The following is a 144,179-nucleotide window of genomic DNA, read 5'->3' as shown; positions in this document are numbered from 1 at the left end:
TCCTGAACCAACAATTACAAGAAGCCATGACTGACATCGGGTTTTCAGGGATCACAAGACCAGCCAGCAAACCAGCCTTCAGTATCTACACCGTGAAAATTTCAGCAGGGTTTTATTTTAGTGGTCAACATTTGGTGGACACTATTGCGGACAGGTTCGAGTTCGCCTTTGGCAAAGCCCTGAACAAAGCCAAAAAAAGTGTCACCCTGGAGTACCATAAAGTGGCTCGTCGCTTACTGATGAAATTTCCAGATACGGACACATTGTCCTTCAGGTTCAATGGTATTTTGTTTGAAATTTTGGGTGGACATTCAACAATGGTCACAAACAATTGGAGCCCCAAGATCAACAGTAATATGGATTTTTACAAAGCTTTTGGAAAACCGGTAGAACTGAACCAAGGAATGAATTTAATGTTCGTGTACTCCGATGTGGTGGAGTATAACGTGGTGGGACACACCTCTGTGCCATTACTGCGTGTCATTCCTTTCAAAGTGGATTCTACCACGAACGCTGACGAGGAAGGTGGAAACACTTACCACGTCCACCGCGAATTTGTCCATCCTCACTATTTGCCGGTCAGCAAGTCGTATTTGGACACGGTCAACATTACTATAAAAGGAGATTTGGGACAAAATATTCCATTCACCAAAGGAAAAGTCACGGTGAAACTCCATTTTCGAAAACGGTTCTCTCACGACTCGTAAGTCATGTATCCAGTGTACCGAGGGGTGGCTCAGCAGCGAGGACACGGTTTAGGAGACATGTTAAAATCGGCCTTTCGTTCGGTGGCCCCGGTGTTGAAACCGATGGTGACACGCGGATTGCACGCCTTGAAAGATGCGGCACTGACGCAAGGCAAAGAATTTCTCCAAAATGTCATCATCGACAAACAAAACCCTAAAGAAGCCTTCATGAGGGCAGGCAAAAATGTCTTGCTGCAAACGGGCAAAGACATTTTAGGCCGACGAGACACACCTATAAATGCCCTGCACGCTACCGAGTCAAGCATTCAGCAAGGACAAGGCAGAAAGAGACGACGAAGAAGAAAACACCCTTTCACCAGACTTCAAGCTAGAAAGGCCAAGAAAAGAAGAACCGTTCGAGACTTAGACGTTTTCGATTATTGAGAAAAGAGACAAAAAAAATGATGCACCGAGAATCTTGCGCTTGTTCCAAGACGGAACTGGATCTGTTTGCCATGCCCCCTACCATGATGACGATGCAAGAATCCCAATGGGTGGAATTTCACCCCGTCTCCTCATTGACAGCCTCAGCTCCCATCGAGTTTGAAATCAAAGGACAGCCCGAAGATTACATCGATCTGAATAGCAGTTACTTGTACTTGAAAGTCAAAGTTGTCGATGAGGACAATTCGACCCTAGATGGCGATGAGGTAATAGCTCCCGTCAACAATTTCATGCATTCCTTGTTTAGTGGAGTGGACTTGTACTTGAACAACAAACTGGTCAGCAGCAGCATGGATACTTACCCTTATCGAGCGTACCTGGAAAATCTCTTGACGTACGGAATAGATGCCAAGAACACTCATCTCAATGCCTGTGTGCTATGGGAAGCTGACGAAGCAGGCCAGTTTGAAGAATTCGAAATTATTACAAAGGATAAAGATAAACCATACAATGAGGGATTTACAGAACGAAGAAAGAGAATCATGGGAGTCGACAAAAGTTTAGAACTGATGGATCGTTTGCATTTGGACATGTGGTTACAAGAGAAATATTTGCTAAACGGGGTGAATGTCCGCCTGAGACTGAATCGTAGCAGTACTGCTTTCCATTTGATAGGTAAAACTGCTTGCAAAACTGTCATCGAGGAAGCCAGGCTCTACGTACGACGCGTAGAAGTGTTACCTAAAGTGGGTAACGACATCAGTCAAACATTGAGCAGAACGACCGCCAAGTATCCCATACGACGCGTGGAAGTGAAAACGTTCACCATTCCCAAGGGACAGCGATCCATGATCGAAGATCATTTGTTCCAAGGACAGTTACCCAAACGTTTGATCATTGGTATCGTCGAGAATACAGCCTTCAACGGAGATTTAGGTAAAAATCCTTTTAACTTTCATCACTTTGGCGTGTCCAAAATCGAAGTCAGTCGCGATGGCAAGACCTTGTGTACCCGACCTTTCGAGCCTAACTTTACCCAGAACAATTACTTGAGATCGTACTTGTCCCTGTACGAAGCCACGGGACAGTTAGGGACCAACACCAGTCACGGCATTACGTACGACGATTATGCAGGAGGCTATGCTTTGTGGGCTTTCGATTTCACTCCAGACCAAGGCAGCGACGAGGGACATTTCCACCCTATAAAATCTGGCCAGATTCGTGTGGAAATTCAATTTGCAAACCGAATCCCTGATGAAACGGTGAACGTCATTCTGTATGCAGAATTCGACAATACCATAGAAATTAACAGTTTGAGAGAAGTCATTCTAGATTACTAGAAACCATGGAAGACTGTTATCCCTCTTTACCTAGTGGAGAAACTTTGGACATGAAATGTGAGGAGACTGTGGAAGAAGTGATCATGATGAAGTCAAGATGGCCAGAACAAGAAGCCCATTTAGTCTCCTGTTTTGCCAAACACTTGGTCGACAAAATGACGAAATTGATCAAGAAAAATTGTTATGGATGTCAAAACGATCATCCCAGTCAAATTCAACACGATAAATGCCTGATGTTGAGTCAAGAAGAAAAATTGGACGAGTATCTGGACGAAGCTTGGAGTCTCATCTCGAACAAAGACGTGTTGCACCAGTGGTATAAAGACTTGCGTGAACATTCTTGTCCACCATTAACCACTCAAGAGATCCATCGTATCGAAGCTCTCCTGAATCAGAGTGAGGAAACAGAACGAATAACCGTTTATTCGTCAGACATTTTCAAGCAAAAAGTCAGGATCGAATTGACGACTTATTATTACCTGTGAAGAAAAAACACAAAAACAATGGATACCTGGGAACTTTATTACCTTTTGAACCACAGTTCGTATACGGCTTCTTGGAATCCTGTCGTCTGTGCTAAAGATGAACTCCCTCATCGCAAACCTAAAGACCATCAAGCTTACGTGATCAACACGGACGACAGTCATCTCCCAGGAACCCACTGGGTAGCCGTCTACTTTCCTCAAGAAGGATGTGTGGAATATTTCGATTCTTACGGATTGCCCCCTTTGGAAGACGATATCATCGACTTTATGAGAAGAAATGCTCAAACCACCCGATTCAATAACGTGAAATTACAAGGCACAGATTCCTTGGTGTGTGGACAGTACTGTGTGTATTTTCTGCATCATCGCAGCCTGGGCTATTCCTTAGAACATTTAGTGACTCATTTTGATCCTCGTTCTTCTGCTAGAAACGATGTGAAAGTAGATCGATGGTTTTGTGACCATTATGCTTATCTTTTGTCTCAAGCTAGGAAACGTAGTGTCCATCAAAGGCCTAATGATTTCCAACAGTGGAAATCACAATTTCATTCACAACGTTGTCAGCCTTGTTTAAAGTAGATTGTCCATTGAGAAAAAATGTTAGTGATTTGAAAAAAATGGTTTGATGTTATAGTGTTGGATTATTGTTAAAAAATGTTAGAGTTGTTGTTTAGTGTTAAGTGATTTTTGAATAAAAAATGTTGTGTTTTGAAAAAATGCTTTTGTCTTTTGTTTAGCTATAAGAATGTTGAATTGATGCTCTTTCATTTCTTACTATCCCTCTCATGACAATCACTGAACGTTGCGAATCGAAAAACCGTGTGGGGGATGTTTTCCTTCACGTCCGCGCTTTCACTATAAGAACCGGGGTTGTTTCCAGTCTAACCATCTATTGTCGACTCATCCTCCTAAGAAGATGTGTTCCAAACTAGCTAAGCTCAACGAAGCCTACGTGAATTTGCATAGGGTCAGACACAGTCTGATACCGAAGCCAGAAGAAATAGAGAATGTGAGAATGTTAAAAATCACTGAAGACCTGATAGAAGAGCTCTTCAGAGAAGAAGTGAACAGGGAAAAAGAAGAATGGACGGAGAAGTACAGACTTCAGAGACAGCAGCAACAGCAGCAACAACAGCAACAGCAGCAGCAACCTGAAGCTGACAGAGGCTTTGTCGATTGTCGTATCGACACCAAAGAGTTCTTCTTCTCTTTCCGAAGAAGCAGACCTATCGCCAGAAAGTCTATCCTCAGAGGACATCGCATTCTTAGAAACTAAAAAAGAATGCCATAGCAAAACAAAAAAACAGCCCTTTTCAGGGCTACCCAATACTCTAGAAAAGAAATAACTATTAATTTGCCAATGTGAGTAGGTAGAGTAGTGTGAAAATAAACACTAACTCTTTATTGATAGTGAAAGTGTATGTGTTGGTGTGTTTGTGTTTGTAAGAGCTCAAGTAAGTTGGTGTGGATAGTAGATTAAAATGATATCTTTTCTTAGTGTTTGAGGTGTATAGTTGGAGTTGAATTGCTTTGAGTATGTGGATAGTCTATTGAAGTGATTTATAAAAAATTTTAAAATAGTGATGGGTAGCATAAAAAAGTGAGTGAGTGTTTCTTTTAGGTCCGCGCGTTGTTGTTGATTTCAGTCACGATATAGGTAAGATGAATTTTATGTTATTAGGGATGTTTTCCTTCACGTCCGCGCTTTCAGTATAAATTGAAACTCGTTCGGCAGTCCAGCTACCCTTGTTGATTGATCAACACCAAAAAATGAACACGAGACTTGAGAAACTGTTGGAGCTTCATGTGCATCTGGAATATGCCAGGCGCATATTAAATGAACTGGCCGCGGAAGCCATTGTCGAGGAGGGAAGGATAAGAGAGGAGGAAAGAAGAAACAAAGAAGAGGAGGAGAGAAGATATAAAGAAGAAGAAGAAAGAAGATATAAAGAGGAAAGAAGAAACAAAGAAGAGGAGGAGGAAAAGGAGAGAAGAAATTTCAAAATCCCAGAGAGCGAAAATTGGGATTCTGAAGCGACATATCCTGCCTCTGCTCTCTCCCCCCAAAAGGTAAAAAGTAACTGGGGGATAAGATGTGTATGTGGCGCCAGGCCTGGAAGGTGCCACCATTAACCAGGTGTCCATGAAGTTCCAAACAAAACAGCCCTTTTCAGGGCTACCCAATACTCTAGAAAAGAAATAACGATCGATTTGCCAATGTGTGTAGGTAGAGTAGTGTGAAAATAAACACTAACTCTTTATTAATAGTGGAAGTGTATGTGATTGTGTGTTAGTAACTAATAAAGTAAGTTTGTGTGAATAGTAGATTATGGGTTTCTTTATTGTTTCTTAGCGTATGTGGAGAGTATAGTTTGGGTTATATTATATGAAATGAGAAAAGTGGGGATGTTTTCCTTCACGTTCGCGCGTTGTTGGGTCATGATCTAGGTAAGATCCATTTTATGTTTTTTAGGGGATGTTTTCCATCACGTCCGCGCTTTCACTATAATAACCCACCACGTTCGTCGTTCGAACCATTCTACGGAATAATAAAAACGAAGATGGTGGTTGCAAGTGACTTGTTCAACAATTTGGTACATATATACAACTGGATAATAGATGGTATCTATGTAGTGGAGAGACTGGAAAAAGAATGGAAGATAGCAGAGTACCTGGACTACGCTAAATGTCTAAACATAGCCAAAGAAGTGATAGCAGGAATGATTGAAGAGGAGGAAAAAAGATTGAGAGGTATGATAAATCCCACCTATGTCAGAGTGGGAAGCCTAAAGGAAGCACTTGACAATGCAAGCAAAGTCAGGTGCTTTCTTGAAAAAATGTCACATGGGACAGAGTGCTCTTATGTGGAGAGAGGCCAGGAAAGACTGAGGAAAGGAGAGGAGTTGATGAGAAAAGTGATGGAGGTAGAAGTCAAGAAGATTAAAGAGAGATGGTATAAAGAAAGAAAAGAAGAAGAAAATAGAAAAAAAGGGATGAATTTGAAAAACTGAACACAAACTGGATGAAAATCCAAGAGAAGTTCAGGGCCATGGGCCACCCGGACTGGCTGCCGGAAACAGAAAAGAAAAAGAAGAAAGGAATGATGGACAAAATAAGAGGATGGTGGAAGAAGTTAAGAAGTTAAAAAGAAGAAGAAAAAAACCCAAAGGCCCTTTTCAGGGCCAGCCATATTTCTCGAAAAGAGATAGTCTTTGAATTGCCTACCCCTTTTTTTATTGTATTTTTTATTTTTTTTTAAAAAAAAATAGAGACCCTCCCTGTTTCAATTTTACATAGACCCTATACAGTCCCAAGGGTTTTTTGGCCATGTTAAATATACATAGACCCTATACAGTCCCATAGGTTTTTGGCCATGTTAATTCCCATAGACCCTATATGTTCCCACGATTTTTCTCCATGTTAAATTTACATAGACCCTATATGTTCCCAAGGGTATTTGTAATGATAAGTCCCATTGACCCTATAAGATCCCCATATACTACTCACATCTTGGTGACAAGAATAGGTGAAGGAATGCAGCGAACTGCGGTTATTTATAGGGGAAGTGAGGATCGAAACGGATTGAGTTCATTGACCAATCCAAACACGCGTTACAAAATTCAGTCACCCCACATCCAATCCGAAGAGAGCAGTCTGTGACGTCACATTTGCTATATAGAGTCGCTAGCGTCTGTGCGCAGTCAATCCATGCGACAGTTTTCAAACATGACGAAAACTCAGAAGACGATGAATTTGGGTGCACCGGCCGTGGAGACTACCCAAGGGAACCCGGACTTACTTCCAGAAGAGGTGAATTTAAATTGGGATTTTGTGGATTTTCTTACCATTCAAGAATTTGTTCCGGAACCAGTACCTTCGCCACCTTCTCCTTCTTTACCACACGTGGAGAATTTTGAACAGAGACAGAAAGAAGAACTGGAGAAAATTATACAGCAGCAAAAGGAAGCAGAACACGCTTTTCTCCCACAGCAACAGCAGCAAGAAGAAGAGGTAACAAAGAAACAACAAGAAGAAGCAGCAAATAAACAGGGGTGTGAAAGTCAAACGGTCACGGTACTGCTGGACATTTTAGCGGAGTTAAGAAGTGTGAAACAAATGTATCAGACTTCTTTCTTACGACCGAAGAGAAAAAAACCTTCCCCAGCTAAACAACCCAATCCTGTGACTACACCTACCATACCACCTTTAGTGATTTCTACCAAATCATCGACAGGACGCAGTCCAGAAGTAGGACTTGGCCGTGGCAAAGGCTTAAGGCAGTTAAAGTTAATTGTTTAAATCAACAAATACCCCAAAGGCCCTTTTCAGGGCCACCCATTTCTCTCGAAAAGAGATACCATTTCAATTGCCAACATCAATTAAAACTATTAAAAAAACAACCTTTTTTTACCCCTATGGTACGTGTGAATGTGTGAGAGTAGATTCTTATTCTAAAAATCAAAACCAAGAGTCACTTCCGTTTTATAGACTGTCTATTCTTGTACAAATTTTACAATCCAATTCACAACACAACATAGCACTTTAAAAAAGTTCATAGATTTCTTCTCTGTCTTTGTTCACTCTGTTTTTTTTTAATTTCTTCACTTTCACAGCTTTTTCCTTCTCTTCATTCTCACTTTCTTCCCTTCTTTTTTTCTCCTCCTGTTTCTTCAAATGTCTAGGTTCTTCCTCTCCAGACTCCCTCTCTTCTTCTTGCTCCTCTTGTTTCTTATGACATTCTGAAGACCAATGTCCTTTTTCTTGACTTTTGTCTCTTCTAACCCCTGTTTAGCTTTTTTCACGGTCTGGACACTCTGAAGACCAATGCCCTTTCTTCTTACAGATATAACAAGTATCTTGACTTTTATATCGAAAGGAGGGTGAGTAGTACGTCGGCTTGTCTGAAGAAAATTTTCTGATGACGCCTCGCAAAGCTCTGATGCAAAGTTCGATCTGTGTAGTCTCTTCCATCGTTTTGTTCAGTTTGAGAGTGAAATGAATAGTGGAAGGACAAGACACACACCCTTTATATATACGCTGGTTTATCATGGACATAAAGTGACCCATGGTGTTTCACATGTAGTCATTTGACTTTTTGCAGTCAAGATGAAACGATCGAATCAATTCTAGAAGAAAGAAGAAAGTAAGAGGCAGAAACGTGATCTATCGCCTCGTACCATCGCTGAAGTCTTGGCACAAACTCAAGCCAGTGATTTTGAAGATGGCATGAGTGAACCAGAATCCAGACCCAGAGAGTCTCCATCTAACCAAACTTCATCACCCTTAGTCAACCCTGAAAACTACTATCACATTCGAGAGACGGAAAATCGCTCCTCTAGAAAATTTAGGACCACAGCTTACACTTACAGGGTGAAGTTTAAAGATTGCAAGTCCGACGTACCGTTGGAGAAAGCAGAAGGGTTCATCACCGAGATGTGGGATTCTTTGCTCACCACACTAAAGAGACAATGTCAAGCCAAAGAAGACGATCGCTTGAGACTTTCCATACAATACAACGGTTTGAAAACCCCTGTTTGGATCGAGTTTAGCAGTCCCGCAGAATCAACCCCTTCCAAAGTCATGGACAAGATTCAGCACGTGCAACAATCCAATGACCAGTTTCACATCACCGATGGAAAAGCTACACTGTTCATGACCCACGTCTCTCCTCCTCAAGGGACCGGACAACGCAAAAAGGTGTTATTGGTGAACGACCTTCGCACCACCAAAACAAGCCTCGTCCAAATTAACAACCCTCAAGACCAGATGTGTTTAGCCAGGGCTATCGTGGTGGGATGAACGTATCTCAACAATAACGACACGGTAGAATGGAAAAATGCCTGGGAGAACATTCGAAAATCGGACCGAGCCAAACAACGAAGTGAAGCAGAACTCCTGTTACAACAAGCTGGCCTGTCCACAGACACACCCTGTGGCATTCCTGAGATGCAAAAATTGCAAGATGCCCTAGCTCCACGATACACATTGAAAGTGCACCCTCAAGAAGTGCGCGGACCTCTGTTGTTTCGAAGCCAAGACTTTAAGGACGGAAAATACATTCATGTAAAACATCACGATGACCATTTCGATACCATTACCAGTATCACTGGATTCATGGGATACAGTTATTACCGTGAGAAATGTGACTATGGCTATAACAATCGAGAGCAATACAAACATTGTGGATCGAAATGCTCAGGATGTTTGGCCTCTCAACCCTGTCGGGACGAAGGACAAGAAAGAGTGCATTGTCCAGCTTGTCTGCGCACGTTTGTCAGCCGTGCCTGTTACCAACAACATCTAAAGACGCAAGGTTCACAACAGAAATGTGCTTTCCAACTGCTGAGATTGTGTACTTCATGTGGACAAGGCATACGTACCAATAATGCCAAGGCACACGTATGTCCAGGAAAGAAAAAATGTCACATTTGTCACCAAATCATGGACTTGGAACACCAATGCTACATGCAAAAATACCAACCCCAACAAGAGGAAAATGAGGACCACAAGAAGAAAGGCAATTTCATCTTTTTCGATTTCGAATGCATGCAAGAGACCGGCATTCACATTCCTAATTTCTGTGTGGCTCATCGAGCGTGTGAAAAGTGCATTCAAGAACCTATCTTTAGTCATTATCCTCACTGCAGCAAGATTCCTGGAAGACGTGAAAAAATCTTTCGAGGACCGAACACGCTAACCGATTTCGCTCAGTGGGTCTTAGACCCCATCGACAAGACGTGGAGCCAAGAGGACATCGAACGTTACGGAGATTGTCATCGCCATGCCACAGTAATGGCTCACAATTTCTCAGGATACGATGGACAGTTTCTTCTCAGATACTATGCGGAACAAGGCACCATACGTTCTAAAGTCACTTTGAACAGAGCCAAAATCATTTCCATGGAAGTGGGACAAGTACAGTTTAAAGATTCGATGAGCCATCTGGCCATGCCTTTGAGTCGAATGCCTAAAACATTTGGAATGACAGAAATTGCTAAAGGTTATTTTCCACACTTTTTCAATACCGAAGCCAATCAACATGCAGTTCTACCCCATTTGCCTGAGGTACATGCGTACCGAACAACGAGAAGCTTTCAACGCTTGGTACCAGACTCATGCCTCTGTTCCTTACGACTTTCGGGAAGAAATGTTAAATTATTGTCGTTCCGACGTAGACATTTTACGGCGTTGCTGTGGAAAATTTCGAGAACTGTTCGGAGGGGGCGAAAAGACCATCGAAACGCATTCGGTGGATGGCTGGGACTTAGAAAACCCCAAGATCGTGTACGAGTGTCTCGGTTGCTTATTTCACGGATGCCCCGTCTGCTACCCTGAACGTAACACTAAAAATCAGACTTGTACCAGGCCACTTGTCAGCGGCGTCTAAAGTTAGAACAGGAAGGATACCAAGTGGTGGAACTGTGGGAACACGAGTACGATCACGGTTTGAAAACTGATCCCGAGTTTAAACGCCTCGTGGAAAGTTACCAGTTCATGGACCCCCTGAACCCGAGGGATAGTTTGTACGGAGGAAGAACCAATGCCACCTGTTTGCTGTACCAAGCCGACGAAGAGAAAGGAGAAGAAATCAAATACTTGGACGTGTGTTCGCTGTATCCCTACGTATGCAAATATTGTCGCTTTCCTGCAGGGCACCTACAATTGTTCACCGAACACATTTTCGTGCAAGTGGGACAAGTGCAGTTTAAAGATTCGATGAGTTACTTGGCCATGCCTTTGAGTCGAATGCCTAAAACGTTTGGAATGACAGAAATGGCTAAAGGGTACTTTCCTCACCTTTTCAATACGGAAGCCAACCAACATGCCGTTCTACCCCATTTGCCTGAGGCTCACTATTACGACCCCGACAACATGCGTACCGAACAACGAGAAGCTTTCTACGCTTGGTACCAGGCCCATGCCTCCGACCCTTTTGACTTTCAGGAAGAAACGTTAAAGTATTGTCGTTCCGACGTGGACATTTTACGACGTTGCTGTGGAAAATTTTGAGAACTGTTCATGGAACACGGAAGGGTCGATCCTTTGAAAGAAGCTTGCACCATTGCCAAAGCGTGTTCCTTAGTGTACCGGCAACGATTCATGCCTGAAAACACCGTACCTGTCATCAGTCCTCAAACGACCAACTATGTCAAACGTAAATTCTCGGTCAAAGCCCTACGCTGGTTACATTACTTGTGCGACAAGGAAGACAAGTGGATTCAGCATGCCCGCAACGGAGGGGTGAAAAGACCATCGGAAGCATTCAGTCGATGGCTGGGACTTAGAAAACCCCAAGATCGTGTACGAGTTTAACGGTTGCTTATTTCACGGATGTCCCGTCTGTTATCCTGACCGTGGCACTAAAAATCAGTTTTTACAACGAACCATGGAAGACTTGTACCAGGCCACTTGTCAGCGACGCCTAAAGTTAGAACAGGAAGGATACCAAGTGGTGGAAATGTGGGAACACGAGTACGATCACCGTTTGAAAACCGATCCCGAGTTTAAACGCCTCGTGGAAAGTTACCAGTTCATGGACCCCCTGAACCCGAGGGATAGTTTGTACGGAGGAAGGACCAATGCCACCTGTTTGCTGTACCAAGCCGACGAAGAGAAAGGAGAAGAAATCAAATACTTGGACGTGTGTTCGCTGTATCCCTACGTGTGCAAATATTGTCGCTTTCCTGTAGGGCACCCACAATTGTTCATCGAACACATCGACCTGAAAAATATTCGACAATACGAAGGCTTGATGAAGTGCAAAGTTTTGCCTCCCATGAACCTATACCATCCCGTCTTACCTCACCATTGCCAAGGCAAACTGATGTTTCCTTTGTGCCGTACTTGTGCCGAAACGTGCAACCAAGACCAGACTTGTCAGCACACCCAGGAAGAACGGGTCTTGACGGGAACCTGGGTCAGCGTAGAATTGTTCAAAGCTCTGGACATGGGATACCAACTGTTAGAAGTGTACGAAATTTGTCACTTTCCCAAGACACAACAATACCACAAGGGTGACCCCAGTCAGAAAGGCATTTTCGCAGACTACGTGGATGCCTTTTTGAAACTGAAACAAGAAGCCAGCGGCTATCCGTCCTGGTGTCACACTCCCGAAGACCAAAAGACATTCAAAGAGAAATACTGGGTACAAGAAGGCATCACTTTAAATCACATCGAGAAAAACGAAGGCAGGCGATCGTTTGCCGAAGTGATGTTAAATTGCTTGGGGGGCAAAATGGCACAACGCCCGTGTTTACCCAAGACGGAATATTTGACCGAACCTTCCCGCTACTTTCAGATGATTCACGACAAAACCAAATACATGAAACACGTGGACGTCGTTCGCGAGGATTTGATCTTGGTCAATTACGAAGAAGATCTGGACTTTGTACAAGACGACCCTTTTGGAAATGTCATCATTGCGGCTTACGTGACAGCTCATGCTCGCTTAAAATTGTACGAAGCTTTAGAACTGTTAGGGGAACGCGTCCTGTACTTTGACACGGACAGTTGCATTTATATTCATCACCCGAGTCAACAGCACCCTGACATCGAAGGAGACCGTTTGGGAGCCTGGACAGACGAACATCCCGACGACAAGATTCTAAGTTTCGCGAGTGGCAGTCCTAAAAATTACGGCTACGAATACCGGGACAAACAAGGAGAAGTGCACACGACGTGTAAAGTGAAAGGATTGACTCTGAATGATCGTACCAGTCGTGTGGTCAACTTTGGGGTATTGAAAGAAGCCTTGCAGTCTAGAGAAGATGAACACTTTAAAGTGATCACCTATCAGCCCAACAAGATTGTACGTTTACCCACTCAACACATCGTCACTCGACCCTTGGAAAAAGTCTATCAAATTGTGTACGAGAAGCGAGAGCGACTTCCCAATCACTTCAGTTTGCCGTATGGACATGTCGGTATTGGTCTGTATATAAAAAGGGACAATATACAAGATCAATAGTTCATTGTGACTGCCAAGACGAAGCGAACAAGTTGAATGCTTTCAAAGAAACACAAAATAAGTTCAGACAGGCACAATTCAAGTTTGGGGCCTCTGAAGTGGAATGCGATGCTGAGCTTTGCGATGTGAGCGATGCTTTACGTTGTGACCTCAGTGATGCAGAAAAGCATCATGGGAACTTTGGTCTCACTACTACCACTACCCCTATCATGGAAAGTGATGCTGTGCGTGTCAAACCTGATGGATGCGAAAGCGATGCTGCTCCTAATCGTGGACACATTGCTGGGTTTCATGGTAAATGTCGATGTCGACCTTCACGTTTACCACCCTACGGATGTCATCCAACCCTGAGCAAACTCCTGTCGATGTCACCCTGCCCTCATGGAAACGAACCTATGAAAGACGAATATTCGTTCCCTGTGCTCTTGTCTGAATGCTGCAACTTTGAAAATCGTTTTAAGTCGTTCAAAGGAAAATGACCTAATTATCTGGGAGGACCAACCCCCGAAGAATTAGCCAGAGCCGGATTTTTCTACTTGGGGGAAGGGGATAATGTTAGGTGCTTCAGTTGCGGTGTATCGCTTTGCCACTGGGAACCACAAGATTCGGCCTACCTGGAACATGCTTGATGGTCTCCCAGTTGTCACTATTGACCTTTAGTAGGACAATATCAGTAATCCCTGAATGGATACTTTACAAGAGAACATTCGTGGTTTGCCTGTGGAGTTGAGAGAACGCATTTACCGAGAACTGGTCAAAATACAAGTCAAACGTAAAGAACAATTGCATCCGTTACGTCACCGGTGTTTGAGGCACTGGTACCTGAATGCTATAAGAGGACTGATTCATTTGAAAGTGTTTCATTGGACAGACCTTCATCAACTATCCCGTCGTTCAAAGGATAGTTTTGTTTTTGATGATTCTATTTGCTACCAGGTAGACTTACTGCAACGAATTCCAGTAGAAGAGTTAAAGGAATACCAACATCTTTTAGAGAATTTCACCTTAGTGAAAGAGGAAACTTCTAAACGAACTGTAAAGTGCAAGTTAGTGACTGAACGATTTAGATTTGCTACTGGAGTAAAACCATCTCTAACCAGGCAGTACACTTATTGTCTCCGACAAAAAAAGTTTTAGTATGACCTATTCATGGATACTTTACTAGAAAACATTCGTGGTTTGCCTGTGGAATTGAGAGAACGCATTTACCGAGAACTGGTCAAAATAAAAGTCAAACGTAAATTAGAATTGCATCCGTTACGTCACCAATGTTTGAACCGCTGGTACCTGAATGCTATAAGAGAACTGATTCGAAAGAAATTGTTCCAGTTGTCAGACATTGTTCAACACTCTGAGGTCGCAAATGATCGACATGTTCATAATTTTGTTTACTTCGAGATTCAGCTAGTGCAACGAATTGAGGAAGAAGAGTTAAAGGATTACCAACATATTTTACATGGAATCTGCTTAGTGGAAGAGGAAACTTTAAACAAACTCTGAACTGTAGGTTACAGGATGCAACATTTAAATTTCCTACTGAAGTAAAATCATCTCTGGCTAAAAAGTACATTTATTGCATCCGAAGAAAAGAGAATATAAAAACAGGCTGCCATGCCACGGCTTATATCACAAGTGATTGAACAGATTTCATGGAAGGAACTCAATGACAATCTTCAAACTGTGGATAATTACCGTCAATTATTACAAGAACTGTATCCATTGAATTTGGGTCGACGCATAGTGTGTGTCTTGGTGACTTGTTTTCTAGGATATCGTTTACCAGCCGATTTATTGTGGACTCTTTACGAAAAGTACTTACCACCCTAATGGCCTTAAATGTTCACGAGAGACTCATTTTACTCAAAGCCTTGCGTTTTCATCTGGATACTTCTCGACCTCTACGCGAAAAAAAGATTCGCCAACCTTTAGCTACCGAAGACGTGTATGACGATGTGTGTGTAGCTTGTGACTTACACCCCCATTGGACAGATGTATGTGCCTGGAAAAAATGGGGTTTTCAGGCTTGGACCCAAGAAGTGGCCCAGTATGCTCGAGAGTTGTGATCCTTCTTTTCAACGTCCAAAGAAAAAAGTCACTTTTCAACCTGTGTTAGTGACAGTACCAGAAGAACCCATCACACAGGACAGGACTGTCATGGACATTCCCGAAAGACCCTTTCGGAAGGATACATGTGTGACCTTACCCTCTGTTGAACTTGTCAGAACTTTACCCAAAACATGTTGTACAGAAACTTGTTTCTATTCCACTTTGATCGTTTTCATGTGCATTTTATCGTTGTATTTAAACCTTTGGCTTTTATGTATTTTAGTCATTCGTGTTCCTTTTTAAAACATCAATAAACGTGTCATGAAAAAAGTATAAAAACTCTTGTCTTGTCTGTTTTCGTGTCACAAGTGTCATTCCTGACACAATGGTTACCTCTTCTGTCTCTGCTCCCTCTTCCTCCACTTTCAAAGTCATCGACGAACACTTAGATCGTGCAAGTTGGGAGGCTTTGTATCTTCGTCATCCCTTTAACATGCTGATTGCCGGACCTAACGGTTCAGGCAAAACCGAATTTGATCGATCGTCCACCTCAACGCATCGTGTGGTGTTGCAAAGAGTGGCAATCGGCGTACAGTCTCTTGCGAGAAAGTCAAGGCGATTCCATCGTGTTTGTGGAAGGCATTCCTAAAGAAGACGATGGAATCGTGTCTGACTCCCGTCAAACCCATTTGGTCATTTTCGACGACATGTTAGGAGAAGACAAAGAAGAAATTAAACTTTGGTTTACGCGCAAAGGGCATCATCGTAATGCCAGTGTCGTTTACATCACTTAAAATTTGTTTCAACAAAGTAAAGCCCATCGCACCATCAGTCTCAATGCTCATTACGTGGTATTGTTTAGAAGTCCTCGAGATAAATCGCAAGTGCAAGTCTTAGCCAAACAGTTAGGAACGCCTTAGCTCACTCAGGCGTACGACCATGCCACTTAAACTCCACACGCCTATTTACTCGACGATTTGAAACCCACTACCCCCGAATATTTGCGATTTCGTACCAATTTGTTTCACCACTGGTGTCAAGACGGAGGGCCTGTCCTGTACATGTCTCCGTCCTCGACTTAACCAAAAAAATCTATAAAATCCTTGGACGTTTTTCGTCTGTCTCACACAGTCTCAACATGACGTTCCTTCAGTCTCATCTTCCCGTCAAATCGATTCGTGCCTTGGATGGCATCAGTCGCGAGAAAAATCCACAGAAAACAGCTTCTACTCGTAAGAGAGGCACTTCAGCCAGGACGCAACCTTACATTTGCAAACCACGACCTGCAACGACGGTGACAGCGTCTTCGGTAGCCTCAGGTTCATCCACTTCTTCGTTGACGACACCATGGAAGCCCGTGTCTCCAAGAACTTCTCCTCTGGTGGTGACACTCCTCCTCTTTAGAAGCAGTGCCAGATGCTCACAAAGAAACTGCTCCCAAAATCAAAGTCCAAGAGAGATCGGGCATGTTACAGAGTTTACTGGAGTTGTCCAAGCAAGAACTGACTCGATTTAGTCCGTTGAGAACCCCTCCAGGACGTGTGATGCCTGTCATCAAGTTGATATGACGTAAAGACAATCAGTAGCGACGCGTTCCAGTATAAAAAAGGGTCTGAGACAAAGCATGCGTATAAGTGTTTTTGTGCTCCCGAAGACCCAAAGATGTCACCCCACAGAAGAAATTCCTCTTCTAAACCCAAAGGAAAGAAAAGGAAAGGACTGCCTCCTCGTTTAGTCAAACATGGTGACATGTTGTCTGTTCCGTCCAAACCTTCTCCACCCATGCGAAAAAAACTCTCTCAAACGGCCTCCAAAGATGCCATCGATACCGTGTACAAATGTTGTTTGAACGTCTTGAAAGGTACGATACCCTTGTCAAAACACCAGAAACAATGCTTAGGCAAACATCGTCACGTTCTTCGCCAAATGGTTCAAAAGAAAATCCACATTCGTCAAAAGATGTTGGTCCAACGTGGAGGAATTTTGCCACTATTGTTAGGAACTTTGCCGAAAGGAGTACTAGGAAACATGCTGGGAGGACTCGTGGGAGCAAAATAAAAATGACCTCTGGAGTCCCAAGATCTCAGACGTGACCCTTGATTTCGAATGGAAGGACGAAAACTAGCTTTAGTACCTTGCAAACGATGGATGGAATACCATCGTTGGCAAGAACAGCGAATTCCGCATTTGCGTCCCAATCCCAATTTGACCGAGGTGTCCCAGTTACAACACGAATTGCAGTCGTTGATGGATCGCCACGATTTGTCCGAAACAGAAAAATCGCAAAAGTACGGTCAACTCTTGCAACGACTGCAACTTTTTCACCAGAAAGATTTAGACGAATCAGCTCTACCCACTCTGAAAGATTTTAAGACCTTGATGAAAAGTCCACCACCACCACCTCTACTACCCCCAGTGACCAAGACAGAAAAAAGAAAAGAAGAAGGGTTTCATGCTCCACCAGAAAAAGTAGGCAAGTTAACAACACCACCATAGAAAGTGGGCAAGTTAACAACACCACCTACATCCAAAATTGGATGGATTAAAAAGATGATGACCACCCCTGCTTCATCAGAAGAGAAAAAGAAGGTGAAGACAGAAGTGAAACAAGAACCGATTACCCCTGTTCAGACATCCACCTCCTCGACACCTATCGCTCGCCGGACACGTAAAGTATTACAAACCAAGAAAATACCACACGAAAAAAAAAGAGTAGCATCAGCGAAGAGGGGGTGACTTATTAACAAACAAAAAATGGAGAAGGTGTTAGCCAGCATTTACTACGATCCATCCCATCCTACAGGTTACGGAGGAGTTCAAACATTGTATCGTGCTGCCAGAACTAGACTGAAAAGTCTCCGTTTACCTCAAGTGCAACGATGGTTACAAGAACAAGCTACCTACACTTTACACAAACCCATTCGACGAAAGTTTTCCAGAAGTCACACCCAAGTGGAAGGTATCGATCATCAGTGACAAGCTGATTTAGCCGATGTCTCTCATTTGGCACCTACAATCGTGGCTACAAATATTTGTTTTGTGTCATCGATGTCTTTTCCAAATTTGCCTGGGTCGTACCCTTGACTTCCAAATCGAGCAGCGAGTTAGTGCGAGCCCTGCAACGGGTGTTGAAACAAAGTGGTCGTCACCCTTCGATGGCAAACTGACAAAGGCACCGAATTTCTGAACCAAGCTTTCCAAAAAGAATTAAAGAAACGCGATATTCACTTTTTCACCACCAAGAATCCCGAAACCAAAGTCAGCATCGTTGAACGTTTTCAATGCACTTTGAAAGAACGCACCTGGAAATATGTTACGCATCACCACACTCTCAAGTACATCGACATCTTACCGCACCTGGTTCAAGCGTACAACCAATCTTACCATCGAAGCATGTGACGTGCCCTGCAAGATGTGACTCCCGACAAAGAAATGCTGGTTTCTGATCGACTGTTTGGTACGTCCCCGACGGTGGCTGTCCCCAAGAAAGGTGAAGTGTTGGCCGTAGGAGATTGGGTGCGCATTGGCAAAACCAAACGCACTTTCGACAAAGTTTACTTACCCAACTGGACGACCGAATCGTTTCGTGTCACTGAACGAGTGCATGGTCGTCATCCTGCCGTCTATAAATTGGAAGACATGAACGGAGAAGTATTAAAAGGAACGTTTTACTTGCCTGAGTTACAACGTGTCACCAAAAAAGAAGACGTGTACGACATCGAAAGCATTCTCGAACGCAGAACCCGAAAAGTGGGCAAAGGACGTGTCAAAGAAGTCAAAGCACGTTGGAAAGGATATCCACCCACTTTTGATTCTTGGATCGACGCTTCGCAAGTCATCGACTATAAAAAGAAGTGACCATCATGCCCTTTCACACAGCCTTAGCTACTACTACCACTGCAGCGACCACTCCATCACCCAGTTCTTCTCTGCAAGATCTACAAAAGCAACTCTTGTGGGTGTGGTGTGGAGAACGTGTGCCTAAAACGCAAATCGTCTTTTTCTGCCAAATCTTTGTGGTATATTGTATGATCGGAGCAGCACTGCTAATTTGAGTTTGCAACATGGAGACAAAAAATTGTGGAAAATTTTATTGAGCAGTTAAATCGGTTACCTTCTTCCCAATCCATCCCTGAAATTCTCCTCGAACGGGAACCTTGTGTCCAGTCCCATTCACCATTCCAACAACAACAACCCCATTTTGGGCGGAGACACTCGTCTGACTTCCAGTAACCCCTCGGACAGCCACAGAACCCTGGAATTATGAGCCACCATAACCAGTTTTACTTAACCTTACCCAGTGACAGTTCCATGGAGGTGTTTCTCAAGAACGCTTTGTGCTGTTACACGGACAAGTTACCTCAGGCCATTGAATTAGATCACGAAGCCCATTGGGAAGTAGCTTTGCTAGAAATCATTCACCCGACACAAGTCCTCAATGTCCTTCCAAATCAATTTTTTTTTTGCGGTCGAAGTTCATGACGAAGAAGTACAACAACACTTGATTGAAAACCGAACTGCAGGTGACCCTAAGAAAAAACATAATCCTTCAACTAGACGGTTCACCTATCTGTTGATAATTCCACCAGGCTACTATTTCAGTGATCAATATCTTGTGAACACCATTGCTACCACGTTCAATGCAGTGTTTGGTAAAGCCTTGGAGAAAAAACAAAAAAGTGTCACCCTTGAGTACCATAAAATAGCTCGTCGCCTCCTGATGAAATTTCCTGAGGGCAGCAAAGTGTTGTCCATTTTATTTTGTCTTGAATTGTTTGACATTTTAGGTGGGGATATGGGGATGAGGAAGAAAGTAGAGGAAAAAGGCGAATTAGCAGTCATTTCCGACAACGATTCTTTTGGGAAGTTGTTTCGTTCCCTACTAGAACTGAACCAAGGACTGAATTTGATCTTTGTGTACTCCGATGTAGTGGAGTACAACGTGGTGGGACACACCTCCGTACCGTTACTGCGTGTCATTCCATTCAAAGTGGATTCTGCCATGAACGCTGACGAAGAATGTGGAAACACCTATCACGTTCACCGCGAATTTGTACATCCTCATTATTTTCCCGTCAACAAGTCGTATTTGGATACTGTCAACATTGCTATAAAAGGAGATCTGGGACAAAATATTACGTTCACCAGAGGGAAAGTAACGCTGAAACTCAATTTTCGAAAACGATTCTCTAACGAGTTGTAAGTCATGTATCCAGTGTACCGATGCGTCGCTCGGCAGCGAGGACACGGTTTAGGAGATACGTTGAAAGCGGCCTTTTGTTCGGATTGCACGCCTTGAAAGATGCCGCATTGCCACAAGACAAAAAATTTCTCCAAAATGTCATCATCGACAAACAAAACCCTAAAGAAGCTGTGTTGACAGCAGGCAAAAATGTCTTGCTGAAAACGGGTAAAGACATTTTGGGCCGACGATAATCTCCTATAAATACCCTGAATGCTACTGAATAAGGCATTCCTGCTTCACTGACGAAACAGCAAGGGCAAGGCAGAAAGAGACGACGAAGAAAACACCCCTTCACAAGACTTCACACTCCTAAATCTAGAAAGACTATGAAAAGAAGAACTGTTCGAGACTTAGACGGTTTTGATTATTAAATTATTGAGAAACAGAAAAATGATGTACCGAGAGTCTTGCGTCTGTTCCAAGTCGGAACTGGATATGTTTTCCATGCCACCCATTATGATGACGATGCAAGAATCCCAATGGGTCGAATTTAATCTCGTTTCCTCTGTCAAAGACTCAGGATCAACTCCCATAGAGGTTGAAATCAAAGGACAGCCCGAAGATTACATCGATCTGAATAGCAGTTACTTGTACTTGAAAGTCAACGTTCAGGATAAGGATGGAAATGCTATAGACACTGAGCCAGTAGCTCCTGTAAACAATTTTATGCATTCCTTGTTCAGCTCAGTGGATTTGTACTTAAATAACAAACTGGTCAGCAGCAGCATGTAGATACTTACTCTTGTCGTGCCTGGAGAATCTCTTGACGTACGGAAAAAAAGCTAAGAATGCTCATCTGGATGCTTGCGTGGCATGGAAACCTGACACACCAGGTCAATTTAACAACACCGAAGTGGATGAAAAGAAAGTCCACAATAAGGGATTTATAGAACGACGGAAAAAAAATAATAGACAACAAGAGTTTAGAACTGATGGATCGTTTGTATTTAGACATGTAATTACAAGAAAAGTATTTGCTGAATGGTGTGGATGTCCGCCTGAGACTGAATCTCAGCAGTACCCTTTCCATTTCATGGATGCAACTGATGACGCTTACAAAACCATCATGGAAGAAGTCAAACTCTACGTACGACGTGTGGAAGTGCTACCTAAAGTGGTAAACGACATCAGTCACACTTTGAGCAGAACGACCGCCAAGTATCCGATACGACGCGTGGAAGTGAAAACTTTCACAATTTCCGCGAACAAGCACTCTATGATCGAAGATCATCTGTTCCAAGGCCAGTTACCCAAACGTTTAATCATTAGCATCGTGAGCAACAAAAGCTTCAACGGAGTCACGAATGAAAATCCTTTCCGCTTTTATCACTAGGACGTGTCCAAGATTGAAGTCAGTCGCGATGGCAAGACCTTTTTTACCCGACCTTTCGAACCTAACTGTAACCAGAAGAATTACGTGAGATCGTACCCATCCCTGTACGAAGCTACCGGACAGTTAGGAACCAACACCAGTCACGGCATTACGTACGAGGATTACGCAGAAGGCTACACTTTGTGGGCTTTTGATTTAACTCCAGACCAAGGCAGCGATAAGGGACATTTCGACCCTATAAAATCCGGCCAGATTCGTGTGGAACTTCAGTTTGCCAAACCTCTACCCCACACGGTGAACGTCCTCCTGTATGCAGAATTCGACAATACCATAGAAATCGACAGTTTGAGAGAAGTCATTCTAGACAATTAGAAGCCATGGAAGACTGTTATCCCTCTTTACATAGTGGAGAATCTTTGGATATGGAATGTGAGGAAACCGTGGAAGGAGAATCCCAAGACAAAGACGAAAAGGACCTAGTGATGAAGTCCAGATGGCCAGAACAAGAACAGCATTTAGTCTCCTGATTTGCCAAATACTTGGCAGAAAAAATTACGGAATTGATCAAGAAAGGATGCTATTGATGTCAAAACGATTATCCTGGCCAAATTCAACATGATAAATGTCTGATGCTGAGTCAAGATTAAAAATTGGACGAGTATCTGGACAAAGCTTAGGGTCTTATCTCGGAAGAAGCCGTGTTTTATCAGTAGTATAAAGGCTTGCGTGAACATTCTTGGCCTCCATTAACGCCTCAGGGGATCCGTCGCATCGAAACTCTCTTGGATCAGGGTACGAAGTCGGAGCTAATAGCCGTTTACTTGTCAGACATTTTCCAAGAGAAAATCAGGATCGAATTGATCACTTATCATTACCGGTGAAGAAAAAAACCCACAAAAAATGGATACCTGGGAACTGTATTACCTTTTGAACCACAGTTCGTACACTGCTTCTTGGAATCCTGTCGTGTGCGCTAAATATGAACTACCTCATCGCAAACCTCAAGACCATCAAGCTTATGTGATGAACATGAACGACAGTCATCTCCCAGGAACCCACTGGGTAGCCGTCTACTTTACTCAAGAAGGATGTGTGCAGTATTTTGATTCGTATGGATTACCCCCTTTGGAAGAAGATATTATTGACTTCATGAGAAGAAATGTTCAGACAACACGATTCAATAATGTGAAATTACAAGGCACATATTCTTTGGTGCGTGGACAATACTGTGTGTATTTTCTTCTTTGGTGTGTGGACAATATTGTGTGTATTTTCTGCATCAACGCAGTCTGGGCTATTCTTTAGAACATTTAGTGACTTATTTTGATCGTCATTCTTCTAGAAACGATGAGAAAGTAGACCGATGGTTTTGTGACCAGTATGGTTATCTTTTGTCTGTAGCTAAGAAACGTAGTGTACATCAGTGACCCAATGACTACCATTAGTGGAAATCTCAATTTAATTCACAACGTTGTCAACCTTGTCCAAAATAGATCGTGATCGAAATAAATGTTTATTGTTGAATTGAATGGTTAATTTTTTTAAAAATGTGTTAATTGTTAGTTATGAGTTATTTGAATAAAGAATGTTGTGTTTTTAAAAAAATGCTGTTGTCGTTTGTTTTGCCATGGGTATCATGAACCATGCTCTTTGACTTCTCTCTATCCCTCAAATCAAACTATTTTAGCGTTCCGACTCGAAACCGTGTAGGGATGTTTTCGCTCGTGTCCGCACTTTTACCATAAAAGCAGGGGTAGTCTCCAGTCTCACCATCCATTGTCAACTCATCCTCCTACGAAGATGTGCTCAAGATTAGCCAAGATGAACGAAGCTTACATGAATTTGCAACGGTCATAGTGTCTGATACCGAAGCCGGAAGAGATAGATAATGTCAGAATGTTAAAAGTCACTGAAGACCTGATAGAAGAGCTCTTCAGAGAGGAAATCAAGAAGGAGAAAGAAGAATGGACGGAGAAGTACAGACTTCAGAATCAGCAAAGAGAGTAGCAGGAACAAGACAGAGGTTATATCGACTGCCGTGTCGACACCAAAGAGTTCTTCTCTTTTCGAAGAAGCAGACCCTATCCTGTGGGAAAGCCTGTCGCCAGACGAGGTCGCAATCTTAGATCATAAAATATTGCTATAGCTCCTCGTTCACACAAAAAACAGCTCTTTTCAGGGCTACCCAATACTCTAGAAACGAAATAATCATTCCATTGCCAATAGTATGTTAGTCAGTTAGAAAAAACAGAAAAGCGTCTATAAACACATGATTTGTTAATCTTGGTTAGAAAGTGTGACTCTAAGTCCTTCGTTTTCATCGCTTGTCAAAAAATGTTGAATGAGTGATTGTAAGTAAAAACAAGTGTTTCTTTTAGGTCCGCGCGTTTTTGGTGATAATATGGATAATGTGATATTTGAGTTAAGATGTTTTCCTTCACGTCCGTGCTTAACGTATTTATAGGAAACACTCGTCCGTCTGGCTACCCGTTGATTCGTTAAGAGCAAAACGATGAGTATCATAATAGCGAAGTTAATGGAACTCCAGATGCATCTGGAATACGCCAGAAGACTCCTGGATGAGCTGGCTATGGAGGCTATAGCCGAAGAAGCCAGAATAGAAGAGGAAGAGGAAAAAAGAAGAAGGAAGAGGAGAAGGAAAGGAAAAAAGGAATCCTGCCTCACCTCATGCTGAGAGCTGTGTGTGAGGTGAAACCTGAAGCAATGACGCCTCCACAGGTAGCACGACAACCACAGCCGATAATACTACCAGTAGCAAGAACTGCTGTCCCCCAAATAGAAAACTGGAAGGAGGAATTGGAGAGACAGCGGAAGCCACGGCGAGGACAGCATCCTCGGGTGTGGCATAGAAGAAGAAGAGAGAGAGGGAAATCTTCAGAATCCCAGAAACTGAAGATTGGGGTGCTGAGGCTAACTATTAAGCCTCGGCACTCTCATCTGCTACAGTCAACTGGGATAATGACTGGAGCAGGAGATGTGTCTGCTGTGCCAGACCTGGGAGATGTCATCATTAGCCAGGTGCATCTGGAGTTCCAGAAAAACAGCTTTTTTCAGGGCTAACCAAAGCTCTAGAAAAGAGACTATTCAAATTGCCAATTGTATGAGTGTGGAGTAGTGTGATTATAAAAATTTACTCCTTTAATAGTGTGGTTATGTGTGTGTGTGTGTGTTTATATGAGATCACGTACGTTTGTGTGGATAGTAGATATTGGGTTTTGTAAGTGCTCACGTACGTTTGTGTAGATAGTAGAGTGTGTGGTTTTTTAACCTTCCCTTCTGTGTGGATGGTATGATTGGGTTTTTTTTTTTGTTTTTTTTTTTCTTCGCATGTGGATGGTATATTTGGGTTAGATTTTGCTCCTTCGAGTGTGTAGGTAGTATATTTTGGTTTTGTTTTTCTGTTCCTTTGCGTGTGTGGATAGTAGATTAGGGGTTTTATTTAGCTTATTAGCATGTGTGGATAGTAGATTTTGGGTTTAATTTTACTTCTTCACATGTGTGGATAGTAGATTATGGTTATGTTTCTGCTTTTTGCGTGTGTGGATAGTATAGTTATGGTTTAAGTGTTTGATTTTACTTCTTCGCGTGTGTGGATAGTAGATTATGGTCATGTTTCTGCTTCTTCCCATGTGTGGATAGTATATAATGTGGTTAGTTTTTTGTCTCATTACCTTTTTGTGAATAGTATATAACATAAGAAGAGAAAAGTAAGGGATGTTTTCCTTCCGTGCTTTAGAAATAAAAGTCAAAGTGTTCATCATTCGCGCCATTCTATGGAATAAGCGAAAAGAAGATGGTAGCAGTCACAGTTTTATTTAACAATTTAAAAGACAGTTGGTATTGGATGGTGGATGGCTATTATGCAGTGGAAAAGCTTGAATATGAATGGAGGCATCCAGTTACAAAGGATTGTGTGACGAGTCAAGTAACAAGCCTGAAGGTAGCTATGGATCTGGTCCAGACCATGATAGAAGAGGAAGTAAAGAGATTAAGAGGCTTCATTCACCCTCCCTATGTAAGAGTAGGTAGCTTGAAGGAAGCCCTGGATCATGTCACAAGAGTCAGGTGCTTCCTAGAAGATATCTTGGAATGGAGTGAGTGGTCATTTCTAAAGTGGGGAGTAGGCCAGCTCAAGAAAGCAGAAGAACTGATGAGGAAAGTGCTGACATAAGAAGTCAAGAAGATCAAAGAAACCTGGACTAAAGAGAGAAAGGAAAGAGAAAACAAACAAAAAAGAAGACTTTGAGAGGCTCAACAATAACTGGATCAAAGTCCAGGAAAAATTCAGAGCGATGCCATCCTGACTGGATGCCAGAGACAAAGATAAAATAGAAAAAAGGAATATTAGGAAAATTTAGGAGATGGATGAAGAAATGAAGAAAGTAGAAGAAGCAGGAAAAAGCCAAGGGCCCTTTTCAGGGCCACTCATATGCCTCGAAAAGAAATGACTTTCTTGCCTCCTCCCAAACTGTTTTGTTAATATTGTATAAGTATTTGTTTCTTGTCTGTGTTCTCTCTGTACACCCCGCTCTTTGCTCAGTACTGTGACGTCACCTCCCTTGGTTGCCACACTGTTACCAATCTCCCCTACCGTGATGTCAGACGCTATCTTTCCCTTGTCCCTATACAGGCACACTATGTTTTTGACTGCATTTTCCCATTGTCCCTATACATGTCTCAGTGTACCTTGTCCCTATACAGGCCCAAGGGGGGTATGTAATGTATTTTCCCATTGTCCCTATAAATCTTGTCCCTATACAGGCCTGGGGGGTTCTGTAATGTTAATTCCCATTGTCCCCCTATTGCCCACTTCACTACTTATATGCTTGCTTTGCTTGTACATGCACAAAAAACAAAAAACAAGAAGAAAAAACCCAACCCGCCCACCAGCAAAAAACAACAGTTTAGCACGAAAAGTAGGTCACTGCAACAAAAACTTACTTTTTACAGATGTTAACAACACAAGTGATTAGGTCTAATCCGAATGCACACATGAAATTGCATGACTATGCATGCAGCAGTGTGTAGAAAAATGAACTAGAAGTGATAGTGTCTGGCACACTGTGCCAAATCAATTATGATAGCATGGTGGCATAGCAGTAAATTATGTCCCTCTCCCCCACCCACAAAATTTAATTATGTAGGTCCCTCCCCCCAATAAATTGGTGCTTGATGGGAAGCTTGTGCCGCCCCTCCCCCAAAGAGAGACAGAGAGAGATTATAGCATAAACGTATATGCTGGTTGAGGAATCCATTTTGTATGTCTAAACTTTACCTTGTTTCAACTCCAATTGAATGGCTAACATACAGCGGCTGAATAACATGAGAGGCTGAATTGAATTGAAGCTATAATCTCACATAATCCTCCAATAATGATAATAATAATAATAATAATAATAATAATAATAAATTTATCCCCCCCCCATAAAAAAAATCAAACAAAACCCCACAAAATGTATACAAAACACTCAGAATAATGCGAGATTTTGGGTGCTGGGGATAAAGACCTGATATTATTTGTGATTTCTCGGTTAATTGTACAATTCTGCAGTTTCTTTTTTTTTAAAACCCAAAAAACAAACAGTTATATCAAATTTTCACTGTGCTATCAGTCAATAAACTGAATGCGTGCATATTGTTTTCTCTCATTAGTCACAACTTTAACGGACATCTGTGGCAAGTAAAATCTATATAAGGAACCAATGTTTATTGATATTTTTAAGGGGGCAGGGGCTAGTTTTTATGTACAAATTTAATGCCGCAATCAGCGACCTAGTATAAAAAATCATAACAAATCAAATACACAAGTGAGGTCAAAAAGGTCCATATTTTTAGATACCTATATTAAAACAAAGCATAAGAATAGTATTCACTTGACCAGAGAAGTGAATGGCAGTTCATAGCAGAAGAAGCTTATGCACACCAACCCCTATTTTATACATGCATTTTTCATATCCAAAAGCCATTTTTGACAGCGTGTGGTGCTCACAGTGCAAACGCAAGCCCTTTCCCTGGATGAAAATTGTGAAAAACATTGTCTACTAAATAGTTTGATGCAATTCAGAATAGTTGTCATCCAGGCCGTTTTTGAAATACTTTACTTGCCTTGAACCCACATGTCTGCTGCTATGGGAGGCTAGCTCCTCTTCCTAGCAGACTATTGGTATTTCACTATCAACATACTGCAGAGCAACTATGGAAGGTGTACATGCCTGACATCAGTTTCAAGAACAACACAAGCCCAAAACACCTAGTTCACAAATATATCCATATCTATAAATAGTAAACAATAATAGCTGAAAAAGTCACACCATAGCCTTAAGTTAAGAAATTTGCCTGGGGCCAATTTAGGAAACTGGACCGTGCCATCTTAAGAATTTGGTTGAAAATGGTTTATGTCAAAAGTTGTATACATATCACATATTTAGACACTATCTAGTACAATGGTATAAAGGAAATCTTTTTGTGCACAAAACTAAAAATGGTATTATGCTTTTAAAAAAGTTACCTCTTTGCAGCAAAAAGCACTGCATTATTTACATTGCGAATTATGACTGACTGCATTTCTTGACAGATTTAAAATTGTTTGCAACCTACAATGCTTTTGGTCTTTGTGTTAAGCATCATAGCATCAGTACAAAATCAAAATTCCTTTACAATGTTTCATGAATGTCAAGAAGAGGTCTGGAAGTTATAAATTTTAGGAGGGAATGACAGAAATGCCATGTTAGTTGCCAGTGACGAAAGTGAAAATTTTCTATAAACTCTTCTAGCAAACTTAAAGAAATCACACAGTTAAGTAAATCATGTGCTTTAGAAGTACTTTTAGACTGATATAAAAGAAGTGGTTCCTAACTTTTCATTCTGGAGAAGCTAATGGCAGCATCAGTGTTGTGTCAGTGTATGTTGTGGGGGAGGGGTAATCGCAACACAAGTCTAGCTAGTCTGGAGAAGTCAAAGTTTAATCAGTTAATGTTAGACAATGCTGGAATAGTGATATATTGATGTGTGGGACCCTAAAACTTACAAAGTGACATATCAAATAAATTAATTGATACACAGCCAATGAAATTGACCATACATATACAAATTGCTCAATACAATTTAACAGAGAAATTTCTTCTCAGACACCAATTTACTTACAACTGACTTTAATGTTTTCTGGAGTTTACAAAATCATAGTAAATAATAAGATAAGGTATAGAACAAATATTTACAGTGGAAAATTCAGTTCAAGGCAAAAAGTATTTCACCGGCTTGGCTTGTGATAAGCACGTACCATAAGACAACTCTTGCAGAAGCTAAATCTGTCCGTCAAAGTCACCCTCTTGTGCACTTAGATCAGAATGAGTATCTGGATGAGACTGAAGCTATTGTTTCTTTCAGCATGACTAACCGATTAATCCTAATCTCTTACCATGCAAACTGAGACCTGTACTTTTAATATTCAGTGAAAACATAAGACTTCAGAGGAGAAAATGTATGTGTATTGTCAAATGCATGTAGGCTACAATGCTTTTGGTCTTTGTTTACCATTTACGAAACTGGACTATGCCACCTTAAATCATAATAAAATAAAATGTGTTCATGGAATCTCGCGATTTCTCGATGTCAACTTCGGGTGCATAGAAACACCGAAACGCACCAAAACGCAGGAAAGCACCCAAACGCCGGAACGCAAAAGAAACACCGAAACGCAGTTCAATTATATCGTATATAGCATAGTGTATATTGGTTGTAAATGTATAATTCATATATGTGACATTTAATATTAGTTATATAATAAATTAATATGTACTTTCTTTTCTGCAAGTGATGCAACATCACATGAAAAAGAAGCTGGAAACTGCGCATTTTGGAGACAGTTCGTAAAGGAACAAAATTTAGTATTAGCAGCGTGTATTTGTATTGCAATTTATTCACGAGTTTAATGCTTTAACTATTAATAATAAACACATATTAATATGGATTTCGGAAGTTGGTTATTATATCGTGGTATTAATAATTACATTTTTCTTATTATCTTTATATATATATATATATATATATAGAGAGAGAGAGAGAGAGAGAGAGAGAGAGAGAGAGAGAGAGAGAGTATTAATCGGAGTATGAAAATGCTTTGTTAGATTTATGAGAAAGTATCCTTATCATGAATATTTTATTAAACATTAATAGTGTCCAACAAAGCCTACATGTTAAAAAGCGTGTCTTCCACATGGTACAAGAAATGACTGCTTTATAAATCCTATATTATGTTCGTTTTCTTCCACTAATCGCAGAAATTCAACTTTTAAAAATCTGTCAGCATTCATTCTTGCCTTCCTGCATTGACATAAAGATTATTTAACCAGTAGCTATTGTAGTTCATTACACTATCATACGTATTTAATCCGCTAATCATGCGGACTTGTATTGCGCGTCGTTTTACTCAAATACACTCGAATATACTCAAAAATTATATCCATTAAATATATCTTTGGTGATATGGGTTTTTTTTTTTCTCAGTAATTGATGAATATAAATCGGCCACTTTCCCTGTTGTAGATCGTTAGCGTCATTTGCATTCCGGTCCTACTAAACATCGAAATGTTAGACAAAGTCTGTATATATTTTTTTTATTATTTGTATATATTTGCATGCATCTATACATTTATGTGAAGAAATTGATGTTCGTTATGCTTAATGTAAAAAAGTAGCGAATTGACATTATACATCTTTTTTTGACATTATACATATTTATTTACAACTTTGTGCAAAATTAATTGTTATAGAAATTTGACGGGAACTACACAGCATTAAAACGTCAACCATCTTATAGAAAGCGGGTCACGTGCGTGGACGGTTTAATGGACAGAGATGTTGCCATTGTTGAGACTACTGGACAGTATGTTACATTACGTACTAGGCTCATTATATGATCGGTCTTTTCTTTCGGTCCACGATTTCTATGATAGTAAGGTTGACTTTCAATATTAAAAATGACGTCTTTGAGTATGTTTGTGTGTAACTCAATATATTTTAGTGTATTTGAATAAAAAGACGCACACGGCCTCCTATACATTATAATAAAAGTAATGAAAACGCAATGAAAATAGTGTTATTATTTATGTTGATTGATTATATATATATATAAGAATATAGTTTAATTTCGTTTATTGCTTGAATTAAAGAAGCAGTTGTTACTGACTTAGTTTGAGGAAAATATTATCTTGTATAACTGAAGACAATAATTTTTAATGCAGACTACATTCAAAATAGTTTGAAACAGAACTTCATTGAAAACATTTACTAAAACGAAGACTAACAACATACTAAATAAAATTATTTATATCCTCTTACCTTGATAAAGCCGCTACTGCATCATAGTCATCACCTTCAAATGCACAGGATTTGCAAAGCAATTGTAGTGATTTTAAAGACCAAGATTTAAGTTCTTGCTGAGACATTTCAATACATCTCCTATGGTACCATTTACAACAATCTGAGCACTGAATGGTATCATGGTCAAATTCCAATTTACACTTGCCACAGGGAAATTCAGCCATCTTTCATGACTGACTAATGAATATAGCCAACTTACCAAATTTTTACGGAGTTCAAACACTTTTACACGAAGAAACATGCCATTGTCATTAATTCGTATTCTGAAATAGCACATATATATGCCCCGATTGCAAGTAAACATGCTAATACGGCCATATTATCCCCCACAATTGCATCTGGATATGCCTTCATATCAGTACACTAGAAATGTGTATGGGAGAGGTGAGCAATGTAAAAAAGGACCGGTAACAAAAAGAAAATAACGCAAGTTACTGAATGTGAGAAAGTTAAAAGAAGGCAAATGCTAATTGTGAAAGAAAACATTTGAAGTTAAGCGAATCAGTAATATCTCTGTTATAAATTTATAAAGACTATGGTTCAGCAGGCCTTAATCATTTTGGTCTTTTGTGCTTACGAATACCAAATGGTCATTAACTGCCTTTATTAGGAAAATGTGTTGATTGCTATATGGTAACTATGAATTTCATAATCAAAACTTAATAATGTAAATAATTCAACGATATTCATTTTTAGTGCATTATAAACGCAAACATTAATAATGACCTGCACACCTTTATTCATAATTTCCAAGTCGGTGTTTCTCAAGTGTAGATCAAAAAATGTACAAAAAAGCTGGGTAGGCAAGAATGTTGAAACAGTGTTACAACTCGAGATTAAAGTGTCATAAGATCAGATTTTATTGGATATTCAAAAAATAAAACAGTCACATACAGATCTTAAATTACTTGCATAAAGACATGTCCAATTATAGAATTGAGAAGTTTTACCGAAATGTAACATCTGTAAAATAATAGTTCATGAAAAGATATATGAATTTGAAGTAAAAGTATAAATGATGATGGATAAAACGTTATGAGTGAAGGGAAGAAAGCGGTAAAAGTATCATATATCTTAAGTTTTCCGATTATCGCTCTGGGTAGTTCACTCAGGAGTGTCACAGTAATCGCTACAAAATAATGTTAAAATCATATGACACATCAAGCTCTGTTGAGACTGGATGCATGGGAAAGCGATGTGATTGCAAAGATTTGTATTCGCGTCTCAAATGGGAATATCAAATTGTTGTTACGTAATAAATACTAATTATACAGACAATATGTAAAGGATGTGTGATCGCTGATTCTTTCCTGGTACCGACACTGCAGTCTGTATGATCTGCAAGGGTCGGACGTTCACTGGAATCTTGGTGTTAATCTCCACTGACCAGTGCTTCAGTTTTTGCAGCTTAATGTTTTAGCAATATATGCAAATAATGCCATTGACAAAGAAGTGAATACATGTGGGTATTGAAGAAAAGCTGTCACGAAAGGAAAACTGCGTGTACTTTTTATTATTATTATTATCACAATTGATATGGAAATTGTAACTACTCTGAATCACGGGACCAAATTTTTTTATATGTAAATTCCACAATAAATAGGGGAATGATTTGACATGGCATTTTTGCATCTATCTTTGCATTTAGATCACTAAAATAATTGTCCGCGCATAATTCTTGATAGTTACACTTACACTGTACGGTTATTTAAATTGCTGATTTTCACGAAGTTCATTCAGCCCGGCAATATTAAAAAAATTATTACTAATAAAAAATTTATTAGTAACAGATTAAGCATTAAACTTATGTAAAATTGTATTAGACACTATTAATAGTAAATGTTATTTTCTTTATTAAAGAAAATGTCGCAAATTTCACATTTTCCAGCTATGGTATATACGATATTGCGTTTCGGTGCTTCTTTTGCGTTCCGGCGTTTCGGTGCGTTCCGGTGTTTCTATGCACCGGTCAACTTCCGGTGTACAGGTAAACACTTTGATAATGTGACCGGCTTTTGGGTGTTTTCATGCATGGCAGATCTTCAGCCATTGCTTTTGGTAAAGATCTGTAATTCTATAAAGAAAGATTCTATGAGCGCTGAATTTCAGGACTGATCCGGCACCGCCAAGTTGAAGATGTCCACGCCAGACAATAATAGGAACGAGATAGGTACAAGACGAAGCGGTACCGATACTCTTAATGATGATGGACCCTCCCCTAGTCCTACCTGTAAGACCCGACGCTGATCCTTATGTTGTAACAAAATCAAAATGTGCTATGTCTTACATGTAGGACTAGATCCTCACCTAACCCGGGTGAAGATCCAGGTTTTATTGCGTGAAAAGTGTCCAGTATCTAAATTATAGCCTAACAATCGTTTCAGCTCACAATCTTTTTTCGACTTGGCGTCTAATTCACTCTAAACACTATCTGCACGGGTAGGTAGATGGGAAGTAGTCTCTAGATCTCATTTGTTGGAATGGTTTTAGATAAGATTACAGTCTGTTAAAGGTATTACTTCACTAATAATTAGCAGCCAAAACTAGCCAGTCTATCACTTGTTTCTATGTAATCATTTATGGATGCTCGGAAGAATGATGGTGGCGAATTGTGACACGTGCATTAGCTAAATGAATGTTGAAAAATCACACACACACACACATATATATTATATTGAAGGTACTGATGAACCAGTTTAAAAAAGGATTCATTTTATGCTTTTTTTATCAGAAGAAAGGTACTTGAAGTTTTTTGCCATATTAAGATGTTTATGATTATATTTCCCACTAGTTTTAAGGCAAATATTGTCTTGTATGACTAAAACGATATAATGATCAATAGTAGATATTCTGTTAAGTATTTACACAAGTAAAAGAAATGAAACAGTAAATCTTCTAGATACAAAAGGTGTTACATAATAAAACATTTTAATTGATCAATTGATGAAATCAATTTTAAAATGCTCTGCAGTTTTTTGCCATTACCCTACTAGTTCCAGTAAGAGTAACCTACTCTTTACATAAGTATGTTTTTACATGCCACATTTTCAGGTGAATATATTTTTCTTTTAAATTAACGTGATAAAAATTCTTGTGTTGTCACTGACTAATTCTTTAACATACTTTTACCTGCGCTGTTATTTCTGTGATTATGCTAAAAGTTTTGATACAGGGAAATTGCTCTTTACTTATTATACACCATTTTTTGAAAAGCCACATTTTTTTTGATGAATGTGTTCATTTTTTAAATTAATAGGGTCACAATCTCTATGCGCTAGGGTCAAGTCCAAAATATTAAAAACTATATTTTTTTGGTTAAAGTGATGATGATGTAATTACTTTTTGATTGGAAGTTTCATTTATAGAAGACAATGGCAAACATCAAAATTCCTGTGCAGATCAGACATTTTTTTGCAAGCCATTGTGGGAACATTTTGCAAGGTATTATGGCTACAACTGATATTGGGTCCATGACAATTTTTATTGCTGAAGGGGTGAAATAGTTAAAATATAAAATGATACCATTTTGACTTACAATAACTTGCAATAATGTGATTAAAGGTAGTAAGAAGGGAAAATGAGATATAATTTTCTAAGAGCCTTAATTCTTGAATGTGAAACTATCTAAAGTATGGATGAGGCTTGTTATTTAAGCAATTGTTACATAGCTTCTGTAAATTATATACACAGTATTTCCAGATGAGGTACATTGTGAATTGCCTTATGCAGATCACACACAATTGCAAATAGACTTGTATTAACTTAATTGTAATATGATTAATACCCTACCTGTTGCTAGCGTATAGTTAGCACTTTTCTGGGAGGAAGATACCCCTCCCATATGATGAAAATTTCTTCTTCCATTTAGGGATAACCAGAAGTATCCAGCACACGGGACCACCTCTGCATGAGAATAGAAACATACTGGGCATGTTTTCTGGTGTCTCTTCATAATTTGTTGGACTGTCATGTTATAATTAATATTCAGCATCACTTATGTAAAAAATTAGCCTCCACTTCATGGGTTAGTGAGCAAATTATTGTCTTGCATGCTGTTTTCTTCTTAAACATATGATTATACCCTGATTAAATTTTATTGCAGTTTATTTAAGCTCTCTTAAGATTTTTTTGAGACTTTTCTTTCATACACACGCTGTACATCATAGCATTTTAATGGTTACCTCTGTTGAGGGCATTGGAGTTTTCAAATTTGGTTGTTTTTTATTAGTTTAAAAACAGTCTCTAAGCAGCAGTGGGTAGGTATTTTATTTTAGGTATTTTATTTTAATTTCCCTCTCCATACATTTTGCAATCTAATGACTCAATTCTCAATCATTTTATTCACCTTGTGAACTGTGGCATTTTTATACTTGGTAGACAGGTCACACACCACTTCTTTTTCCATTTTAGTTTAAGATAGCCTTTCTTAAATGTTTCGTTTTAATTAGCAATCGTAGTCTACTAGTTTTTTTTGTTAACGTTAGAGGTCCTTTATTGTTTTTAAGCCTGAAAGCTTAGGATTGCTTCCTTTTTAACATTTTATCATAGTGAAACAGTAAACTGTCTTTTTGCTGAAAAAGTTATATTAGCATAGACTTTAGTCCTTGCTTTACCTGGTGTTTAATAACTTTGAATTTTGTATTGTATCAGATCTCCTTTAAGCATCTTTATTACATGGAACAGTGTTGGAGCAAGTGTGGCTACAGGAAATTCCCTTGACACCCTCCCCCCACTTATGCATCCTGTTTGCGCTGTGAGAGGACAAATGGCTGTCTGTTTTGTTGCCTGTGGTTGGATGAGATATGGGATCTCATGGAGAATCATTGAATCTACCAAACAAGGAAGAAGGTATCCTTGTCTTCATCAGAGTTTTTTGGGTAGCCCAAGTCTTCTGTGAGATTCCTAGGATTAGTGGGCCCATTCCCATGGGAGGTTTTAATAGGGTGGAGGAGGATTAGCGACCTCTCACAGCTTGGTGAGAGCTGATTGTGAGACACTACCACTTCCCCCATAAGGGGAGAGCATCACCCTTTTTTCCCAGGGTCCAGTTTAGCCCCCTGATGAGAGGATGGCTCAGATCTGATGATGGACCGTCATACAGATTTGAATCACCAGTTGGGTCTCATTGACTGGTCATCAGATACCAGGCAAGATTCTTTGGAGCCCCTGTGGTATGGAGATAAGGACTGGGCCAAGACTGCCCTCTGTCCAGACCACCATTTCATTTGACAGGGGAATGGGAACTATATTACAGACACCAGACTTGAGTAATGGATTGGATCAGCATCCCCCTTTCCCATTTATCCTTCTATATCCCTATGGAATGTGGGGCCTTACACTTCAGGGAAAGGATTGGATCTTTCCTTATATAGTCATGGCCTTATAGACCTGGGCCACATAGTAGTAAGGTTATGCCTGCATACAGTGGACCTACATCATCTTATGAGGTTGGGTCTAAAAGAGGAATATACCTTCCTCCCCAAAACCCTCCAGGTGGGCAGAGAGTCACCCTAAACCAACAGCAGAGGCTTCTGCTCTAAACAATCCTTTAACTTCATGAGAGGAGTTACCAGTTTCTCCTCACCCCAAGTGTCCTTCTTAATGGAGAGTGATTGGGTCATGTAGTCCTGTCTCACTATTACTCCAGTGCCTAAGTGGTTAGAGTGTCTGCCTTGGATGTGGGAGGTTGTGGGTTCAAACCCCAGCCAGATCACACAAAAGACTTATAAAATTAGTACTTGCAGCTGCCTCACTAGGTACTTAGCATTAAGCAGTTAGTGTTTGGACTGGTTGGCCTGGTGTCAGGATAATATGACTGGGTGGGACATGATGCCCTAGTGCTAGACATCACTAGAAACTGCCACACTGCTGACATCATAGCAATATGACTAAAAAATTGCTAAAACAGAACACACACACATACAGAGTCCTGCCTCCCACATGAGAGCTCTCCGTTTACATTTTCATAGTCTTTGACTTGAGGGCCTAGACAGTGGGCACTTTCAGGCTGAAGTGTGATTACCTGTTCACTTATGCCTTCCCACCTTTCAATATGATCTCACAGGTTGAACACAAAGTCAGGCACTACACAGTTCAGATCATTTTGATTGACCCTCTGTGACCCCAGTGATCATGGTTCAGAAATCTTATTTATCTGCTGGTGGACCTTTCCAGGACCTTACTACAGAAGAGGGACCTCCTGTTGCAACATAGTGGCTCTCTCCTATACAACAGCCCACAAAATCTCCACCTTTATGCTTGGCTCATCTCAGATGATGTCTTCACAAAGAAAAGTTTTCAGTCATAGTTGCCAAGTGCATCATTCAGTCCAGGAAAATATCAACATCTAAGGTGTATGATGCCAAAAGGAGAATCTTTCATTATTGTTATAGTGAGTGTAGTTGCAGAGTTTTTCCCTCTTCCTTTTCTAAGAGAAACAATGCTATGTTTGTACTATTGAGGGTTATCAGTCCATTCCAACATTAACTATCAAGAGAGCTTATACCAGTCCCTTACTGATAAGGACCTGCCTTTCATGAAAATTAAAGTCCATGAGGTTGATGCCATTGCTAAATCTTACTCATTCATCTTTAAATGTGGGGTTCACCATAAGTTTTGTCATTCAGTCTGGGTATTTCCCACCTGGAATAGTACTAGCTATGCACTATGAACAGGGAAGTATACTGTCATTAAAATTTGAGAGAATGCCAAATTGACCAGCAATTTATTTTCTATTATTATTATTATTGATCCTAATAAGTTATGTCTCCTTCAGGTCCAGATACTTGGCTATATATTATACATACATACATACATACATACATACACTTCATTTGCTGTCTCAAAGTTTTAATAACATCTGATAACTCTAGTTTTCTAGTTTTAAAAAAACTTGTTAGCTTGTACATATATTTGTGGTATAGAGAAGTATAGAGATTTGATTATCAAAGCTATGCATGGACATCAAAATATATGCATGTATAAGTGAAAGACAATGCATGCTTTTTATGCAAGTATGCATGATAGATCATTATACTTGGAACTTTGGAACTTTTTGTTTTGGTTTGTTGGATCTTTCCAAAGATACTATAATGAATGGAAACATATTGAGGAAAAAAGGGATTAACACATCCTCAGGAAATTACTTATCTGAATATTCAGAAGCCAGATATCCATGTGCCTATCACTGCAAAAATGGTGTTATGAACAAAAATAACCATATGCTTTTTCATCCACTGCTTGGAAGAAATGAAATACAACTTTTAGACATGTGTTAGTAGACACTAAGACAAAAATAATAAATGCAAAAATAAGAAACCACTACACATGACCCTTTACTCAGAAGTCTTACAGTAAACAACAATAATAAATTATAAATAAATAAACAACCACTACACATGACCCTTTCCTTTAAGTCTTACAGTAGACAACAATAATAAATAATTATAATAAACAACCATTACACATGACCCTTTACTCAGAAGTCTTACAGTAGACAACAATAATAAATAATAAACAACCTTTATTTGGTTGTCTGTCTTTAAGTATACATAATGAATGTGCATGTATTTATAGATATCTATGCTTTGAAAGCTTATGACAAAACACTGATAGAATAAGGAAGAAAAAAATTAGTATGACTAACTTGCCATGAATTTCTATCAATTTAGGGTCGTCCATTTAGTACATACACAAAAATCTGGAAAAAGCTTGTCCCCTCCCCCCTTCCCTGTACACATGCATACTTTTTTAGCCCCACCCCCACCTGCATATATATGCTTGCCCCCCCCCCCCCCACAAATAGAATGGCCTATATTTAATCCATGCAGAAATGTTCCAGGATTAATAATATTAACGTGTTTAATAAAACAGATAGTACACCGATGTTGAATGTCTGGCTGCATAACTTTAAAAGGTTTGTCTAGTGTCCGCTAAAATTCAAATGCCAATTGAACTAAGTCGAACAGGTTACATATTAGACAAATTATTATTGAGGTTTCACCCCACCCGTTTCCTATGCATACGTAAATTATCAGTAGACATCCATATACCCATCCCCATACACAAGTGTATAAATTTGGGTTAAACCTCCCCACCAAATGCGTACGTACTAAATGGATGGCTCCTCCTTATGTTCGAAATGCTTAAATAATGCAGTGGACCGCTCCAGTGGCCTAGTGGGTGGTTAGAGCATCATGCGGGAGGTCATGGGTTTCATACCAAAGACTTACAAAAGTTGCACTAACAGCTGCCTCGCTTGGCGCTGAGCAGCATTAAGAGGTTAGTGTTAGGACTGGTCGGCCTGGTGTCAGGATAATGTGGCTGGGTGGGATGTCTGCGGCATGATGCCCCAGTGCTAGACATCACTATTAACTGCCACATTGCAGACCTGGTAGCAATATGACTGAAAAGTTGTTAAAGCTACATTAAAAATCCAAATCACATCACTACACATAAATAATGCAGTGATCTCAAAGTTTAAACAATGACAGCATTTTTATTTCATTACAAAACGTTGAACATTTGGATTGTCCTTATCATATTTATTAGCACTCCGAAGGCACTTTGAATGTAGTATATGTTCCTATTTCAGCACATAATCAATGCGAGTTTTTGCACATGATGTTAAGCATCATCTCAGTCCATTTGTTTGGACAGGTAGAAACAATCTTTTTATATATTTAGTTTCATTTTACTTGTCCTGTGAATCACTCTTTTATATTATTGCTAAATCCCACAACTGATTATACCTGTCCATGGTTTTAAAAATAATTTTAGATAGGTATGTACAACAGCAACACTGTTATTCATTAAAAGATCAAATTGTCGATTTCTATGTAAATTTAAATGGGATGGAATTCAAAGTTTATCTCATACATCAATGATGCTGACTCTTAGCAGATTGTTTTTTTTTTGTGGGAGACATTTAAAATTCTTTTTTTGATATAGAATCGTGTTTGGTTTGGAAAGTAGATCAACACTTTTAAATACATCTGCGTAAATACCTTCAGTTAGGCATGACTTTGTTTATTGATAAGTACCAGTGGTCTGGAATGTGCTGACCTCGGTGACATCTGCCATGTTGAAAAGCCAGGATTTCTAAAGAAACCAAATTAACCTCATTTTCAAAACTTTCACTAATCATAAATATAGCTTAAGTAACTGTTTAATAGCGTATTGGAAAACGGTTCAAATGAAAAAGTTTTTAAACCTGTTAGTATTATTGCAGATACCATAAGAGAACAATTTCGATATTGGCTGGTTACATGAAAATAGAAATTTCTTTAGCTATGAACCTTGTCTTCTGTAATGTATTATACACTTTTCAAAGGTTCAAAATATTGAAAAGGTATAAAACCTCTGTAGGAAAGCAAAATTTTTATTACAATGAAAGATATTTATAAAATTTAATACATCACAAGATTGCATCCATTATCTTTAGTATCCCTACTGGTATTGATTAATTTCAAACAGTCAATACTAGTCAAGTAATGGAAATGTTTTGTACATTTAGTTAAACTTATATTACAAATTTGGCATTGAGCTACAAATAAAAAAATGATGACATAAGTGGTGGAGGGGAGTGTAAGCTTATGAGCTGAATTCCATCTACACCAATATAGACTAATGGAATAAGATGCCACTATAGGGGGAGTGGTAAAGATGCAAAATGTGGAGCTTAACTCCATCTATACTAACAGAGGGGTGGAATTAGATGCCACTATAGGGGGAGTGGTAAAGATGCAAAATGTGGAGCTTAACTCCATCTATACTAACAGAGGGGTGGAATTAGATGCAACTATAGGGGGAGTGGTAAAGATGCAAAATGTGAGAGCTTAACTCCATCTATACTAACAGAGGGGTGGAATTAGATGCAACTATAGGGGGAGTGGTAAAGATGCAAAATGTGGAGCTTAACTCCATCTATACTAACAGAGGGGTGGAATTAGATGCCACTTTGGGGGAGTGGTAAAGATGCAAAATGCGGAGCTTAACTCCATCTACACTAACAGAGGGGTGGAATTAGATGCCACTATAGGGGGAGTGGTAAAGATGCAAAATGTGAGAGCTTAACTCCATCTACACTAACAGAGGGGTGGAATTAGATGCAACTATAGGGGGAGTGGTAAAGATGCAAAATGTGAGAGCTTAACTCCATCTACACTAACAGAGGGGTGGAATTAGATGCCACTTTGGGGGTGAGGTGTAGGCTTTTGAGTAGAACGTCATATTAACCCTGACCTATAGGATTGGTATTAGGTGATACTGCATTGATGTAAGCATGAGAGCTGAAATAACTTCTAAACAAACATACAGAGATGACATTAGGTGTTGCATTGGGGAAGTGGGGTTGATATATAATCTATTGATCTACCCACACATTGAGATGGTATTAAATGTAGATGCGGGGGTGGGTGGAGGGTTGAAGGGGAGATGTACATACAGTGTGTAAGCTTGTTGGCTTAACTCCATCAACACCTGAGCATTGAGGGATGCAGGTGTATGTGAGTGGTGGAATTTTAAGCCTTTGAGTTGAATTCTGTTAGCATCAACATAGAGGGATGGCATTAGATGCAACTGCAGAGGTGGGTGGTGTGGAGATGTAAGCCTGTGAATTGAACTCCATCAACACCAACAGAGGAATGGCATTAAGTGTAGCTATTGTGAGTGCAGTTAGGGTCCCTGGATATATAGACCTGTGAGCCGAATTTCATGTACACCAACAATGTACACCAACAGAGTGGGGTGGCATTAGATTTAGCTGTGGATGGGTGTGTAGGGTCCTGGATATGTGGGTGTATGAGCTGTATTCCATATACATCAATAGCAAGGGCTTGCAATTGTTGCATTGGTGGGTTGGTAGGGTCCTGGATATTAAGGCTTGTGAGTTGGGGGTGGGGGTGGGTTGGAGATGTAAGCCTGTGAGCTGAACTCCATGTACATTTATTTGAGAAACAGATGGTGATCATGTTTGGTATGAGTTTATTCAGGAGCATGTATACATGGCATTAAATCCATGGGGCAAGATCCATTAGGCAGATTTTGATAGGTTATAAACTGTAGTCTTCTGTACTCACTAGTGTTTTTTTTTTTTCCCAGCTCTGTCTAATGTTTTATGATAAAAGAAAATTAAAGCAAAATTGTTTTACATTTGAGCAAGAAATAATGTTTTTGTCAAAATAAATTGTGCTGTTTCATTGGTGACTGAAAAAGAAAAGAAAAACATACTGTAAGTTTAACTTTTAAACGTGGATGTATAGTCAAACCTTGGTTCCATCCAGAATGGTGAACTTTGGATAAAAGAAAGAAAGAAAAGAAAAGAAAAACCAAGTTGATTAAAACTTAAACCTGCTTGTAGTTTTAGGATGTTATGTTTTTTAGTATTTAATAGGAATAGTTAATATACAGATACATGGAGAATATACATGTATGTAGTTTATTTTGTGTTAAACTTTCAAATCTTTAAATCATAATGTAGACAATATCAGTATATTTTGCTTATACAATAAATTTGTTTACAAGATATTGTTAGGTCTTCACAATGTACAAACAAAAACAGCAGTTGTTAGAATTGTTTACAAGACATTGTTAGGTCTTCATAATGTACAAACAAAAACAGCAATCGCTAGACTTGTTTACAAGACATTGTTAGGTCTTCACAATCTACCAACAAAAACAGCAGTTGTTAGAATTGTTTACAAGACATTGTTAGGTCTTCACAGTGTACAAACAAAAACAGCAATCGCTAGACTTGTTTACAAGATATTGTTAGGTCTTCACAGTGTACAAACAAAAACAGCAATCGCTAGAATTGTTTACAAGACATTGTTAGGTCTTCACAATGTACAAACAAAAACAACAGTTGTCAGAATTGTTTACAAGACATTGTTAGGTCTTCACAATGTACAAACAAAAACAGCAGTTGTTAGAATTGTTTACAAGACATTGTTAGGTCTTCACAATGTACAAACAAAAACAGCAATCGCTAGACTTGTTTACAAGATATTGTTAGGTCTTCACAATGTACAAACAAAAACAACAGTTGTCAGAATTGTTTACAAGACATTGTTAGGTCTTCACAATGTACAAACAAAAACAGCAGTTGTCAGAATTGTATACAAGACATTGTTAGGTCTTCACAATGTACAAACAAAAACAGCAGTAATGTTAGAATTGTTTACCAGATATTGTTAGGTCTTCACAATGTAAAAACAAAAACAACAGTTGTCAGATTTGTTTACAAGACATTGTTAGGTCTTCACAATGTACAAACAAAAACAGCAGTAATGTTAGAATTGTTTACCAGATATTGTTAGGTCTTCACAATGTAAAAACAAAAACAACAGTTGTCAGAATTGTTTACAAGACATTGTTAGGTCTTCACAATGTACAAACAAAAACAGCAGTAATGTTAGAATTGTTTACAAGATATTGTTAGGTCTTCACAATGTACAAACAAAAACAGCAGTTGTTAGAATTGTTTACTAGACATTGTTAGGTCTTCACAATGTACAAACAAAAACAGCAGTTGTCAGAATTGTTTACAAGATATTGTTAGGTCTTCACAATGTACAAACAAAAACAACAGTTGTCAGAATTGTTTACAAGACATTGTTAGGTCTTCACAATGTACAAACAAAAACAACAGTTGTTAGAATTGTTTACAAGATATTGTTAGGTCTTGACAATCTACAAACAAAAACAGCAGTTGTCAGAATTGTTTACAAGATATTGTTAGGTCTTCACAATGTACAAACAAAAACAGCAGTTGTCAGAATTGTTTACAAGACATTGTTAGGTCTTCACAGTGTACAAACAAAAACAACAGTTGTCAGAATTGTTTACAAGACATTGTTAGGTCTTCACAGTGTACAAACAAAAACAACAGTTGTCAGAATTGTTTACAAGACATTGTTAGGTCTTCACAATGTACAAACAAAAACAGCAGTAATGTTAGAATTGTTTACAAGATATTGTTAGGTCTTCACAATGTACAAACAAAAACAGCAATCGCTAGACTTGTTTACAAGATATTGTTAGGTCTTCACAATGTACAAACAAAAACAACAGTTGTCAGAATTGTTTACAAGACATTGTTAGGTCTTCACAATGTACAAACAAAAACAGCAGTTGTCAGAATTGTTTACAAGATATTGTTAGGTCTTCACAATGTACAAACAAAAACAACAGTTGTCAGAATTGTTTACAAGACATTGTTAGGTCTTCACAATGTACAAACAAAAACAGCAGTTGTTAGAATTGTTTACCAGATATTGTTAGGTCTTCACAATGTAAAAACAAAAACAACAGTTGTCAGAATTGTTTACAAGACATTGTTAGGTCTTCACAATGTACAAACAAAAACAGCAGTAATGTTAGAATTGTTTACCAGATATTGTTAGGTCTTCACAATGTAAAAACAAAAACAACAGTTGTCAGAATTGTTTACAAGACATTGTTAGGTCTTCACAATGTACAAACAAAAACAGCAGTAATGTTAGAATTGTTTACAAGATATTGTTAGGTCTTCACAATGTACAAACAAAAACAGCAGTTGTTAGAATTGTTTACAAGACATTGTTAGGTCTTCACAATGTACAAACAAAAACAGCAGTAATGTTAGAATTGTTTACAAGATATTGTTAGGTCTTCACAATGTACAAACAAAAACAGCAATCGCTAGACTTGTTTACAAGATATTGTTAGGTCTTCACAATGTACAAACAAAAACAACAGTTGTCAGAATTGTTTACAAGACATTGTTAGGTCTTCACAATGTACAAACAAAAACAGCAGTAATGTTAGAATTGTTTACCAGATATTGTTAGGTCTTCACAATGTAAAAACAAAAACAACAGTTGTCAGAATTGTTTACAAGACATTGTTAGGTCTTCACAATGTACAAACAAAAACAGCAGTAATGTTAGAATTGTTTACAAGATATTGTTAGGTCTTCACAATGTACAAACAAAAACAGCAATCGCTAGACTTGTTTACAAGATATTGTTAGGTCTTCACAATGTACAAACAAAAACAGCAGTTGTTAGAATTGTTTACAAGACATTGTTAGGTCTTCACAATGTACAAACAAAAACAGCAGTAATGTTAGAATTGTTTACAAGACATTGTTAGGTCTTCACAATGTACAAACAAAAACAGCAGTAATGTTAGAATTGTTTACCAGATATTGTTAGGTCTTCACAATGTAAAAACAAAAACAACAGTTGTCAGAATTGTTTACAAGACATTGTTAGGTCTTCACAATGTACAAACAAAAACAGCAGTAATGTTAGAATTGTTTACAAGATATTGTTAGGTCTTCACAATCTACAAACAAAAACAGCAATCGCTAGACTTGTTTACAAGATATTGTTAGGTCTTCACAATGTACAAACAAAAACAACAGTTGTCAGAATTGTTTACAAGACATTGTTAGGTCTTCACAATGTACAAACAAAAACAGCAGTTGTCAGAATTGTTTACAAGATATTGTTAGGTCTTCACAATGTACAAACAAAAACAACAGTTGTCAGAATTGTTTACAAGATATTGTTAGGTCTTCACAATGTACAAACAAAAACAGCAGTTGTCAGAATTGTTTACAAGACATTGTTAGGTCTTCACAATGTACAAACAAAAACAGCAGTAATGTTAGAATTGTTTACAAGATATTGTTAGGTCTTCACAATGTACAAACAAAAACAGCAGTTGTCAGAATTGTTTACAAGACATTGTTAGGTCATCACAATCTACAAACAAAAACAGCAGTGTTTACAATTGTTTACAAGATATTGTTAGGTCTTCACAATGTACAAACAAAAACAGCAGTGTTTACAATTGTTTACAAGACATTGTTAGGTCTTCACAATCTACAAACAAAAACAGCAGTTGTTAGAATTGTTTACAAGATATTGTTAGGTCTTCATAATGTACAAACAAAAACAGCAGTTGTCAGAATTGTTTACAAGATATTGTTAGGTCTTCACAATCTACAAACAAAAACAGCAGTTGTTAGAATTGTTTACAAGATATTGTTAGGTCTTCACAATCTACAAACAAAAACAACAGTTGTCAGAATTGTTTACAAGATATTGTTAGGTCTTCACAATCTACAAACAAAAACAGCAGTTGTTAGAATTGTTTACAAGATATTGTTAGGTCTTCACAATCTGCAAACAAAAACAGCAGTTGTTAGAATTGTTTACAAGACATTGTTAGGTCTTCGCAATCTACAAACAAAAACAGCAGTAATGTTAGAATTGTTTACAAGATATTGTTAGGTCTTCACAATCTACAAACAAAAACAGCAGTGTTTAGAATTGTTTACAAGATATTGTTAGGTCTTCGCAATGTACAAACAAAAACAGCAGTTGTTAGAATTGTTTACAAGACATTGTTAGGTCTTCGCAATGTACAAACAAAAACAGCAGTAATGTTAGAATTGTTTACAAGATATTGTTAGGTCTTCACAATCTACAAACAAAAACAGCAGTGTTTAGAATTGTTTACAAGATATTGTTAGGTCTTCACAATCTACAAACAAAAACAGCAGTGTTTACAATTGTTTACAAGATATTGTTAGGTCTTCACAATCTACAAACAAAAACAGCAGTGTTTACAATTGTTTACAAGATATTGTTAGGTCTTCACAATGTACAAACAAAAACAGCAGTTGTCAGAATTGTTTACAAGATATTGTTAGGTCTTCACAATCTACAAACAAAAACAGCAGTTGTCAGAATTGTTTACAAGATATTGTTAGGTCTTCACAATCTACAAACAAAAACAACAGTTGTCAGAATTGTTTACAAGATATTGTTAGGTCTTCACAATCTACAAACAAAAACAGCAGTTGTTAGAATTGTTTACAAGATATTGTTAGGTCTTCACAATCTACAAACAAAAACAGCAGTTGTTAGAATTGTTTACAAGACATTGTTAGGTCTTCGCAATCTACAAACAAAAACAGCAGTAATGTTAGAATTGTTTACAAGATATTGTTAGGTCTTCACAATCTACAAACAAAAACAGCAGTGTTTAGAATTGTTTACAAGATATTGTTAGGTCTTCGCAATGTACAAACAAAAACAGCAGTTGTTAGAATTGTTTACAAGACATTGTTAGGTCTTCGCAATGTACAAACAAAAACAGCAGTAATGTTAGAATTGTTTACAAGATATTGTTAGGTCTTCACAATCTACAAACAAAAACAGCAGTGTTTAGAATTGTTTACAAGATATTGTTAGGTCTTCACAATCTACAAACAAAAACAGCAGTGTTTAGAATTGTTTACAAGATATTGTTAGGTCTTCACAATCTACAAACAAAAACAGCAGTGTTTACAATTGTTTACAAGATATTGTTAGGTCTTCACAGTGTACAAACAAAAACAGCAGTTGTTAGAATTGTTTACAAGACATTGTTAGGTCTTCACAATGTACAAACAAAAACAGCAGTGTTTACAATTGTTTACAAGATATTGTTAGGTCTTCACAATGTACAAACAAAAACTGCAGTTGTTAGAATTGTTTACAAGACATTGTTAGGTCTTCACAGTGTACACACAAAAACAGCAGTGTTTACAATTGTTTACAAGATATTGTTAGGTCTTCACAATGTACAAACAAAAACAAAAGTGTTTATAATTGTTTACAAGATATTGTTAGGTCTTCACAATGTACAAACAAAAACAACATTTGTTAGAATAGTTCTAGTATACAATCTATGTATTTGATTCTGGAATAAACATGTTTAGCTCATTTAAAAAAAGGTACATTTTGACAGAAAGGAGTGATGGATACAAATTTGCATAATTTAAGACAACAGAAAAATTACATTGGTAATTATGTTTCAATAGTCATGATGCAAAGGACCAGAAAGGAGGAATTGGTATTCTGTTTGTATAATATGCTGGTTCTATGGTTTGCAAAACCAGAAATAAAAGACTATTGGGATGGAGGGGTGAGCAAAGATAAAACCCTCAGGTTGTCAAGGGGGAAATATTTGTATCTATTCAGTGGCATTAGAAGTTATGCCCTTTATAAGCTGAACTTGTGTTTGTATATCAATTTGGCTTAGACTGTCTTTCTCTGATGTAGAAATGTAAAATTTGTTTTGAAATATTTCTTTTTGTACTTCAGAATTCATGATTATAATTCATTTCTTGGGGATTTTGTGTGTGTGTGTGTGTTAAAAAAAAGAAGCACGGGAAAGACCAAGTTGACAGGTGATAAAATATGATGCAGAATTTAAGTTTTATTATCATGCACAAACTCAATAATAGAATTAATCGGATTAAGAAGAGGATGTATTGTGATGTTGGCAAAGCATTCGACAGTAGATACTAAGGTCTTAATGATAATACTGTAAATGTTATAAATAAATGACTGATTTTGTTATAAAAGAATTGAAAGAAGTAGATCTGTTTTCAGTAAATGTTTATTATATGTTAATACGTGTCACAGCTTTTGTTGCATTCATGCTGTATTTTATTTTCATCATGGTTTTTTTCTGTCGTATTTAGGTCAATGTAGTAGCATAGCATTTGATGTTACCTCAGCACAGTAATGATTGTATAGTGCAAAATGAAAGCAAAATTATGAAAATGTAACAATGAAGAATTACACAGAAAGCATTTGTGTAGTAAGCATCCACTTAAGCCTATCTTATCATGTCTGTTTTTCCCCTCTGTGCTGTCTAATTTATAGCACTTGTTGAAAAGTTGTTAGAAATCACTTTTTGATTTAGCTGAGAGTCAAGCATGTGCCGTCTTCGCTTTGATCATCATTCTTGACAGTTATAAGATGGGCATGAAAGGAAAGTTACTGGACATTTATAGTTTTCTTTTAGTGTAGAGTCAATCATGTGTCATGTAAGTGCATTATGATGCCAAATTGGAAAAGCAAATGTCTTTTATGCATTTACCAATCATTATTGAATGAAGAAGATACTAGTCATGACTGAATACAGTGATAAATGATAAAACTTTTACTATCAACATTTTTATATTTCTGGAATTGAAGGCAGCAATAGAAGTACTAATGTATATGGTAATTGGTCATCAGTTACCTGATTCTAATAAACCCCAGAAGAACCGATAGATTACAATATTGACCTAATTATAGAGCAAGATTATAATGATACTGTTTTAAAATATATACGAGTTAATCAAAATTTAATTTGTAATGTACACAGGTATGGTCCCATCACAAAGTTATTTCTATAATTAGCATAAACAGCAATTTTATTAGAAGCAAATAGAGACTCCCTCCATATTGTTTAAACTGATTATATAATCTTTGTTGAAGAGCATAAGGTACAGTATGTAGATATGTGTTATGCAGCAGATTCTAATAAAATAAGCAATTTTAAAAAAAATCTAAATTGGATTTTGTATAGCTGTTTTTAATTTTTGCAGACATTACTCTTTTATTATGAATAGTCAGGTTTTTAAGGTGTGTAACTTAAAGAGCAAATGAGATCAGGTAAGACTGTTCATAAAAGTGGAATTGGTACATCAGCACAATCCTGGCTATATAGTGCCCATCAAAACTAGTAAAACGTAATACAAAAATTTTCAGAAAGACCAACCCTCCAAGCATAAATAATTACTTACAATGAGACAAAAGATACAGATAAAGGTGAAGGTGTTGCAAAAGTGCCCAAATAAGGTATAAATAACAATAATAAATGAAATGAAGGTAAACCTCAGTCGTGAAATGTACATTTGGAAAATCATCACAGGTTGCACCCTACAAAGCAACTGGGTTGACTCCCCCATTAGTCTCTGTTGTTAAAATTTTTAATTCAGAGACACTGAAACTTTATTTCCCATTATCAATTCAAGTTAGTGATGGTAGAAAATTAAAGAAAAGCAGTTCAATTCATACAAAATTTTTTTTTTTTTGAGGTAGTGTGTAAAGAAGTGCAGATTTTTCTACTGAGTTAATGACTTTAATCCCCCTTTTTTCCTCACATGAAAATTCAGCTGTCTCTGTTATTTGGGCACAAGGTCAGTAGACATCAACTTTCTCCTGCAGGAAAGTGTTTACCTTTATACAACTCCATATCAGTCTAGAAGTACTTAATGATGGAATTATAGAACATCCATAAACATCTTGAAGTGTTGTAGGTATTATAGAGTAGATAATGATGTGATCTAGTCAGGTGGTTGGATTCCAACTTTAACAGACTCAAAAACCTTTTGCAGACTAGATTTTATCATATAGTCTCTATTGCAAGAGTTTAATCAGCTTTATTGATCGATTGTTATAATAAAAACTTTGATAATCCGGTGTGTAATAGAGTGATATTGTTTGAGATTAAATTTGCACAAACATCTGGTCCTTCCTCCATCAACAAGGCATAATATCATCCACCAAAACCCTTAACAGTACCCTAAAACTTCCAAAACCCTTAACAGTACCCTAAAACTTACAAATCATGCCATTGATATTACCTGTGCAGTACAACTTGGTGATTTTAAATGAATTTCCAGTCTTTCTAAATTTAATTTTGTTATATCCATAATTCATTGTTGTTATGATTATGCTTACATAATATGTCAGTGGGGATTGTTGTACCACAGATAAGCCATATTATTTTCTATGGCTTTACAAGAAAGTGGGCCCTTGGGTTAAATTTTGTGGGACAGTTTCAGGGAATCTTGCTTAATATTTCATATTTCACTCTGAATATTACTTGCTTTTTTCAAAAATACATTATTTCGTACTAATATTTCTATTTCTTGCTACATAATCATGAAATTTTCTCTTTCAAGAAAAAATGTTTTCTTTATTGCAAGCAACATGTACTCTTGATCACTGAAAATCTTGTTTCCTGATGAAGGGATTGTAATCCTTTGCATGACTCTGAGAACATGCCCAAGAGTCAGCACACATTGTGCAAGCTTGAAAATGATATAGATGGTTAGATTTTATTTGTCTAGCCTTTGTATGATGGGCTAATGCTTCCAATGACTGCATACAAACATTCATATTTTACTGTGCTAAAAGGCACAAGGGCAAAGACTAGAGAAAACACTGAATACCTATAAAAATGAGGAATTGAAATTATATTGCTTGTAGATCATACCATTTTCTTTATGTTCTCTCCATTCTTGTTTAATATCTTCCAAACTGTATAGACTTGAATAACAAGAGCAAAGCCTAGACAAAAGTTTTGTTGTTGAAATTATCATTTTTTTTATTGATACCATTTTCTTTATATTCCTTCCATTCTTGTTTAATAATCTTCCAAATTGTATAGACTTGAATAACTATCAATATGTAAGTATAATAATAAATATTGTCCCTTGTAAATGTTTCTTGCATCATGGTAGGTCAATCAGTCACTTTCATGAAGTTTGTGGCACATTCCAAATTCAAAAAGCTCTATCCATTGTTGACCCCATCCTCCACTTTTCCAAAATTTATATGGCAGCTGCTTGTGCTGTTAGTAAGACAAACATGGCACAGTGTATGGCATGATGGTTGTGAAAGTTTTGGGATACTTTAAAAGGGTTGTACTGTATCTTTATTCCCAATGGTCGTCTCTTTGACTGTTTTTATTTGATTCTTGACTATGGATTTCTCTGCTGATTATATATGTTTATAATTAACTATCCTTGTGATTTCTTACAATAAGCATGTATCTATTTTTGACAACAATTTGTTTTTCAAATTTCAGCATGAGGCATATAGACCACTTGCCTTCTGGGTATATGCCTTTCATTCACATTGTTAAAATTGTATGCCCAGATTTCTTATTTTTAAGTACAAAATAGACACCATTGACCCATTAGTTTTCTCAAAAATAAATGTTTTATATATATATATATATATATATATATATATATATATATATATATACACACCTTTCTTAACAGACAGAATAAGTCAGTCCATTGGGTGTCTGCATTTTATATTATTTAAAATGGCATATTTTGTACTAAAATAGACTGGTCTTCATTTTATCATTATTGAAAATGGCATATTCTATACTAAAATAGACTGGTCTATGCACCTCATGAATATCTGAACTATTTCATGTACTATTGCTTTTTAGTTTACTAACTGTAGTTTCTTTCTTCCAACAGGTTGATGTGTGTTGTGAAGGTTCACACAGGAGTGGCTAAACTGAGAGTGTATTTTCTTGTCTTGCACTAGAAATGACCATAATTTAGAAATGTAATGAATAACCTTCATACAGACAGTAGCACCTTTTTTTTTCTCCAAAACATTCTTGTCTGGTGCCCATGCTCACTCTTTCAGTGTTATTGGTGGTATTTTCTAACAATGTAGCACCAGTGTACCAGGTTGGAATAATTGTGGATCATAATGTACAAGTAAAGTTTTTTTTTGATCAGTTCCTTAAATTATCTGTATGAAGGCCTTTTTTTTTATCAAGTCCACATCATGTTGTGATGCAAGGTAGTTTATGTTGCAAGATATAGCTTATGTAAAAAAAACTGGTTTTCACTTCATAGTTTTCGTCACGCATTAATTATTCACACATTTAGATAGGATTATGGGGTCACTGGTAAGTATCTTTTAATATTTTTTTTATATATGAAAAATGTTAGACTTGAAAAAAATCAAGTGTGTACTACTGAGAAAGCAGTTCTGTTTGCAGTACACCCAGCAGTTTTGTGTTTTCTTTTTATTGATCTTTAAGGCAGTGATTGTCACTACTACATGCTTGCATGTTTTGCTTGTTAAAAAGCTGGCTGACATATAGCGGTTGTCACTACTACATGCTTGTATGTTTTGCTTTTAAAGCTGGCTAACATGTAGCGGTTGTCACTACTACATGCTTGTATGTTTTGCTTTTAAAGCTGGCTGACATATAGCGGTTGTCACTACTACATGCTTGTATGTTTTGCTTTTAAAGCTGGCTAACATATAGCGGTTGTCACTACTACATGCTTGCATGTTTTGCTTTTAAAGCTGGCTGACATATAGCGGTTGTCACTACTACATGCTTGTATGTTTTGCTTTTAAAGCTGGCTAACATATAGTGGTTGTCACTACTACATGCTTGTATGTTTTGCTTTTAAAGCTGGCTGACATATAGCGGTTGTCACTACTACATGCTTGTATGTTTTGCTTTTAAAGCTGGCTAACATATTTCCAAGAAGGTAGTTTTGCTGTTTAGTTGCTTTATTTTGCATGTTTGAACCTATCAGAATATCTAATTCCCAGAATGCTCCTCATGCTTGTTAACTCATCAATATGGTAATGGGACCTGCATGAATTGCATGTTATGAGATACTGGTATGCATGTTTACTTTTTTGTGCAGCATTTCCTTTTTTTCTTCAAATACTGCTTCTTGACTAATTTCAAATAAATTTGTCATAAACCATTCTGATATTAAGGTATTTCGTACAAGTGATTCAAATCTAAATACAAAAACTGTAACCAAAATACTGTATTTTGGGAAAGAAAATAACAAAATATTTTGCAATTAGTGTAACTGATATTTGCAAGGAAGGATATCATCCATTCTTGTTGTCCTTGCCCACTTCCAAATAGCACTGAACTGGATCTATCATGAAATATTATGTACATCTATGCATATGTATATATGTTGTTGTTATAGGGTTAAACACCAACTTTCAGCACAAGATAGGCTATACATGGCATCCATTATAAATAGAGGAGAAAGAACCAGGGAAAACCCCCAGAAAGAACCACCAACCCATGAGAAGCTACTGGCAAGCTTTCTCATGTACCCACATTATAAGTATATGTTTATGAACACCTTTGTATATAGGTTTATGTACGTCTATGTATCTATATTATATTTAATTATATATCATACCAGTCAAGCTTGAAAAGAGTTTAAAATGTCATTTACACAGCCAGAGGTTATATGATGTTGGAAAGATAGCACAGCTCAATACACTGCTTACTAAAAGATAGAGGCACATCTGTTGAATAGACATGTAACTATTGAAGCATGAAAGAATGTATTTCTTGCCTGAAACAAAATTATCTCAGTGGGGCCACAAAATTCCCTCACCATCATTTGGGTCAGTTTACATACTGTATGCATGTACATGTATGTTAGGCTATTGGGAATTTAATGGCTCTGCTATGTTTAATGAAGGGGACATAGAGCCTAATGTTGTCTTTATCCAAATGCCTATGTCTGTAAAATATTGTCTTTGTCTATCAGTGTGTCTCTCAAGACAACCACACATTTGTCCCATTTTTAGTTCATCTCTGTGAACTTTGGTTAATAATTTTCATTTAGCTGGGAGGGATGGGGTTGCATCTTGCATACATATTGTTTTACCTTAAATCAGGGGATGCATCGTAACAATTAGGTACTAAACCCCATCACAAAGGAAGGTCACTGTGACACATTTTTCACACAAAACTATTTCTTAAGCACAGTTCATGCTAGAATCATTAATACCATACTATTGCAACAAATGAAGGTATCTGTGACCTACATTTCACATTTTACAGGCTTAGATTCAGTTTTTGTATTTAGCTCAGAACACCATAGCTTTTACGCATCCTCTACACTGAAATTAAGGACCTTGGTGAAGGATACATTTGGATCAATAAGTCTTACACAGTCATCTCAAAAACAGTTAAGTGTAACCCACATTTCATGCTTTTTGACTTTAGTTTTGCACTGAAGCTATTAATGCTTGAATCATTAAACTAATGATTTTATACTTATCTCTTAGTACCACACCCATACAAAAAGAAAGTGTGACCTACATTCAGAATTTTACTGGGTTTGATTAAGTTTCTGCATCTTGTACATGGACCAAATATGGGTTTTTTGCATGCTATGCAGTATCTGCATACAATCCTATGTATAGTTATAAAACTTGGTAAGAGAATGCACCCTGATAAGCACTATTTCACATTGCAGAAATACGTTGTTATGGCCTATATTCTATGCATCACTAACATGTTTACTTTTCATGAACTGTTCACACTAAAATGATACATTTCTGTTAAAGCTGCACCCTTACAGCATAATAAGCACATTGTGACCTATAAATTTAATCTTTTTCTGGCTTTGGTTGACTGATATATTTAATCTTTTTCTGACTTTGGTAAAATTTATGCGTTTTAGCTCATGATCACATTTGTTTTTTGTATGATACATACAAACTATAGTATCCAGCCTGGAGTCATGCAGATCTGTGAGGGGATGTATCTTGATAAGTACTAAGTCACTGTGACTGATATTTCATGCCTCACTGACTTTTTGTTGTTGTTACCAGATGTTTACTTGCGTGTGTGTCTGTAACAAAAAATGTTTCTGATCATGCATGTTTTGTGCATAATGCTTTGTTTGCTGAATCCGTATTTTTTTGCATTTCTGTCTATTGATCCTTAATATATTTTCTTGTATAATTTTTGTTTCCCAGCTATATTTCCTATATTTGTTTGTAGATGTATGAGTAAAGTTGTATCACCCTCTTAAAATAGTAGTATTGTAATCAGTTGTGATCTCCAATTGATACATATATGCCTATCATAAGGTTATGTTGATGTCAGTCTGGTTGACAGCTGACCATCTGTCTGCCTGTTACCAATTTCATATTTGCAGAGTAACTTGAACTGATCACCTTCTACAGTTACCAAACTTTGTGGATTGTTTGAACTTAGGAACAGTCCTGTCAATTTTAGGGTCGAAAATTACATAGTCATTGTCACCAACTGCAAGAATGGATTCTGTACAGTAACTTCAGTTCTCCATCATTTGCAGTTATCAAACTTTGTGGATGACTGGCACTTGGGTTAAGGAAGAAGCTTATTGATTTTGGTATCGAAAGGTCGTTATTGCAACTGAAATGAGAAAAATGGTTTCAGCACAATAGCATTAATTCCACATCGCAGACCTAGTCCAGACTTTATGGATGGCTTGTACTTGGGGAAAATGAAGAAGCATATTGATTTTGGATCCAAGGTCATGGTCCTTGTGACAAAGTAGTTATCCAGTACTTTCTTCCAAGTTTGTCAATAACTTACATGTTTGGCAAGGAATAAGTCTAATTATTTTGGTGTCAAAAGTTCAAAGGTTCAGGTCACACTGATTGAAAAAAGAAAAATATTTTTATTTGCAGAATAATGTTTGCCCTAGACTGTGTACTTTGGCAAAATGTTTGTGAAGGGTTTGCTCTTAAGACATGGAAGAGGCCTATAGATTTTCAGGTCCAGAGGTCAAGGTCATTTAGACAGAAAGAAAAATTGTGTTTTGCAGATTATTTTTTTTTCAGAGGAAGGTCTTTGACCAAACATTTTGGATGTCTTGTCCATAGGGTATTATAGAAGTCTGTAGGTTTGTGGATCTAAAGGTCACAGGTCATGGTCATGTTAAGTTTAATAAGAAAATAATGATTTATGCATGGTAACTTTAGTTTAACACTGCATGTCTTGACCATTGGTCCAGGTAACTAAGTCACATTGGTCAACCATGCCCTACTTGTTTCTACATAGAGGATTGTTAAACATGCCATTTACTGTATTTTTGATAAACATTTAAAAAAAAATATATAAATGATTGCCATTGAGTCAATGTAAATAGCAAAAGCCAAGAGGCCCAACCCTTTAATGTGTGACTCTTACTCACTTTTAACTCATTCAAGATCTTGATGATACAAGCCCATATTCCATGTTTGATAAAGACTGGACCAAAATTATGGACTTCAGAATAATAAGAAGCTGAGCCAATCAGATGCAAGATCACCTCATTAATATGAATGGAACTCACTGTCAGATGTTTCTGAGATCATAGGGATACAAGCCCATATTACAAGTTGGGTCAGAAATACAGTCACCAGAGCAGTAACAAACTGGTCAATCAGATACAGTGTACGAGATCACTTCCTTTATATGTGTGGATCTAATATATATATATATATATATATATATATATATATATATATATATATATATATATATATATATATATATATATTAGAGCTGGGTACCGTGAACATTTTTGTACCACAGTATTTCTGAACATACTGCGATACATACCATGGTATACACTATTTATGTTAGGGAAACAAACTTTAATGTTCTTGGGCAGGGGCCTGACACTTTTTGGGTGAAAATTCGCATCTGCCAATGGCTGAAAAAAGATATCTTGCTGTAATTTATACCAAAATAACACAATTTTGCTTGCATTGTATTATCTGAAAAACAAAAAATTATCTTGATATAAAATAAAATATCTCAGCTCAAAAGAAAATCACAGCCCACCCTCAACCCGAAATTAAATCGCCTGAACCTTATAGTAGATGAGTTTGGTGCATGCTAATTGTTGTAAATATTGGACTGTAAAAACTTCAACTAAATTTGGGTGATTAAGCTTACACTACAGCTGACACCCTGTGAAAGACATTGTACTGACTTCAGAGAGTGTGTTGGTAAAAGTAGGAAGTGTTGACACTGAATACTACAATTTACAAACCATTATCTTAATTTAATAAAAGGCAGGTAAAATTTGACTGGGATGTCAACACTCTGTCCAGATCCAAAAAAATTCCACAAGTTTGATTTGGCCCAAATATCTTGCACAACATTCCATTTGGCAGCCACGTGTCAAACATGTGATTTAACGATCATATATATAAATATAATTAAATATGTAATATTTGATATTAATTTATGACAAATACAACTGTTTTGTAAAAATAAGAATAATTTTGTAAAAAATATTTTGTCATGAAAAGTGAAAATATTCAGAATATATCATTAAATTCCTAATAACATTACTCAGAAATTTCTATACATGCCTCACTGACAAAACCTTACTGATGTACCAGCACAGTGGAAAAGTACCAAAAAAATACTGTTGTAAACTGGTATACCATTAATACCACACACTTATATATATATATATATATATATATATATATATATATATATATATATATATATATATATATATATATATATAATTGTCAACAAGTTATATCCACACCTAAATAGTATGCAACACAGATGCAGTGTTGCTTGAGGTCATGTTATTTAACCCGATACCTCAACAGACCTCTTACCTTGATGACATTACTACAGGAATGAAAGTTTACAATTGCAGTTCTTTCATCTTTTGCAGATAAGACCCTGAGGTACACCAGCCTCTTGTGTTTAACGCTACAGAATGCTTTGCTCATTCTTACCATGCGCTATGTGCGCATTCGAGGCGGTGACATGTTTGTGGCATCAACAGCTGTCATTTTGGCAGAATTCCTTAAAACCATTGCCAGTTTGTTCCTCATTCTCTTTCAAGAGGGTTCTATCTCAAAATTCTTGAAGCATTTGGGTGATAATATATTGTTCCAGCCAATAGACTGTATCAAGGTTTCTGTGCCAGCTCTTATCTATACTCTGCAGAATAATTTGCTGTATTTGGCAGTCTCCAATCTGGATGCTGCTACTTACCAGGTAAATATATATTGCATATTAATCAATTCATCACATATTTTTATGATGTCCATTCTTTGTGGAGTAGGTAACATAATGTGAATTAATATATATATATATATATATATATATATATATATATATATATATATATATATATATATATATATATCCATTCTGAGGTACCCAAGTGTCAGTTATATAGCAATTCTTAGGTACCAGATTGTCACCTGTATAGCCATTCTGAGGTACCCGATTGTCACATATAGTCATTCTGAGGTACCCAAATGTTTGGTATATTCATAGCCATTCTGAGGTACTCAAGTGTCAGGTATATAGCCATTTTGAGGTCACCAACTGTTAGGTATACAGCCTTTCTGAGGTAGCTGCCTGTCAGGTATACAGTCATTCTAAGGTAGCTGACTGTCAGGTTTACAGCCATTTTGAGATCATCAGCTGTCAGGTATACAGCCATTATGAGGTAGCTGACTGTCAGCTATACATCCAAGTTAGCACAACATGGGGTTTTCACCAGAGGGTCCTAATGTTCAGCTGTCCAATATAATGCATGTAACTTCAGCTACCATCTTCAAAATCTTATCACTACTCCTCTTGAATGGATGTTCGTACAGTTGTATCGCTATAGAGGTTTTACTAAAAGACTTGGTGTTTTCGCCAGAAGACTTATTACAGTGTCTGGCAGGTCTTAAATAAAACGTTCTGCCAATCTTATATCAAATATGGCCATAATGGCAGCCATCTTTAAAATCTTGATATTTGTTACTTATCCTAAATAGGACTGCTCTTCTGGCCTAACTGGTTAGACCGTTGCCTCGGATGTGGAAGGTCACTGATCCAAACCCATACCAAAAACTTATAAAAAAAACTTGCTGCCTTGCTTGGCACTCAGCATTAAGAGGTTAGTTTAGGACTGGTCGGCTTTGTGTCAGGATAATGTGACTGGGTGGGACATTATGCAACATGTCCTTGGCATGATGCCCTTGTGCTTGATGTCATTATATACTGCCACACTGCAGACGTCGCAGCAATATGACTGAAAAATTGTTAAAGCTACATTAAAAATCCAAATCACACACACACTTTCCTAAACAGTAAGTCACATTGATACTGGGTTTTCACCAGAAGACTAATTATGATATCTAGTTGGTCCTGAATGAAAATGGTCATGATCAGACCTCAAATATGGCTGCCACGATGTAATATTTTGTCTCTAATTCTCCTGAATTGTTGGTCATATCATCATCATGGGGTTTTCACCAGATGTCTATTAATGGTCTTTGAACTACATGAAACTGGTGCTAATTTTATATCAGGTATGGCTGCAGTATTGGCTAATTTGAAAATCTTATCACTTAAGAATATCAGAGATCATTTAACCAGACAGCAGATTGAAAGAAGAATGGTCTTGTCATAAATTCTTGCAAATTCGTTCTTGCAGTAGAGTATTAGTCTCTTTGATGGACTTGAGTTGTAAGAGATAGCGAGAGTGAGTATTGTGTGTGAGGTTGGCATTAGTAATTTCATTCTACATGTAATGTATATACAAATTATATTCAATGATGTACATGCATTGTCATAAATCAGCTTGTGAACTTGTGACCACTTCATTTACCACTGGTCTGCAGGTGCTTGAACTCAAATGTTGCACACCTGTGACACCTTGTCATCTAAATCTGCCTCATATATGACCCACTTGCCATCAATTCTAAGTGCTTTATAATGCTTAGCTGTAATATTGTTACCATTTAACATTCTCCAAACTATGTTCAATTGATTTTCCCTTAAAACTTGTGTAGAGTAATATTTAATAGCATAATTTATGTTTTCTGAATTATGACTTAAAATTAATACTTTCCTTAAAATCTTTTATGTGATTTTCTCTTTCAAAACTTTGACAAAAATCAGGAGACGAAAATATTTCAAATGTAAACTCATATGTCTTGCTTGAATTTTTCTATTACAATTTTAAATGATTCACTGATGTATAGATGCTTTGATAAATTTGCCATTTTGATACATCAATACTAAATTTGGAGAATTGATTCAAAACAATATATCCTTTATAAAAGTTGCTTTTAATCTTCATTGGTCAGAAATAATTATTAGTTGTTTGCCTATTTATTATTGACATCGGCTCAGTATGATTCTCAAATGGGGTTGCTTCTGAATAAGTTCATGAAAAGTAGAATTCCTATCAGAAATCTTTCTTAGAGTGAAAATATTGCCTTTATTGGGTTTGTGTGTGTGTATGTTTTTGTTTGTCTGTTTTGAAAATGTGCATCTCTTTGCCATAATGCCATCAGTATGTCATATGTCTTGTGTGGGTGTGGATGGGTTTCTAATCACAATCAATTATTCCCATAAAATACTCCAAAGAGACAACAACTGTCACTGTCAAATCTGTTGGTGAAGATCTATAACAGTCTTAATTTGAAAGAAACAAATATTAACAAGTCATTTGAAGGTTAGAGGAATACTAATTGTGCAGACACACAGTTTAAAATACTAAGTGTACAGACAGACACACAGTTAAAAATACTAAGTGTACAGACAGACACAGTTAAAAGTACTAAGTTTACAGACACAGTTAAAAATACTAAGTGTGCAGACAGACTGTTAAAAATACCAAGTGTAAAGACAGACACAGTTAATAAATACTAAGTGTACAGACACAGATAAAAATACAGTGTACAGACAGTTAAAAATACTAAGTATACAGACATTTAAAAATACTAAGTGTACAGACAGACACAGTTAAAAATACTAAGTGCAGACAGACAATTAAAAATACTAAGTGTACAGACACAGCTATAAATACTAAGTGTACAGACACAGTTAAAAATAATAAGTGTACAGACAGACACAGTTAAAAATAAGTGTATAGACAGACAGTTAAAAATAATAAGTGCACAGACATTTAAAAATACTAAGTGTGCAGACACACAAATAAGAATATGTAGTGTACAGACACATAAACAAAAATACTAATTGTACAGACACACAAATAAGAATACCAAGTGTACAGACAAATAAGAACACTAATTGTACAGAAAAATAATACTAATTGTACAGACACATAAGAAATACTCGGTGTACAGACAAACAAATAAGAACACTAAATGTACAGACAGACATAAGAATACTAATTGTACAGGCACACAAATAAGAATACTAGGTGTATATACAGACAAATAAGAATACTAAGTGTACAGACAAATAAGAATACTAATTGTACAGACACACAAATAAGAATACTTAGTGTACAGACAAATGAGAACAAAGTGTACAGACACAAATAAGAACACTAAATGTACAGACACATAAAAGAACACTAAATGTGGACAGAAAAATAAGAATATTAATTGTACAGACACACGAAAAGAATACTAAGTGTACAGACACACAAATAAGAATACTAAGCATACAGACACAAATAAGAATAAATAAGAATATTAATTGTACAGACACACAGAAAAGAATACTAAGTGTACAGACACACAAATAAGAATACTAAGTATACAGACACAAATAAGAATATTAAGTATACAGACACACAAATAAGAACACAAAAGTTTACCAACACACAAATAAGATTACTAAGTGTACAGACACAAATAAGAATACTAAGAGTGCAGACACACAAATAAGAACGTGAAGTGTACAGACACAAATAAGAACACTAAGTGTACATACATACATACATACAAATAAAGAACACTCATTGTACAGACAGACCAATAAGAATACTATGTATAAAGACAGACAAATAAGAATACTAAGTGTACGGACAGACAAATAAGAGCACTCAATGTACAGACAGACAAATAAGAACACTAAGTGTACAGACACACAGAAAAGAATACTCAGTGTACAGACACACAAATAAGAATACTATGTATAAAGACAGACAAATAAGAACACTAAATGTACAGACAGACAAATAAGAACACTAAGTGTACAGACACACAGAAAAGAATACTCAGTGTACAGACACACAAATAAGAATACTAAGTATACAGACGCACAAATAAGAACACAAACGTTTACCAACACACAAATAAGATTACTAAGTGTACAGATACAAATAAGAACACTAAGTGTACAGACACAAATAAGAATACTAAGAGTGCAGACACACAAATAAGAACGTGAAGTGTACAGACACAAATAAGAACACTAAGTGTACATACATACAAATAAAGAACACTCATTGTACAGACAGACCAATAAGAATACTATGTATAAAGACAGACAAATAAGAATACTAAGTGTACGGACAGACAAATAAGAACACTAAATGTACAGACAGACAAATAAGAACACTAAGTGTACAGACACACAGATAAGAACACTAATGTACAGACAGACAGAAAAGAATACTAAGTGTACAGACACACAAATTAGAATACCAAGTTTACAAATAAGATTATGTGTACAGATGCACAAATAAAAATATTGAATGTACAGACACACAAATAAGAATGCTAAGTGTACAGACAAATGAGAACACTAAGTGTACAGACACACAGATAAGAATACTAAGTGTACAAATTGACACACAAATAAGAATACTAATTGTAAAGACAGATGCACAATAGGAATTTTACGTGTACAGACAGACACAAATAAGAATACTAAGTGTACCGACAGACACAAATAAGAATACTAAGTGTACAGACACAAATAAGAATACCAAGTGTACAGACACAAATAAGAATACTAAGTGTACAGACACAAATAAGAATACCAAGTGTACAGACACAAATAAGAATGCCATTTGTACAGACAGACAAACAAGAATACCATTTGTACAGACACACACACATAAATAATAATACTAAGTGTACAGACACACAAATAAGAATACCAAGTGTACAGACTGACACACAAATAAGAATACCAAGTGTACAGACAGACACACAAATAAGAATACCAAGTGTACAGACTGACACACAGATAAGAATACCAAGTGTACAGACAGACACACAAATATGTAAAGATAATTTGCAAAGCATGAATATGAGCACTCATTCCTGTTAAAATAAGGTCTACAAATTGAAGGAGTTATCATGTGAATTAATTGCCATATAGCCTGTCAGATTTTATTTTAAGAAACTTCAAACTATATTTAGTTGGCCCTGAATGAAAAATAATTCCAATATAACCTACAAAAAGTTGAACAATCTTTTCGCAGCTGCTGCTTATTATATTATTATATATATTATAGCAATACATATCTGATTATGATTCCAAATGGCACTCATCTGACCTCCAGCATGACATCATTCATGCCGTTTCGACAATCTTGCCACTATTCCACTTGAATGACACTGATTCCAAATGGCACTCATCTGACCTCCAGCATGACATCATTCATGCCGTTTCGACAATCTTGCCACTATTCCACTTGAATGACACTGATTCCAAATGGCACTCATCTGACCTCCAGCATGACATCATTCATGCCGTTTCGACAATCTTGCCACTATTCCACTTGAATGACACTGATTCCAAATGGCACTCATCTGACCTCCAGCATGACATCATTCATGCCGTTTCGACAATCTTGCCACTATTCCACTTGAATGACACTGATTCCAAATGGCACTCATCTGACCTCCAGCATGACATCATTCATGCCGTTTCGACAATCTTGCCACTATTCCACTTGAATGACACTGATTCCAAATGGCACTCATCTGACCTCCAGCATGACATCATTCATGCCGTTTCGACAATCTTGCCACTATTCCACTTGAATGACACTGATTCCAAATGGCACTCATCTGACCTCCAGCATGACATCATTCATGCCGTTTCGACAATCTTGCCACTATTCCACTTGAATGACACTGATTCCAAATGGCACTCATCTGACCTTCTGCATAACATCATCCTTGCCACTTTGACAGTCTTGCCACTATTCCACTTGAATGACACTGAGGTTTTTGCTAACACACTTCTTGAGGTATATAATTAGTTCTGGATGAAAATGGCTGACCACCAGCATATCTGCGCTTTTTTAAAAATGTCTTGAAAATCAGCTCTAAGCGAACTTGGGATCATGCCAGGTCTTTGCTTGAATTTGTATTTGTGCTTGAATGATGTTATGAACAGGGTGACTTTTACATTCATAAGTCAGTTTTGACCAGATTTTGTATTTGGTTGCATTCCAATAAGCACCTTGATGGTCAGCACTCTGATGATGATTTTCAGGTCAGCGATCTTGACTTGGGTATTTTGTTGTACTGGTATAATGTGCATCGTAACTAAAACAATGGATTCTTTTAACAAAGTAGGTCCAGTTTGTGGATATATCTTATGAATAATTATAGATTAACCAAACTTGGCATGTGGGTATATCTTGACATTGTCTGAGACAAGTTCCTGGATTTTTATATATATATTAAGTGTATCAGGTCCAAAATCAAAGAGCATAGCAATGGATGTTGCATGCACTTAAGATATCTTTTGATCATGATAGTTTAGACTTGTTAAATAATATTTTGTAACAAATTTGGTATGTTGGAGTTACAAAGGAATATCAGAGTTCTGTTCTCAGCAGGTTAAAAAGATTACAATGATGGAAGAAATGGACTTATCTTGGATTCCTGGAAATTCTTTTTCGCCATTAGAGAAAGTCCCTTTGAGAAACTCATGTTACATCAGTATTCTTACGTATAGTTTAGCAAGTGCCAGTGATTTTCAGCTCCACTGGTCTTTAACCAGGAGAGCTTATGGGATAGTCTGTTTTTGCAGGAAGACTTCACATGATGATCATTTGGCACTAAATGAAAATGGTGCCAATCTTAGATAAAGTATTGCTGCCATGGCAACCATATTAAAAATCTTGATATTGCTACTCCTCCTAATGGGGAGTCATATTGACATTGGATTTCCACCAGAAGACTAATTATGATATCTAGTTGGTCCTAAAAGAAAATGGTGCTGAACAGAACTCAAATATGGCTGCCATGGTGAACATGTTGAAAACCTTGTTATGAAGGGATGGTCATAACCATGTGAGATTTTGACCAAAAGACTTTTCTTATTGTGTCCAGTTTGTCCTTAATAAACAGTCCTTCATCCAGTATGGTTTTGACAGTGACTTGTTTGAAAATCTTGTAAATTTTGATTATCAGAAATTTTAAATTGGAAATGGAAATGATATTATCATGAATTCATGGAAATTCTCTTTTGCCAGTAGAGTGTCAGCCCCTTCAAGGGATGACAATTACTGTAGTATCATTTATTTTCGTTGGGCTTAATTTTCGTGGTTTTGTATTTTAAAAAAAGGCATTTTCGTGGGTACTTAAATTCGTGGTTTTGCCTGTCAAATTTGCATATTAGTACTTAATTTCATGGTTTAACCTCTAGAAAAACCCAAAATAATATAAAAGAATATAACTATGCTGATGCAAACGGCAGTCACTTTAATGCTTAAAACAATGCTACCACCTGTATGAACACAACTCAAAGACCTGGCACGTTCAATACTTACTCCATGTTTTCGACCAAGTGAATAACATCAGTCGAAACCGACGCAGCCAACAACTGAGCACAAATAAAACATCTATCAAAATTAATAACTTTTGCCATGTTTTAATTTGAGTGTTCAACATCAAAGGAAGCCATTGCAGCCAACAACATTAGGCCAATCGGTTATTAAAGTACATATGAATGATCTCTTACTTAAACCACTGTCCATCAGTTGCACCATCAGTACTTTCTGATGATTATGTTGTTAACACAGTTGCTTTAGACACAGGGGCTCGTATCGTTGCTTACAATTGACCTGTCATACATGTACTATATTATAACTAGGTACAAGGGAGGATACTTGTCTCCTTGCCTGCGCGACCTGTTTATGAATAAATTCTGACATTTCAAGCTATGCCTTGCATAGCTTAATAAATTTGGTGCCGATATTTAGCTCAAGTATTCGACTGTGTATCCCTATCAAAAGTTTGACTTAATATCATACCTTTTAGGAATGCTATGTCATTTTCCCATGCTACTGCTCAACATGGCTCTGATCGCACCCACTTAATATGCAAGAACAATGCGCTGAATGAAATACTACCTTCTCATTGGCCAACTGAAAATAAGTTATAAATAAATACAGGACATCATTTTCTTTTAACCAATTAGAGAACAGTATTCCATTCAGCAGAATCTCACTTACATATTAAGCGGGTGCAATCACGGCCATGTCAAGCAGTAGCATGAAATATCAGCATTTATTCTTAAATAGATCATGCAAGCAAGGAGACAAGTGTCCTCTCTTGTAGTTATTATATAGTACATGTATGACAGGTCAGCTGTAAGCAACAATACGAGCCCTTGTGGCTTAAGAGTGGTAAAATTCAACTTAGACCCCCTCAGTTCCTGGACTTTCTAACCCATCAGAAGCTGTGAACATGGCGCAAGTGCTTGCTTACCAGGCAGCTAATGTTTGAGCCTGCCTCTTGTACAGACCGACTTTAACTACTAGACTTGACTGTAAATAAAGAGTACAAAGAAGAATTGAAGTCACACTTCCACGAGTGGTATGCTAAACAGGTCATGGATGCCATTGCGGAAAAAGATGTTACTGGTTGCGATCAGTGCACAGTATTAGTAAACCTTGCAACCTCATTAATCAAGCCAGTTCACGCTGAATGGATAATTGCAGCTCACGCAACAATGAGAGAAAGATTGGACCTAATTATCAGTGGTTTTGAGAAAGTTTATCTTGTTTAATTCAACAATTTGGGGATTATTTACCTGAGAAGCATTTGTGAGTACCATGAGACTTGATTGACATGATGTTGATGCAGTGGCTTTGTTAAACAATTTGTGAAGTGTGAGTTTTAAATACTCTGCTGTAATTAGTGTATATACATAGTGGTATATACATAGTGTTTCATTAATAATAGTGTTTCAAGAAATAGTTATAGCATTTTACAGGATTGTTGTTCTTTTGGATTAAAAATGCATAGATAAAATGAAATGTGCTTTCAGAAGGATTTAAACGTTTCAGCAGCAGTTGTACTCAAATGAAGGATCGATTTGAAGAAGTGTTAAATTTAATTTTCATATACTGTTATTTTGTATTATTTTTCTTTCATTTTCAGTATTACTATATCTCTGTTGTTATTTATCTCAGATAGTGATTTAAGGCAGTGAGTGTAAAATTACAGCTATCGGATAACCTTATCGAATGTGTGTATTGAAACAATAAAAAACTATTTATAATTCTTCTTCGAAAAGGTTAAAATAAAAAATAAAACAAACACATGTAAAAGCTAATATTTAATTACCAGATTACAGTATTGACCTTGATTTATCAAATACTAGTATCTATGTTAATCTCTAGAAATGAAGCAGTGTAAGAAAATGTGGCGGGGGGGCATCATCCTACATGGCTCAATTTTCGTTGTGGATTTAAATTCATGGTTTGGTGCAACAACGAAAATGACGAAAATTGGCCCCCCACGAAAATTGATGATACTACAGTATATGATGCAAGCCATTTTCCAGTACTTTTATATGGTGCAGAGACAAACGGTTAGTTTTGCACATCATGCATGGGTAACTGCCTCCAGAGTACAGGCCAGATAAGTGATTTTTAAAGTCAAACCTTATGATGTGAAGTCACTGGCCATATTCCCACTCCTGTTTATACTTGCTCATTTTGGGTGATATTATATCCTTTGGAGCAGATAAACATCCTGGAAATATGGATCTATGATATTACTGTATCTAGCTTAACATGTACATTATTATGCACATATTTAAACTGTAAATTATTTTTAACAAAACAATATTTTTATAGTTTTGCCCATTTACATGGCTAATAATTCTCATTAATTTCATTTACCTTCACAGGTGACATATCAGCTAAAGATCTTGACCACTGCAATATTCTCAGTTCTTATGTTGAGAAAATCTCTCAGTAGACTCCAGTGGATATCGCTATTTATTCTGTTCCTTGGTGTTTCCATTGTACAGATGAATTCAGAGGGTTCGAAAGACGCAAATATTTCAGTTGAGCAGAAACCTCTAATTGGTTTGTTGGCTGTTGTAGTTTCTAGTCTTATGTCAGGCTTTGCAGGTGTGTACTTTGAAAAGATTCTTAAAGGAACAGATCCGAGTGTTTGGCTGAGAAATGTTCAGCTTGGGATTCTGGGTGTAGTGATTGGATACATTACAATGGAAATAAAAGAAGGAGATAAAATTCGAAAGCAGGGCTTCCTGTTTGGGTATGACTCAGTGGTATGGACAGTAGTCATTCTGCAGTCATATGGCGGTCTTATGGTGGCTGTAGTTGTAAAATATGCAGATAATATACTTAAAGGTTTTGCTGCATCAGCATCAATTATAATATCATGTATAGCTTCAATTATCTTTTTTGAGTTTCATCTTTCTCTGCAATTTATCATTGGGGTTTTATTTGTTGTACTTTCTATATGCATATATGCTAGGTTTGCTCCCATACAAGAGGAATCGGGGGCCCAGAGTGACCAGGTGGTCTAAAGCACTCACTGTTCCGGATCACTGCCATCTCACCTCTGTCTGCGTGGGTTTGAGTCCAAGGCTCGGCTAGCATGGGTACATGGGAAAGCCTGCCAGTAGCTTCTCATGGGTCGGTGGTTCTTCCCTGGGTTTTCCAGGATTTTTGCTCCACCAGGTATACTGGCCGCCATGTATAGCCTATATTGTGAAGAAAAATTGCGTTAAACCCTCGAACAACAGCAACCAAAAGCATTGCCATTTAATATTAAACCAAGCTCAATATATTTGTAAGTATCAATTTTCTTGCAAATTCTGTATTGTATGTATGAAGTGCCAGACTGTATAAATGAACAATGTTACAGTCCAGCCTGCCTTCAAGGTCACTTAGGTAAAGGTGTTTATCTTAAACACAGTCATTTTCTAATTACCCATAAACCAGTTGACTGTAAAAATAAACCTCATTACAGTACTCAGCTGAATACATTTAGAGATAAGATTTCTCACATACCAGTAGTGGCTGTGTAGGCAGGTTCAGCTGTATAACAGGTTCTTTTATGACTGTGGTTAATTTTTATTTCACACATATCAAGGTGTTTCTTCATCAGGCTGGCCTTGTCCAAATCCAGCTAGTGATAGACCTGTGATTTTTTATTACATGGTTTAATGTGCAGTGTTTCAGTTATGTTAGAATAGTAATAATGTCATTTTGCAGCAAGAGACCACAAAATGTTGGTTAAGACATCACACAAAATGATCACTAATTGTAATCACATTGGATATTCCTAGAAATAATGTAATAATACATGTTAAGACATCACACAAAATGATCACTAATTGTAATCACATTGGATATTCCTAGAAATAATGTAATAACACATGTTAAGACATCACACAAAATGATCACTAATTGTAATCACATTGGATATTCCTAGAAATAATGTAATAATACATGTTAAGACATCACACAAAATGATCACTAATTGTAATCACATTGGATATTCCTAGAAATAATGTAATAACACATGTTAAGACATCACACAAAATGATCACTAATTGTAATCACATTGGATATTCCTAGAAATAATGTAATAATACATGTTAAGACATCACACAAAATGATCACTAATTGTAATCACATTGGATATTCCTAGAAATAATGTAATAATACATGTTGCTTTGTCAGAATCACCCAAAGGGAAAATTATACTCATACAGTACAGTCCCAATTATCAGAGTTTTAGTCATACATCTGTTTGGTTCATCCAAACCAGCCAGTTTCATCCAGACTTTTCTAATGTATACAATCATGGAATCAAATATCTAAGCTCTTCTCATTTTGGCTGCTGTAATCCAGTGTGTGCAGGACTTGTGACCAGAACAACACAGGTTTGAATCCTGCCCAGATCACACTTGGTTGGCAACTGTGTTGTGTTTATAAATAACTCTGTAGCTGAAGCACAGTATAATCTTGAAAGTGTTGATGTGCTGTTAAACTCCAGTCCATTTCATTTTCATGACTACCAGTAATTTCTGTTTAGTGAGTTTGTTTTGTATATTAAATGATGAACATTTTGTGTGTCCCCCAGTAATTTGGAGTCAGTAAGTTTTTTTCTGTACATGCAAATTGTGAATTTTTTGTTTAATGGGGGTGGTATTTATCAGTTATAGCTCATTACAATTAAGAACCTCTAAGCCCAGACTGCAGCTTTTAAGTTACTGTAAATAGATCTTCTAGAATTTGGAAGTCAGGTTTGTAATGTGGGGAAAAAATCAGCAAAACAAAATGTTTGTATTGATGGTGTTTTAAATGTCTCTGAACTGTATATCAGTAGGTATTCATGCTTCGTATGGGTAGATTTCCACAGCAAAATGAAGATTGGTGAATTTTTTCATAATGTATATACTTGCATGTAAGTCAGATCTGTTTGCAAACAACATGGAACTTGGTCTGCCCATGCATAATGTGCTGGCAGATTAGGGTCTGTATTGTTTTTGTTTTTCTGATTACTCCTGACTTTTTTTGCATAGACCCAGATCTACCAGCACTTTCTGTGATGACAGAGTTAGGTTGATTCTGTTTGCAGTTGTACTCAACTGTGAATAGACATGATAATAAATACTTGACTACATTTGAATGAGAAAATATTAACTCATTTTTTCCCCTTGTGATCCTTGACTACATTTGAATGAGAAAATATTAACTCATTTTTTCCCCTTGTGATCCTGCACTACCTATGTCATGTAGCATCACCCAGATGAAATGCTTTCCTATTTTTGCATACAAATGTATTAACTTAAATATTTAGGTTTATTTATTGTATCAATTATACTGTTGCAAAAATGCATCAGGTATTGATTTGAACTTTGGCATTCTAGTCCTGCATTATTTTTAATGTAATTTTTAAATGTATTTGATTGAGAAATGTATAAGGATTGATTGTTAATCCTTTGTTAAAGGGCACTATTTAGATGAAAAGCATTGCTGTCAGTATTGTAAATGTGCTACATGGACAGTTCTATATACTCATATTAATTAGATATGATAACATTGGAATAGGTGGTATACACTTGGTCTTCATTTGAAGAACGTTCAGTAGGCCACCTCACTGAAGTAGAGGTAAGATTTTGTACTAAACCTCAGCATATGTGAAGATTAAAGCACACACATCCTCGCTGAATCTCAACCAATCTTTCTTCCTGGGACTTGGACACAAGTTGGGAGACATTTTCATGGCAAAATCTCCCTGGAGATGGGACTGTGGGGAGACATTTTCATAGCAAATAATCCCTGGAGATGGGACTGTGGGGCTAACTTTGTTCTTTGATGGTACATTCATAGTTAAGATTTCCATTTAACTCAGTTTTGTGCACCCTGTATAAATGGTGTTACACTGTCATAAATCGTAAAACTTGGGTAAGGGGATTCATCTTGATAACTACTATGCCCTCATCACAAAAATTGGTCACTATGACTGGTATTTCAGGTTTCACTGGCTTTCTTTCAGTTTTTAGTTTTAAATTTATTTCTCAGGCTTTGTTCATGCTGAAACATCAATCCAGATGAGTGCATGCACTTGTATTTATACTACAACCTTCTAACAAATGAAGGTCACTGTGACACACTTCACTTCTTACTGGCATAGGTTAAGCTTAACTCATAACCAAATAGATTTTTACTTCCTGTATATATTCTGTTACACCTAGATTAATGAAACTTCATTAGGTGAGACATCTTGATTAGTACTAAACATCTTTGAAAAGTAGGTCACTATGATCCTGATTTCATGCTTCATTGACTTTGGTTACCTTTTTATCTTTCAAGTTCATCTCTCATGTCTTCTTAATGCTAGAATAATAAAATAGGTGATTTTATGCATCACTGTTAGAACCACTGCCTTATGACAAAAGAAAGTTACACATGTTACATTTAGTTCAAGACCAGATTGATTTATTGTACCATGAGTATCAACTGTTATATCAACATTGATGGAATGCATCCTAATGACTACTACACCCTCATCACAAAAGTAGATCTCTATGGCCCATATTTCATACTCCACTGACATATGTTCCATTTTATCTTTTAATTTCTTTTCTCACAAGCTAATTACATGCACAAACTATCAAAAGAGATGATTGTGTGCATCTCTGTTAGTACCACACATTGTCAGAAGGTTGTTCTGACCTATCATTTTCTTTTGACTGGATTAGGTTAGTTTTTTATGTTTAGCTCATAACCAAATAGGTCTGTGACAGCCTTGATACATACTGTTATAGCTGGAACCATGAAACATTTTGAGTCAGTGCACTATAGTCTTGTCATAGAAATAGGTCACTGTGACCCACATTTCATGCTTTACTGATTGCATTTAGCTCATAATCAGTTAGGTTTTTTTAAATTCCAGTACATATCAACATGGGATTTTCACTAATGACTTGTTATGATGTCTAGTTGATCCTACGTGAAAATGCTGACAATCTTACATCAAAAATAGGGTGACCACATCAGCTATTTTGAAAATATTGTTATTGCATATGTTCCAACAGAAAGTCATATTATTGATTTTTCACCAGAAGACTTTTTCTAATATCTAGTTGGTCCTAAGTGAAAATGATGCTAGTCTCATTTTCAAAATGGCCACCACAAGGACCATAATGGAGATCTTGTTATTGTTACTTTTCCAAAATGGAAAGTTATATCAACATGGGGTTTCCAGTACCAGAAGACTTCTTATGATGTCTTGTTGGACCCAAATGAAACTGTTGTCAAGCTGACATTCAATACATACTTTACAGCATCTAATTGGAATTGTTTTTATCACTGAAGAATATCAGCACTGGTTTCAACATTTGTTAGTTAAAAGAAGAATCGTCTTAACTTTGAATTTCTAGAAATTCTTTTCAGCCAGTAGAGTGCTTGTACCTTCATTGAACTCTTGTTTTTGCAACCACATAGATTGTTTTCATGGGATGTATAGCCTAGGCTGGAGGCCCTTTCTGACCAGTGCAGTTGAAAGTAGGAATAAATATGTTTATTTTTTATTTTTCTTATTAATGTCTAAACATTATTTATTGCAATAGGTTATCCTGGACTTGTAAACTCTGTTTGGTACATATGAATGGGAATATAAGTTAGATGAATAGACTGCATGCTACATGCTTTTTGTGTGAGGCCTCAGTTGTAGTGGCTAATCAAGGTAGTTGTTGATGTTTGAACCAGTTATATACTAGTGATTGTCACTCCAGGTTTACTTAAAGCCTGTGACTTTTGCTTAGTTGAATCTGACTTCTAGAGGTGGACAGTGATAATAACTTAATCATCAGAAGATTTTATGAACATTGATTTAAAAGGGAATAACACAAAAACAAATATCTGGCACTTTTCAACTAATTATATTATTTTTTACTGTTGTTTCTTATTGAATGCCCTATTTTTTATTGTTTTGTGTCTTTTATGCCTTATAGGTGGGTGGGTGGTAGGGAGGGAGTGGTTGGTTTTTGGTAGGAATGAAGGTAGTGCTGATTAAACATTAAAAGTTTAAATTTTGAAAAGATTCATAGTTGACATGTATAAAGTTAAACAATTGCCCAAAAAATAGTTAGAAAATGGTCCAACATTACATTGTGAAGATCATTTTAGTTCAGAATGATAATTATTTACAACTGCTACTGGAACTACTAAAAATGAAAAAGTGTAATTGTTGATTACACTCATGTGTTTATAATCCACATGTATGACATTGATCTATATACTCAGGGGTATTATATAATTAATACACCATCTCTTGCTGAATATTGTGCATACCTTTGTCAAATACACACAACACGAAAATAAGGCTCACCTTTGTCACATATGCACAACATGATCATAATGCACATATTAGAAATTTAAAAAAATCAAAATTACACAGAAAAAAGAAAGCAAAATCTTTTGTTCTCATTTCTCGTCAGTAGATAATTATCTATAATGAGAGCAGTGATCAGCATTAAATATATTTAGATAATGTTAAATGAGGTGCCATGTGACAATGGTCTACACTTTGAACATTGTTTTTCATTCTAGCATCTGAAAATTTATGCTAGTCTGGGTCACCAAAATGCTTGCCATGCATGCAGATTCTACACCTTTGCTGTGTAACACCACAAATTCAGTCAATGTGCATTGTGTTGAAGTCTCCAAAGCAGTATACATTGTGAAATGGGGTGCTTACTTTGCATCCTGTGTGTCACACACACACACACATTTCAAGATGATGCACAGGTCTAGTTGTCTTCTATATTATAGGGGGATGAAATGGTGTATGCTGAGAAATTAAAGGAACAATTTCATAATATTCTTTGATTAAGAGAAGTCTAATATACTTGCATGTATGAAACTTCTCCCCCTCTCCCTTTTATTTTTGTCAGATGGACACGCAATGCAGTATTTGCTTCCATATATCACAGATATTATGTGCTTCCACTGAATAAGGCATAGAAATCAGTCCGATGTGTTCATTATGTGTGGATAAATGTGATATTGTCAATCACACAGTTTGGAGAAATCTGATTAGTAATATCTAATTTACATACTATGCATATTATTATCAATAAATCCATTCTAATTTTGTATATTGAAATAGTATTTTACACATCCATATGCAAAAGTACATCATGTATACTGTATTGAAATAGTATTGTATACTGCCATGTGCCAACGGCAAAATGAATATTGTGTTGAAATCATTTCATATATTTCCATATGCTATTTGGGTTATCATCTATACAGCATTGAAATAGTATGATACAGTTTTATGTGTTAAGAATTATCATGCACACTGTGTTAAAATAGTATATAATTCCATATGTTAAGGGTTATCATGTACACTGTATTGAAAAATAGAATGATACATTTTTCATATGCGAAAGGACATCATATACACTGTATTGAAATAGTGAATCATTTTCATATACTTAAGGTTATCATGTACACTATATTGAAATAGTATCATATATTTCCATATGATATGGGTTGTTATGTACACTATTGAAGTAGAATAATACATTTTCATATTCTAAGGTTACCACATATTCTGTTGTGAACATTGTATCATGTTTTGATATGCAATGTGTTGTCATATGCATTGCATTTAATTTGACATTAATTTTCATAAGCAACGGGTTATCATGTACATTTAATTTGACATGTTTGTATCATTACTGATGGGAGATTTTGTATCATTACTCATGGGTCATCATCCATCATATCTGTAATAGATCATGTATCATTACTCATTGGAGATCTTGTATCATTACTCATGGGAGATCTTTTATCATTACTCATGGGAAATCTTGTATCATTACTCATGGGAGATTTTGTATCATTACTCATGGGTCATCATCCATCATATCTGCAATAGATCTTGTATCATTACTCATGGGAGATCTTTTATCATTACTCATGGGAAATCTTGTATCATTACTCATGGGAGATCTTGTATCATTACTCATGGGTCATCATCCAGGACATACATGCACAGGGGATGGGGTGGGAGATTGGAATGTGATGTAAAAACTGGGATTTGCAATGGAAAGATTGTACTGCAGTTCCAGTTCACTGGTAGGGTGGGGGATCATCATAGAAAAAATAATGTGTGCCAGTACATATTACAGCTGGTCTAGATCTATGGATGTTTGTCATAAGAGAAATACTCTATGCCACTGCATACTACAGCTGGTCTAGGTCTGTGGATGTTTGTCATAAGAGAAATACTCTATGACAGGACATATTACAGCTGGTCTAGGTCTGTGGATGTTTGTCATAAGAAAAATACTCTATGCCACTGCATACTACAGCTGGTCTAGGTCTGTGGATGTTTGTCATAAGAGAAATACTCTATGACAGGACATATTACAGCTGGTCTAGGTCTGTGGATGTTTGTCATAAGAAAAATACTCTATGCCACTGCATACTACAGCTGGTCTAGGTCTGTGGATGTTTGTCATAAGAGAAATACTCTATGTCAGTACATATTACAGCTGGTCTAGGTCTGTGGATGTTTGTCATAAGAGAAATACTCTATGCTCTGGCTTTGTAGGGGGTTACAATAGGAGAAATGTTATATGCCACATCTGGGGTAGGGTGCTTATCATTGAAGAAATATTGTATACCAGAATAAAATGTTACAGCAGGTCTATTTCAAATCTGTTTTTAGTCAAATATAAATTATACATGGATAAATTTGATGACAACAAACTTTTTTTTGTCTGTCTCACCTGTATTGGCTGATTAAAGAGACATACGTGCAGCGTACATGTATCGGATAGACATAGGTACAGCGTACTAATTATCAGAAAAGCCCCGATTCAGTGTATATGTATCAAAAGAATAGGTACAGTATACATGTACTAGAAAGAGATTGTACAGTGTCCATGTATATTTTAAAAAACAGGTGCAATGTATCAGAAGACATAGATACAGGGTACACTTACATCACTGTTTCTAGTGGTTGTTCTGTTTTCAGTGTTAAGATTCTGTGTAAATCTTTTGCAGATCTTATATTACAAATAACATGTTTTTAGCTTGATCTCCAAACCTGTATATATAGTGGAATTGCCTGTACATGGCAACTGCAATGGAAGGTCTCTTAAAAGATTTATAATTTTGTTTTGAATTCATGTAAATGTTTGCATATTTCTCATTTTCAGTTCATAGTTTGCTCCCCTATGCCTAATGGATAAAATGTACATATTTACGTAAAATTTATTTACTTAAATAATGTAAGAAATTGAGGGTTTAACCAATGTATCAAGATTTAATTTTTTAAAAATGGATGTTTTAACTAATGTATCATGGTTTAATATAACTATGAGGTTTAACTAGTGTATCATAGGTTAGTGTAACATAGTAAGGGTGGAACTAATGTATCTTGGTTTAATGTAACAAACTGAGGGTTTAACTAATATATCATAGTTTAAGTATTTGTTCCGGCATCATGTAAGGATTTTGCCATTGCCAAGCCCCAGCCATATGCTATTGGGGAAGTGTCTACTTTGTTCGTATATTTGACTATCCACCTTTCTTGTGTCAACTTGGCATTAGGGAGGATGGGTATTTGGACCTAAATTTTGAACAGAAATCCTTGTCATGATATTTAGTTCAACTTTGATTTTAAAGTGAATTTTTTAAAATAATATTGGAATGAGTTACTGTTACGTTTTTTAACGGTTGGTCGTATTGAAATAGGATTTTAATCAAATTACTTACTGTAATATGTAGCTAGACCGATATTGAAATGCTGATTAAACCTTCAAAATGGCTGCCCTGATGGCAACTTTAAAGTTTCCTGATGGCAACTTCTCCTGAATGAACAGCTGTATTGACATATATGGGCATATCAGTAAAACACTATAACAATACATAGCAGGTCCTAAATGAAAAGGATGCTGATATGACTTACAACATGGCAGTCACTATGGCCATCTTATAAATTTGTTGCTACTACTATTCTTGACACAATGGAGGCATTGACTTTGGGCTTTCACTTAAACACCTCTTGACACAATGGTGGCATTGACTTAGCCTTTCACTTAAACACCTTGACACAATGGAAGCATTGGCTTTGGGCTTTCACTTAAACACCTCTTGACACAATGGTGGCATTGACTTTGGGCTTTCACTTAAACACCTCTTAACACAATGGTGTCATTGATTTTGGGCTTTCACTTAAACACCTCTTGACACAATGGTGGCATTGACTTTGGGCTTTCACTTAAACACCTCTTAACACAATGGTGGCATTGACTTTGGGCTTTCACTTAAACACCTCTTAACACAATGGTGACATTGACTTTGGGCTTTCACTTAAACACCTCTTAACACAATGGTGGCATTGACTTTGGGCTTTCACTTAAACACCTCTTGACACAATGGTGGCATTGACTTGGGCCTTTCACTTAAACACCTCTTGACACATTGGTGGCATTGACTTTGTGCTTTCACTTAAACACCTCTTGACACAATGGAAGCATTGACTTTGTGCTTTCACTTAAACTCCTCTTGACACAATGGAAGCATTGACTTTGTGCTTTAACTTAAACACCTCTTGACACAATGGAAGCATTGACTTTGTGCTTTCACATAAACATTTCCTGACACAATGGAAGCATTGACTTTGTGCTTTCACTTAAACTCCTCTTGACACAATGGAAGCATTGACTTTGTGCTTTCACTTAAACACCTCTTGACATATGTAACTGCTTCTGGATGAAAATTTTAGTCCATTATTATATTTCATGTATAGACAGTGTGTTGCATACCTGTCTAATTAGTATCCTTGTCAAAAGTATAACTTTCGAATCAATGAACATCGAACATAAATTGGTTATAAAGCATGACTAGGCAATGAGTTCCATACCAGTAGCCATGCCCACTGCCCCAGGGTCCATGTCACGGCAAGGGAAAATGAGTGACCCCAATCCATTCATGGGCAGAACAATTAAACCATTGAAGGTATTTTTTGAATGAACTTTAGCCTTTCATATATATTGGTGTGATGGTGTCATGTGTTCAGTCATACCCCCTGCCTCAAGGTCAGGGTTACAAGATTGGATAATGCAAGTCAGGGGGCTGTTTCTTTATCCAGGCTGTTTTTGTTTAACCCCTACATATATTTTTATGACACTTTATCCATATCCACATGTTATTCTTCAATTGCCTTGCTGGAAGATCAAGGTATTGAGAAAGAAAAAGGTTACAAAACAGGTATCACAGTACTCATGTTGTGCTTCACTAACCCTTATAACATTAAACTTGTTTTTTGTAGCATTTGTAATTGTCCTAATGTATGATATATACTCGCTTATAAGCTGAGTCCATTTGCAAACAGCATAGACCAACATCTGCCATCACAAAATGCATCAGCAGATTAAGGTCTGTATTATTTGTTCTACTGATAACTCCTAGCAAACTGGATAGATCCAGATCTGCCAATGTATTGTGTCATGGCAGATTTGGGTCTGTGCAGTTTGCAGTTGGGCTAAACTTAAAAGCAAGTATATACAGTACATTTCTTGATTGCAGGACAAAATCGTGGAAGAAAATCAATGTAAAAGTTTTGAATTTTGTTAAAAAATATGTGATGATCAGTAACTAATTTTTATTTTTCTTACTGTATATTGATTGACTGTTTTGTGGTGGTTTTGCATGTATAATTAGTTTTAGGTGCAGAAGAAATAATTAACAATATTCTCTCAGATATTGTTTGCTTTACTTCAGATATGATTTAGTTCATTGCAGTTGATGGAGAAATATGTGGGAAAATATACAGGTATTTGGGGTCATTTTGCTTGCATTGAATGGCTTTGTTTTGCTTATGTTATTATTATAATAGTTTATTTATTGCTTTATTTGGTTATAATGTCTCTTTCTCAAAACATTTAGAATAGCTTTGATGTATATACAGTGTTGGTACTATTTTGATGTACAGATCAAAGTGCATGAAAGCTAAGGTTGTAGTGACCTAATTATTTAAGCTTTTTAAATATCTACCAAAGAGGCCTCAGCATTTTGCTTCTTGCATCATTATACTTCTCGTATATAATTGTCATGTGACCTATTTGCAGAATATTATTTTTCTATGTTGGACCATGAAATACCTTAATGTTCCAGATCCAGTTATGAATGCTAAGTTGAATTTAATTGTTGTGTATATGCAGTTTTTACACTCTGGAAATATGTTTATCTGGAATTGAGCATTACAGTAATTTTCATACAGTATTTCTTCGTTTTATGTCAAACACAGTTCAACACTTCCATAATGCACTCTGATCATGTGTATGCCATGTCATCATTTTACATAGATTTGACTGTACTATGACAGGAGGAAATGTGTATTCCTTCAATCAGTATGTATGTTGCAATTGTAAACTAATTTTCATGTCAAATAAATAACACATGTTATGGAATCTCTCAGAAATCCTGGTAAAGCAATCCATTTGTTCACTCTTCTGTGTTGTCACATTTTGAGGTCTTGTCACATGTAATATCTTTGTTTAGTGAAAACCTTAAGAGGTCCTTATATTGTGAGTATCAGAGAGATTTTACATGCAGGTACTTTCAATTATTCCCTCATTTGTCTTATGTCACAACTCAGTCTTTATCCTTTATACAGTCATCAGGTTTTAGGGCCTTGTTTTCCTGTACTGACCATATTGTAAATGTATTATTGAAAGTCTTTGAATTAATTGGGTATAGTTACCTGAATTTTCTGCACAAACTTTGATACATATATTAGTAAAGACCTAATTGTTCACCAAATCAAATGAGGTTGTAAGGGAGACTGAATTATTTAATACCTGAAATTGTAAAGGAGACTGAATTATGAGGCAGAATGAATTATTCACTACATCAAATGAGATTGTAAAGGAGACTGAGTTATTCACATCAGATGAGGTTGTAAAGGAGACTGAAGTGTGTGTGTGATTAGAATTTTTAACATAGCTTTAACAATTTTTCAGTCATATCGCTACAATATCTGCAGTGTGGCAGTTTATAGTGATGTTTAGCAGTGTGGCATCATGCTGCAGACATGTAGCATGATGACCAACCCAGTCACATTTTATCCTGACACCAGGCCCACCAGTCCTAACACTAACCTCTTAATGCTGAGTGACTAGCGAGGCAGTTGTTTGTACCATTTTTGTAAGCCTTTGGTATGACTCAGCCGGGGTTCAAACCGATGACCTCCTGTTTCCGAGGCAGACGCTCTATCCACTAGGCCACCGGAACAGTCAAATGAAGTTGTAAAGGAGACTGAATTATTCACAACATTAAATGAGATTTAAAAGAGACTGAATTATTCACCTCATAAATTGAGGTTGTAAGGGAGATTGAATTATTAACCACATCAAATGAGGTTGTAAAGGAGACAGCAAACAACAGCTCCTGTCACAGAAATCCTGCCAATGTGCACATTGGAGATCTGTTGCTCACATATATAGATTATTTGATTGAAATATACTATATCTGTAACCAGATTCTTGTAACTGGATATGTTTGCCATGCCCCCCACCATGATGACCATGCAAGAATCCCAATGGGTCGAATTTCACCCCGTTTCCTCTGTCAAGGACTCAGGATCAACTCCCCTCGAGTTTGGAATCAAAGGACAGCCCGAAGATTACATCGATCTGAATAGCAGTTACTTGTACCTGAAAGTCAAAGTTCAGGATCCGACTGGAAATCCTATAGACACTGAAGCAGTAGCTCCCGTCAACAATTTCATGCATTCTTTGTTCAGCTCAGTGGATTTGTACTTGAATAACAAACTGGTCAGTAGCAGCATGGATACGTACCCTTAACGTGCCTGCCTGGAAAATCTCTTGATGTACGGAAAAGAAGCCAAGAACACTCATTTGGATGCTTGCGTGGTATGGAAACCTGACGCGGCAGACCGTTTTGACAAAACCGAAACTGATACAACCAAAAGACACAATGTGGGATTTACAGGACGACGAAACAAAATCAAAGACAACAAGAGTTTAGAACTGATGTATCTTTTGCATTTGGACATGTGGTTACAAGAAAAGTATTTGCTGAACGGTGTGGATGTCCGCCTGAGACTGAATCGCAACAATACCGCTTTCCATTTACTGGATGCAAGTGATGAGGCTTACAAAACCAAAATCTAAGAAGCCAAACTCTGTAGAAGTGTTACCTAAAGTGGGAAATAACATCAGTCACACTTTGAGCAGAACGACCGCCAAGTATCCGATACGATGCGTGGAAGTGAAAACCATTCCCAGAGGACATCAAGGCCAGTTACCCAAGCGTTTAATCCTTGGTATGGTGAGCAATGAATCCTTCAGCGGAGTCCGCGATCAAAATCCTTTTAGGTTTCACCACTACGACGTGTCCAAGATCGAAGTCAGTCGCGATGACAAGACCTTGTGTACCAGACCTTTCGAACCTAACTTTAAGGAGAAGAATTACTTGAGATCGTACTTGTCCCTGTACGAAGCCACGGGTCAGTTGGGGACCAACACCAGTCATGACATTACGTACGAGGATTATGCAGGAGGCTATGCTTTGAATTTTTGATTTCACTCCAGACCAAGGCAGCGACGAGGAGCATTTCCGCCTTATAAAATCAGGCCAGATTCGTGTGGAACTTCAGTTTGCTGAACCTCTACCCCACACGGTGAACGTCCTCCTGTATGCAGAATTCGACAATACCCTAGAAATCAACAGTTTGAGAGAAGTCATTCTAGACAATTAGAAGCCATGGAAGACTGTTATCCCTCTTTACATAGTGGAGAAGTTTTGGACATGGAATGTGATGAAACCGTGGAAGGAGAATCCCAAGACAAAGACGAAAAGGACCTAGTGATAAAGCCCAGATGGCCAGAATAAGAACAGCATTTAGTCTCCTGTTTTGCACTTGGAAGAAAAAATTACGGAATTGATCAAGAAAGATTATTATGGATGTCAAAACGATTATCCCAGCCAAATTCAACACGATACATGCCTGATGCTGAGTCAAGAAAAAAAATTGGACGAGTATCTGGACAAAGCTTGGGGTCTCATCTCGGATGAAGCCGTGTTTCATCAGTGGTATAAAGGCTTGCGTGAACATTCTTGGCCTCCATTAACGTCTCTGGAGATCCGTCGCATCGAAACTCTCTTGGACCAGGGTACGACGTTGGAGCTAATAGCCGTTTACTTGTCAGACATTTTCCAAGAGAAAGTCACGATCGAATTGATCACTTATCATTACCTGTGAAGAAAAAAAACAACACAAAAAATGGATACCTGGGAACTTTATTACCTTTGAACCACAGTTCGTACATTGCTTCTTGGAATCCTGTCGTATGTGCAAAATATGAACTACCTCATCGCAAACCTCAAGACCATCAAGCTTATGTGATCAACATGGACGACAGTCATCTCCCAGGAACCCACTGGGTAGCCGTCTACTTTCCTCAAGAGGGATGTGTGGAGTATTTTGATTCGTACAGATTGCCCTCTTCGGAAATCGATATAATTGACTTTATGAGAAGAAATGCTCAGACAACACGATTCAATAATGTGAAATTAAAGGGCACAGATGTTTTGGTGTGTGGACAATATTGTGTGTATTTTCTTCATCAACGCAGTCTGGGCTATTCTTTAGAACATTTAGTGACTTATTTTGATCGTCATTCTTCTAGAAACGATGAGAAAGTAGATCGATGGTTTTGTGACCATTGTGGTTATCTTTTGTCTGTAGCTAGGAAACGTAGTGTACATCAATGGCCCAATGACTACCAACAGTGGAGATCTCAATTTAATTCACAACATTGTCAACCTTGTCCAAAGTAGATAGTTATCGAAAAAAAATGTTTATTGTTGAATTGAATGGTTAATTTTTTTAAAAAATTGTTAATTGTTAGTTGTGAGTTATTTGAATAAGTAATGTTGTGCTTTGAAAAAAAATTCGGTTGTCGTTTGTTTTGCCATGGGTATCATGAACCATGCTCTTTGACTTCTCTCTATCCCTCAAATCAAACTATTTTAGCGTTCCGACTCAAAACCTTGTAGGGATGTTTTCTTTCGCGTCCGCGCTTTTACCATAAAAGCAGGGCTAGTCTCCAGTCTGCTCAAACACTGATTGGTTCCTATTTTATATTTCATGTACACTTTGTACACTAAATTCAAACTTGTTCGTCAAAATTTATTCAAAATTGATAACTTTCTTAATTTGATTATTGCAGAGGTGGCTTACACATTATTGGCATAGATCATTGTCCATTAGTACAACTGGACTTAATTTGAAATAAGTACGGGCTAGCGTTTCAGGAAGTACACAACATCCACGGCTGGCTTGCCGAGTGCCTTTCCTCCTCTACCATGCTCGGACTTCGTAAACGTGGCAAGATGTGGAACGATTTCCACTTGCCACACGACCAGGTGTCCTAATGTGACGTCATCGCAGCCGACCAATTGGAGCGTGCGTCACATACTGCTTGGGTTGACACCTGGGGCAGTTTAATCCAACTTGACAAACATGAGTGCGTGCTTTCACTGTTCCCACTCATGTAAGAATCTTACATTTAGATTGTTAAGAACAAAAAAGTTATACAACCTAACGGTTATAATCAAGAAGTAATCTGTGAGTACATAAATGCCTGTATTAAAGGTCGCGCACGAGTCGAGTATGGCTGGTCATTTAGGCGTAAAGAAAACAACGGATAGGGTATTAAGAGAATTTTATTGGCCTGGCGTCAATAGCGACATAGCGCGGTTCTGTCGCTCGTGCGACGTTTGCCAGAAGACGATCTCTAAGGGCAGGGTAACTAGAGTACCGTTAGGTCAGATGCCCTTGATAGATACTCCGTTCAAACGAGTAGCCATCGACATTGTAGGACCAATATTTCCGCATACAGATCGGAAAAACCGATACATCTTGACACTGGTAGATTACGCTACCAGATATCCAGAAGCCATAGCTTTGCCATCAATTGAAACCGAACGTGTAGCCGAAGCGCTCGTAGACATGTTCAGCAGGGTCGGAGTGCCCGAAGAGGTTCTTACGGATTGTGGAGCGCAATTCACCTCAGATCTTATGGCAGAAATTAGTAGGTTGTTGTCCCTTAAACAGTTACGCACAACACCTTACCATCCTATGTGCAATGGATTGGTCGAGAAATTCAACGGCACATTGAAGCAAATGTTGCGGAGAATGTGTGCGGAAAGACCGAAGGATTGGGATAGATATATGAACGCCCTTCTGTTCGCATATTGTGAGGTTCCTCAGGAAAGCTTGGGTTTCTCCCCGTTTGAACTATTGTACGGTAGGACAGTTCGTGGTCCTATGCGCATACTTCGTGAACTGTGGACAGACGAGGTCGCGGACGAAGAAGTTAAGACCACATACCATTACGTAGTTGATTTGCGCGAAAGATTAGAAAGTACTTGTCAAATGGCACAAGACGAACTCGCGAAATCTAGTCGTAGGTACGCTTCTGGTGACGAAGCGGAATTCGTCTCCAGCACAGAAATACCCCTTGAATACCCCATGGACGTATGCCCTGAGTTATCGGAGGGTCAACGTACACAGATTATGGAGGTTTTGTCCAAATACCCAGATGTGTTCACGGACAGACCAGGCTGTACGGGTCTAATTCGACACGAGATCAAATCGAATACCACTGAGCCTATCAGGATTAAAGGATATCCGATACCCTTTAATGCACGGGAGACAATCAGCGAAGAAGTGATGAAAATGTTAGACCAGGGAGTGATCGAACCTTCAAACTCCCCGTACTCGTCCCCCGTGGTGTTAGTCAGAAAGAAAGACGGGACCAACCGGTTTTGCATCGACTTTCGGCAATTAAACAAGATCACCGTATTTGATGCAGAACCAATGCCAGATATGGAAAGTGTATTTTCAAAATTGGCAGGTCATAAATACATTTCCAGATTAGATCTAAGCAAAGGATATTGGCAGATACCCATCGCCGATAATGTTCGCGAGTTGACGGCATTCGCGACTCCCAAAGGACTGTTTCAATTTAAAGTTATGCCTTTCGGTTTAGTCAACGCCGGTGCGTCGTGCGTTCGTCTCATGCGCAAATTATTAAACGGAACGGAAAACGTCGACAGCTTCGTAGACGACATCTTTGTTTACACGCATACATGGGATGAACATGTTAAGGTATTACGGGATCTGTTCGATAGACTTCACATTGCAAACCTTTCAGTTAGGCCTACTAAGTGTAGCATAGGGTATTCCAGTCTGGAATGTTTGGGACATCTGGTAAGTGGATTAGGCCAGTTGCAACCTCATCCAGATAAAATAGGAGCAATCAGGGATGCCCCTAGACCAGAGACAAAAAAACAAGTAAGGTCTTTCCTAGGTCTAATCGGGTTCTACAGGAAATTCGTCCCCAACGTTTCGGCTATTGCCAGCCCATTAACGGATTTGACTAGGAAGGGGCAACCGAATAAAGTTTCATGGGGTGTATGCCAGGAAAAAGCGTTTAACACTCTAAAACACAAACTGGTAACTGCACCAATTTTAAAGTTGCCGGAAATAGATAAACCTTTTGTACTGAGGACCGATGCGTCCGATACGGGTCTTGGGGCTGTTTTGCTACAGGAGAAAGGGGGGATGAAATTGCCCATTGCTTATGCAAGTAGGAAATTGCTCCCTAGAGAGGAAAAGTACTCCGTGATTGAAAAGGAGTGCCTAGGTTTAGTATGGGGAATAGGAAAATTCCATACATATCTTTTTGGGAGGGAGTTTACCTTGCAAACGGACCATCAGCCGCTTTTATATTTGAATAAAGTAAAGGTCACCAATGCAAGATTGATGCGCTGGGCATTGTCTTTGCAACCATACAGTTTTCGAATCGAGGCAATTCGAGGGTCAGAAAATGTGGGAGCTGATTTTTTAAGTAGGGTGTAATTAGCAAATCATTTCGTTCGGTCTGAAAATTGCAAGTTTTAATAATGATTCATTGTTCACATTCCGTGATTGTTCTAAAAGTGATACCACTTTTTTTTAGGGGGGAGGTATTGTCACGGAATGGTGTAAATGTTGTTAATTAAATACATGTACTCGGGTTTCGTTTCTTTTCTCTGTACAACGATACCCGAGGGTGATTATAATATGGTCTATGTATTTCGAAATCGTGAGTACGATTCGTCCTGTGCCACACGTGCAAGGTGCTTTTGATAAAGAATAACGAAAATTCTAAAGGTATAAATACGTTACTACATGTAAAGGACCTTTACAATACTAATGGTTTTGTCAGCAAGCGGCCTGCTAAAAGGATTCGCACAACTCCAGCTGTAGGGGTAGGTAATGTTTTGGGTTTTAAGTGATAACTAGTGTATTACCATATTTGCCTTTGCATGTTTGTTATAGTTTTCTTTACATACCATAATGCGTGCATTTTTTATTCTTGTTGCGACGTAGTGCAGGACTTATATTGGTAATGTAAAGCTACATTTTTTAAAAGAATTGTTTACTATTGTCTTATCAAGCAGGGTTAGGTTTACTATTGAACCTCTGTTTTGTAATTGCCATTATAATATAATCTTTTTAACTTACCATGTATAACGTCCTTACGTTATGTCTGTATCAAGTGTAGTACACTGTATCGGGTATATTTTCAGCTGAGTGTGTGAGTTTTTGATGGTAGGAATATCCGGGATGTCCAGTGTTGTCAGAGGGTAGAAACGTCCGTGTGTCCGGAGCGTTTAAGGTGCCGGAGCGTCTAATGTCTAGCGTCCGGAATGTCAAGAGTGACTAAGGTGACCCAGCTGTAGAGCCGTCAAAGGACAAGGGGTCCGGAGGGTCTAATATTTCAAGTGTCCGGAGGGTCTAATATTTCAAGTGATCATAGTATTCCGAGGGTCCGGAGTCTATATTGGTTGTGAAATTGATTCAGAGGAGCTGTGGAGCGGATAAGGTGCACGGGTGACGGAGTGCATCTCCACACATGTATTTTTAGCTGTATGCTAATTTTGGGTTAGTAGGACCCAGTGTATTATTCAGGACTGGAAGGATAGATTGTATATCCGTTCTTGTTTAGTGACATAATTTCGCTACCTGAGCGAATACATTTTTTTTTACTATGTGTAAAGACTTACATTGTTTACTATTTGAGTGAACTATATTCATCTTTCCATTATTGAATCATTTGCGAAATCATTTATCCTGTATTTTAGGGTTACTGAACTAAATTTATTTGTATATTTTTTCCATCTTTGAAACTGCGTTTTTTTTTGTTAAATAGATCCAATATTTGGATTATAAATACGCACACATCTTCATAATCCACTACTCATATAAATCGCCACATTAAACCATATATCTGTGTCGTCAAAACGTGTTCTGTTGTTAATCCGAAATATCCCACCCGGTTATCTTGTTACAAATGGTGTCAGAAGTGGGACGATTTCGAAATACATAGACCATATTATAATCACCCTCGGGTATCGTTGTACAATGAAAAGAAACGAAACCCGAGTACATGTATTTAATTAACAACATTTACACCATTCCGTGACAATGTGGCACCATTCCTTCCCTCAGGAGTAATCAAAAAGGTGCCACTGGCACCATTAACCAAAGGTACATGTCTAATGCAGACGCACACCTCTATAATCCAACGCAACAAGTCTGCTCAAGGGTTTAAACTACAGCTAATATGATTTTTTAACTTAAAAAATAAAGGGGACAGGCACCTTAAAGTCCACCCGGACCTCAGTGTTCAGCAAAGGGGCCTGCACCTATAAACCTAGATACAAAAAATTAGCAAAAAATCAAAATAAAGACAAAATTATTTTTAAAAAGAGTACAACTCGTAAACACGCAACGTTTCTCCTTTCTCTATCCTCCCAATTTTCTAAAAATGCATGTTTTTATATACTAACCATAATATCTAAGGTCTGACAACAAGACCAGAACACCAATTAACTCTCTAAATTTAGAAATATAGGTTACATAAGTCCAGTCATCAGGACCCTCCGCACAAGGCGGAACAAAAATAAAGTCACAACAAACTTTAAATTAACAACGCACTACACAGGGAACACAGCACTTCCTTCAGACCAAGTGCTGACATCTTTATTCTTGGAAGAAAAAGAAAATAACAATTTTTATTTTACATGTGTCATAAAATAGGGCTTGAGGCACAATGTTAATTAAGATGGTAGTTGATGGTCGTGTGGCAGTTAACAACAAAGAACAGTAGAAGAGGACTCCAGCAGGAAAGACCAGCAACCCACAACAACGAGGGAAAGAAGACAGACATCTATCAATTGCCTCAATAGGAGCTCTCATTTTGGCTATTGGAGAACTCTTTAGATACACCACTTTTTGTAGGATCATTTTTGGACACCGCCATCAAAATTCGAAACCTAAATTACAATACAAGAACTAAAATTACCGGGTGACAACCACCTAACAGATTGGCATCATTTTCTTAAATTTTTTTATTTTTTTTATATATATGAAAGTATACTCTGTACACAAAGAAAAGGAAACAAAACTACTACAAGTAAAAAATAAACAAAAATTTAACAACTCCTAAGATTAGGTCAATTACTGTGGCTAACACAACATTGGTATATGGTATCACGGTACCAATTGTTTTTCCATATACCTCAATGCTAATGTTTTGTGAAATAAATATACTTTCTGTCCTACTTGGGCATGCATGTCACACACTGTCATATAGAACAATGCTAGATTGTCAATTTGACAATGACAACCAGGTACTCCATTGCATTTAAGAGAGATAACTCTACTGGAACTAGACAGGGGTAAGAGTTACCCAGTCACAACAAGCACATTTTCAGCCATGTGTACCATATTTTAAAAAAATCATAAAAAATACAAAATATGATCTAGATAGAAATTAACACAAACTCACATGTTGCCAAGAGGCTCAACAATTTTTTAAGCCAAACAGAAAGTACAACTCTTACATAATGCACCAATCACAGCTAGCGTTGTTCTTTAATTCTGAATACAATGTTCCATACACCTTAAGCTCCGCCCACCTGGACTTGCGCGCAATTGGTACCGTTATACCATATTCAACGTCCACTAGTACAAATGGACTAAATTTGATCAATAGGCTTTGTCGTTTCTAACAACATGGACCTGTGGCGTCGGGCGCCTCCTGGATATATGTCTTCCCTCCTTTGCCACGCTCAGACATTATAATTAAGTAGTGCGGCCATCGCACATAAACACGGGGATGTAGTGGCTCCATTCCTACAAGCCCGACCAATTAAATAGCCTGGTCATCAGGCATTAACAAGACGCAAAAGTACTAGTTTACATAAGCGTCTACAATTTTATATTCGGTTCGATTCGATTCGAGTCTGCTCAAGGTCTGAAACAAGACAAAAAGCAATCAAAAACAAACCAAGCAGAGGTTACTAAATAGGTAACAAAAAAAGAGAACAGGCACCTCTGATAAGTCCCCAGGACCTGATTATTCAGCAAAGGAGCCCGCATACTCAATAAATACACCTAAAGCAATAAACAGGAATGAACAAACAAACATCAAAATATAGACAATAGGTATTAACCAACGAGGACAGGCTCTTTTGATAAGTCCACCCGGACATGAGTATTCAGCAAAGGGGCCTGCACCTATTAACCAATAACATAGATACAAAAAAATAATAACAAAAAAATCACAATAAAGACAAAATTAAGGAAAGGCGCGCACTCCTAAACACGCAACGTTTCTCCTTTCTCTACCCTCCCAACTTTCTCAAAATGCTTGTTTGAACATACTAACCATAACACCCAAGGTGTTGATTTTAATTTATTTATTCGTTTGCTATTGGAAATAATTTAATAAGTAACAAATCCACTATTTTTGTGATTCTATGTATTTAAATGCATTTCTTTTTTGTCTTAAAATCTTCAGAAAATGGAGGAATAAAAGAATATCATCATCATCATCATCTCTCTCTCTCTCTCTCTCTCTCTCTCTCTCTCTCTCTCTATATATATATATATATATATATATATATATATATATATATATATATATATATATATATATATATATATATATATATATATACCGACATGTAAATGTACATCCTCATATATGGATTTACGTACATAATTTGTTATAAAAGAAACACAAAGTCGTTTCGTCTGCCAGAAGGTACATACACCGTTGAATACACAGACCATAAGGTAAAAATATTAAGTTCATCGTAGATATACATAAAATGTTGTTTAATTGAGTTTAGTTCACCATGACAACTGGTTTACAAATAATGTCCAAATATGTCTGCGCTTAGTAAGGAGCGTTATATGACAGTATATAAACAGTATACGTCACAGCGATAACGAGATAGTACACTGTAGGCTCTCTAGATTTTGTTTACTTTGATGCTAAATTAATGATATATTAAATAAGAAACATTTGGTGTGTGAGACGTAAATATTCATCGTGCAGTGTCTGGATGAGCTCGAGATTCTAACTACTACTTTGAAGAAGAAGAAAAAGTTATTTTAAGGAGAGGCCATTTCAATTTTAGTTCCCCAATAATTTGTGTCTAAAAACAAATCCATTTCAATTAAATAGTTATTGTCTATATATCGTTCAAGCCATACTATTCCATGATCATGTCCTTGATGGAACTCAGATTGTGTTTACGCCTTCTGCGGCTCGAACAAAGCAATCTATTATTTTTAACTTCAAATTTACAACTACAAGTTTAAATGGTCTGTTCAAAAGTATATTTTTTGGACATTGTCAATTTTGAACGAAGTTTTAGAACCTAACCTTATGACAGATTGTTTGTTTTCGTGGTGTGTATTAACTGTTTACCTTTTTGTACTTGCAATAATGCCATAGGGGTACTGCCAGCAGTTTGAATTATTTGCAATTTATTGTTGTTGTTGTTGTTGTTGTCGTTGAAACCATATAGCCAAATGCACCGTGTAACAGCCAAAGTGGTGTGACGCTCCTGAAATAAGTCACTATTTGCCTACTAGTTCTTTTGGCAACCATTAAATATCTCGATCAGCCATTCACATAAGAATGGTGATCCAGGCCACCATCAACGTTCACAATGGTCGCTAAATTGTACACGAACGAAATTTGTGAACTATTGCCTGAATTTTAAATACATTTATTTTGGGTTTATTTAAAAATAGCACTGAAATGTTTTAGACTTTGTAGCTTGTTTGTTTAAGTGGATGTTTATTATACATTTGTACCTTTTTTGTAATTACAATAATGTAATCTGATTATTTGCTGTGCTGACCTTTAAAACAAACATAACGTAATGAGCAAATTAGTACGATAAACCTTAATGGATCATTAGAAAACTGACTGCAGATATTTGGGACCTAGGGAATATTGTTTGTTTCAGATTTGGAAAATAAACAAAACATTTTTACTGCAGTGGTAGTTGGTTAACTATTTGCACTAATATCAAATGATCATTATGTAATCTAGGTGCTTCTAACGGGATGAATGAACTGCAATGTATATTTTCTATTGCGTTCATATGAAGTCAAACAGTCCAAATACATCTCATAAAGACCACAATATCTACTTAAACCTTAATTTTCTTGTATTGGAAAGAATTAATATCAAATTTTAAACAGAAAATAAACTATTTATGGGCTTGTGAATAGTATATCAAAGCTTGAAAGCTGAATTGACCCGTTCCGGAAACGTCACTTACATGAAACATTTCGGTCATATAATAAAACATGCAGCTATTTTAACAAAAATGCAGCATAACCTGTGGTGAATTTTTAAGCATATAATTATTATAAGGAATTCACGTAGTGTAGTAATACATTGAACAATGGTGCTGATTGGTTGAATGTTAATGGTTTCCTTAAGCCGCAATGTACGTACATTTGCCGTGTCCTTGAGATTGTGTTTGCCTGAACTTTTTACCTTTAAAAGCTTATCAACGTTTCAGACAGGATTTACGAAGGAGGACATTAGAAGCTATCCAAGCACAGTTCTCCAAGAAGCTGAGATAAGACGTACAAAGTCTCAGCGAGATCCGTACAGCAAACGTACTTGTAGATCGTGAACAGTGACAAACTGTGTATGTTCTTTTGGAAGCTGGGACCATGAAGGTTTCCGTGCGCATAAGGGGAGATTGGATCGCCATACCCTGCAAGGGCAATGAAAATATCTCCTGGTTGGGGGAGGAAGCTTTGCGCCGCTACTCCAAAGCAAAGCATGTTGATAAAGGTCTGGATGCAAAGGTTTTTGAAGCGAGGAAAGCCAAAGGAGGGGCGATACTGGACCCTGATGATTTGGTTAAGGATATTTTAGATGACAATGACTTCGTAACTGTTGGTAAGTTTGATTCAGATCCAGTTGTCCGGGTAATTGTATTTATCATGACACAGATAAATTACATAGGTACTATTTATCATGTATCAAATCAGTTCCCATTCTTAACCCTCACCAACCCTAACCCCAATATATTCTAATGTTCCTTAATTTTCAATTAAATATGCACAAACAATTTCCAGTCAAGTTAAATACCAGGTCTAATTATTGAATTTCGCCTTGCTCAGCATTTAATTAAAGTCAGCTAGAAAATATTCTCACCGTACCGGTCCTTTAAGGGAAGTAGGCTTAAGTAACTAAACATTCTATTCATCTTTTTTGTTTGCGCTAACAAACTGTTGTATAATTATCTCAGATACATTAACCAGGGATTTGTCAATTAGTATGTATTAAGTCTTGTACCGTTCATGGTGATGGCATAGTCCAAACATTATGATCCCATTAGATTTTATACAGTTCAATAGAAGTACAAATTAATAACATTTCCAATATCGTGTATTGGGACAATCATGCTTACTTCAGCTTCAGCTAATTAGATACATGTCCTGTTTTCTTTCTGTCTGTCTGTCTTTCTTTCTTTCTTTCTTTCTTTCCATTCGGTGTGGTTGTTGTTGTTATTATTATGATTTGGTTATTTTTCGCGCCAAGTTTTGCTCATAACATTTCTTGTAATAAGGCTCAATTTTAATTTCGCTATTAATAATAATAATAATAGGAGGAAGAAGAACAACAACAACAGCAACAACAAGAATAATTTGTTTACTGATGTTTAATTTTTCCCTAACGACTGATTGATCGCGAATGCAAAGAAAACAAACCTCAACAAAAGGAAGCAACTATCTGTGGACTACATGCATTATACAGTTTTGTTGGCCTGATTCTATATTTCAGTTTTGGACAGTGACATGTCTAGTCCAGTTACGGGGCCCGCGGAGCCAGTTTACCTAGAGGAAAAAATGTATCCTTGATGATGTAACAGTGTACACGCAAGTTTTAGTTGAGAGGTCAAAGATAATGAAAATGTTAAATGTCATTAAATGAGATCTTAAGGACATTTACTATGCAATATTAAGATCAGCGTGAGCGTATGGTCTCCGTGTTAGGAATAATTAGTACACTTCAAGATTCAAGGTTCTTAATTGGTAATGGAAGCCACCGGCCCATAATACAATAATATATATAAGACAGAATGTATCGCCTGAAGCGTACGTATACACATTGTGTTTATATTAAATATTGCTTTTTTATGTCGATGCAGCAATTTATATATAATAACAAAGGGATTTTGTATTGGCATAAAAAAACATGCAAGTTTTCTAAATATGGATTAATATGCCAAGGTTTAAGCATTTTTCTCTTGAATCTTGATGTCTACAAATGAAAAGTGTATGACATTCATCGTCCACGAACTCAAAATTACTGCGATAACAAAAATCACACAAACGATATAAAGTAGTTTCACCATCATGTCTCATAATTTCCATAAAACGTTTCCGACTAAAACATCTGAATTTTGCAAGAGCTTTACGGGCATAAATAGGTAATCCTGTGGAAACATACTTTTCAACATTTAATGTTTTATAATGTTGATAATACCTACATTTTGACGACAACGTGCTTATTCATGCCAGTTTTGACTAGTACAATCCTTCATTCTATGAGAGAATGCTGTTACAAATACATTAACATTTCCAACATCTTGCGACATCCATACAAAGGTAATACTGTAGCTAAATAAGAAATGTCAGACACGTGATGCCCATGTAACATGTCCGTTATCATCTAATAACTTAAGCATATTTTTAGCATTCTGCTTAGTATCTGCTCCGATCTAGATGTAATAATTTACACGCCAAGAGCAATATGTAACACGCAACAGTATTCTGCTACATTCTCTAATGGCAATATAATTATTAGTATTACGTTAGAGACATATAGTTGACAGAAGCGGCTTTGTACACTTACAGTACATTCTGAATACGCGTGTCCCCAAATTTCAGAATCATGACATAATATAGGTTTCATCATCATTATCATCAGTCCCGTAGTCTGATAGACCGTTGGGGCACCGCAGAAGATCGAACAATCAGCTTCTTCCATTCCTGTCAGTTTTCCGTCTTTCTCAGTGAGTCGCTCAATGTCAAGCCTGTCCACTCTCGAATGTTTTCTTCCCACCTCTTTCTTTGCCTGCCTCTCTTTCTTCTTCTTTGTACAGTGCCTTGCATGATTGTTTTGGCAAGACCTGATGATCGCGAGACATGCACATACCACTGCAGGTTACGTTTTTTCGCTGTGATCAGGAGGTTTTCGTGAGGCCCAATGGCTTCTCTGATCCTTTGTCGTATTTCTTCATTGGTGACGCGGTCTTTGTATGTGACGCCGAGGATCTTTCGGAAAAATTTCATCTCTGTGGCCTGTATAATTTTCTCTAAGCCAGCTGTTATGGTCCATGATTCGCAGGCGTAGAGAAATATGGAGATCACCAGTGAGTGCATCAGTCTGACCTTTGAACTGAGTGTGATGTTCTTGTCGTTCCAGATGGAATTCAGATTTGTCAGCGCTGCTGTCGTCTGTGCAATCCTGGAGAGTACTTCAGGCTTCGATCCTTCATCTATTACAGTTGCCCCAAATATTTGCAGCTGTGGACTGTTTATAGCTTAGTACATTGGACCCTGATGTCAGTGCTGATGCTCTTGGTGTTGTTGGTCATCATTTTGGTCTTGTCTGCACTGATTTCCATGCCATAGGCTGCAGAGGTTTTGTCGAGGCTCTCTACTAAGCTAGCTAATTCTTGCTCCTTTCCTGCTAGTCCAGCAATGTCATCGGCAAAACGTAAGTTGGTGACTGTTCTGCTTCCGATGCTGACTGTTCCTTCATGCTTTTCAAGCGCTTCAGCCACGATTCTGTCCAGAAAGATGTTGAATAGTTTGGGAGAAAGCAGACAGCCTTGTCTGACTCCAACTATTCCCCTATGCTGCCGGTGAAGTATACTGTATTGGTGGCCTTGTCATAGAGGTGCTCTACTGTGATGAGGTTGGCATTGATGTTGTACAGTCTCATGGTCGCCCACAAGGCTGCATGCTATACCCTGTCAAATGCCTTCTTGAAATCCACGAAGGTTTACCTTAGTATCAAATATTTTAAAGCCACCTGCACAACTGAAGTACCCACATTTCCTTTGATAATAAAATATAGCTGTAACATATGTATACTTCGAGCTACTGTTTCTTTAGCTTTCTAATATGTGCATCTGTTGTTGCAATGCTCTCGCTGTATAAGCACATTTGTTTAATGTGTTTGGTGCATCGGATGTTTCCTTATTAGACGTAGATTCGCCTCGGCCGACGTCCTGTGATTTTTTAAAAATCTCTCTCACAGTTCATTGTTCAGGGCTTTTTCGCGGAGCGTTTTCCTCTTCCTTAATGTTTTTAAATTTGACAATTATGGGTTGGTCATACTTGCATCTCTGACCTAATCTTGGACTCGCAGCTGTCCTAGTTTTCTTTTGCGGGCCGTAAATTTCATAGAAAAAGCAGCTTGTTTCGGCGAGAATGTTCTTCACGTTTTCCCAGTTGTCTCCATTATATTGATATTTACCTCTTTTTTATTTTCTCATTTTAGACTCTCTCTGTCTTCTTTTTTTTAAAGCCCACAAATCAACCTTTCATATCATTAGTATCAATTTTCAAATAAGGACACTTCAAGGAATAGTAACAGACAAGAGAGTATCCATGTTAAACACATGGCATTTGTTAATTACAACGACCCCAAACCTCCACCTTTTGGCTTACGATTTTAATATTTCCCTTTCAACTGAAAGAACATTTATTTAACTCCGTGGATCAGAAGCACGATTACTGAACACTCTAATGATGATGAGTCTGCCTGCCTGCCTGCCTATATTCTATGTTCATATATGTAAAGTGATTTTGTTTTATAACTAATATCATGGATTTCGTTTGGCTATAAATCATAGCAATACTAGTTTTAGTAATGCTGTCAAAAAGTGAGATTTTTAAATAAAAAAATCACAGCCCTTTCCCTCCGCGAAATTAAATGGCGGGTCTCTCATATGCACTTATGAGACATTGTATGAGCAGATGCTGTTAATTTGTATTGTACTTTCACCATATTGTGATGTCCGCACGAAAAATTGAGTTTTCCAGCATCTACAGTTACCAAACTTTGTGAACAGCTTGCACTTGGGATAAGAAATAATCTTATTCATTTTGTCCTAAACAGTTCAAAGGTCACGGTCATACAGACTGCACGAAGAAAAACAATTTTCGACACTGGCTGAAAGAATAAAAAATGGTTTCTATACAAAGAAATTAAATTATCTATATATAGAACTGGGTCCAGAGGACTGTAAAACATGGAGTACGAGTATATTGTACCGTTAACCGTAGTCTTCTCTTGTGTATAATTGACTTTTTGTATCGATGATACATTCTCTGATGTAAATGTATATTAAATTATATGAAGGCCACTCAAATTTGAACGGTGACAACATCATCTCAAACAAAAGTTGTATTTGCTTATAATGCATTTATCCTGAGCACGATTTCTTTCACGGCTTGCTATTGTACTACTTTCTGACTACATACCGAGTGGTCTAAGGAGCTCGCCTTTACAGATCACTCACACGTCTCAAGTTCGAGTCCCGGCTCGACCAACATATGAGAAAACTCGCCGGTCGTTTCCTGTGGGTCATTGGTTCTTCATCGACCTAGCATACTGGCCGCCATGTAAAGCCTATCGTGTGCTGAAAAAATGGCGTTAAAGTTACCACAAGTATAAGTGACATCCGTGTACTTTTCTAGCCCAATAATCCTCTGACCTTTCCGACCCCGTTTATTGATAAGTAAATCGCGATTTTATTTACATTGTGCCGTGAGTTGGCTTTGTTGTTATGAATGAAACGATAAACATCCTTCTTATCGATATCGGGAGGTAGAATTCGATAAAATGTCGCTTAATTTTGTTGACCGCTGTTAAATCTACTATATAACGCCTCTATAGCGTAACGTAATTTTGGCGAATTATCAATACGGAGTGTGTTCTGACCTTGTGTACCCTAGATTACCAATCCAAATATCGGCGTGGGAAAGGTCAGAGGAAACTCGGACCATTGCTTTAATGTACCATATATTTGACACTTTATTTCGTTTACATATAGGAGAGTCTCATTGCTATTTTTGTTAGATTTTTCCTGCTAAATACCTACTGCAAATGTCTGAAACTCCTAGGTGCGTAGACATATCTTGCTTCTTTGTACCCCGTGCATATGCCAATCACATGTGACCGCTAACCATTCCCATGGAGTTCTCGATAAAATGGTATGCTGTCCAATCAGAGAGAGAGAGAGAGAGAGAGAGAGTGTGTGTGTGTGTGTGTGTGTGTGTGTGATATTTGGATTTTTGACGTAGCTTTAACAATTTTTTAATCATATCGCTGCGATGTCTGCAGTGTGACAGTTTATAATATATAGCACTGGGGCATCATGCCGCAGACATGTAGCATGATGTCCCACCCAGTCACATTATCATGACACTTTACCGACCAGTCTTAACACTAACCACTTAATGCTGAGCGCCAAGCGAAGCAGCTGTTAGTACCATTTGTTTTTTATTTTACAAGTCTTTGGTATAACTCGGCCGGTGTTCGAACCCGCGATCTCCGAAAGTTCTAACCACTTAGGCCGTCGGAGCGGTGCCCTTGCTGGTATTAATAACTGAAAACAATAGTAGGTCCTATTAATCGCTGTAGACGACTATATAGCTTCTGATAAGAATTTCCTAACCTGAGCCACCTAGTTTTATCGATAAGTGTGTGTGTGTGTGTGTGTGTGTGTGTGTGTGATTTGGACTTTTTAACGTAGCTTTAATAATTTTTCAGTCATATCGCTACGAAGTCTGCAGTGTGGCAGTTTATAGTGATGCCTAGCATTGATAATAAAGATCGAATAATGACCGAGACAAACACATGTTCAAACTATTTTGATAATATTATCAGCGAAGATGTTGCAAAATATCTAACAAAGATATTATTATTATTATTATTATTATTATTATTATTATTCAATTATGGGAAGGAATAGAAAGAAAAAAAACAACCGTTTTCGGCATAGATATGATAAGGCTGTCCAGTAAAAAATGTGTTATTTGCATAACTAAGTATAAGTTCAAATAAATAATTTGAGAACCATTCCAATTGTACTTCATTGATGCTAGTAAACATTCTTCTTGTTTAAGGAAAATCATACACATCAGTTTTTATCAATAAAAATTTTCCTCTTCCTCTCAAACCATTTTAATAAGTTTCAGAGACAACTAAATAATACCCTACAGAAAGTGAAAAATGTATTAAATTATAGAATACTATTCAACTTTTCATTCCTTGAAATTACGAAGAATGTCATACATTTAAGGCCTATGTAAAACCTGATAGCAAAATCTGCAGCAAAATATAGGCCATGAAGTAAAATTCCATTTAGATTGTTGTTGTTTTTTTTTAAAAATCTGTGTACATTGATATCAGCGTCAATAAAGTTGCATTCATCTCTAAAATTCAAATACTAAATAAAATAAAGTTTGAAAGGAATAGTATCAGCAAACGGGATGAGATAGTTTCGTCTCATAATTTGTGAAATTAGTTGTGCAATCGCACCTGCTACACCTCCCATGGATATTTTCATGTCTTAGTCATGAAACTAGAGTTGGTAGGAAGCAGAATGTGATCTATATTTCCGTAACACCACTCAATATGTTTGAGATTGGCCAACTAAACATAGATTATAGGTCACAAGAACCCAGTTTTGATTTGTAACATAAATTATTTCTCAGCTGCACGTGGCATGCGCATTTTGTGCTAATGATTACAAGATGTTATAATTTGAACACAGATACCATTTTATGTATTATGTATAGATATAAATCCTGAAGACCAAATTTAAATGCGAAATGTTTTCATTATAAGATTACACTATGCAGCAACAGTATACTTTCAGCAATTCCGTATTTGTTTTAGCGAACGCACTCTAACCATCTGCACCAGAATGACGTTCCGAACATATAAAATTTTGTAGATAGGAAACAATAGTTGCAACCCTTATTCATGGAAGTTCAGTCGCGTCATCTCTTGGTACTTTTTGAGATATCAATAATATTCTTGTTTAAACACTATTTGTTGCAAATCATGTTGCTGAGTGTATGAAGTTTTGATAATCATTAAATTGAAATTTCTGATGAAAGTTAATGGCGACTAAAATTGTCAATAATGTAGTAAGATGGTGGAATAGCAGCGTATAAGTCATGCAGGACCTTGAAGCCCGTAATTCAAAGAGACTACTCTCCGTTTGAAGCCCGTAATTGAAAGTGATTACTCTCCGTTTGAAACCGGTAATTCAAAGTGACTAGTCTCCGTTTGAAGCCTGGAATTCAAAGTGTCTAGTCTCCGTTTGGAGTTTTATTTCAAAGTGATCAGTCTCCGTTGAAAGCCGTAGTTCAAAGTGACTAGCCTCTGTTTGAAGCTAGTAACTCAGTGTGACTAGCCTCTGTTTGAAGCCCGTAATTCAAAATGACTAGCCTCTGTTTGAAGCCCGTAATTCAAAGTGAATAGCCTCTGTTTGAAAGCCTTATATCAAAAGTGACTTTTCTCCATCTGAAAGTCGTAATTCAAACTAACTAGCCTCTGTTTTCTTACACAATATCTTCTTTACAACGGGAAGCATCCACTTACCTTTCCTTAACACGTAAGACCAGAAGACAGCGTGCGGATACCAACTGAGGTAAAGCAGACGTACAGTGCTATTTCAGTATAGTGTATACACTTCATCGTCAATAAACCATTTAGATAAGTACGTTATGAAAGACAAGGTGTTTGCAGGCATGCTTGTTGCATGATTCCGACAACATGCCGTAATTTGTATTCAAGAAATAAATATACATATAGATGGATAGTCAAATTCGTAACTTCGAGGCTGGAAAATTTTCAGTAATTATAAAACACTTTTAATTCTGGACTCCTTGCTTTATTTGATTTAATACTTATCGATTTGATTAAATAAGTTGACTTTAATATTCTACATTTTCCAACAGGACGAAATAATTCTTCACTTATATCTTTAAGACTTGGCCGCTCCACAACGATGTTTAATCGCCATTCCATATTGATGTCTTTTTCTTCTTCTTGTGACAGTTTATACGTCTTGACGGCAGTTCTTTGAACACAGATGAACTGGTCAGACTTGGCAAAGGAATGTACAAGATTGCGGTAAGAATGTCATATTCACTGACATGTCATTTAACAAACTACAATTTGAAAATCTGCTAATATAAGGTGTCTTCTAACATGCCAACACTTTCAAAATTAGCTGCGTTTAAAAAAGCTTTCGGTAAAGTTAACGATTAAATTTTCAGAAATGCTAACGCCATTTGAGGTAATGACGCACCTTGTGGCAAAATCATTTTTGAATTGAAATACGTTATACACTGGATCAGTTTGCTTGACGTCGACACGTAGAACTCAGTATCCAACAGTGAAACCACGATTAACATCCTCAAATTCTCCAATACAAAATAGCTGTATCATATATTACCAGTTTCGAGTACTCAATTATTCGCTGTTCTTCCTGGCCTGTGATTCAAAATGTTGAAATTGAACGGTTAACAACTGTCAATGAAATATTATTTCCCTTTATTGACAACTGACCAGTTAGATTGCGAAGCGATTGACATTTGGCTTGCAGTCACAGTTTTTATGCCCTTATTGTTTGTTCATGATCTAGCTGACACCTGGAATTTCTAAATATATAATATGTTCAAATCCATCTTGCAATTACTTGTACACGTTTTAACCAATTTACACTTGTTTACATTCTATGGTCTTAAACAAAGTAACATAAAAATTAAAACCACAAGGTTTTGTAAAATGTAACAAATAATTTAAGTTCGAAAAATGAAAACTTAAGAGGAACTTAAACTATTGTGAATCACATATCAAATAATCATAAAAGTTATATCACAAGTCTAAAAGTATAGAGTATTTCGAAAGAAAAACAATCTTGAATGTGCTGATTTACCAATAGTCTTGAATGTGACGATATATCGATAGTCTTGATGTATCACTATAATATAATCCAGAATGTCTTTGAATGAGTCCTCAATAATCCCAGAATAATGTTTGATTCCAAAAGTTAATGTCCACTCTGTAATTCCAAAGAATAATTTGAATACATAATTCCTCTGAACACAAACAAAATTGATGATACCACAAAGACTGATGTTAAGGTGTGAATGAATAATTTTTATGCAAATTTATATATATATGTGTGTGTGTGTGTGTGTGTGTGTGTGTTTCGCAGTGTTGTATGCAAGTTTGACATCAAATCTCTATATTTAAAGAATTTATAATGTTGATGAGCAAATGGAGCATAATAAATAGTCAGTTAACCCTACCTTCACTCCTCACATTTGATCAATCACATGTCAGCAATGACTGATCTTGTTAACTGCACAAATTTTAGACATTTAAACAACTGACCGCGTTTCAGATGAATTATCTAGTCAGTTTAAACACCAGTATCTTCGAAATTAGTACAAGAATGCCACGAATTTGACATGTTCAGCTCCATGTCTTTACAACTTGAAAATTTCCGTAACATATTTTAAATAATGAAATCATGAATATGGTTGTGAAGTAAATTAGTTTCATGATTTCTGTGGCAAAGTCAAATGCATTTATAGTAGAAAGAATTAAAATGCAGCTTAATCGATTAAAAATTGCTGATGTTTTCGAGTTTCCTAATTGCAAAGTAAATCATGGCGGGTCCATAGATGACATGAACAAACATGATAGATACATTTAAGATGATAAAAATACATGCATCAAAAACAAACATGATAGATACATTTAAGATGATAAAAATACATGCATCAATCTCTATCAGGTATTTCACTTTCATGTTTCAGCTGACCTCTGAAGCAGAGCAGAATGTCATAAAAGCTCGACATCTGGTGGATGACTTAGTCGAAAACAATCAAGGTGTCGGACTTTGAATTTAATAGTTGAACTTATTATAAGGCAACTAATGGCACTTATTTGATGGGTAACGAGTAAAATCATATTTAATTATTTGATGTAATTACTTGAGATACAATCTGATCCTTTAATTAAAGTCATTGTCCCACATCAAGCAGACCTTATTTGCACCTGACAAATAAATAACAGTTCTCACCAAAATTTCGAACCAAACCCGACGGCACGCTGAATTTAACACCAGAGTTCCCATAAGTTCATTTTCAACCTGTTTTATATTAAGCATAGCAGGGATCCTGCTTTATATTCCAATATCAGATACAGTCAGCACTCGTTACATCGACCGCGTACATTTTAGTCAGTATGACCCAGTAACAAATATGTCACAGTAAAGAGCACGTGATTAATTAGGAGTTATCGACCTTGATTTTTCGTTGGCAGACCATGATCATTGCCGGCCTTAGGCCAATTGGACCGATACGCTCCATTCAAGCCTCGCGCTCACAGAGGCCCGCGCATTAGTAATTTTTAAAAAAATATGTCTTTTGAGAAAATGTAATTTTAAAGGGATGGAAGACAAATTTTATATACAATATCATATAACATTTGTTTGAAAGTTTATTTCCAAATGCCGTGCCTACAGGGGGACCCACGTGTAAATCCAGGGAGCCCCGCCAAAATAATTCAAAAGGCCCAGCGTTTGCTAAGGCCGTTATTGACCATGTTATATAAATGAGAGTAACGAGTCATACATATCAATCTTTGCTATAAATGTTCTTTTATCGTACTATTTATTTCTTCTTCTCAATCATATACATTTTTACCTATACATTTTAAATGAATTTTCTATAAATAAAATGTTTGCAAATATTCTCTGGCATATTCCTGGTAAATGTTAACACTCAAGGAATGACAATATTGTTGTAAAGAATTATGTATAAAGGATACGTACATGTTTGTTACCGAAGAATTGCCGTGAGAGTCAAAAGCTGAACATCCCATTAAAATCAAATTCACCACTTAACTCGTTTCTATAGTCTGATAATACAAACCCGTTTGTTTGTACCCCCCTAACGATTTAAATAATGGAAATCTTTAATGTGATAAAAAGTGCAAGGAACTTAGTCAATTCATTCATTGATTTATAGTTTCTAAACTGACTCTGAGTAGATTGGCCCTAACACCGTCATGTTATGCGCGTTTCATGCTTAACGGAAGTTTTCAGTGTAATAGACGGACATGCTCGGATCCATTTCCAGTTTCTGGACAAGTCCATTTTCAGCAAAGGGGTGTAACACGACTACAAATGTACATACATATGTCGTCTGCTTCCGATATTTACAATATGGAATCAAGCAAAGGTAAATAATGACAACTACAAATTTGCTTTTCATGTGGATTTAACAAGAGGTTTAATTTCTATGTTAATATATGCAGAGGGATATAATTCCAAATTCTCAACGTTATAGCAAATCTATGAAGTCGCTAAGAAGAATGTCACAAATATCCATGCAGCGAAATTAGCCCACTACACTACTAAGATCATGGAATGTTCCAGCTGCAAAGAGCTCTTCGAGATTACTAACAAGCTAATGTCAAGGAACAACACCACTTCCAACTACTTTCTCTCCAGTCGACCTTCCGGACATGTTTGCAAATTTCTTCCGTGACAAAGTACAAACCATCAGAGATAAGCTTGACACCACAATTTCAGTTGACTCGTCGTCACCATACAGTTGGGATACAGAATTTGAGCGGCAACCATTGTCAGAATTTGAACCTGTATCTATGGATTTTGTACGTACAATCGTGATGAAGAGTGCACCAAAGTCACGTGAACTTGAACCAATTCCAACATCACTGCTGCTTGAGTGCTTTGATCCAGTATTGCCTTCACTAACTGATGTTATTAATGCCTCTCTATCTCATCCGGGGAATTCTCATCATTTTTACAAACTGCCATTGCAAAGCCTCTGCTGAAGAAACCAACACTATACCATAACTATTTAAAGAACTACCGCCTAGTTTCTAATCTCCCAATCATATAAAAAATCTTAGAAAAGGGTGTTCTATCCCAGCTTGTATCTCATCTAAATTCAAACAGTCTTTTTAGCAATGTACAATCTGCATATCGCCCTTGCCACAGTACTGAAACTACTCTTCTAAAAGTAATAATGACATTCTCTCTGCGTTGGATAGCGGAAAGATTACAGTCCTCACCCTCCTTGATTTGTCTGCGGCATTTGACACAATAGACCATGATATATTACTTCACCGTCTCCAGCACATATTTGACATTCATGATGCAGCCTTACTGTGGTTCAAGTCCTACTTGGTCAAAAGGACACAAATTGTATCTGCAAATGGAATACACTCCAGCCCAGTTGATCTATGTTGTGGTGTTCCACAGGGATCAGTTCTTGGACCTGTTCTCTTCATTCTCTACACTCAGCCGCTCTCAAGTGTCATAGATCATCATCCAGTGTCTCACCAATTGTACGCTGATGACACACAAATATACAAATCTAGCCACCCAACTGAAGTTGGTGCTACCATCCAAGGTGTAGAGAGGTGCATTTCTGATGTGAAATCATGGATGACATGGAACAAGCTGCAGATGAATGATGATAAAACTGAGGTCATTCTGATCACAACACAAAGACTTTCTCATTCACATCCTTTACCTCAAACAATAAATATCAGCAACGCCAACATTAAATTCACACAATCAGTACGAAATCTAGGTGTTACTCTGGACAGTACTCTCACATTGCACCAACATGTCATGAACATATGCAAGGATGCATATCTTGAGCTGAGACGCATCAGCTCAATTCGCAAATATCTTTCAGTTGATGCCACTGAAACACTTGTGTGTTCATTAGTACTTTCAAGACTGGACTATTGGAACTCAATTATGTCCGGTTCATCTTAATATCTACTCCAGAAACTTCAGAAAGTTCAAAGCACAGCTGCTCTGATCATACGTAGAGTACCACGATCAGAGCACACCTCCCCGCTGCTCTCTACCCTACACTGGCTATCCATTCGATCCAGAATCAAACACATAATTTGTTCTCTGTGCTACGTTTCACTGTCAGACTCTAGTCCAACATACCTATCTGACCTCACTCATGTGTACACACCAGCAAGATACTTACCTCCTCTTCTGACAATCGTATACTCATTATTCCCACTGTGAAAACAAAGTCATATGGACAGCGTTCTTTTGCATACCAAGGTTCAGCAACGTGGAATGAATTGCCCACTGAACTTTGACACAAAGACACAGTGATCACATTCAAGAGGGCTATCAAAACTCACTTATTTCGACAGCAAGAACAGACTTAAAGATCTAATAATGTTTCCTACCTGAAATATTCTCAGCATGTTTTTTATTTTTTAATGTTTTTCTAATCTCATGGTGTTTGTTTTTGTAATAATATTATTATATTATTTTTATCTTATAGGTGTTGTCTAATGTTGTAAAGCGCTTAGAGTTTCTAAAGATTAGGCGCTAATCAAAGTCCTCATTATTATTATTATTATTATTATTATGTAATTTACGCAATTATTCAGCAGTTACCGAACAGGATGAACTACGTCATTATGTTGTCTGATGGAAATGAACTAGCCTATAGTGTACGCAATATGGCGCCGTGTTAGTATGGAAAGTCCGTTAAGCATGAAATGGTGCAGGTGATGCCAGCATTAGTGCCACTCTGGCCACAGTCAGGTTAGAAATTATAAATCAATGATTGAATTGACTTAGTTCTGTGCACTTTTTATCACATTAAACATTCTCGTTTTTGAAATCAGTAGGGTGGTACAAACAAACGGAAATGTAAAGTATTGAAAATGTATTCAAATTTTTAAAATTGTATAAGGTAAAAAAATGTGAGTTATGACTAAATCATTAAATCACTGCATTTTTAATATTTATTTGTCAGTTGCATATGGTATTACTACCGGATTTGGAAAGTTTGCCCGAACCGTGATCAGCAAGGATAAATTGGAGTAAGTTGGTTGAGTTTTTACATATTTTGTTTTCCGAATAAAGCATAACAGTGTAAGGATGTAAAGGAAATTAAATTTTTGTCTATATTTACTTTAAGGACCTGATTTATGTTAGATATCATATGACTGTTATTTTGCAATGTATTTCCAAGTCCCATTTGCTCAGTTGCTACGGCAAAAATATGTCTGTGTGTGTGTCATTTTTATAAGTCATATTTTACAACTGTTATAGGTGCTAATGAGCCAATAGTTGACGTAGCTTTTTATTCTGAAACGAAGCTATATACTGTTCAAAGCTTAAATCAATGAAATTTATTTGTACAGAAATCAAAATCTGATTGTTACATACAATTGGTAAACAACAAAGAAACTTAATGACACAAATAATTTAATAAAAATATGTTATGTCAGAAGTATGGATGATTTTGATCCCAGCTTCTGCGAGTAGCAAACACAGACATTGTTTATTCACATGATTACGTGATCAACTTATAACTGTAACATGCCACTATAATTCGACCAATCAGACACTGATAAACTGATGCACCTCAAATTTGGGTAGATGAATCTGTGTTATCCGACTGTCTATATATACGATTCTTCTGATTTTCTTATTTTGTACACATTATTTCCAGTACATAGAGGCAAATTTTATAGCAATTTTACACTTTGATTTTCGATTTTGATTTCCGGATCTGGAACTCGGACTTTTGGATTAACGGAAAAAATTAATTTTAAAAATTCCGTTCCCGTTGAAATATGTCCGGAAGATTCCATTTTTCGTATAAACGGAGTCCGGATTAACTAGATCCTCAGTATAAATGCGGGTTCGAACACTGGCTGAAGTCATACTAAAGACTTATAAAAATGGTACTAACAGCTGCCTCGCTAGGCGCTCAGCATTGAGAGGTTAGTCTTAGGACTGGTCGGCCGGATGTTAGGATAATGTGATGGATGGGACATGATGCTACATGTCTGAGGCATGATTTCTCAGTGCTAGACATCACTATATACTGCCACACTGCAGACATCGTGGCGATATGATTGAAAATTTGTTAAAGCTACGTTAAAAATCCAAATCACGCACACACACATGCACAGTTAAATTGTTTAATTTATCTGGGGTAGCTGTCTAGCACCTATCATATATCATTTTCGATTATGAAGAATTTTAAAGTGTAGCTAGCTTTCTTAAACACAGCCGATTTTCAAGAAACACGTATGCAAATTCACAGTTAAATATTTAATAAATTTAAATATTGGATGGAGATGGATTGATTAAAATTAAAATTTATATTTCAGAGAGCTGCAGGAGAACCTGATTAGATCTCATGCCGCAGGTACAGACATTTACCATGGCAATAACGTTGTATATTGATTCATAGAGAATATATATATATATATATATATATATATATATATATATATATATATATATATATATATATATATATATATATATATATATATACAGTCGCATTGAAGCATCGTTGAGTTCTGAGATACATGTTTCTCCAGGTACCCTAATCAAACACAAAATTAAAAAGCTACATCTGCTGTAATACCCTACATTAAGGAAGTCTTAATTTTTTTTTTTAATAACAACAATAAAATGTTTGACGTGTTAGGTATTTTTTTCAATGCGTATATGAATGAAAAGCACGCGAGTAATATTTTCCTTACTCTATTTATATATTTAAACTGATCTAGCTTCTGATATTTGAAAGGAAAGCCTTGTTTACATTTGTACAAGAATAAACTGTTCAAATTAGTTACTATGAGCAATCATTATTTGCAGGCGTGGGACCGCCGTTATCTCTAGAAAGGACCCGTATGTTGCTTGCCTTGAGAATCAACGTCTTGGCCAAGGGCTACAGTGGCATATCACTCACTACTCTCAAGCAGTACATCGATGCCTTTAATGGTATTAAAACATCCTGGCTTTTTTCCTCTTGTATCTCTGTCATAAGAAAAGAACGCCAAAATAAAGATTATCGTTTAGCTCCTTATGCTGGCTTAGTACAGACTGGAAGCCTTTAATTTACTTTTGTTGGGGTATGCCATACTATATTTTATTATATATACATGAAAATAAGTCAATAAGCTATATTATCAACCTTTGTAAAGGACCCTTTCTTAACTTTATATCTTGTCCCAGAAAAATATGCAAGTCAGATTTTATTTGCACCTATTCAAATGAATGCCACATTTCGAGCAAAGCAATGTTTATCTGATAGTTCTCCGATCTGCATAGAAATGAGGATTTTATTGTATATTTATTCTATGATATATATTTGTATTTTCACATTCATAACAATATCTTCAGCATTAAGAAGCGAATATCAATATGTATAATATTTATTCGATGGTGACTACTGATGTTCTTTCTTTTCTCGTCTGTACTGTGTAGCCTCCTGCCTGCCTTGGATTCCAGAAAAGGGTACTGTAGGGGCTAGTGGGGATCTGGCCCCACTGGCACATCTCGCGCTTGGAATGATGGGAGAGGGGAAGATGTGGAGCCCGAAGAGTGGTTGGGCCGCAGCAAAATATGTATGCTTGTTTGCAGTGTTATTTATCTATTTGCGAGCAGTTAATGTTATAAACATCTTTGCAAGAGATAGTTATCTTCTTGAATGTTTAGAAGAAATTATTGTTTCCATTTTCTGTCCTTTCTACTTTTTAATGATAGACTTACAAGACTGCATAGATGATGTGGAGCAAAAGTCTTCGTTGCTATTGATAAAACCATCTCGACGGAAGCAAGTTTCGTACTTGTTATACATTTTACCAAATATACACAGAGTTAAATTATGTAATTGATTTACGTCCTAGTGCATAAAATCATATAAAATCAACGTATGTTTTGTGTTTAATTTTGATTGTCATGAAAACACCCCACAAAAAGGTAGCATTATCTGATCTTCACCCTTGCAGAGAATTATAATGGATTGTAATCCCAGTAATACGGACAACTGTCAGCATTAATAGTTAAGAAGTGCCCTACCTCACACGCGAGTCACGTGTCGGAAAGACGTTTCCAGTTCTGAATAGGGCGTCTGCAAAGGGTGGTATCATGTAAAGTACAAGATACATTATTTGTAATTTCAGAGAGTTTATCCAGTTCCTAAAATCAGTAGTATACTTTTTATTGTCACATTTAACTTTTTACGGTACCCCAATACCTACTTCAATGTGTAGTCACTTGGAATAAGGAGATTATAACTGATGTCATGTTAAACTCTACCCATTTGAAAAAAGATATAACAGACTATACAAGTATTTGAAATAATTCTTACCATTATTTATTGCACATTTCAAGGTCCTTGAGTCCAATAACCTAGAACCAATCAAGCTTGGGCCAAAGGAGGTAAGACTTTTGAGGGGAAAAAAATTCACTTCGATTATTCGATAGCAAATGTTTCGCTGAAGAAAGAACACATACTGAAGAGCGTTAATAAAATTGTGTATTTGTAGAGAAATTAAACAAAACAAAAACAAACAAACAACACAGTCCCACAATAAATAACAAAAGCAAGCAAACAAAACACTGACATTCGAAATGAAAACCAAACATATTAATATTGTGGTATGATTCTTCTAAAGTTGATTGCATTATAAATCATATTAGCGGTCGATGTCTTTTGAAATAAATAAATAAATAAATCGAAGTCAAATTTGAACGCACTGTACGGGTAGATTCTACTATAGAAGCGAACCTAATTATGACTTTCTTTGATTATAAAGGGCTTGGCGTTGATCAATGGGACTCAGACTAATTATGACTTTCTTTGATTTTAAAGGGCTTGGCTTTAATCAATGGGACTCAGCTGATTACGTCCTTGGGAGCAGAATGTGAGTATTATCACGATGTATTACAAATCATCTATTTAATAGATGCATACCCATTCACCCCTCTCCAACAAAATATTGAAATTAGTTTGGACTGTAAAAAGAATTAGGACAGCTGCCATGAATATATCGTCATTAAGTGTTTAGATCTAAGATAATATACTTCAACAAAAAGATCAATATAAAGTGAATTTGTAGAGAGTATTGTTTATGTATTTTCACAATGAAATAGCCACCGTAAAGATGAAAACACGAGTAATACAATTATAAATAGTATAGGGTGCGTAAAGGTATATCCAACTGTGATTTTCGGGGCTGGGTGGGCTGAATCATGATACTACCATAAATTGGTATTGAATTCATTCTTATCGTTTTTCGTTGCTGTTATCAGCATCTAAATTAAAGTTTCTACTTTGGATGTTACAACTAGTTTGTCATTAACATACTCTAGATATAAACGGTGTACGTAAATAGGTTCACATGCTAGTATTTCTTGTTTTACCAAACAGGTATTGAAAGAGCAGAATCTATATGTAGACAAGCAGATGTTATTGCCGCTCTCACTCTTGATGTCTTGAAGGGGACTACTCGTGCCTTTGACAGCAGTGAGTGTTCTTTGTACGCTTGCTCTTGTAATATACATATGTGTTTGCGCGCGAACGAGAGAGAGAGCATAACTCCAAGGATGTGGCCCACGGACTGACATTTGATAAATTGCTAGCTATCCTGAAAGAAATCTATCCAAAATTATTACTAGTAACCGTGAATGAATCAAATATAATATAGCACATTATCAAATATGGCAGTATATTTCATGTTGGGCGATTTCAGTGTCAGAAGGTGGGGATGTGTAATCTCCGCACTTCTTAGATTGTTTTGGTTATCATGGTTTTGACTCAGTGAGATGATCGAACATGGTGTTATGCCCGGAACGAATAACCAAATAAAATATGAAATTAATGGATGGAATAGAAGAGATATAGAATGGAATAACACGACATCCCATATGTAAAAAATAAAAATTTAATCAATCACATAAACAAAATGAAACTGAACATATGGCATTTTTTAATGATTCACTGTCTCTTAGAAATAGTTAAAAAATGTATGCAAAATTAAATTAGCCGTTCTTTTACACCGACACAACAAATTTCATCATATTATCGAGTGACTGATAGAACTCAAATTGTCAACATCTCAGCATCACCTGGTTGCTTCCGGTCTTTTCCTGATCACTGTTGGTGTTGCCGTGTTTGTTTTCCTGCTTTCTCTCACTTCCTCTTGCCTCTTCGGGCCGTCAACTGTCTTTGTTGTAGACTGCGCCCTTTTGTACTGTGCAGTACAGGTGTTGACCTATTTTCCTTCAAAAAAATAAAATACACAGCCTAAACATTGGTCACTCTTGTTTCTTTTCCTGTGATGAAGCACTATTCCCACTCGTTTCACACGTCAGTTATTTTCGGATCGTAATTTCTGAAGACAAAGAAAAATGAACTATGAATTTAAAAGGAATAAATTAAAATAATAATTACAAACTTACATCAGTGCATATTGTATGTTATTGAGACCATACCTTGGTGCTTCCCTCGCTCATCATCAGATAATTCCCTCTGTATTGTGTCTTGTTTTGAGTCTCTAAAATTTTCAGACTCCCATGTCCCTTGTAATTTAACGATATAAATTAATTATTTATTTTCCTCTTAGCTAAATTCTGGTTTCCCACAGAAACTCATACAGAATAATTTCGCGAGATAGATTACTTTAAAATATTGAATTTCGTCTGGGACCCCCCCCCCCCTTTGTTTAGCTTAGCCAATCAGGACTACTTTCTCTAACCGCCAAAAATTCTAACACTGCCATCTCAGTCAGATAATTCTCTCTAGACCGCTTTTATTAATAACTATTTTGGAAAATATCATTTTATGACACCTGTTTCAAATGGACAAAGATTTCCCCAAATTGCCTCTGGCTTGTCTCAGATGTCAATTTCCGCTATGTGACCCTAGGCTAACATTGGCCTCTTCCATTTATCTCACCGTTAAAGAACAGACACTAATAAAAATTCACCTTATACATCCACGTATGCCTCCAAACAGAGCACATCCCATCCTTAGAAGGCATAAATATATTGCGAACCTAGCCCATACGTCAGTCTTACTGGTTACGTATCACGCTGACCATGACAGAAGGTAGTACAAAATTATCAACAAAATTTTGCACCAGGACACTGAAAAATATGATAAGACTTTTCTTAAAATAAGGAAGTGGTTTTTTTATTGAGCTTTTCTATCAATATCATATTCGTCAATTAATTAATGATCAACATTTTTACCCGTAGATATTCACAGGGTGCGACCTCACAAAGGCCAGATACGGGTGGCTACGAGATTACGCTCGCTTCTTCACTCTGAGACGCATCCTTCAGAAATTGCAGGTCAGTAGATTCCGGTGTTGAATTTGATTAGAAAGAGGTTCGAAGTACCGTTTATTGTTCTTGATCTTGCAACAGCGTTTGCAACATTCATTTTAAATGTTGAACTGATAACACGAGTCCACCGCTATCATGGACGTACTTTAATAGATGAGGTAGAACTAATCTTTTTTTGTATAATTCGTGCATTACCATGACAACGAGGAAGGTATTGCTTATATTAATTTACTCTAAATCTACTGAGCATGCGACGTGCATGGGTCCAGCAAACAATATTGGTACCTGCAGGCAAAATTATGGTACAGGAATAATATCAATCATTTATAAAAAAAACTCAAAGTATATAATAATTTTCTTTGCAAACTCCTAAATTTGCTTCTCGCCATACTAATATTTATAATATGTGAAAATCGATAAGAGCAATTGAAATTTGCTTTTACATATGACTAGAGTTTTAATCGGAAAAGAATACAAGTAATCAATGACACTTAAATGTTGTATTGGATTATTTGGATAGCTAATATAAAAACTATATAGTTTTGTAACATTCAGCAAATAATTTATTTTCCTTAGAATACAAAAGTGAAACTTTATAACCAACTTACAGTATTGTTTATTAAATACCAAAATAATCTTATAGTATCAATGCTCATTTTCAACACACACACACACACACACACACACACACACACACACACACACACCAGTCTGATTGTGGAAGACATCATCAGTCTTAAAATACTAAAACTTTTGGAGCTTAGTTTTAATTAATTAATTCTCATTTGCCACACATTGACTAAACATTGTATTTTCTTAATTAAACATTCAGAGAACCATAGATTTTGTGACCGAGTTCAAGATGCATACACCCTGAGATGCTCACCACAGGTAGGTTTTATACGTACGCAAAAAGGAGGAACATCATGATGTGGCGTTGACTGTACGTACGTACCTACATCTGCCTGTTACCTTTTTTGTTGCTGAACGATCTACGTTTACCAAACTTTTTGGATGGCTTACACAACAGTAAGGAAGAAACCCTTTGATTTTGGGGTTCAAAGTTCAAACGTGAATGACAGTGTAACTGAAAGTACAAATATTGTTTCCACACAGTAACAGTAGTCATATTTTACAAAACTTAATTCAAACCTCGTGGATAGCTTGAACGTGGTGAAGAGATAAGCTGTAAATGTTGGGGTCAATAGTCACTATTATCGTACTATATTAGAATGATATAATGAAATGCATATATCGGAAATGAAGCCGATATATATATATATATATATATATATATATATATATATATATATATATATATATATATATATATATATATATATTTATTTATTTATCTCTCTCTGTGTGTGTGTGTGTGTGTGTGTGTGTGTGTGTGAAAAGTTAAAAACAATTAAATCAAATTTACTTCTTTATTCACGCGTCCTAGAAAGTATCTATAATGTTTTTAAAACTGGTCACCAAACAAGCCTCATGATTCGTTTTCATATTTTTCATGGTTGTAAACAGTTTTGATTTAGTTCCTTGTTGTCATTTGATTTAACAAACATATGCATGTCCGCTTTACAAAGTGTTGTAACTGTATCATTCCAGACCTCAATGTATGGCTACAGAAGTATTCCATAGAATGTTGAAATTGTTATATTGTATGTTCTAACATTGTTGAAATTTTGATATTATATGTTCTAACATTGTTGAAATTTTGATATTATATGTTCTAGCAAAGCAGTATTATAGTCTTCGTCGAATAAAAAGCGTTTCTCAAAATCAACAAGATTCTTCTAAAACAAAGGGAAAATTTAATATAAGGGGTAGTGGTATATTCAATACATCTTTTTCATATCCTAACAGGTACACGGTATAGTGAACGATACAGTGGATTTCGTAAAAGGGGTCCTAACCACAGAAGTCAACAGTGCTACGGATAATCCAGTATCCTTTCCATCATGTCAGTCTTGAACAGTTAAAAAGGTTAAATTCTACTAATTTTTATATTGATTATACAGGAAGTTGTAATAGCACGTGACCAGTATTCTCTTCAACGCAGGTGTTGGTTTTGGACCTCGAAGGTTATGAAACCGAGAACCCTGCGGAGACAACTGACCTTGAAAGGACAAACAATGTCCTTGCTTAAGGCAAAACTGGCATCAAAAACACTACCGTAGATGTAAAGAGCGAGCGTTTTGCATGTGTACGATACAGACCCGTTTTGATTAAACAGTTCTTTAAGAAAATTTTTAAAAAAATCAGATTCTGAAACTAGATATTGTGGCATTATAAAGAGAAGCTGAGTCTGTTCTTGTTTAATAGACAAAACATAGCACACATCATTGCAGAATATTAGAATACAGTAAATTTTTCCTTGATGGTATTCAGATGGTATTTGTGGATTCGGGGGAGATAATATCTGGAGGAAACTTCCATGGGGAATATCCGGCAAAGGTACGTGACAGATAATCTTCTACCACCTACCCAGCAATGCATGGGTTGGTAACTTCTGAGGTAACTTGTAAAGTTTAATAATATCCGGCAAAGGTACGTCACAGTTCTTATTCTGTCGCCGGTCCAGCAACTGTCATCAAGGTGTGGATTGTTAGGATGCATCGTGGTTGTAAAATGAATTTTGTTAGAATGGTTGAAAAGAATTTAAACACATTTTGTTCAAGAATATAGATACGTAATCTTTTTCAACTAAAATTTAATTACCTTTGAAACTCAACACAGCTATAGCATTTGCATAGACTATAAAATGTATTTTACAGCATAAAATTATCGCTGATTAGTTATAACGAATTTCTCATAAAATAGCAGTTAGCCACATTGTCATAATAGCAGCAAGCCTCATCGTTGCATAACACATAACAAAGTGATGTAGAAATATTGTTGAAGTATGGAGTCATTTGTAGTTATGTACTGAACAAAACAAATGTAATGTTCATGAGCACGCCACTTATAAAACACGTTGAATAGAAATATAAACCACATGCAGCGAAGTATTCAACTTCCTTTCACAATTTATCTGATGATAATTCGTGTAATATTTTGCTTTTGAAGGTCCTGGATTACCTTGCAATCGCTGTCCATGAGCTGTCAAGCATCAGTGAGCGAAGAATAGAACGTCTATTGAATCCAGGTTCAAATTATTATTGTCTGAAGCTGGAATAATTTGCATTGGATTTTGAATACCTGAAACTTTGAAACGTTTGACGCTTCACAGAGTCTAGTAGAGTATGGTTGACAAAGCATAATGAAAGCTTCTGTTAGACCAACCATTTAAAACTATGTTGAGAAGGAAAGAACTACTGATGGCGTTGAAAATAGCAGTATTTGACTCAAATGCTAACAGTCTTCGCATCAAAGAACATCTGTTTTCATCGAGAAGGATATGCATCGCATGAAACTACATTTCTACGTGTACAGTGTCTTTAAACCCTAACTGAACATGACATGCACGTGTTTAAATGGTATTGCTAATGTACAAGACTTCTTAGAAAATCTTCTTCCGTCAGTGTTGTACACTGCCTGGGTCTGATAAATTTCAGTATTTAATTTTCTGACAAGACATATGATGTACGAAATGTCTGTTATTCGATATAAAATTTTCACAGAATATGGAACCCTACTTATTTTGGATGGAAGACAGTGGTAAAGACCTCATACATGTATATTATAATGCAAATATATAATTAAGGATTTGTTTCTTATGACATCATCGATGGGATCTTCTTCTTGCTAGCTATATTTAATACACATGTAGTATTGCACTATGTGAATAAACCTATAGTTAGTTTTCCAAATAAGAATGCAATCGGGCTCGTAGCTAGACCATATTTGTTCATACTTAAGTATTAGAATGACGAAGGCATTCCACAGGTTGCGTAGCGATCAACAAACTGGCTGCGTATATATTCAGTGTAAACACTGGTCATGAAATCATGGAGTGATTTTTTTTTATATATCAATGTTGGCTGCAGTACTAACAACTAATTAAAATAATTTATTTGAAATGGGTTTTCTTTTCTTGTCAAAGTTTTAGTAGGCAGCTCCGTATCTGCGTAAAGGCAGCTACGAGCCTGGCTATTCGGTACTGTACGAATAAACCAGCGCACAGATGAATATCACCGATTTCTTGTTGAATCAGCCTAATAAGTACAAGTTTGTTACTGTACGGATTTACCCAATATACTAATATAAACTGATTTTTTTCTTTCAAGCCTACAGCGAGCTGCCAGCATTCCTGACATCAAATGGCGGGCTGAACTCTGGATTTATGATTGCACATTGCACAGCGGCTGCATTGGGTATGTATGTATGTATATATGTATGTATGTATGTATCGACACAAAGACTAATAATGGCGCAAATTCAAATGTATTCCAACGTATCTAGATAAACAAGATCTTCGTCTGTGGAATAAACAGTTTAAACTAAACTCAGCACCGTATCTAAGACAAATTTTGGACTCACATGTTAAAATCACTCGGTGGAATTTATAACACGAGACGTGAAAGTTACAAGTTTTGGAACAATAATAAACAAGTGAGTTAATATTTATATTATGTGGAGAAACACTATATTTTGACCTACATGTAAAAGATAAAGTTAGTGAGGACTCATAAACGGACATTAATTGCAAATGTCAACAAATTGTCTTCCTTGATTTGTGGTATATTTTAACTAAATTTATTATTTTCTTGCCCTGACAATCTTATGCCCCATTAGTTGAATGTTTCTACTTGAAGGAATACTGCCGAAATGTAATCTCTTTCACGCATAGGGAAAAATCATCCTCGAATAAAAAGTGCTCTTCCATCCACCGAGCACTGAAACTTAGCATTAAGAAAACAAAATGGCATGAAATCCAAATGTATGATTAGTTCCTTTATCAGGTCACCATTCTTCCCAGTCATGGCGTAAGTGCAGCAATGGAGTCCATAAAATAATGATAGAATTTATTTGCCCTCAAAAGTCATCATTTGCACATATATTTCTGACAAGCATCTTTATATATTAAGTATCGGAAAACAAAGTTCTGTGCCATCCAGCTTCCGTTGACTCCCTGAGCACCAGTGCTGGAACTGAGGATCACGTGTCCATGGGAGGGTTTTCAGCCAGGAAGTGTGTGAGAGTTGTGGAACACGTGGAACAAGGTACAGATTAAACAAGTTCTCATTTTGATCTTTGTCTAAATTAAAATTCCTACACGTTTAAAGTTTTGAAAATATGTTTGTAATGGCAGAAACTCTGACAAAGAAAACATCTCGTTGTTTCAGGTTTTGTCACATCTGCAATACAAGCGAATTTAGTTTGGTAACTTGTGTTGTCAGTGAAGTTTGTCCAATGTTATTAATGAATCTAACGTTGTGTTAGCTGTTTGTAGTAAATATTTTGCACAAATAAATAGCAATGTAATGATGGCTATGATTATATTTATCATGGTTATGATTATAGCTATCATGGTTATGTTTATAGTTATCATGGTAGTTATCATGGTTATGATTATATTTATCATGGTTATGATTATAGTGATCATGGCTATGATTATAGTTATCATGGTTAAGATTACAGTTATCATGGTTATGATTATAGTTATCATGGTTAAGATTATAGTTATCATGGTTATGATTATATTTATCATGGTTATGATTATAGTTATCGCACTATCAGTGCCAACAATACAATGTACTTCCTTTTCACATTGAAAATGTTCATTTTTTTCTGCTAACTATTTATTTGTTTTCTTTTCGCAGTGTTGGCGATAGAATTGCTGGCTGCTTGTCAAGCAATCGAATTTTTGAGACCTCTGAAGACCACTGCACCTTTAGAAGCTGTCTACAACCTAGTCCGTAAAGTTGTTGCGTAAGTACTTTTATCAGGAGTTTAGGCTTAACAATTAAATGTTTTCAATCAATTATTTAAAGTTATTACCTACTTGTAATACAACAAATTCACTTTTAGTTTTGGTATATCTTTTCATGGTTATGCCAAAACACGATGACGAGTTTTACGACTTAGCAAAAAACGTTAGCATCGAAAGAAAAGACGTGTATCAAACGCATCCAGAAAATATAAGTACCTCTAGCCATAAACGGACCTTCATCTGTAAAATAAATTGGAAGGCAATAAAGCCGTTTTTGTTTGTACCTACTATGACGGCGAGTGTAGTCAGCGATTTATACATTCCAATCAATGCAATGAATGGTTCGTATTTCATAATATTATGAAATGACTTAGTCCTACAATGTAAGATGTAACGCATGTTGTTCTTGTTTTGGTGCTTGACGCCCACAGCATAAATATCAGCGTCGAGGTCTTACATGTAGGACTAGAAATGACTATAAAAAAAAAATGAAAATGCTAAATTAAAATTGCCAACGATAATAACGGATGTAAAATTAAACTGGAAACACTAAGGATCGAGATTAAGTACCAGTTCTATTTACTGCCGTTTCAACGGCATTCAACTCAAGATAACTAGAGAGATATCGTTTACAATTTTGGTTGAAATAGTAAAACAATGAACAAAAGCTTATTGTCAAATTTATATAGGAATTTTTTTTTTCTTGCCCAAAATAATTATTAATTAGATCCACAAATTACGGCATAGACAATAATGAATTCTTTTTTCATGATTAGAGAATAAAATCTGATTTTCTTTTATAGACCATGGAATAAAGATAGATTCATGGCTCCAGATATAGAAGCCGCCACAAAGTTGCTTCAGCAAGAAGAGGTATGATAGATACATTCACATTTTCAGCCTTTTTGCTAAGATAAAGGTCTTGTATTGTATATCAAGCAAAATTTTTGTTTAAGTACAGATGTATGCATTACACATTACTTTGGTTATAAACAAATAGATGCGAATACAAATTAAGACTTTACTTGTACTGTGAAATATTCTCCACATTTGCAATTCGTTCTTAGAAAGGCGGGCCTAAATCAGAATACATTACATTAAAGTAGTTTAGATCTTGTGGAAATCGTATGCAAAGAATAGTCATTTAAACGTTCCTAATAAAATTGGGTTTAAAACTTTTCAAATAAAACTTGTATTCCAGTTCAGTCGTTTGTGGTTCATAAATATGCAAGGCAAATATTTCTTTTTCAGGTCTGGAAAACTGTGAAACCATTCGTCGATAATTACCATTCCAAGCAAGCCATAGAAACACGAGTGATGTCCCCTACAACCTCTCAGAAATCAGCAGTTGGCGCTATGAATGGAAGTCCGATGAAAAGGAAACGAACTCATAAGAAAACCGAGTAGATTTGGTGATCTGAATAAAAATAAAAAAGCTGTTCCAAAAGCTTAACACAAGTAAACTTTTATTGCAAATCGATGCTAGCTTTATATACATGGATAAACTTTACTTGTATTACAATTCCTGTTGTTCCTGTCGTCTAGATATTGTTCCTTTGATTAGAACATTTAAAAATGAAATTAACTTCGCTCGCCCCAAGTCAAAAAAAGGTTGGACGCTCCTGCCCTAGTTGGATAGAAGACATTATTAACCCTGCTTGCTGTAGCTCTTAATGTTTGCCACGACATTGGTGCTTAATATTTACTGATATAACCTTTTAGAGTTTCTTAATAAAATGTTTGGAGAAAATTGGGTTGAAATCTTATTGACACGAATTTATTGACTGTTTTCCAGGCATCAGTGGGAATATCATTAGACCTTTTCAGGCACTGCTTTCACGGCTACAAAAAATGAACAACAACGAATACAGCAACTACAACAACAATAAAAAAAGAACAGGAGGCACAGGTGTGCCTGCTATCGCTAAGCTGCTTACTGAGGCTTGATTGCGTTTCACTCACATGAAAGAGGAAGCATACTCACTCATCTGCCACAACCTTCATTCATCTGCACCGACAACACTCGCATTTAAGCATGTCAAAGTTTTGCAAATACAGCCTTTCCAATGTACTGGACAAAATCATGTTTAAAGATACGTTCTACAAACTCTTAACATGCTCAGCCAATCAGATGCAATATCACTTTATTAATAAGCCAGAATGTTCCTCATAATCCAACTTGGCAGAACTCTTAACCAAAGAAGCATGTTTACAAAATATGAGATATACCAATCCGTAAACGAATGCCTACCGAATTGTAACAAGCCAAGCCAAACACACGCAAATTTACCCAGTAAAATAACCTCTGGTGTCTCTCGTCATCGAACTCATTCGAGATATTTATAATATACGCCCGAATACCGAATCTTATTAAAATTGGTTAAGAAGCGATGACTCCCAAAACAATGGAAAATTTAAAGGGATGGACAAATATGATGGAGAGACGGACAAAGCTACATTTAATTGCACGCACTGACTTACTTTTTACAATCCATTACCAACACATACCAACAACCTACGAGTGAAGGTAAGGGATTTGAAATGGTCACCAACACACGATCTTAAAAATAAACACCCTCACATGCAAACACAATAAACGAGGTAAGGGTAACTCGAGCCTACTTAGGAATAAACAAATACATTCTATTTAAGGAACAGAGATCCTTACATGCAAACAAGCAATGGGTATATGGACTATTTTATTTGATAATGCATACATACCTTCATACATTCATACCATAACTGGATACGTACGAGCATGTGCATATTCACACCCAGATATAACTGTGCATACGCACAAGCACACTAATTACGACTTGTGTCACCACTCCGGTGGCCTAGTAGTTTGAGCTCCCGCCTCGGATGCGGGAGTCGGGGGTTCGATCCCCGGCCGAGTCATACGAAAGACTTACACAAATGATACTAACAGCTGCCTCGCTTGGCGCACAGCATTAAGATGTTAGTGTTAGGACTGGTCGGCCTGGTGTCAGGATAATGTGACTGGGTGGGACATCATTCTACACGTCTGCAGCATGATGCCCCAGTGTTAGACATCACTATAAACTGTCACACTGCAGATATCGTAGCGATATGACTGAAAAAATTGTTAAAGCTATGTTAAAAATCTAAATCACGCACACACATGACTTGTGTAACGACTTTTCAGTACATAATAGGCACATGTCGGTCGGTAAATTTAGCGGAGGAAGACCCACAGAAAGCTACTGGCAAGTTTCTCACATACCCACGTTGACCGAACCAAGGCTCGATCTCGCGCGTGCAGAGGTGAAAAGTGAGTGTTCTGCAAGCAAGCACTCGCTCATTCCCCGCTAACAATAGATGGGAACTGAGATCAAACATGAGTGGACCAATAGCATGGGAAGATGACAAAAGCATACCTAATTGCATGCAAAAACCCATTTATACAATCCAACATGCCGCCTTACCAACACTACACCTACATAAACACCAAAAAGTGGGAAAGGGTAGGTAATGGTGATGATCACACACTTATTTATACAATCCAACATACCGCCTTACCAGCGCAACAATACCGCTCCGGTGGCCAAGTGGTTAGACGCGGATGCGTAATGTCGTGGGTTCGTCTCAAAGACTTATAAAAATGTTACTAACAGTTGCCTGGCTAGGCGCTCAGCATTAAGAGTTAGCGTTAGGACTGGTCGGGCAGATGTCAGGAGAATGTGACTGGGTGGGACATGATGTTACACGTATGTGGCATGATGCCCCAGTGTTAGACATCACTATGAACTGTCACACTGCAGACATCGCAGCGATATGACTGCAGTTATTTTAAAGCTACGTTAAAAATCCAAATCACACACACACACACTTATTTACACACACACACACACACACACACACACTTTGATTACAGATCAAAGTCAATTTTTTGTATTTTTATCAAACTTATTTTAGACACTGGTGACCACCACGTTGGACCAGAATTTCTGAGCAACTTTGCACTGCTGAATTAGGGGTACTTGAGTATTTTAGCTTGAAGGAAATTATATCAGAGTTTGTCCCGCAATGGTAAGATGTGCCTGTTTACCTTCTTACAAACACTATACCTACATACAAACTGAAAGTGGGAAAGGGTAGGTAATGGTGACGATCACACACTTATTTACACAATCCAACACAACACCTTACCAGATCCTTATGTAAAATTTAAAGTCGCCTTATAATATAGTTTCTTTTTTAAAAAGACAACTATCCTTTGGATTATGATGGAATAATAAAAAGACGACTATCGAAACAATTAAAGACTAAACTTTATGTATACAAAACATTAAATGGATTTGGACTCAATAACTGCAAAGGTGTATACTTTGGAAAACGTGAATTCTGTGGCAGAACTTGCCATCGTGAACACTGTAAATTACATCTGCTTGCCGTACGTGTTGTTCTCGGTACTGGACCATGCTTTAAATGAGGTATTGGAGTCAAGTTGCGTAATCAGCTTTGCCGTCCATGCGGATATGTTTGCGAGTATTAACGCGCGCAGGCAAAGACATACTAATACCACTGTTATGGAAGCTATAAATGTAAAGACACCCGCCGACAACGTCAACGTCGTTGAAAATGACACATAAGTATATGAAATAATAGCCAGGATTGACGCGATTGCTGTTTCTGACCCTGGTAAAGATCTAGTAACGGATTCTGACCACGTTGATGAGGTTGCAGAATTTGCAGACAAGATTTTGAATCAGCTGACCATGTTAGCATCGATGGTGATTTCTTCCATTTTGACGAGTATGTGCGTGAGAATGGTTTATATAATTATAGGAAAGTGTGTGTGCATGTGGCTCCTGATAAAGGTCAGCCGGTTGTGTAATTGTACTACGCGATCACCTTATTAATAGCTTAACTATGACAGAACCTGTGTTACCTACGTGAAAATATAATCGAAGCGGAACAACAACTGCAAGATAAAATCGCCAAGAGAACCGCGCTACTCCTGAAACATAAAGGTGCATGTCTTGTTGCGAATGCAGTTGGTGGAATCACCACGGCAACAACCGTTGGTCTGGGCGTGGCGTGAATCGTAACCGCAGCAACCTTTATAGATACACCAATCGAAATTGTTGTCGGGGTTATATCGATAGTAACTGGTGTCACGAGCGATACCCTTGGACATGGCTCTTTAATAACTCGTATTGTATCTTCATATGGGACATATGCCCTATTTTACCCACATATCTCACTTAACAGAATGATTAAAATATGTAATCAATAGAGCAATATGTGCTGTTCACGAAATGTGCATGCTAGCACGCATACGTTATACTAAGCTGAGTTCATCTGAAGTAATGACCTTAGATTTGCGCGGGTTATATTTACCACTTTTTGAAGTACGCCTGTGTTGTATGTATCAGTCCATATTATAATGACTTTACTGTGTGACAGGAGAAACAATTATAGACAAAATGTCGTTAATGAAATAGCCTGAATATACGGAACTATAAACTTAATTCGGTCTCATTTTCATGTCACGGTGAACATCATATATTCCAGAGAAACAAATTATCCATTTAGCTGCTTTTCAGTCAAACAAGCACATCTCTCTCTCTCTCTCTCTCTCTCTCTCTCTCTCTCTCTCTCTCTCTCTCTCTCTCTCTCTCTCTCACACACACAAACACACACACATACACACACTTTAAACTCTAATAACAGAATCAATCTTTTCAAAAGTATTCAAGGTGATCTTGATCAGAAGAGAATCACATTGAGGTGATGTCATAATTTAAAAAATCGGTGAGAAAATTTTTTTTTGAAGAACTTGCACGCTTACTCCAAGAAAAAAGCATTTCTTGAAAACATCTGCCAATATGAACAGTACAGTCAAGTCAAAACGTACATAGTAAAATGGTTATAACTGCAAGTATATACTACTACTACTACTACTAATAATAATAATAATAATAATAAACAACTATTACGATAAAATTGCAACTATCGCCGCTATCATCATCCTTGAAAAGGAAATTTTTGAAAATCAAAACTGAAAATTCTAGTGTTAGCCATGTTGTAATCTTGAAGATAGTGATAATTAAAGCCGACCTGGGAGGGCATCTTACTCGATACCCTCGGACTACGGCACTTTACTGCTTCCTTGCAATTTATTGAAATCGGATAGTGCAACTTGTACATGTAGAAATACCACATTCAAAATTATATATTACACATACATGGTGTATTTACTATATCAGTTTTATATATAAATGTGTTATGCCGATCTCAGATAAAATCAGGGTGGGTAATTAAATTTTAAGACTTTAAAGTTATTGTCATAAAGTGCTTAGTAAAGTTTGCACGTATTTGCGGAGTATTGTTTGGTGGGAGTGGGGACTACGTTTCACAGGTGAATATCCAATGTACTAATACAATTTGCTTGGAGTTCTGTATTCTTTAAGATTATACAATAAAAGCAAACAAATGACCTATTCCAATTTATTTTGTGCCTTCTGCGCTGAAGAAGCTTAACAATATCTTCAAATATTTTCGGTTATTCGGAATATATATGGTTGATATAGATTTTAGGAGTACTACAAATTACAAGTACATGGGATTCAAAATGCAGGATTTCGATCAGTTTACATTTTCTATTTGAAAATTAAATTTAATTTGTTTCAATAAAACATTATTTTCCCTTTCGTACTGTCCCACTCTACAGTAATGAAATTTTGAAATCGGGTGATGCAACTTGTACAACTTGCTCCACCTACTGGGTATGATTATTCATAGTGCATAAGTGCATTTCAGTCTATAGCACCAGTCATTATACGCAAATCCTATTGTAGTAGCTGCGTTTTATTCAACTAAGATGGATGCCTAGACTTCAAACTGGTGAGGGATACTAAATCTGGATGATTGTTGTTACCATTCAGTAGTATTACCAGTACTTCTGCCACCATTACTACTACAAACAAATTTAGCTGGGTCTCTTCTCATCTTAAGACTGTCCCCCCCACCCCACCCCAGTCAAAGACTTTCGGTAGAATTCTTGGAGTGTTTCTGTACTTGGATCTGGGTTTAGTTTTGTTTCCTAAGACTGTTGCTGATCGTGCATGGGAATATTCACATTACAACGAGGATCAGTATACAAAAAGACGAACCTTTTGACATACCAACTATGTCTATAACATTCCTGGCTTTGGCTGGACAATATTGATGTACATCAAACGGACAGTTAAATGTACCGATCAGTCCATTTTTATTCATAAGAAATGGTTTAATGTCTTTATATATTGTTATAAGTGCTTTAAACATTTTGATGCTCAGCTGAGGTTTAATAAATTTAAATTTAAATTGTACGGTTAGTTTATTGATTATATGAAATGTTGTTTTAAAGTCTACAAATGAAAAATAGCATCAGCCATTACATTTGCCGAGATATTTCCAAATATATGTATGAGGAATAAATATATTATCGATAACAGTAGGGAACCGTTTCTAAACTCTGTTTGCTCGTCACTAATTGATTTCTTTACTTCAGATCATTCCAGCACCCTTTACTTAATACAAATGTAAACCGATGCCTCGAAAATTATTTGGTATCATATATTTTTTATTGTGCCTGTAATAATAGCAGAAAAAAGAAAGCTTGAAACATAGATAATACTACTTCTATTCTCCATACTGTATAAACATTATGAGAAAATAATTACTGAAATAATTTCACACAGACACACACACACGGAAAATAAATTTAAAAAGCGAACTCCCTCAGGATATATTCGGTGCCTCAGTCATATAAAGTCACTCGTGCCAAAATAATCAAAATTGCCTATAAGGTTCAGTTTATTCACGAAAGCCCGATTCGGTTAAAACTTAGTTTCATTTAACATTTGCAGAATGGATGTAGAATGCATCCAAACTTATGATCTAAGTTTGAAAATTATCCTAAAATGTTTTTTTGTTGTTGGACATTTTGAATAAACTTATTACTTTCATAATAATTCATATAATATCCAGCTCGCACACTTTTATTTACGAATTTCGTATGATGCTTACAGCATCACTATAGCTCCTGTCTCTAATAGCTGCCTCATGCGGTATATGGGAGGGCATATCAAACCTGTTCTCTATCTACGGGTCCGCAGGAGGATTGTTCGAATGAGGAGATTTGCCCAAAGTGATATATATCTACCTCAAGCTGAACTGCAACTTGACTTTGCATTATCTTGTTTAAAAAATAGCAATTTCTTGCATGTACTCTATTCCACATGTTAGGTCTTGTTTCAAAATAACATTAAAATGTTTGGAACATTCTCATTTTTTTGTGTAATGTTAGAAACTCAAAATAAGAAAAAGTTGAAGTTTATTAATACATTTTTCATATCTATAATTAGTTATAATTCATTGCAATATATAGTTTTGGCATGTTTTTGGCTTTAATCATATGGCACAAATGCATGGTGTAATGACCAAAGCTTAATGATGAAACTTAAGAGGTCAGTTTAAAAGTGATTGTGAATAGTTTAAACATAAAATTGTTTCGTATCAGTTGATGGCTAGGGCCATAAAGCTACCAGTGAGCATAAAGGGGGAATTGATCGCTATACTATTTGAAGGCAATGAAAATTTTTGCTGGTTGGGAGAGGAAGCTTTACGCCTTTATTCTAAAGCAAAGCATTTTGACAGACCTCTGGAGACAAATGTATTTGAAGCGAGGAAAGCCAAAGGATATGGCGATACTGGACCCTGATGACTTGGTTAAGGATATTTTAGATGACAGTGACTTCGTCATTGTTGGTAAGACTTAATTCAAATCCAGTTGATCTTGCAATTTAATTTATCATACATAGATGCTCTTTTGTGTGTCATGCATCATGGCTAACATAGACTGCAATCCTTACACAAAATTTTAAAAGGAAATTGGAATATACTGAAATTCCGTTTAATAACATCGTGTTTGAAAAATTCTGCTTTGGTTTGAATATTCACTAAGGAATCTTTTTCTACACATACTGGTTCTTCTTCGACCCATTGATGATTCAATGTGATTAATAATAATAATAATAATAATAATAATAATAATAATGAAGATGAAGAAATGCATTATATAAGCTTCGAACCCGCATCAAAGAAGATCTTTTTCCCCAATTTTCAAATCAAATCGAATATAGTACCTCATTATTGACTGTTTCCTTGCTCTGCATCTAATTTTGTGATCTCGGAAACATTTTCACTTTCATGATCCTATAATGGAAGTGGCTTAAAGTAACTGAACAACCGTTTCACTTTTCGGTCGCATAAACCAAGATTTTGTATGTTTGATTCTCCCTGATATTAAGACCTCTTTTGGTTAATATTTGTCTACATTGTTATGCACTAATCACGACGAAGAAAAACGCACAACAGTAAAATACAATTACATTGTTTTTACAAGACAATGGAACTAATATTAGTGAAATTTCTAATGTAGTTCGTCCATCAAGTCGATAAGGACCACTTTAGTCATCCATTGTTTTATCGGGAACAAATGGTCTGTGGGCGCGTAGGTGGCTGATGAGGCCGATGTGCGCCCTGAATGTTCTGTGGCATTGTGGACATGGGATGGTAGCAACGCTTATCGTGGGGCTACTGGCTCGGAATTTCCTGGCTTGCTTCCGTTGTTCTGCCGCGGCTCTCCTGTTGGTCTTGCAAGTTTCAGCAACTTTAGTGATGGAAGAGCGCCACTCAACCCTGTCCTGGGCAGTCTGCTCCCGCGTGTCATAGCTGATGCCAAAGTTCTTCAATGACGTCTTCAGGATGTCCTTGTATCGTTTTCTCTGACCTCCTTTGCTACGTTTTCCTTGTTCAAGCTCGCCATAAAAGAGTGTGTGTGTTTTTTTTTTAAGCCGGTGATCTGGCATGCGAGCTACATGACGTGCCCATCGCAACTAGGATTGTGGTCTTTGCAATCCTGGCATTAACTTCGTCATCTATTACGACATTTTGGGACAGAGTGCTACCAAGATAGATGAACTTATTCACTGCGCTCTCTTTGTAGCCGTTGACCGTGATTTTTGGCTCAGCATACGGTTTTCCTGGGACTGGCTGATACATTATTTCAGTCTTCTCTGTGTTGATCGTAAGGCCAAAATTTGTGCAAGCATCAGAGAACTTGTCGACGCTGCTTTGCATGTCAGCTTCAGAGCCAGCGTTAACGGCGCAGTCATCAGCAAATAGAAAGTCTCATGATGTATGTTGTGACCTTAAGTTTTGTTGGGAGCCTCCTGAGGTTGAACAGTTTGCCATCAATTCGATATCTGATGCTGATTATCATGTCACCATCTCTGAAGGCATCAGTGATCATGGCTGAGAATATGAGACTGAAAAGTGTCGGCGCCAGTACACAGCCCTGCTTCACTCCGTTTGAGACAAGAAAGGGATCTGATGTTTCACCATTGTTCCGGGCTCTTACTTCCATACCATCGTGGAATTGCTGCACCATGGTGACACATTTCCTTGGGCATCCATACTTGACCATGATCTTCCACAGGGCCTCTCTGCCAGTGGTGTCGAAGGCCTTGGTCAGGTCGACATAGGTAGAGAAAAGGTCAGTATTCTGCTCTTGGCATTTCTCTTGCAACTGTCTAGCAGCGAACACCATGTCGATGGTTCCACGCTCCTTTCGGAATCCACACTGTCTCTCTGGTTGAGTCCATGGTCAATGTGTGATGTGAGACGGTTGAGAAGAATCCTGGCAAGTATCTTGCCTGCGATGGAGAGCAAAGAGATACCTCGCTAGTTGTCACAAGCCTAAATATTTCCTTTGCGATTATACAGATGTATAATAGTAGCATCCTTGAATTCCCGTGCCACATGAGATGAAACAACTGATGGAGCTTTTCAGTCAGAGCTGCACCGCCTTTCTTGTATATCTCCGCTGGGATGAGTCTGAACCAGGAACCTTGCCACTAGAGAGCAGATATATTGCTTTATGGGTCTCTAACATGGTTGGTGGGTCATCCAGTGATTTATTGACTGACACTTTGGGCAGCCGATCAACGGCTTCATCAGTGATGGATGTTGCGAGGTTCAGGACACAATTGAAGTGCTCAGCCCACCTTTCGAGGATCTTCTTTCTGTCTGTGATCAGTGCCTTCCCATCCGCACCGAGGAGAGGGGATGATGTTATCAAATTCTGTCTTCACTGCAAAACCTACTCCAATCTCACCTCGTTCCTCACTTCCTCTTCCTCACCAAAGAAAGGTGTAGCCAGCGCTACTTTCACAAAATTCGCCCTCTCCTGCAAGGCGAGTTTCACTCAAGGCTGCATTATCGATGTTATATCTAGCAAGCTCCCTGTCAATCAGGGCGGTTATCCTCTGAGGTCTGTCAGCATCACTTCTGTCCAAAGGTGTGCGCACTTTCCATGCGCAGAGGGTGATAGGAACGATTTTCTTCTTTTTCTTTGTAGTGTTTCCACCACTGATGTAGGATTCCCTCCGCGGTTAGCTGGCTAGGGAAGGATGGAACAGGCAATTTTAAGGCACCTTTTCTGGCCCCTTCGTCATGCCATGGAGGTGAGTAGTATGAATCCTAAAAAGGGGTGCTCAATCGCTCAGGGGGCTGCCGAAATCCACTGCTGCTCTGTGTCAGTGAAGAACGACCATATGGCCTAAGCCGTCTGTGTGCAGATTTGCGGCTACGGCTGCCAGTGTACCCACACCTGCCGCTTCGTCGCTCTTACGTCGCCACATAACTTTGGTGAGAAGGACGACCAAGTGACTTGCGCGTTGACTTGGTTTAATGTGAGAAAGAGTTGCGCGTCGTCGACCTCACTCCCTCGTCCAAGACCATCTGAATCCAGTGGCAAGACAAGGTCAAGACGGATGGAGATGGAATCGGATGCAGTGGATGACCAAGATTACCTACATGCTTCGTCTTGCTCTTTGCGCTCCACATCGCGTTGCTGGGAACCGCCTTTCTGCCCGTTTAACTAGCTATTGGTTTCTTCCGCGCAGTCTACTGAATCCAGTCTTCACTTGCTTGGGTAGGCAAGCCCTGACTCACCGAAGGTTTAAAACCTATTGGCTACCCTCACCTGGTTTAGCCCGCCAGTCGAAGCGGTTTACCTGGGTGTGGCTGCTGCGCATATTACAGCTTCTTGGAGTCGCAGGTGAGAGCTGGGTCCACGTGGGGACCAAACGTGGGAGAGCTACCCCAAAGGAGGCACGACTGTTCCCCAACCAGATGTGCTACACCTCCAATGCACTTCATACATCCCGAAATTTATAATATCGTGTATTTGACTTTCTGGATAGCTCTTGCTAGTTTAATGTGTTCGTATTTTCTTCATTATTATTATTATTATTATTATTATTATTATTATTATTATTATTATTATTATATGTTAAGCATGGAATATAATTTTTGTTTTACACACGCTCATACTGGGACATATCACGTGAACAGCAATTGAATCAAGTTGACCAATGGAAGCGAGAAAATTATGTCACATGTGCAAATTATAGACCTATAACGTATATTTGACAAACATTTGAATCTGAAGCAGCCATTAACCCTACAAAAATTCCGCTTTAAAATTGATATATGTATTGATATATAATAATTGCATTCATGGAAGGATTACGAAAGTGCTTTGATATTAAGATGTGTAACTGCTTTTGTTTTATCTGTTTCGTTGATTTGGTAACTTTTAGCGACCGGTTGAATTCTTTTAGAATTCATTAAAAATCCATGGACTCAACGATCACAGTGAGAATAAATTTTGTCTCGTCAGCCTCATTATGTTCTTCGGTGAACCGTGCCCATAAATTTAAGACTGTATTGGGCAGCTACATGTTTTAATATTGATGTTTTTAATTTCGCGGATAATAATAACAACAAAATATTTTATGGACATTTTATTTTTGCGGAAAACTGATTGAATGGTAAATGTAAAAGAAACCTACACTAAATATAAAAAGCAAACAAATTTTAAAAAGAAACAACTGTACATTATGTAGATTGTACAGTTTTGTTGGCCTGATTCTGCATTTCAATTTTGAACAGTGACATGACAAGCCCATCTAAGGGGCCTGCAGAACCAGTCGACCTGGAGGAATCAACGTATCCTTCATTATGTAACAATGTATATGCAGTTTTGAATTGAGAGGTCAAATATTTTTAGGCAAATAGCAAATATCATAAAAAGAAAACAAGGAAACCTTTCCATTTTAACAGAAACTTGATGCATTTAGTTTCTTGGATCAGAAAAAAAACTAAGGAATACTTTAAAGATTTGTGCATGTCTGTCTGTCTGTCTGTCTGTATCCAAAAATTTAAAGTGATCGAAACATGTTTTCACCAAAAGTAGCTTTTACTATACGCCAGCCATAAACCAGATCATATTTCATTTCGATGTTCCTTGTTCATCTGCCTGTCTGTTACCAATCTCATTTCCGTACAAATAACTCGAGTTATCCGCCTTCTGCAGTTCCCATTCTGCATGGCTTGTACATGGGGATGGAAAAACACTTATCATTTCAAATTCAAACATTCAGAGGTTAAGGTCACTTTGACTGAAAGAAGACAAATGGTATTTGCGCAATAATTCAAGTTCTCAACATTCACAGTTACTAAGCGTTATATGCCAGTAGCTTCTCGTGGGTCGGTGGTTCTTCCCTGGATTTTCCAGGGTTCTTCCTCCACTAGTTATACTGGCCGCCATGTATGGCCTATCTTGTGCTGAAAAATGGCGTTAAACCCTAGAACAACAACAACAACAACTAAGCGTTATAGATAAATTGCACTTAGAATAAGGAAGTACCCTATAGATTTAGGCTGAAGCAGCCATTATCAAGGTCACGGTGATTGAATGAATACAACTCGTTTTATGTACAATAACTCAAGTTCCTCGCCAGCTTCAGTTCGCAATCTTTTGTGCATGGCTTGCACATGGGGAAAGGAAGAAATATTTTCATTTTAAGGTCAAGGTTAATGTCACTGCGACTGAAATCATAAAGTGGTTTCAGCATAATAACATTAAGCTGCCCTAGCATGCCACAGTCAAACTTTGTGGATAGCTTGCGCATGGGGTCAAATGTTTAAACATCAAGGTCGCTGTGACTCCAAGAAAGAAATTGTTTCCGCTTAGTAACTTTTGTTCAACGTCACCGACCTGACACCATTTTGTAGATGACATTCACACAGAGTAAGGAAGAAGTCAATCGATTTGGGTCACATATCAAGTTTACTATGATCTAAGTAATATCAGCTTCGGCACAAAAAAATTAATTCATCGACACAGAGTACTGGGGATTAATAAGCAATGTGGAGTCAACTAATGGGCCATTCAATTATCTTGCATGTTTGTTTTGCATTAATGATGCATTCACAGATGTATGAATTATATGAAGTTTACTCAGAATGGAAGAGAAAGTTATATATATTTTCTATCGAAAATTTGCAGGTTCCTTCAAATTTATTTGTCCTGAGTACGATTTCTTCCATGGAAGGATAAGATTGTTACGGTTTCATTTTCAGAACAGGCATGAACCAAAGCTTGTTTCCGGAGCTCCTTTTTTTCATAAAGTTGGTGTAAATATTAGAAGCAAAGTAATGATTTCCTTATATTATCACAGTAGCACTACTCTGCCTAAGTATGTACTGTAAGTGCACACAATTTGCTTTTTCTCACTGACTAAAATGAACAAGTTTTGCTAAAGAAGAATTTTAACAAATATGAAGAGAAATAAATACTAACATAACTATAGAAATTCAAAGAAAAGGATGTTGTCTTCACGTGCCTTGTATATGCATTTTAAAAATGCAGTTGTTATTCTATGTTTAAAATATAGAGGCACCCAAAAGAATTATATTTACTTGTCTTTAGAACTACAAGCGCAGTCCCATTTTAGAGATTGGAACTAACCATTGAGAATTACAAGAAGAGTATCGTTGCATATAATGTAACTACGTCTTCAGAAGTATCAGAACAATTCCATTGTATATCTTGGGACTGTTTTGAGAAGTACTAGCACGGATCCATGTCATATCATAAAAAATATGTCTTGAGAAGTAAGAAAAGTCACATGTTATATATTTTAACTAAATCGTGTGAAAGAAAATAGTCTAAATTTATATATTGTAGCTAAATCTTCAAAACTTCAAGTAGAGTCCCACATTATACGTTGTGACTACGTCCTCAGTTACAAACAAGGTCCCATGTTACATATTGTGATTACTTCTCGAGAAGTACAAGCACTGTCCCATGTTACATATTGTGATTACGTCTTGAGAAGTACAAGCATTGTCTGATGTTACAGATTGTGATTACGTCTTGAGAAGTACAAGCACTGTCCCATGTTACATAGTGTGATTACATCTTGACAAGTACAAGCAATGTCCCATGTTACATATTATGATTACATCTTGACAAGTACAAGCACTGTCCCATGTTACATGCATATTGTGATTACGTCTTTAGAAGTATAAGCACTGTCTCGTGTTACATACATATTGTGATTACGTCTTGAGAAGTACAAGCACTGTCCCATGTTACATATTGTGATTACATCTTTACAAGTACAAGCACTGTCCCATGTTACATGCATATTGTGATTACGTCTTTAGAAGTACAAGCACTGTCTTATGTTACATACATATTGTGATTACGTCTTGAGCAGTACAAGCACAGTCCCATTTGATGTACTGTAACTAGTGCAAGAATGAAATGTGATGCATACATGTTCGATTGGCTTGATGGAGGTTACAAAATTGAATGAAGACTTTGGTACTGAATTGTTTAGAGCATAAGACTCCAAACATGAAATAGATTGGAAACTAAAGACTCCAAACAGGAAATAGATTGGAAACCAAAGACTCCAAACAGGAAATAAATTGGAAACCAAAGACTCCAAACAGGAAATAGATTGGAAACCAGCTTACAAGAGATTTAAACCTGTGATTGTAAGTGAACAACCTATGTTTCTTTCACAATTTCTTCCTCATTACAGAAAACTTAAAAATCAATATTTTCGTTAACTTGTCAGACCGAATGAGAACACGTGGATACCAACTGAGGTAAACTTATGATGATATTGCAGTACAGCATATAAATTTTAGTACTCAATAAGTACCGAGTGGATAGTGGATACTTTTTTTCAGGCAATTTGTATAGGGTATCTAAGGCATCGCTTACTGCCTGGTTTCAACAATATGCCATACTTTTATGTACAGAAGTAAATAAACATATAGCTGGTGAGATTTTTTAAGCTTTCAGATTTTTTAAGTTTTATCAGTAAGTTAGAAACCCTGGCTTCAATCTTGCCTCGATGCTTTATATGATCTAGACTTATTAAACTGATTCGCCATTAATTTCTTACATTTTCCACCATGGTGAAAGAATTTCTCATTCATATATATATATATATATATATATATATATATATATATATATATATATATATATATATATATATATATATATATATATATATATATATATCTTAGAGGTTTCATAATGCTCTATAGTTCCATTTCATCTCGATGCTTTTTTTCATTTATAGATCATAAATTTTGACGGCAATTATTTTAACACCAGTGATTTGGTCAAACTTGGCAAGGGAATGTACAAGATTGCGGTAAGAACACCGTATTCACTGAGATATGTTTTAATAAAGAAAGCTTTTAAAACTACATTCTAACCAAATCTGCAAATGTAAACTTTGGTGAAAGCTTAACTGTGTCGTAATATTATTCATATTTGACAATATTTGTAACTTTTCAACCATATACACAAACCATACAGAGAAAGCTAACCTGAAGCTTTCGTCCTCAAGCAAACGACTTCATCAGCAGACTCATTTATTCTCTACTGACTGTTAACATCGCTCGATAGAATGGTGAGCGATGTTAACAGATTGTTCCAGATATGTGGCAGATTGTAACGGTCCCCGTCCCTTTTAAGCGTCGGTTTGTGCGTACGGATGAAAATGCGAGGTGCATTCTGCCATGTCAAATATCAGAATTAGCAGCCGTGAAATCTTTGAATACATTGTTGGCAAAATTCACAACAAAACTAACAGAAATGCTACCGTTTTTATAACTTAATGATGCATTGTGTGTCTAGTTTCAAAGAGAATTGCATTCTTCGACAATGTCTTAGCAAAACTCACAAATGTACGTTTTACACTGACGCAAACTTTATTTTTGGTAGACACGTAAAACACAATTACCAACAGTTAAAAAACATAATATCTTTGAAATAAAGACTGTTGTCGTTTCATTCGTTTGCAGTACGTTTTAGGTGGTCGAGGCTTAAATGTTCTTATTGTCTAATTTATAATTGAAAATATCGTAAACTGACCCGTAAGCAACTCCAACAAATACCAGTGATCAAATGGTCTTTTCAATTGGTTGACGCTGTCGTATGCAATTAGCTCTTCATTTTTGTGCGCGCGCATATTTCCAGAAAGGATGTACTTGACGGACCTCATTTTGTTGAATAACTCTCCTAAATAAAACAAACTAATTAAAACTTAATTGCTGGCAGTGACATATTGATTAAATATCACGTAACAATATATTTACAAAATATGTCAGTAGATTTCGTATTGGGTGCAGTACTTGTTTTTGTTTTTAGAATAATGGAATGAGAAGTTCCAACACAATCCGGTTTTTAAATTGATCCATTGTCGATATTTTGATTCGTAGATATTCACAGAGTGCGACCTCGCAAGGGCCAGATATAGGTAGCTACAAGATTCCGCTCGCTTCTTCACTCTGAGACTCATCCTTCTGAAACTGCAGGTTAGTAAATCATATGTTGGGGTCAAAAGGTCAAAGCTGGATGCACGATGGACATGGAACTTAACGACTGAAGCAAGGAATGATATTAATCATCAAAGAAGCACTAGTATGAAACGACCAAACTGGGTTCTGGCCAACGAAAAGTATTTATGATGTGCGGAAATCGATAAGAGCAATTAAAATTGCGATGACAAACTAGTAGAGGTTTAATTGGAACAGAATATAACACGATTGCTAAATAGCAAATTAAGTGTCGAGTTATTTTGAAAGTTAATGTACATTCGATAGAATTTTATGTTACTTCAAGAAACTATAATTAACATTTACAATCTATTAAGTATCAAAATGTGGTCGAAAGCCTTTTCATATTTTTCTGTTGAAATACATTTGATGTTCTTTAATATGCCAGCTCATTTTAAGGAAGTCTGAAATTGAAACTATTAAATTAGAAATTATGTTTTGGGCTTGCACTCTGTACATAAAATTATTTGAAAGAATTATGAGTTGACATGCAGGTGTGTCTGCTTCACATGAAATACCTATATCACCGATCTTGTAGCATTATTTTTGGTGATTTGTGCATGGTCGATATGGTATAGGAGTTGTTGCGTACAGGCAAGGCGGTGGGTGCCGTAATCCGCGGATCCAAGTTAGAATCTCTGTAGTGTACGAATTATTAAAATTCTGTAATAATAATGTTTGTTTTTTTTATAAAATTTTTTAAAATAATTATGTTAATGATATAAAATAATTATCCTGTAGGTTCCAAGGAGAGCACTTATATATCAAGTTACAGAGCTCACATTTCCTCTGCATGATATAACCAATACTGTGTTAAAAGTACCGTTGAAACTAACAATACAAGCATGATGTTTTGTCCCTATGCCTAATACGATTCGTTTGTGACTTGCTCATTTTTTATTGTTATTTTTTACAGTGTATGTTTCGTGAAGATAATTTTTTACCGTAATGTTGTTGAGATAAGTCACATCAAATTTCTTGAAATATTATAAATGTATTGCAATCACACGTTATGAATTCGAAAGGTAATCTTTACAAGGTATGAAATAGTCCCAAACTGACATGCTATTCATGAGTTAGTTTTATACACTGGTCCAATTCTATTCATAAATATTCATTTTGTAATTGTTTTATGGCACTGCTCAAAATAACTACCATGGAGTAAAAAGAAATGTTGGTGGGTCCACCAAGTCAGTTTTAGTTGCAAAGCATTATCCTTGTAGATGACATCACATGAGTTTGAGTTCTTATAATCGCAATATTATATTTCCATTTAAACGTCTCAAGTTATTTGGGTTTTTTAATGCTGAATTTTCGAATGGTACAGAAATTTAAAGGACGCCATCTTTCTTCTTCGGGGTTGGATTAAACAGACAATTCTGAACTAAAGGTTTATTTATTTATATTCTTCTGATATGGACGCAACTTGTGCTTTACTTTTAATGACTCTTTTTGTAAATGGGGAGGGGGCGGGTTTTATTCTGAATATGAAGCTTTTCTATGAAAGAAGCACTTAAACTGAAGTGTACAGTAGGTAAGCGCCAGGCCTGAATGGAGGTCAATTTACTATTTTTATGGACATCCTTAAGCTGCACGCCTTTACCTGTTTTTCTTGTCACATATTAAGACATGGGAACGAAATATCGCAAATATCTAGTCTTGAAAAGACGAGTTCCTTTGTTTGAGATTTAATAAACTCAAGAACTAAATTCAGTGTAAAAGAGTGAATTTAAAGGTGGCAAAATGTCTTTGTAAAGGATTGTTAATCGAACTCTTATGTTAGTAAACGTAAACGGAATTGTGTTTAGTAACGTGTATGTACTATACATAATCGAAAACGTACATTGTGTTTCGTTGCCGCGTACAGCATTACCAAAGAGGTTTATTTGTAGCCATAATTATTTCAAAACAATAAGTTCGGTTTACCCATAGCTGCACGTGTAAAGTGCTTGTAGCGAGAGTCCTAATTCCTAGAATTATCTGGTCGTAAAGGTGACTAAAACCAGAACACTTATAGCCCAAAATTATCTCCACTTCAATGAAGCAATCTTCAGCTGTAGAGGTATGTGGAACATAAAACTGTACTCTTACTTGCTATCTTTTTGTATGTGATAGTATTGTTTCATATATTGAATGTTCACGAGTAGTGAAGTGGGGCGATAGGGCGACAAGGGGACTTTAATGTTAAAATAGGGGGTTTGCCTTATAGCGACAATGGAAATTTAACATGGGAAAATTTTGAATGCATTATAGCGACAATGGGAATTTAACATGGGAATATATTTTGGGCCTATATAGCGACAAGGGGAATTGAACATGGGAATATATGGTGGGCCTATATAGCGACAAGGGGAATTGAACATGGGAATATATGGTGGGTCTATATAGCCACATGGGAAATTTGACATGGTGGGTCTGTATAGTGTTATGGAATATGGGAGATTTATATAACACAGATAATAGACAACAAACGTTTTTAAAAAAAAAGAAATGTAGGCATGAAAGTTAATGTCTTTTCGAGGCTTTGGAGTGGCCCTGAAAAGGGCCTTTGGTTTCATCTTCTGCTTCTTCTTCTTCTTTTATTTCCTTCACTTCTTCCACCAAGTTCTCACTTTTTCCATCATTCCTTTCTTCTTCTTCTTCTCCTTCTCTGGCATCCAGTCTGGATGGCCCAATGCACTGAACTTTTCCTGGACTTTTATCCAATTCTGATTGAGCCTATCAAACTCTTCCTTTTTCTTTTTGTTTTCCTTATCCTTTCTTTCTTTACTCCATTTCTCTTTTATCATCATGTCTTCTTCCTCCATCACTTTTCTCATAAGATCTTCCGCTTTCTTCATCTTGTCCATCCCCCATTTTACATTTCTCCACTCCGTCCAGTACAATATGTTTTCTAGGAAGCACCGGACATGGATGACATGATCCAGTGCTTCCTTCAAACTTCCCACTCTGACATAAGGTGGGTCAATCAATCCTCTCAATCTCTTTTCTTCCTCTTCCATCATTCCTTGTACTATCTCTTTAGCTACCTTTAGACTATTAGCATAGTCCAGGCACTTTTTTATCTTCCATTCTTTCTCTGTCTTTTCCATGACACAGGTAATATCCACTATCCAATAATAGATGCATATCAAATGATTTAACAGCTCCGTCGCAGCCACCATCTTCCTTGTCTTTATTCCGTAGAATGGTGCGAACGACGAATGCTGTAAGTTCTTACATAAAAAGAGCGGACGTGAAGGAAAACATCCCCTACTTTTGTCATCTTATATTATCTACTATCCACACTAACGTAATGAGACAGCAAAAACATAACCATAATCCACTATCCACACACGTAAAGCAGCAAAACACATAACCCAAATATACTATCCACACACGCTAAGCAGCAAAACCAAACGCAAATCTATTTTCCACACACACCAAGCAGCAAAAACATAACCATAATGTACTATCCCCACATATGTACTTGAGCACTTAGAATCACACACACACACACACACAAACACATACAATCACACCATGAAAGGAGTGAATGTTTATAATCACACTACTCCACATTCACACACTGGCAAATTGATTACTATATCTTTTCTATAGTTTTGGTTAGCCCTGAAAAGGGCTGTTTTTCGCGAACTCCAGAGGCATCTGTTAGTGGTGACACCTCCCTGGCCTAGCACCGCACACGCATCTCCGACTCCAGTCTCCTTGCCAATTCACCCTTGTGACTGGAATCGCAGAAGGGGGATGATTGGCTTCAGAATCCCAGTCTTCACTCTCTGGGACCCTGAAGACTTCCCTCTGTCTGTGCTGAATTGGTGGATGCTGTTGTGGCTGTGGCTGTGGTGGAAGAGGTTGTGCCTGTGGCTGTGGTGTAGCTACTGGCTGGGGTGATGTCCTCACTTTTTTGCCTCATTATTATGTGAGGCAGGATTCCTATCTTCTTTTCCTCCTCTTCCCTGTCTTCTCTCCTCCTCTTCCTTCTTTATCCTTCCCTCTTCGACTATGGCCTCTGCGGCCAGTTCATTCAGTATGCGCCTGGCATATTCCAGGTGCATCTGGAGTTCTAAAAGTTTTTCAAGTCTGCTACTCATTTTTACTGTTGATCAATCAACAAGGGTAGCCAGACTGCCGATCTGTTTTCAATTTATACGAAAAGCACGGACGTGAAGGAAAACATCCCACTAAGACACAAAACTTATATTACCTAGATCATGACCAAACAGCGCGGACCTAAAAGAAACACTCACCTTTTTATACTACCCATCACTATTCTAAAAAGTTTCGACAAGCCACTTAAAGAAAATACTTATACACACACACACGCACAGACACACACACGCACGCACACACACACGCACACACTTTCCAAGCAAGATAAAGAATTCATGTGCTTATACACGCACTTCTATTTTTTAACTTATTATAGGCAATCGATTGTTATTTCTTTTCTAGAGTATGGGGTAGCCCTGAAAAGGGATGGGTGTCTTTTGTGTGAACTTGAAGCTATGGCAATCTTTTAGGTTCTAAGATTGCGGCCTCCTCTGACGATAGGCTTTCTCCCAGGATAAGGTCTGCTTCTTCGGAAAGAGAAGAAGAGCTCTTTGGTATCGATACGACAGTCGACAAAGCCTCTGTCAGGTTCAGGTTGCTGCTGCTGCTGTTGTTGCTGTTGCTGCTCTCTCTCTCTCTGCTGTTTCTGAAGTCTGTACTTCTCTGTCCATTCTTCTTTCTCCCTGTTAATTTCTTCTTTGAAGAGCTCTTCTATCAGGTCTTCAGTGACTTTTAACATTCTGACATTCTCTATCTTTTCAGGCTTCGGTATCATACTGTGTTTGACCCTATGCAAATCCACGTAGGCTTCGTTTAGCTTAGCTAGTCTGGAGCACATCTTCGTAGGAGGATGAGTCGACAATGGATGGTCAGACTGGAGACTACCCCGGTTTTATAGACAAAGCGCGGACGTGAAGGAAAACATCCCTACACGGTTATCGAGTCGGAACATTCAATGAGTGTCATGGGAGGGATAGTAAGAAGTCAAAGAGCATGAATCAGGATACCTATAGCCAAACAAACCACAAAGACATTTTTTTCTTCAAAACACAACATTTTTATTCAAAATCACTTAACACTAACAAATAACAAATTTTTTCAATAATAACTATTCACTTTAACATGAAACATTTCTTTTTTCAATAAAAAACATTTTTTGTCCAATGACTCTATTTTGGACAGGGCTGACAACGTTGTGAATGAAATTGAGATTTCCACTGTTGGAAGTCATTAGGCCATTGATGGACACTACGTCTCCTAGCTTGAGACAAAAGATAAGCATAATGGTCACAATACCATCAATCTACTTTCACATCATTTCTAGAAGAAGAACGAGGATCAAAATGAGTCACTAAATATTCTAAAGAATAGTCCAGACTGCGATGATGCAGAAAATACACACAGTACTGTCCACACACCAAGGAATCTGTGCCTTGTAATTTCACATTATTGAATCGTGTGGTCTGAGCATTTCTTCTCGTAAAGTCAGTGATATCGTCTTCCAAAGGAGGCAATCCATACGAATCAAAATATTCCACACATCCTTCTTGAGGAAAGTAGACGGCTACCCAGTGGGTTCCTGGGAGATGACTGTCGTCCGTGTTGATCACATAAGCTAGATGGTCTTGAGGCTTGCGATGAGGGAGTTCATCTTTAGCACATACGACAGGATTCCAAGAAGCAGTGTACGAACTGTGGTTCAAAAGATAATAAAGTTCCCAGGTATCCATGTTTGTGTGGGGTTTTTTTTCTTCACAGGTAATGATAAGTGATCAATTCGATCCTGACTTTTTCTTGGAAAATGTCTGACAAGTAAAATGCGTTTAGCTCCGACTTCGGACCCTGATCCACGAGAGTTTCGATGCGTCGGATCTCCAGAGGCGTTAATGGAGGATAAGAATGTTCACGCAAGCCTTAATACCACTGATGCAACACGACTTCTTTCGAGATGAGACCCCAAGCTTCGTCCAGATACTCGTTCAATTTTTCTTCTTGACTCAACATCAGACATTTATCGTGTTGAATCTGACTGGGATGATCGGTGTGACATCTATAGCAATCTTTCTTGATCAATTCCTTCATTTTTTTCTGCAGGACTGTAGCAAAACAGGAGACTAAATGGGCTTCTTGTTCTGGCCATCTCGACTTCATCATGATGACTTCTTCGTCTTTGTCTTGGGATTCTTCTTCCACAATCTCTTCACATTCCATGTCCAATGTTTTTCCAGTAGGTAAAGAGGGAAAACAGTCTTCCATAGCTTCTAATAATCTAGAATGACTTCTCACAAACTGCTGATTTCTATCATATTGTCAAATTCTGTATACAGGAGGACGGTCACTGAGTCAGGTAGAGGATTAGTCAACTGAAGTTCCACTCGAATCTGGCCGGATTTTATAGGGTGGAAATGTCCCTCGTCGCTGCCTTGGTCTGGAGTGAAATCAAACGCCCACAAATCGTAGCCTCCTGTATAATCCTCGTACGATATGCCGTGACTGGTGTTCGTTCCTAACTGTCCGACGGCTTCGTACAGGGACAAGTACAACCTCAAGTAATTCCTGTAACCAAACTTAGGCTCAAAGGGTCGGGTAAACAGTGTCTTGCCATCGCGACTGGCTTCGATCTTGGCTACGTTGTAATGATGAAACAGGAAAGGATTTTCGTTGTGGACTCGTTGAAGGCTGAATTCTTGACGATACCAATAATCAAACGCTTGGGTAACTGGCCTTGGAACAGATGATCTTCGATCATGGATCGCTGTCCAGCAGGAATAGTGAACGTTTTCATTTCTGCGCGTCGTATCGGATACTTGGCGGTCGTTCTGCTCAACGTGTGACTGATGTCGTTTCCCACTTTGGGTAACACTTCCACGCGTCGCACGTAGAGCCTGGCTTCTTAGATGATGGTATTGTACTCGTTAGCAT

General features: G+C 37.0%; 2 protein-coding genes across 2 annotated transcripts; both read left to right on the top strand.

Moving 5' to 3' along the window:
- Window positions 1-58,005: 58,005 nt before the first annotated feature.
- Window positions 58,006-73,801, top strand: LOC149803915 (UDP-galactose translocator-like). Its single transcript, XM_089953728.1, has 2 exons — window positions 58,006-58,374; window positions 68,245-73,801. Exons 1-2 carry the CDS (start codon window positions 58,111-58,113, stop codon window positions 68,890-68,892), a joined length of 912 nt encoding a protein of 303 aa, XP_089809854.1. The 5' UTR covers window positions 58,006-58,110; the 3' UTR covers window positions 68,893-73,801.
- Window positions 73,802-92,834: 19,033 nt separating this feature from the next.
- LOC149803914 (histidine ammonia-lyase-like) lies at window positions 92,835-121,055 on the top strand. Its single transcript, XM_089951461.1, has 22 exons — window positions 92,835-93,207; window positions 94,096-94,162; window positions 98,565-98,583; window positions 101,404-101,478; window positions 103,176-103,248; window positions 107,193-107,259; window positions 108,562-108,599; window positions 109,058-109,183; window positions 109,670-109,809; window positions 110,579-110,626; window positions 111,060-111,111; window positions 111,618-111,713; window positions 113,447-113,542; window positions 114,369-114,427; window positions 115,406-115,486; window positions 115,931-115,996; window positions 116,609-116,687; window positions 117,769-117,855; window positions 118,570-118,704; window positions 119,305-119,413; window positions 120,218-120,287; window positions 120,666-121,055. The coding sequence occupies exons 1-22, from the start codon at window positions 92,976-92,978 to the stop codon at window positions 120,819-120,821; spliced, it is 1,971 nt and encodes a 656-aa protein (XP_089807587.1). The 5' UTR covers window positions 92,835-92,975; the 3' UTR covers window positions 120,822-121,055.
- Window positions 121,056-144,179: the final 23,124 nt, after the last annotated feature.

The sequence above is a fragment of the Sinohyriopsis cumingii genome, chromosome 3 (genome assembly GCF_028554795.1).
Source record: "Sinohyriopsis cumingii isolate HCF-2022 chromosome 3, ASM2855479v2, whole genome shotgun sequence".
Classification (NCBI taxonomy): domain Eukaryota; kingdom Metazoa; phylum Mollusca; class Bivalvia; order Unionida; family Unionidae; genus Sinohyriopsis; species Sinohyriopsis cumingii.
This window is presented reverse-complemented; position numbering and strand designations above follow the sequence as displayed.

Coding starts and splice junctions, on each gene's coding strand:
- LOC149803915 (XM_089953728.1), top strand. CDS start 58,111: ATGCGCTATGTGCGCATTCGAGGCGGTGACATGTTTGTGGCATCAACA. Junction 58,375..68,244: donor TGGATGCTGCTACTTACCAG/GTAAATATATAT, acceptor TTACCTTCACAG/GTGACATATCAGCTAAAGAT.
- LOC149803914 (XM_089951461.1), top strand. CDS start 92,976: ATGAAGGTTTCCGTGCGCATAAGGGGAGATTGGATCGCCATACCCTGC. Junction 101,479..103,175: donor AAGGAATGTACAAGATTGCG/GTAAGAATGTCA, acceptor TTCATGTTTCAG/CTGACCTCTGAAGCAGAGCA. Junction 111,714..113,446: donor TACTCGTGCCTTTGACAGCA/GTGAGTGTTCTT, acceptor TTTTACCCGTAG/ATATTCACAGGGTGCGACCT.